This window comes from Nelumbo lutea, chromosome 4 (assembly GCF_056320005.1).
Source record: "Nelumbo lutea isolate HS-2025 chromosome 4, American lotus-T2T, whole genome shotgun sequence".
NCBI lineage: Eukaryota > Viridiplantae > Streptophyta > Magnoliopsida > Proteales > Nelumbonaceae > Nelumbo > Nelumbo lutea.
Window position 1 is genome coordinate 46,363,691 of NC_142687.1, and position 144,179 is coordinate 46,507,869.

Genomic DNA, 144,179 nt, shown 5'->3' on the forward strand with positions numbered 1-144,179 from the left:
CAATAAGATGCTGCTGCTTATGAGGATTTAAATTGAAATGGATTCCTTTAATTTGGAAAAAAAGTAGGTACAATTTGTTAATTTTGTCTTGGAGCATTGGAAATCAAACTAAACTCCTAGGAAAGCCTTAGCCCTGTGCCAAGTGAGGAGACTGGTACTTACCATGCAATTCTATCCTTCAAGCTCCCGAACACTGTAAATGGAAAGATAAATAAAATTCAGGACTTTTGGTAGAATCATAAAGGACAACAATCCTTTTCACTAGGCTAATTGGGATACTATTTGCTCCCCAAAATCTCTAGGTGGCATGGGCCTAAGAAGGGCTAAGGTCCTGAATAAAGCTTTTCAATGGAAGCTAGCCTGAACTTATATCATAATAAGAATTCCCTCTGGCTCAAAGTTAATAAGAATTCCCTCTGAGCTTGACTAGGAAGCTCCTTTGTGGGGCATCCCGTGGATCCACAACCATAAAGGATGTCCTTAATGAGGATGGTTCTTGGAATCGGGGTGTTCCAAGTCAACTGTTTTGGGGAAGATTAGATTAACTGGATAAATCATACTCGTGTTTTTAGATCTGATCTCCAAAATCACTTTTACTAGACCTTACACCCAAAAGGTAAATTTACTCTTGGTTCAACTGTCCATTTTTTGACTTCGAGTAGGATTCAATACTTGAGTCCATAGCACCTAGATCTGTTACGTAAAGTGTGGATCTTTCCTGTGCTCCCTAGATATAAATTGTATGGTTTTAAAAAACGATCTGGAAATGGAATCGTTCTGGCCATTGGTTTCTGGGTTGATGATTCGACTGTTCAGTTTGAATGGATGACCTGTTCGATCATTCGGGTCAATGGGCCATTGACTGATTCAACGGTTTTTTGCCAGAAACTGAGTTTGGATAAAATAGAACCAATTGGCTGGATGGTTCCCAGACTGAACAATCCAACCTTCTGGATCAACAATAATTCGAAAACCATAATAAATTGTTTCTTTCGAAAATGCTCCGAGGTTTTATTATCTCAACACAAATTTTGAGTAAGTGGGGTCTTTTATGCTTCTTGAGTAATTGTTTCTTGTCCTGTCCTTTCGCTCGGGATTTTTGGTTTTTTCCCCTTTAGAAGACACTTCAAGAAGAATGCACTCATCGGTTTTAAATATAGTAAGCTCTTATTTAAACAACTTGAGAGATAAACAGGACCGAAGAAGAATCTTAAAAAAATTATAGTCTGTTCTGATAATTTTCTTGCCGCAGAGATTTTGAATTCTGGGAAGATGGAGGTTGTCCCAGAATTATGGCAGTTGGTGGACCATATATATTTCTATTAATTTTTTGGTGAACTTCAAATATATTTCTAGGCTTAGGAACAGGTTGGCCCATAAAAGGGTGAAGAGGGCCCAAACTTTGAATAGGGAGGTTAATTTTTTGGTTCACCTCCATGAGCTTCACTCAAATATTTTGGAGTTTAAATCAACCCCCACAAGATTGCCTCCCACAATATCCCACAGTACATCCCTAGGGTGTACTGGGAACATCTCCTGACCAGAAAGGATAATGTCATTGGGAGATGTTCCTAATACATGGCAAGAATATCAGGAGATGTTCCGAATACACGGCAGAGATGTGTTATGAGACGTTGTGGGAACAATCTTGTGGGAGACTGATTTGATCTCAATATTTTGGTTGAATGGTAATTTTAGGATTTATCCAGAAAATATATAAATAAATAAATAAAACTTATCCTAATCAAAATTTTCAAACCAGTCATTTCGAAATCAATTGCCTAACCCTTTTATTTTCAGGTGAGTGAAGATAACGTTAAAAGCTTCAAACCCAAAATTCTAAGATGACTTTCAAATTGAACGAGACCGGAATTCGCAAGTCCTCACCAACATTAATTTATTACTTTTGATAGGGGATTGAACATTTCCCATCAGAAAGAGGTAGGAGTCTTGAATACAAATCACTATTCATTGATCTCATAAAAGATTTTTACACTTGTAAATCAAAATTCATCCTATTTGTTTTACATGAACTTGTAAAACAAATATCCATTTATTATAATTACGGTCAGTGTCTATATTAAAGAGGATATAGATGTGTGTTTCTGTCAATGAGTCGGGTAGATCTGATAAACCCGAATGGAATAACGTCTTGCTTTACATTATATGTTTCGATTATAAATGGGTAGGGTAAATCGACTCCGGGACTCCTGCCCATGTTTACCAAAATAACACTACTTTTGTGATTTGGGAACATTTCTCCATATATATAATAATATGTAAGAGGATGAAATGTTCTCCATATGTAACTGCGGTGTTACATGGGTAGACGTAGGCAGAGTTTGTGTAGAGGAGATCTGGACTCTTGTTCTAATAAGACATGGGTAAAAATATCAAGAAATGATTTAAGTGACAATAATTTAATCATAAATATGGCAATTTTTTATTACTACAAAAAAAAGAATTTAACGATAAATACAGCATTAAACAGATGGAAATAACAGATATTATTAACAGTGGTTTTTGAACCATGCCACATAATAGATAGGTTTGCAAGTCGGTCCGGATTAGGTCGATTAGAGGCCAACCCTAACTTTTAAACCCCCAACCCTAACCCTAATCCTAATTAAATTTCTTCAATCCTAACCCAACCCAATCCAACCTGAAGTCAACTTTGGGTTAGGCTGGGCCCAACCCAACCTTCTTCCCATCCCTTAAAATCTCATAGAACTACTCAGTTTTACTATAGAGCCGGGTTCAAGTTGAGTTAGGCTAAACTATACATACTTAAAATCAATGCATGATGTATTATATATATGACATTTACTATAGAATCGGATTCGAGTTGGGTCGGGTTGCCTAATAGGTGTCAACACTAACCCAACCCGAAGTAAAGTCAAGTTCATAGATTTCAACCCTAACCCGAGCATCAACCCAAAGCAACACAATCCGACTTTTTTGAGTTGGGTCAGGGTTGGCTTTGGGCCAACTTGGCCCAAGTTGTAGCCTTAATAATAGGCCCTATATTCGAGATTTTATCTACATGTTTTCGGATCGAGTCCACACTTTCTCAAACCTAGGAATGGCAATAGATAGGGTGCCCATGCAAATTGTCCTACCCATTCCCGAACTAGCCTAGGTGCCCTTGATCCTAAACCTGTCCCAAACCCATTTAATTTTTCCTCGCAATTTTCCAAACCTGTCCCTTTTAAACCCATTAAAATCATCTCAACCTGTCTTACCTGATTACCAAATAATCAAGTTAAACTTTTTTCCAAATTCAATATCAACCAACAACATTCAACAAGAACCAACATTACATAGAATGTTTTCATATAAAAGAACAAAACAAAATAGTATAAATAAAAAATAAATAAAATTAAGTGACATAGGAGAATTGCTCTTTCAAGAACTCTTCTTGCCTTCTAATCCTCCACTGGAACCTCATCCTCAACTGAACAAATGTACACTGAATTAGCTATAAAAGAAGAGCCTATATATATATAGATAGTTTACAAATTGAGTTTGAATTTGAATTTTGACAAATAAATACCATTTGCAATCTTAATTACAACAATAAATTTTAAAAATAACTACAAATATTTAAAATTCATTAACAAGTATGTCACCTAAAAATAATGCTTGGATTGGACTTGGATTTACCCAGACCAATTGAGTCTCAATCTAAATTCAGACAAATAGATAGCATTTGCAATCCCAAGACTTAATAACATTAATTTAAAGTCCAGTTAAATTTAGAAATACTTACATCAATAAATTTTTAAAATTAATTGATAAAAAATTAAAATTTATAGACAAATATTTCACCTAGAAATATTGTTTGAATTGGACTTAAATTAACCTAAACCAATTGATTCTTAATTTGAATTTAGACAAAAAGATACCATTTGTATTTTACAATCTTAAATCTTAATTATATTAATTTAAAATTCATTTAAATTTAATAAAAATTGTGTTAATAAAATTTTAAAATTAACAAATAAAACTTTAAATTTTATAAACAAGCAACTCACATAAAAGTATTGCTTGGATTGGACTTGAGCCTAACCAAATACACCAAACTTGCAAATTAACCAATTAGGAACGTCAGGCCATAGATTTTCCCTTTCTCTTAAGATATTATATATTATAAATTATATTACATTATATTACACTATATCACATATTTTATTTCTTATAAATATAATCGGGTTTATTATTGGCTATTGGAATGGGTACGAGCATAAAGTAAAACCAAATATCAAATATCAAATATCAGATATCGTTAAAGTCAAAATCCAAATCCGTTCCTACCTGATCAAAACCCATTCTTCAAACAAAAAACCGTCCCATGAAGGAGAGTGGTGGCGGGTACCTACGGGTAGGGTAGAAATTGCCGATTAATCACTTCTTGTAAATTGCATATAACTTTCGTGTCCATTCTCATGTTGCCCCTAAAATACGTACGTCATGGAAGTTCAACGCGCCCCGAAGGTCCAACGCGTTGTATATGGTCAAATTAATAGACCCTGTCAAATACGTCTCATAACAAACTCAGGTCTACGACCAATACAACACTAATTCTGCACAATAACCATTCCATTGGAATGTTTCACCGAGACTGCTTAGTTGATTTATTATGTTCCTATTGGCTTGAAGAAAACTCCAGATTCCTGGAAAGTGCAACTGCATGCTAAGACATTGGACAGTTTATTAGATATTAAATATCAGTGAACCTTTTGATGAGTCTGAGAGACACTGAAATGGTGAGCATGAGACATCTTCTTCTCTTTGGTTTCTTCTCTTTGTCACTCTGCTTTGCCACGGGTGCTCACAATAGAAGCTTCAGTGCAAATGTCTTGGTTCATGTTGGAGTGGTTCTTGATTTGAATTCACAAGTTGGAAAGATGGCGCAGAGCTGCATTTCCATGGCAGTCTCTGATTTTTATGCCAAGAATTCTCATTATAAAACAAGGATGGTCCTTCACACCAGAGATTCGAAGAACGACGTTATAACTGCCGCATCTTCTGGTATGTCTGCTTTTTTATTTCGTTCTTCATTCCTTCAATAACTTGTACATGGAAATATCTTATTACAGTTGTCAGATGTTTTAACGCCGAGGAGCAACAGCTACATTTTAGATTGGTGCACACTCCATTAATTTCTCAGACCCTTGATACGAGCTATTTACTACCTTGAATTGCAGCAGGGTTTGTGAATTCTCTAACGTTTGTTGCTACTGATAATTGCTCTCAGTTCTTTAATTCTGGGGGATGAAAACAGAACTTTCCTTTCCTTCTCACATAACTCAGTCACTGTTAAGCAGGTCCTCTTTGCATTTGTTCACTGTTTCACAAAGTGGGATCTACTATCTGCCTTTTTATGATCTTTTTACTCCATTGTTTTTGTCATTATCTAACAATCTTCTCTTTGGTTAAGGCCACCGATTGGGGGCATTGATTTTGAGAGGGGGAAAGTTGGTTAAGAAGCCCATGTTCTATTTTCATTGGGACCAGGGAAATTTATTTTCCTGGTACCATCAAGTGGGTAAATAAATTTCCCACATGGGAAATTTGCCAACACTTGGATGGGATGAAAATGGCTCTTTTAGTAACGGATTTTTATGGTTAAAACCATCATTGTCTTATTTACCTGAGAAATAAAAGAACATGGGTAAATGCGATACGGGTAAATAACTCTGCCTTGATATATATCTCCTCTTGGAAGATATTTCCTTCTCTGTATTTTAAGATGTGCTAAAGCTAACAGGGGTGCAAGTGAAAGATTTCGATTCTAAGGAAGTAGGGTGTGGCCGCCAAGTGATCGTTACAAGAACAAAGTAAATTTAAGAGTGGTGTTTGAAACCAAGAAGATGATGGTAGTGGGGACAATCTGAAATAAAGATGAAGGCTAGAAGAAGAATACAGTAAAGAACAGGTTAAAAGATCAATGGGGTTTAGGATTGAAGAGCTGTATGTTGGACAAAGTTCAACATATAGAAACATAGATTCCATTTTTCCTAATGCTGCAGGAAAACATTACCTTAGTTCTCGTCTCACTCGACATTGTAAGTTCACACAAAAGTTTCATTGCCTTAATGAAGATGATGATGATGATGATGATCACCAAATAAAAAAAAAAAAAAAGTTTCAATGCCTTATGCCAATTTTCTTCCCAACAGGCAGACCTAACCTCCTGTATTTCTAGCACCAAGTGGCTTCTCAGAGAATTGAACCCACATTGTCATGCCTGCTAACTGAGACTTTTAAGTTTAATTATTCTCTTTGCTATTTATCTACTTTTCTACTTATTTTTCCATTTACTTGCATGGCACAAGCCTTCCATTACTATACATAAGAGTTGAATGACCGAACTAGAACTTAATAGTAGGAGTCTGCAATATAATTATGCCATACTGTGGTTAGAAATTATAAACATTAGAGAACTACATTTTTAGATTGTGGGCTCGCATACATTTCTATGTTATGTGGTTTTAAAATCAATGGACAGTTCATTCTGTCCCTAGGTCTTTTACACGGTTGGCCCATTCCGAGGAAAAGAAAAGAATTCCATGCTAAGGTAAAGGTGTTGCCCAAGGACTCTTCCTTTTGTCAGTTCTAGGTAGAGCTGCGAATGGACGGGATTTAATCCAATTTGAAATTGAAACTGATTCATCTAGTTCAGGTTTACTTATCTGTTTGTTCATAATTGGATTGAATCGGATTTCAAAATATGATATGTTTATTAACCGGATTGAATTCACAAACATGCACAGACACATTTACAAATTTACTGATTCTAATCAGATATCCAGATATGTTAATGAAAAGGTCTCGTTACATTTCTGTCCAATACTTAATTAAATTTATGTATCTCTGATTCTTCTTGGATCAGCTTTGGATATACTCCAATTCAAATTGGATCCAGTCTACTTGCATCCCCAGTTCTAGGAGTTCAGTACTAGGGTTATTCTCAAGTGGTTATCAGCTTGCTTATAGATGGTTGTGACAGTCCATGGTGATTTGGACATTTTGTAGAAAAGGCTAGAATGTGGCTTCTAATATAAACATCCGGTTCACTATTCAGGTTGATACAGAGAAAGGATATTTCCTTAGCAGATGGTCTAGCTAGCTTAAGGGTGGGAAGTACAGAGGGGAGAATCCTTTCTTGGATGAATGCTTGTTCTATCATATATAATCTCTACATATTGGTTTGGACTTTCCCTTAGGATAGGTCTCTTTATCTAGCTTCTCTGGGGCATCATAGGTAATTTTCTCTCATTCATCTTTTTATTAAATCTTTTGGCAAGATGAAAGTTTTCCCCCATTTCTTTCTTGCAAAGTGCACATTTGAAAGGGCTTATCTTTTGGCACATTTCATGGGCCCGTTGACTCAATTTGCCATATGAACAGCATGGGAGATAGCAGGTTCTACTTTTTTCAATTGTCACCTAGGATGCCTTTGAAGGGATGAGAGATTCATCATATGGATCAACGAACTTTGTAAGAAGGTTGGGCGAAATTTCAAAAATTTCTCTCTCCTATGTGGGAATCACATTCCCTATTTTAGAAAACTACATTTTCAATGATCAATCTTGAAATCAAACTAGACCAGATCTGAAACCAGAAGGTAGGAGAGGGATATACCTGATACAAAGTAACAATAACTCCCAATGAAGGTGTTCACGCCCAAGGAGAAAACCAAAGACTGCGCTCACTGAAGATGACACAGTGTAAGGTGGAGCAGAATCAACAAGATGGCTTCAACAAAAACCAAATTCTTTAACAAGAATGTGATGGAGGGCTGATGAGCACGACTTCAAATTACCTTTTATGCCAAAAGGTAATATCAAGAACCTTTCTTGATCACTCCCACAGGTGGAGATCAAATTGACAGGGATGGCAAGAGCAAGAAAGACTAGAAGATAGGAGTAGTCAAACAGTAGATTCTTCTCTCTTTGTGATCTACGAACTGAGTATTGTATCTTGGAGGTTTGCCCTGTTCCTCTATTTATAGCCTTTAAAGAGAGCATTTCCTAATCCCATTAGGAGTTTCCTAATCCAAATCTTGTATTTGGATCTGAACTCTCTTTAAGAGATAAGGATAATCCCTTATCTTATCTGCAGATAAAGATCAGCCTTCCTAATCTAATTAGGAGTTTCCTGATCCAAATATTTATTTGGATTTGGACTCTTTGAGTGGATAGAGATAATCCCTTATCTTATATGCTGATCTAAATCCCAGAACGCCCTCTTTTAATTAAGCTTATTAAACCAGTTCAAATCAGGCTTTAGGCCCATTAAGTCTTATGCGCTCATTTAACCTCCTAACTGTTGCCCAGTTGGCTATCCTTGTATGGCATGGGACCCAAACATTGATCTACACATCAGTCACATGGGTTCAGCCCAGCCTCTGTTACAAGGCCTAGCCAAATTCACTGTAGGAAATAGTAACCCCTGAGTCCACCATGGGTTCTTAATAGGCCCAACATTTACACTAAATGGTCCTTGGGCCAAGCCACCTTGTAAAAACCCAAGGATTGTGAGCAGATGCAAAATTAGCCCATCAGGTATTACCCTCAATGGTCTTACACTTAACCTCTCAGCCCATAATGATCAAACATTGCCTGACAAGAGAGGACCTCTCCCTCGGCTGCAAGGTACAGTGTTACACTCTCTACTCACATGGATCTCGGGAAGTAAAACCTTTTGCAAACATTTTGAAACCATAAATATATAATATATATATATATATATATATATATATATATATATATATATATGTATATCTCTATATAAATATATTTTGCAAAACAAATTTCAACGATTGAAATCAACTACCAGCCATTTAAGTTTCCACCAGAGAGAGTGCATCCCTGATCATTCACTTTGTTTGACAAAGGGGTTGATCCTGTCACTATGATCACCCACTCAGATGAATTCTCGGACTGTCCCAACATACCCAGTTCATAATCAAGTCTAGGGGTCAGGTGTAACATTCCAGTTTTGCCCATCTATCTCCAAGGTCTAGGGCAATATTGGAATTCTGGTCTGGTTTAGGGTTTCAAGAAAACCCACATTGCATGTACCTCAAGTCTCACCCTGGCAGCTGAGACAAGCCACCCAACCAACTTGGTAACACATTAGTGTCAGCCTTGGCAGGATAAATCTCCCCAGATCTATCCAACGGTTGTCAAGATTCTAAACTAACACGAGTCTCATATGTGTCCAGTTTAAGGGTATTACACAGAAACACACTATAATAACATGAATCAAATATGTACTTTATTTATTTACATTAAATGTCATAATGTGCATCATTCTGGTTGAAGCTAAGGGCATACACTGTCTTACAGCTCCTACTTGCACTTAGGTCAAATCGAGTACAAGCCAGAGTCCCATGCTTTTCACATGTTTCTCAAACACTTTCTGTGTTAGTGGCTTAGTCAATGGGTTTGCTACATTTTTTGCTGATTTTACCTTCTGAATTAGGATGTCCCCTTTTCCAATTATCTCCCGCAATACATGGTACTTCCTCTCGAGGTGCTTCGACATCGAATAGGCTTATGGCTCCTTAGCTTAAGCAATGGCTCCAGTGTTGTCACACAACAATGGAATGGGTGATGTGTTGGATTGAACTACTCCCAATTCCTGAATGAACTCCTTCATCCATACGACTTCTTTGGCGGCTCCACTTGTGGTAATGTATTTGGCTTCAGTTGTGGAATCCATTGTGGACTCCTATTTGCTACTTTTCTAGTAAATAGCATACAATCCTATTGTGAAGATATAGACAGATGTAGACTTTCTATCATCTAGATCTGATTGGAAATCAGTATCAGTATACCCCTGGATCTATAGTGAATTATCATCGAATACCAAACAAAACTCTTTTGTTCTTCGAAGGTACTTTAGTATGTTTTTCACAACAGTCCAATGCTCCAACCCTGGGTTAGATTGGTATCTGCTTACCACACTCACTACCTGAGAAATGTTAGGACAAATGCACAGCATGGCATACATGATGCTCCCTACGGCTGAGGCATAGGGAACTTCTTTCATGCCCTCAATCTCTTCGGGAGTCTTAAGATACATGCCCCTGGAGAAAGTGACTCCATGCCTAAAAGGAACATTTCCTTTCTTGGAGTTCTCCATGTTGTATCTCTTGACTATTTTGTTAATGTAAGCAGAGTAGGATAATCCTATTATCCTCTTTGATTTATATCTATAGAGTCGAAGACCCAGTATGTAGGAAGCTTCTCAAGATATTTCATGGAGAAGTATTTTATGGAGAACTACTGTGAAAGCCACACTTTTACCGTAGTCAACATTCCTAAATCATTCCCAATGAGTAGAATGTCATCTACATACAGAACCAAGAACGTAACCTTATCACCACTAGTTTTCTTGTAGACACAGGGCTCATCCGGATTTTGCTCAAAGTCAAAATGTTTGATGGTAGAGTCAAACCGAATGTTCGAACTCCTAGAATCTTGCTTAAGTCCATATATGGATTAGTTTAGTTTACATACCATGTGTTCCTGACCCACAGCTATGAAACCTTGTGGTTGCTGCATATAGATATCTTCAGTAAGATTTTCATTCAGGAACGTAGTTTTGACATCCATTTGCCAAGTCTCATAATCATGGTACACTGCTACAACTAGCAAGATCCTAATGGATTTAAGCATGGCCACGAGCAAAAATGTTTCATCATAATCAATTCCTTCTTTCTGAGTGTATCCTCCTCACTGGTCGTGACTTCCACCAAGCAACTTTATTGGTCATAGCCGAAACGAACTAGAGGCTTGGAAACCCGGGTAGATCTCCTAGGTTGGTTATTTTCTAGAGCTGGTGGGACATCTCTCACTACCCATGGGTTTTCCTTGTCAAGAACAACTTCCTGATGATGATTATCCATGATGTACTCTTCTTCTAAGAAGTGGGCATTTCGACTGCAAAACACCTTTTTCTCTTCTGGATCATAGAATAAGTAACCCACAGATCCTTTGAGGTAGCCTATGAATAGACAACGACTGGTCTTGGGTTCCAATTTGTCAGCACCTGTTCTTTTAACGTGTGCCAGATAACCCCAAATCTTCAAGTGTCTCACACTTGGTTTCTTATCGGTCCCAAACTCAAAGGGAGTCTTCAGAATGGATTTGGTTAGAACTCAGTTTAGCACGTATATCGCAGTCTCTAATGTGTAACCCCAAAAGGATGTGGGTAGCTTTGAGTGTACGATAAGTGATAAGACCATATTCAATAAAGTCTGGTTCCTCCTTTCTGACACACCGTTTAACTGTGGTGTAACAGGAGGAGCTAGTTGTGATACTATTCCACTGTCCTTTAAGTAGTTCCTGAATTCGTCAAAGAGATACTCGCCACCTCGATCTGATCGGAATGTCTTAATTTCTCTCCCTAACTGTTTCTTGACCTCTTATCTAAATTATTTGAACTTTTTAAAAGATTTAGACTTATGTTTCATTAGGTACACGTAACCATACCGTGAGTAATCTTTGGTAAAGGTTATGAAATAAACATGTTGTTTATGTGTCCTAACATTCAAGGGACCACATACATCAGTATGTATAAGGTCAAGTGTGCCTGTGCATCTTTCAGTCTTATCATTAAATGGTCGTTTCGTCATCTTACCTTGAAGGAAAGGTTCGCAAGTTGGAAGATCTTCTATAGTTAGAAAATCCAAAGGACCATCCTTTACCAACCTTGTGATACAATCTATATTAATGTGGCCAAGTTAGTAATGCCATAGGCACGTGGGATTCACTATATCAAAGGTCCTCTTCTTGGGGAATATTTCCATCACAATTTCGGTAAGGTTCGTTTCCAGAGAAGGATGGAGAACATAGAGACCATTCTCAAGTTCTCCGTATTTGTTATTTTTTTTAATAGTAATAACATTATTGAATAAGATAGAATAACCATCCATGCACAATTTTGAGACAGAAATCAAATTTCTTCTTAAATTTGGTGTGAAAAGACAATCTTTTAGTACAATAATTCTTTCTCTGAAAACTAATTCTATAGTTCCTATGATTGTAGCTACAACTGTTGTAGAAGTCCCCAAATAGATCATCACTTTTCTGTCACTCAGTCTTTTGCCTATCTTGAACCCCTACAGTGAGTTATACGCATGAGTTGAAGCCCCAAAATCAATACACTAGGAAGCAGAAGTGACCAACAAATTGGTCTCTATGATAAAAGATTTGAAATTACCTTTCTTCTTATTCTCTAGAAATTGATGACAGTTTCTCTTCCAGTGGCCAGCCTGTTTGCAGAAGTGATAGGCATCCGATGCCTTATCCTTCTTCTACTTCTTAACTTTGCTATTTTTCTTCTAAGCCTTCCCTTTAGCTTTCCGCTTTCTCTTGCCCGATTTGCCACCTTCAACAAGCAAGACTATTGGCTTATCTTTCCTAATTAGTTCTTCAACCCTCTGCAATATATTGTTGAGTTCCTAAAGGCTAATATTTAGCTTATTCATGTTATAGTTCATGGTAAACTGATTGAAGAAGGGAGGTAGGGAATTGATGATAGCATCAATTTTGGTGTCATGGTCTAGCCCTGATTCGAGAGCATCCACTTCATTAATATAACCCATCATCTTTAAACTATGGTCATGAACTTATTGGTTCTTAGTCATTTGTGCGGTCATAAACAACTTTAAGACCTTCTGACGAGTATAACGGTTCTTATCCTCATACATAGTCTTTAGACTATCTAATATGTCCTTGGACACTTTGATCTTATTGAATTGTCGCTATATCGAATTATCCAAAGAGGCTATTATATAACACCAGGCAAGAGAATTTTTCTCATTCCATTCTTGATACTCTCTTCGTTTAGCCTCAGAAGCGCTATCACCCGGACGATTTGGAGCAGGGTTTTTAGCAATTTTGTCCAATTTCTCGGACATTAAGACCAGTATAAGGTTAAGGAACTAGTCAGCATAATTTGGGCCCTTAAGCTTGTTGTCATCCAACAGTTTAGCAAATTAACCGTTTGCCATTTCTGATAAACGGCAAAGCAAATATTAGTCTACAACCTTATTTGATTCGTGTTATCTACATAGATATGACTTTTAATTTATGTTTCACTTCCATTTATTTATCTCTAAGATTTCCCTCATATCTTAGTGATGGAGACTACGAATTATGTCTCTAGAAATGTGGGAAATCACATAGGGTGCATGGAGCCAACTGTTTCAGCTGCATAACCCCACCACCTTTCTGTGAAGGATCATATTCACTCATCTTATGAGCTTTCCCTTTGGCCTCTTTCAGACATTGTTCATTGCCATTTTAGGCTAAACCTTTCTGTCCAGTGAGTGATCACCCATCATATTCGTGAACGCCAAGGTACCGTGAGAGAGTCTTCCACGGTCTATGACGTCCCTATCATCTTATGAAACAATTCAACAGATCCAACAGCAAATGGATAACCCAATTTTATGGTGCATTTCCTCATTACTGAAGGACCCATTTTTCACGTTAATGATGAAAGGCCTTTAGAGAGTTCATCATATGAATCGCTCCATCACATGCGCTCATATTTTAGAGGAGGGAACGAAAAATTATGCCCTAGTTTTATTTAGGTCAAGCCAAAGTGGTTCCAACTGTCTTTCATAAAGCCAGGTTTAGATGGGCCCTAGACGGCTAGGGTTTTGCACGGTTCCTCTTGGGGAGGAAGCTAGAGTGGGGCCCACCATAAAGGGAGATCATCCAATGATCTTAAGGACACCATGGCAATGATGTGCATTCAGCCATGGTGTGCGCAAGAGCCATTATCGAATCAGCATGGGCCAAGTACTTATGGCCCATGAACGTTGCACATCACACATCCATACATCACATGCATGAAAAACATAATTGTTCCAATCAATTAGATAACTGTAAAACCCATAATTAAATACCATAAATTTTCATAATACTACTGATTAATATTATCTAGGTATATGGGCTGAATTGCAAAGAGCAGTTCGACTCATATAGCTTCTATGCTTAAATGGGCTAAAGCAGTTTTAACTTATTAAAACTGGGTTTTACAGATGTGGGATGAATTGCATCTTGCAATTAACCATCAACTTCTGGACCCATGAGTGAAAAATTAGGGTTGAGTATAGCCCCCACTGAACCACAAATTTGGTCCAACCAATTTGGTCCAATCTAGTTCGAATGGGTCTAGGTTTTGATTCTTAATTCAAGATTTAATTCAAGAAAAATTGATTTGAAATTAAATAACTAAAACAAGACAATCAAGAATTAGTAGGAGGGCTATTCGTAGGACTGCCACCCAACAAAACTAAAGTTAGATCGTAGTATGTAGTTTCCAAACTACAAATCGCAGATGGCCGCACCCATATCTACAAAAAACTCTCCTCTGCGCAATCTGCTTCAACTTCGAATGGAATAAAATAAAAGGACCTATTTTCTATTAATATTACATCAGAATTGAATTCCTATACATTCCGTCTAAAATTAAAAAAGATTAATTACAGACCAAGAATGAAAAGAGCAGCAGGTGCATAGATTTCTTGCATTATTAAAGAATTCGATCTCCACCGTACGAACAACCAAAAATCAAGAAAAATATGTAGAAAAATTGTAAATATAAATCAGATTTATAAATATTTAATTTCAGATCAATCTCCCAAAAACTAGGAACCAATTTCCCAGAAAATGCTAATCTACGTAAATCGGGTAGAACGCCTTTTGCCCATTTGCACAGATCCATATCTAGTTAATTTTGGTTCAAGATTTGAGCCTGGCTCTAATACCACTGAAGGGATGAGAGATCCATCATATGGATGGCCAAACCTTGTAGGAAGGTTGGGCGAAATTTCAAAAATTTCTCTCTCCCATGTGGGAAACACATTCTCTATTTTAGAAAACTGCATTTTCAAGGATCAATCTTGAAACCAAACTAGACCAGATCAAAAACTAGAAGATAGGAGAGGGATATACCTGATATGGAGTAACAATAACTCCCAACGAAGTTGTTCATGCCCAAAGAGAAAACCAAAGACTGCTCCCACTGAAGATAACACAGTGTGAGGTAGAGCAGAATCAACAAGATGGATCTTCAGCAAGAATGTGATGGAGGGTTGGTGAGCACGACTTCTGATTACCTTTTCTGCCAAAAGGTAATATCAAGAACCTTTCTAGATCACTCCCACAGGTGGAGATCAAACTGACAGGGGCGGCAAGAGCAGGAAAGAGCAGAAGATAGGAGCAGTCAAACTATAGATTCTTCTCTCTTTGTAATATGCGAACTGAGTATTGTATTTTGGAGGTTTGCCCTGCTCCTCTATTTATAGCCTTTAAAGAGAGTATCTTCTAATCCCATTAGGAGTTTCCTAATCCAAATCTTGTATTTGGATCTGAATTCTCTTTAAGAGATAAGGATAATCCTTTATCTTATTCGCATATAAAGATCAACCTTCCTAATCTAATTAGGAGTTTCTTGATCCAAATATTTATTTAGATCTGGACTCTTTGAGTGGATAGGGATAATCCCTTATCCTATCCACTGATCTAAATCCCAAAACCGCCCTCTTTTAATTAATCTTATTAAGCCATTTTGAATTGAGCTTTAGGCCTATTACGTCTTATGTGCTCACTTAACCTCCTGACTGCTGCCCAGTTGGCTATCCTTGTATGGTGTGGGACCCAAAAATTAATCTACAATCAACCACATGGGTTCAACCCAACCTCTGTTATAAGGCCTAGCCGAATTCACTATAAAAAAACAGTGAACCCCTGAGTCTATCACCATGGGCTCTTAATGGGCCCAACATTTACACTAAATGGTCCTTGGGTCAAGCCACCTTATAAAAACCCAAAGAATGTGGGCAGATGCAAGATTAACCCATCAGGTATTACCCTCAATGGTCTTACACTTAACCTCTCAGCCTATAATGATCAAACACTGCCCGACAAGAGAGGACCTCTCCCTCGGTTGCAAGGTACAGTGTTGCACTCTCTACTCACATGGATCCCAGGAATTAAAACCTTTTGCAAACATTTTGAAACCATAATATATATGTATATCTCTATATAAATATATTTTGCAAAACAAATTTCAACGGTTGAAATCAACTGCTGGTAGTTTAGGTTTCCATTAGAGAGAGTGCATCCCTGATCATTCACTTTGTCCGACAAAGGGGCTGATCCTGTCACTATGATCACCCACTCAGATGAATTCTCGGTTTAGGGTTTTGGTCCGGTTCAGGGTTTCAAGAAAACCCACACTGCATGTACCTTAGGTCTCATCATGGTAGCTGAGATAAGCCACTCCAACCAATTTGGCGGCACATAAGTGTTTGCCTTGGCAGGATAAATTTCCCCAGATCTATCCAACGTCTGTGAAGATTCTAAACTAACACAAGTCTCATATGTGTCCAATTTAAGGGTATTACACAGAAATACACAATAATAATATGAATCAAATATATACTTTATTCATTTATATTAAATGTCATAATGTACATCATTCTGATTGGAGATAAAGGCATACACTGTCTAACAACTTTAGGTTGCATTTGACATTCCTTATTTTAAAGACTTATCTCCTTTTTACATTTAAAAAATCAGTGTTCATAAAGGCATTTTAATTGCAAAATTGAGATATGTCCTTAAAATAAGGAATGCCGAATGCAGCCTTAGACATTTATGCCTTAGAAAAGAGAAAAGGAAAGAAAAGAGTAGCTGGTGTTCATATTGGAGGCCTGGAAGATTACTATTCTCCTTCAACATATATGCCTTAGAAAAGAGAAAGGAAAGGAAAGGATATCTGGTGTCCAGTGTGTATATTTCCATTATGCCCTATTGTCTAGCTGAGTGCTAGGATTGAATCATGTAAGATGAATTAACTCTTTGATTCTTCAAATTTTTATGAGTTAGATCAGTATATATAAAATGATTTCATGCATTTTTATTCAATACCAGGAGTATAATTCCCATTATTGATATCCTCTATATTTTCTTCCTTGCTTTATGAAATAGTCCTGGACTTGAAGAAAGATGTAGAAGTACAAGCAATTATTGGACCTCAAACATCATCTCAAGCAAAGTTTGTTGCATACTTCGGTCAGAGATTTCAATTGCCCATTGTTTCTTTCTCTGCGACAAGCCCTTCTATCTCTCCAGAAAAGACTGCTTATTTTATACGTACAGCCCAAGATGACTCTGTCCAGGTTAAAGCCATATCAGCTATCATCCAAGCCTGTGAATGGAAGGCAGTGGTCCTCATTTATGAAGATACTGAATATGGGAGTGGGATCATCCCTTATTTTGTTGATGCCTTCCAGGAGATTGATACTAAAATTTCATATAGGAGTGTCATTTCTTCATGTGGCAATGACAGTCAAATTCTCATGGAGCTCAGTAAATTAGTGAACATGCCAACTAGGGTATTTATAGTGCATATGAGAGCTTCATTAGGATCCCTCTTCTTTACCTGGGCCAAAGAAGTAGGAATGATGAATGAAGGTTATGCATGGATTGTCACAGATGGATTATCCAGCTTATTGGATCCAATAGATTCAGATGCCATTGATTCAATGGAAGGTGTGTTGGGTGTAAGACCTTATGTACCCATATCAAAAGAGCTCAAAGATTTCAAGTTTAGATGGAAAAGTAAATTGAATATAGAGAACCCAAGTAATCAAATAACAGAGCTTAGCCTTTTTGGGATATGGGCCTATGATACTGTTCAGGCACTAGCTATGGCAATAGAGAGAGTGGGGGCTATGCATCCTTGGTACTTCAAGCATTATGAAAACCTTACTGATCTTGCAAAATTTGATGCAACTTTAATGGGTCCAAAACTTCTCAAAATGATTCAAGCTACTGGATTTAGAGGTTTGAGTGGTGAATTCAATCTAGTGAATGGACAATTGCGGGCTTCAGTCTTTGAAGTATTCAATGTGATAGGCAAAGGAGAAAGATTGATTGGATACTGGAATCCAGCTAGTGGAATTTCACGTGAACTAAATGTAACTAGTAAAAGAATGTATTCAAATTCCATGGATGCTTTGCGAACAATCATTTGGCCAGGTGACTCCGCAACAATTCCAAGAGGTTGGGTAATTCCAACAAATGGAAACAAACTGAGGGTTGGAGTTCCAATGACAAGCGGTTTTACTGAATTTGTCAAAGTAGACCTTGACCCTTCTACCAATAGGACAACTGTCTCAGGGTTTTCCATAGATGTGTTTATTGCTGTTATGGAGGCATTACCATTTGCAGTCCCTTATGTTTTTATTCCATTCATGAAGACTAATGGAAAAAGTGCAGGGAGTTACGATGAACTCCTCTATCAAATCCGTCTGCAGGTTAGTTTTAAAAATTTCACGTCATTTGAGCCAATCTTTGCAACCATGCTGAGAGCCCGGAATGTTTTATCTTTTGTTGCATTTATTTCTTATGCGTTATTTTTTCAAGTTTGGAATGAACAGGAATTTGATGCTGTGGTGGGAGATGTAACAATCATAGCGAATCGATCATTGTATGTGGATTTTACATTGCCTTATACTGAATCAGGAGTAGCTATGGTAGTACCAATCAAAGATGATCATAGGAAGAATGCTTGGATATTTTTCAAGCCTTTGACTTGGGATCTGTGGCTGACGATTTGGCTAGCCTTCATCTTTACTGGCATTGTAGTTTGGGTACTTGAACACCGAATAAACACAGAGTTCAGGGGCCCACCTGGACAGCAACTTGGAATGATATTCTGGTTCTCCTTCTCAACACTCGTCTTTTCTCATAGTAAGCTCTCTCTCTCGCTCTCTCTCTCTCTCTATCTATCTATCTATCTCCCCACCACTGTCCAACCAAAACACATGCATATTATACACAGAAATGCATACGCTTATACACAGACATACACGAAATAAGATGTAAATTAACTATAAGGTCTCAAGATTCTGGGGGGGGGGTCTAATAGACTAAGAAATAAGATCTAAAAATAACAATGTATTGGAAATTTCCCATCAAAGATGCAAATTAATCATAAAATCTCATGATTCTTTGGGGGGTGGGGGAATACACTGAAGAAATAAGATCTAAAAGTACCAGGTAAATACTTGCCTTTGTTCTTTTCTTTATTCATTGTTTTCTCTATACTATGGAGGCTTACAAAAGTTTTAGGGAATTTGCATATGGTACCATTACTCCATGACTAGCAAGTAGGGAGGTGAACCTGTGAGCCAAGTTACCATGTCAAAGATTCTTTGGTGGATTGGATGCCTTTTTGAGAAAACTCATTATGTTGACTTGGTTATTTGTTCTAAAAATGTTGCATGGTAGATGTTCTTCTTTTCGAAGTTTAGTCATTTTCTTTTAGGATGCTTCTATGGATATGTTACAATTGTGAACAATGTTTTAAAACACAGAGGCGTGATGTGAGGCGTTCCACTACCTAGAGGCATGAGGCGTACTTCAGTACGCAAGAGGAGTAAGCCTCCTTGAGAGGAGGATGAAGAGTAAGGGGGATCTCATTTTTTCTTTATTTTTAATAAAAATCTTTTATATTAAGAAGAATAAAGATGCATAAGATTAGTTGAAAGGGGGGGTCTTGTCGAAGCGGAGGCGAGCATTCCCAGCCCACCAAGCGAAACCGGTGGTTTCTTGGTCACGACCTGTCTCGGTTTCGGGTACAGGTACCCTTTTGTTGAAGGTCGTTCGAGCTTTTCCTAGGAGTATGGCATGGGTTACTTCAGCACCATAGCTCCTGGTACTCGGACATTAGCTCGAGGAACACTGGCTGTGAAGTATGACAACCATGAAGTTAGGCCTAATACATTATAAGGTTTGATGGTTCTATAGCCTCAATTTTCTTTTGGAATTAAAATTTAAGGGAAATTCTTGATTAGTACCTTGTACTTTGGGGGTTGTGTCAAGTCAGTCCCTGAACTTCAAAACGTGTCTCTGTAGTACCTAAACTTTCAAATTGTATCTAATAGGTCCTTGTCGTTAGTTGACCATCAGTCAACACCATCATGTGACATTAGGTGTGCATTAAATAATTTCAAAATGGCAAAATTACCCTTTATGGTATTTTTTTGACCATTTTACCCATTTCGTCTAAGTGTTAAAAGAAGGAAAGGGGATATGGAACAAGACACTGATCAATTGTTGAAGCTTCTGGTCTCAGATGTGCAAAAGAAGACTACAGGAACTCAACATTAACGAATATTGCCAGTAGACCCAGAGCAGAATACAAAATTCTGGGGATGAAGAATGGATGATTTGACCCTACTCCAAGGGTCCTTTATATAGAAAATGAAAGTAAAGATATTATAGAGAGGCCCTTGTAGGGCGACAAGGATGGGTGTAGGAGAGGAATGACCCAACTCCTGAAATAAAGATTGAAGCCAAACAACTTCACTACAAATAGATGACATTGCCATGTACTCTACTTCCATAGAGAACTTGGAAACAGTATGTTTGAAGGGATGAGAGATTCATCGTATGGACGCCCAAAGATTGCGGAATAAGGGGGCGAATTTCAAAAATTTTCCTCTCCCTTCAACTGGGAATCGCATTCCCTATTTAGAAAATCATATTTTCAAGGATCATTCTTGAACTATAAACTGAACCAGATCTGAACCAAAAGGAGAAGGAGAGGATTATACCTGATACGGAGAAATAATATCCCCCAACGAAGGTGTTCACGCCCAAGGAAGGATCCAAAGACTGCTCCCACTGAAGATGGCGCAGTGTAGGATGGAGTAGAATCAACAGTGTTCTTCTCCAAGAACTCTGTCCTTCGCAAGAAACAGCAAGATGGCACGTGAGCATAGCTTCCTATCAATTCTTTCTCAAAGAACTGATGTCAAGATCGAATCTTGACTTCTCCCACAGCTGGAGATCGAACTGGCAAACAGGGAGGCAATAACAGGGAGGCGGCAAGAAAGAATTCTGCAGGGTTGCTTAATTCTTCCTTCTCTGATTTCAGCACTAAAGAGGATCTGAATTTGTGTGTTTGTACTTAGGCTGCCGCCCCTTTCTTCCTTTTGTTAACCTAAAAGATCAGCTCCTAATCCAATTAGGAGTTGCTTATCCAAACCATATCTGGATAAGACCTCTCTTCAGGTGATAAGGATAAACCCTTATCTTATCTGCAGATAGGGTCAAGACCCTATCTTATCTGCTAATCCATCTCAGAATTCGCCCCATTATTAACTAATAAAATAGCCCAGTTCGAAATGGGCTTTAGGCCCATTAAGCTTTTGTGCTCACTTAACCTTCCTAACTGCTGCCCAGTTGGGCTTCCTTATATGGCGTGGGACCCAAGCATTGATCTACACATTAGCCACATAGGTTCGACCCAGCCTTTGTTACAAGGCCTGGCCGAATACACTGTTAAGGACAGTGCACCCCCTGAAACCCATCAAATGGGCTCTATGGGCCCTAAGTGGTCCCTGGGCCAAGCCACCTTGTAACACCCAAGGACTGTGGGTAGATGCAAGATTAGCCCATCAGGTATTATCCTCAATGGTCTTACACTTAACCTCTCATCCCATAATGATCATACACTGCCCGACAAGAGAGGACCTCTCCCTCGGCTGCAAAGAACAGTGTTGCACTCTCTACTTATATGGATCCTGGGAATTAAAACCTTTTGCAAATCATTTCGAAACCATATATATATAAATAAATATATTTTGCAAAACAAAATCTCAACAATTGAAATCGGTTGCCGGCAGTCTTGGTTTCCATCAGAGGGAGTGCATCCCCAATCATTACCTTTATCTGACAAAGGGGCTGATCCTGTCACTATGATCACCCACTTAGATGAATTCTCAGACTGTCCCAATATACCCAAGTTTTGACCCCCGCTAAGGATCTCACTGATTGGTATATCAAAGACAGCCCAATCTGACACTTAGTGAAGTATCATAATCGAGTCTAAGGGTCGGGTGTAACTTTCCAGTTTTGCCAATCAATCTCTAAGGTCCAGGGCAATACTGAAAATCTGGTCTTGTTCAAAGATTCAATTAATCCTACATTGTATGTGCCTAGGGTCTCACCCTAGCAGCTGAGACAGGCCATTCCAACCGACTTGGTGGCACCACAGCGTCAGCCTTGTCAGGATAGGTCTCCCCAGACCGACCCATTGGCTGTGAACATTCTAAACTAACATGAGTCTCATTAAGTGTCCAGTTTAAGGGTATTACACAAAAACATACCAAGGAAACATGAATCAAATATGCACTTTTATTCATTTACAATAAACTCATAAAGTACATCATTCTGATTGAAGCTAAGGGCATACAAAACTGTCTAACAATGTTATTTCTTGCATTTCCATGATATTAGAGAGTCACCCATGAAGACACACACCCGGTAGTGGAGCGGTGTGTGTTGGGGCATCCAGCCCAATCTGCATTAGCATAGGCCTTCAATTGGAGAGAAGAAGATGAAGAGAAGAAAATACCCTGTGTTGAAGAGCCTCGAATAATATAGCGGATGACTCAATGCACCGCAATCAAATTAGGTTGACGAGGTGCAGAGACAAACTGATTAACAACTTGAACTGCATGTGAGATGTGAGGATGAGTCATGGTCAGATAGATGAGAGACCCTTCAAGTTGCCGATAGAGGGAAGCATCAGAATGTAGGGAGCCTTTTGATTTGGATAATTTGACATTTAGCTCCAAGGGAGTATCAACCCGTTTATCATCAGTGAGGTTGGCCAACTTAACAAGATCAAAGGCATACTTGTGTTGGCAGACAAAATAACCCCGGGAGCTCCGTTGAACTTCAAGTCCCAAGAAATAGTTAAGAGGGCCGAGATCTTTCATGTGAAAGGAACTGTGGAGAAAGGTCATGAGTTCTTTTCTGGACAAAGAGAATAGTAAAAAATATGTCATCCACATATAGTAAGAGAATTGTAAGGCCCTGAGGTCTTTTCTGGACAAAGAGAGAATGGTCCGATGCACTTTGGCTATATTCAGCTTGCACTACAACATCTCTGAAATTTTCAAACCAAGCTCAAGGGGATTGCTTGAGCCCATAGGACTTCTTTAGCCAATAGGCGAGGGGGGGATCACTACAATACCCAGGAGGAGGTTTCATATATACAATTTCCTTTAGATTCCCATGTAAAAAGACATTTTTCACATCTAGTTGAAAGATAGTCCAAGAGTAAGCAGTAGAGAAGGCTAAAAGAACATGAACTGTAGTAATCTTGTCTATTGGAGCAAATGTCTCTTCATAGTCAATCCATACTCTTGCATATATCCCTACACCACAAGCCTAGCTTTGTAATGGTCCAAAGACCCATAAGATTTCAGCTTGATGGAATAGACCAATTTGCTCCCAATAATAGAGTCATTTGAAGGTGCTGGGACAAGGTCCCATGTGTCATTCTCATGCAAAGCTTGAATCTCTACATCCATGGCTTCTTGCCACTAAGGGTTGCTATTAGCCTATTGGTAAGAACGAGGAATATCTATAGAGGTCAAAACAACAGAGAAGGAGTTATGGTTTGAAGGAAAACCATAGTGGTCAGGTGGTCTAGAGATACGAACAGAATGACGTAAACTTATCGGAGGAATAATTGAGGAATTTGAAATTGGGGCATCACTTACAGGGTTATCTGTGATGGGCATAGGAGCTAGACCACGGACCCGCTTGTGAGAGAAAATGAGAAGATCCTTCTCAGTAGTAGATGATAGAGTATCCTATGATTCAAAATCATGCAAAATTGAAAGAGGGTGCAGATAACTTGGCAATTCTTGAAAAAAGTGAGATATGCTCAAGAAAAATCACATTTTGAGAAATATGTATATGACGTGTTGAGGGATCGTTACAAAGGAATCCCTTGTGATTAGGGCTATATCCCACAAAACTGCACATGACAGATTGAGCTGAAAGCTTTGGACGTTCACTAGGAAGAAGATGAACAAAGCATAGGCACCCAAAGGCATGAAGATGGGAAAGATCTGGGGTGGATCCAAACATCTTTTGATGATGAGATATGTTTGCAAGCCAAAAAATGGGATACAATTGATTAGATTACTACAGTGCTAGCAGCCTCAATCCAGAATGTAGGAGGCACATGTGATTCTTGTAGAATAGTCCTTACAACACTGAGAATGTGACCATTCTTTCTTTCTGCCACACCATTTTGCTGAGGAGTGTCTGGGTAGCATCGTTGGACTTGTATGCCATGATGTTTCAGGTAAGCCAAAAATTCTTTGTCACTATATTCTCCCCTTGAGTTTGAGCATGAGGTTTGCACATTCGCTTGGAACCGAACTCGAACCATGTTATGAAACAACTGAAAGTTTGGAAAAACTCCTAATTTGAGATTGAGAAAGTAGATCCAAGTGTACCTGGTATAGTCATCAATGAATAGCACAAAATACTTGTATCCCATCTAAGAAACAACAGATGAAGTTCAAACATCACTATGAATAATTTCAAAAGGCAAAGTACCATGTTCATCTCGGTGAGTGAACGGTAAAATATGACTCTTACTCAAACAACAAGAAACACAAGATGTATCAAAGGATTTCATAGAAGGAATTTTAGTTTTAATAAAGCCAAACTCAAATACGTATTTAATTTTTTCAGAATTTGGGTAACCCAAGTGTTTATGCTACAAATTCCAAACATAGTTTCTTTGACTCAAAACAGGATTCAATGTAGAAGAGCTCAAATAAACAGAGGATGATGCTGATTGAGATTTCTCAAACTCCAATGCAAATAGGCAACCCATCCTATGTGACTTCCCTTTCAACTTCCCAATGCACTGGTCCTGAATCAAGTAACCATCAGAGGAAAATGTTAGAATGTGACCTTCATCAACTAGTTGACCAACTAAAATAAGGTTGGCAATAAGTTTAGGAACAAGGAAAGTTTTAGCAAGGGACAAGGAGTTTGAGGGGGAAAGTTTGATACACAAGTCATCACTCCCAATCATGTCAAGTTTTTCACCATTAGCAGTGACAATATGTCTATAGTTGGTCTTAGATAGTCTGTTTAAGGGTTTAGGATAGGTCCTAGTCATATGATTTGTAGCATCTGAATCAATTATCCAAACATGAGAGGGAGAAGAGAAATAATCGGAGAACTCACCAGATAGGCCGATAGAAGAAAAGGTAGATGAGATGGCAGAGGATACCAGTTCTTGTATCTCTTCCTTATTCATGGAAGCAGAGGATTCTCCCTTGGCAATAGGGATATTAGACACTCGCCCCTCAAACGCCTGATAAGCTCGTGGCTGATTCATCTTCATGGGTCCCTTGGGTGGACGAATTGGGCAATCTGGAATGATATGTCCATGCTGTTTGCAATATGTGTAGACATTCTTCTTTTCGCAGTGAGAGGCTATATGTCCATATCCTTTACATTCATAGCATTGAGTTTTAGAAGGGTCTTTTCCACTAGATTTCTTATTCCCTCATGCAAGAAAAACAATATCAATCCCTAAATCAAGATGTTTCCCTTCTATATTTGTAGCAATTAGGACTCTAGTTTCTTCCTTCAACAACTCTCCCATCACAGATTCTAAGTCTGGAAGAGTTCCTCTACTCAAACATCAAAATATTTGACCTGTTTATTTCATTCTCAAGTCTCAACCTCATGAGAAACTGGTTAACTTTCCTATTTTCAAAATGTTTCTACAAATACTTGACACATTCAATGGGATCAGAATGTTCAATATGAATTAGTTCATATTCAACCTAGAGATCAATTAAGCCCGAATAGTATTCTTATATCTTTTTGTCCCCTTGGCAATAGGCAAAGATTTCACATTCAATCTAGTATTGCCATGACATATTGGACTGATGATAAACCTTTCTCAAATAGACATACATCTCATAGGCAGTCTTTAGTCTTCTCATGGGAACACTAATGTGAGAGGCAATGGAGCTCAAAATCTAGGAGACTAACTTTCCGTTGTCTAGCTTCCATTGTGTATAGGCTTTACTATTAGCTTCAGCCTCATCAGGTTTACATATAGTCCCATTCAATTAACCTTCAAGTCCCTTTCCCTCAACATTGAAATCGAAATAGAACTTCCACATATTGTTGTTAGTTCCATCAAAATTTATAGGGAGAAAGTCAATCTTTCAGCCATCATAAATGAGTAAAAATCAACCCAGAATAGCACTGATGTTGGTAATGCACTCAAATCAGCAATTGACAAGGCAATGAATTACTTCAACCGAACACATTATTCCTCGAAAAAGTAAAATCAAGGCTGAAGCATGAAGTGCAGACAAATCCAAGGCAACTTCAGTAAGAAACTTTATAGAGGAATCAAAATCCTCCAATAAACAACACAGAATTAGGGCAGAACAAACTAGGGTTCCAAGGACTGATAACCAAGAGAAGAAAATACCTTAGGGCAGCACAAAACTAGGGTTTCAAGGACTGATAATAGTCGATTATGACAATAGGGAGATGCACCAACCTGAAATGAGAAGTTTTTCAAATCAGCTTGAAGAGAGGACCTGATGTCTGTTGAAGTTCCTCAGTCTAATGCACATGAGAAAACCAAAGAAAATAGGCTCAAAACTGTTGTTGAGGGAGGAAGAGGCCAGACAATTGAAATTCCTTAATCTGTGGCTGTTCAAAACTGAACCATAAGGAGCAAAGTTGCTGCCACCCTAGAGAAATCAGTATACATAAGGAGGAAAAAAATGAAAATTTGTTGCCGCCCAAGAGAGAAGACCAGAACTCCTCCAAGACTTGTCACTTCCCATTGATTTTCTGAGTGAAAAAGAAGGATCTGGGCGACACAACCATTCAGAAATCCTTCCAAATAGAAGCTATCAACAGGAACTAGGGTTAGGATTGTAGAGAACAGCCCTAACACCAGCCAAAACACCCTGAGAACAAAAGCCCTAATATGCCCAACGAATGAGCAAGAAAAGGGTATCGATTATAGAGCAGCCTGCTCTGATACCATACCCAGAGTAGAATAATGAATTATGGGGATGAAGAATGGATGATTCGACCCTACCCCAAGGGTCCTTTATATAGAAAATGAAATTAAAGATATTACAGAGAGGCCCTTGTAGGGCAACAGAATTTAGAGAATATACAAAGAGGTCCTTGCACGGCTGAAGTAAAAATAATAATAAATAAGAGAAACAATACAATAAGGACTACAATAAAATGGCACATCAGGGAGTTTCTTCACAAACACGATGATTCTCCACCGCCACAGTTACCGCATCTGAAGCGCTACCATTTCAAGTTGCTCAGCTATTGAATTGGTTTATGTGGAAGTGGCATATAAAGAAAATTAGATGACACTTGATGGGTATTTCTGTTATTTCACTTATCCGTTAACGTCTGTTAATGGATAAAGACCTATTAGACACATTCGAAAGTTTAAGGTACTGCAGAGACACGTTTTGAAGTTTGGGGACTGACTTGACACAACCCCTAAAGTACAAGGTAGTGATAAGGAATTTTCCGAAAATTTAACAAGGCAATGGATCATTGATATAGATTTAGGGGACAATATAAATATCAAGTTACAATAAAATATAGAGTAAGGATGGAATGTGGAAAGTCAGAGTGCTTGTCCTGGTCCATCTTAGTTAGGAGTAGGATCAGGATTTTGGTCTAGTAAATAGGGATAATCCTAGACTTGGAAGGATTTTTCCGTACTCAGGTGGAAATTGTTTCTTGTGACTGCTTAGGTGGAAAGTCCTTTCTCCACCCTATGACCATGGAGTAAAGTTTCAGCCCAAGACCTTTCCACATGCAAAATTAAAGCTGGCCACCCTAGTTTCTATGCAATTTTTGTAGATGCGACCTTTGAATCTTCAATTATAGCAGTAGTTAATTTCAAATTATCCATTAAACCTTAAGATGTAAGAGCCTAAGGGCTACTACCCAATGAGGCTCTTGTCTTTTTTAGTTACAGAAAGTGACTGCTCTGTTCTAAGACTTGAATTTCATTCTTGTGCTTGCCAACACTATCATTCAACAAGAAATGCCCCCCTCAAGTTGTATGGGGTCTAGTATACTGCAACAATAAGATCTAAAAATAAAAGGGAAATAGTCATGCCTTTCACCTTTTCTTTGGTCATTGTTTCTCTCTGCATCATTGAAGCTTACAAAAGTTCTTGCCATGGTAGATAGAAGGCATGGTCAATGGGTAGCCTTGCTTCAAAATCCAATAAATTCTGCACTAAATCTAGGAGAAAATCCAGATAGTAGTTGTTGGTTTGCTTCTAGTAACAGAGAACTATTAGAAAATAACAGAGAATAGAAGAAATCATGTCTTTCTCCAACATTAATTTCAAGGACAAGTGTAGAGGAAAACAAAATCTATCTCGTTCAATTCTCTTACTCTTGACAAATTTACATGTGTATGTAGACTCCTCAAATTTTATAAATTTAGAAATTACTAAAACTGCAGTTGACTCCAAATGAAAAATTCAGTAGATACACAGCAAAATAATAGTTGACTAATAATTTCCTAAACAAGAAAAAGGAAACCACTAAGGTTGCATTTGGCATTCCTTATTTTAAGGACTTATCTCCTTTTTGCAGTAAAAACTCAGTGTTCATAGGGCCATTTTAACTGCAAAAAGGAAATAAGTCCTTAAATAAGGAATGCCAAATGCAGCCTAATTGCAGATCTTATCAAAAATAAAATAAAAGCTATAAATTTAGAAACTTTTGTCATCTTAGTTCCTCCTCTCATATGTTTATTAAGTTTAGGATTCTCAGATATTTCCAATAGCTGATATGCTGTATTCTCTACTGATGTAGATGTTTGTACTGCGTCATTATCCCAAGTAATTCTTATTCCAATTATATGGGGTTGGCCACATGAATCTAGTTTCACCATTCCATTCTGTTTAATGCCATATCCATTGTTAAATTATGAGTGCTAAATCATTTCTTACTTACTACTTCGACCTATGTCCTTTCTGGTCTTCCCGTCTCATCTAGTCCCTTTGAATTTTAATAGACTGCTTCTTCTTACAAGTGCTATAGGCGATCCTCTATATATGCACGTGACCAAACCATCTTAGTCTACTTCCTCTCATTTTATCACTTACTAGATCTACTGTCAAACTCATTCTTTTGACACGTTTTCTATTTACTTCCCAACAATCTGCTCCATACAGCATATCTTGATTTACAACAATTGTGTGCATTATATATTGTTGTTGTCATCCAGTTTAGGTGGAGGAACAGGTTAGAGTTCAATTAAAACAGGGACAAGCCTAGACTTGGAAGCACCTAGCGTAGCTCAACCATCCATACCAAGGTTCTTCCTATTATTTTATTAGTATAATATTACAGGAGAGAAGTTTACTTATTGAATTGTATGGAAAAATGCACTAGGTAGTAGGAATCCAATGATCTTGCTTGTGAGAACTTAAGTGGCAGTTGTCTCCATATGTTCCCTTTTCTATCAATTGTTCAAGAGGTGAGTTTTAGACTCACACCTTTCTACATGACAAACCCCTATTGTCTATTCAAATTCTTAAGCTAAAATTTTGAATCTTCAATGGTTAGCAACACTTGCAAAAATTGCAATACATGGTGAATTTAGCAGATGACATCAACTGGGTTAGTAAAGAAATGGACAATAAAGAGCTTCCTTGTTATGATGGAGATTTGGGTTGGCCACATCATTATTCCATGTGGATAAAGCAGGAAAAGTTTTTCAGAAAAGAAACTTGACTTTTCATTGTCTCTAACAGTATTAAATACAGGAACTAAAATTGGTTTGCTTTGATGGTTCTAGGGGAGAAGGTGGTAAATAACTTGTCAAGGTTCGTGTTGATTGTATGGGTGTTTGTGGTGTTCATTCTGATGCAAAGTTACACTGCAAGCTTAACATCTATGCTAACTGTGCAGCAGTTGCAACCGAAAATTACTGATGTAAAGGAGTTGATTAAGAATGGATATTATGTGGGGTACCAGAAAAATTCCTTTGTATTAGGACTCCTAAAGAGGATGAACTTGGATGAGTCCAAGCTCAGGCCCTATACATCAAGTGAATATGATGAGGCCTTGTCCAAAGGAAGTCAAAATGGTGGTGTTGCTGCTATTGTGGATGAAATTCCTTATATCAAACTCTTCCTTGCAAAGTATTGTTCTAAGTACACCATTGTTGGACCCACATACAAGACTGATGGGTTTGGCTTTGTGAGTCTCTCTCTCTCTCTCTCTCTCTCTCTCTCTCTCTCACACACACACACACACCCCTCTGTTTTGTGTGTTTCTTATCTTAATACCTTGTCCTCACTTCACAGGCTTTCCCAATGGGCTCCCCTTTAGTTTCCTATGTATCCAGAGCAATCTTGAATCTAACAGAAGGAAACAAAATGGATATGGTTGAGCAGAAGTGGTTTGGAAATCAAACCACCTGTGATGACCAAAGTAAAACAGTCTCTTCAAACAGTCTTAGCCTCAGTAGCTTTTGGGGCCTGTTTCTCATCACAGGTGTTTCTTCGGCTTCGTCACTCTTCATATTCTTAATTTCCTTCATTTACAAGCATCGAAATATTTCATCAAATATAGGTTCAGGAAATTCCTTTTGGCGAAGATTGGTCACCATGGCAAAATACTTTGATCAGAAAGATCTCTCACAGATCACAGGATCCATGGATCAACAGAAAATGGAAATTAGAATCGTTGAAGATTTATCAAATTTTGCTGGTTCACAGATGCCTTCAAGCATTTCAATCCAGACTTCTCAAGACAGTGTTCTAGAAGGAGAGGTAGAAGGAGACCTCTCTATGCATAGTACTCATTGAATTTTACATTTTAGTAGCGTTTTACAGCATGTATCTGTTGACGCTTGTAGGACATCTATATGCTAATTTGAGTAAGATCAACATCCTAATTTTTCAAACCTGTTGACCGGTTTTCTGAAACCAGCAATAATGTGAAAATTAACCATGCTGCTGAATACCCTTTTAAATTGGTTAATTGGCGAATTGTAGATAGGTTCACTAGATGGTTTTTCTCATATTAAAGACCTTACAATCTCCAAGGCTGTGTTTGGTAGGAAGAAAAACAGAATAATCTTCCCTACCCGCTCTTTTGGTTATCCAATAGGTAGGGAAATTTTACTTTTTGTTTTTTAAAAGATATGATATGAAAAGAATTTTGACCAATTAAAATCCATCCATGAATTTTGATAAATAACACCTGATTCACCATAAGGTTTATGATTCCAGTTATTGGTCAGTTGTTTTTCCCATATTATATCTTTTCCTTATCGTAGCCAAACCCCTTGATAATATAATTGTAAAATTGGCAATATGGGTCCCACCATGATATTATATTTAAAAGAGATGCCCCATAAATCCATAATGGTGTATTCAATGCATGTAATAATTCAACTAATTTGGTAAGTAAAAGGGACCTATTTTAAATTTCTAATTCCTTTGCGTGGGGTTCACAGTTAAAATGTCGATTGAGTCCAACAACATTTACTAATCAAATTCTGATGATAAATAATAACACCAGCAATGGCAGATATATAGCAGACATGTCAGGCCAAAGCAAAATTGATCGAAGTTGCCCCGAGATTGATTAATACAAAATAGGGAATGTATGCCCATGTTGGCCATTTGATGCGTCCGATACTTATATTACCTTATAAATCTATGTTAATTTGATACAATAACAATCATCTTGGACAAATTGAAAATAGTAATAGCAAATAAAAGCTTAGAAACAAACCATTTTATAGAAACCAAGCAACACATGCATTGTATTTGGATTGAATCGATAGATGGATGTAAATAAACTAAATCTTATTCCAACTATAGCATCAACATTAATCTTCATCTTTCCAGTAGAAGGTGATAGCTATAAATATATAACCCTAGCAAGTGCACTAGTTATCAAGTAGTATAAAAATATCATTTCCACGAGGATTTAACAAAATAAGTATTAGAACCACCGTCTTCCCTAATTATCTGGACAATCGAATTTCATATTTGAGCAAGATCTACTGAAAATAAAAACTAGAGAAAGATAATAGAAACAAATGTGATCACTAACCGAATCTACAATGGATGGAATCGCTAGGACTTTAGGTCCACCTAACCAATGTAATGAATATTGATGGGTCCAATTATCCAAGACTAATTGTTATTCCCATAAGCTGAGATTTTTACAAATTTATTTAATATTATCTCTCGAGATATACTAAACCTACGCCCATCCGGTAACCCTTCGATCTCTCGAGTAGAGCTCTCAAGATGGAAGTGCATCAAGTCCAAGAAAACCATTAAATTCAAATGAATCATGTATATATATCTCTATATACCATTCAATTCACACTATGAATTATTCTGTCAATTATGTGAATTCCTCTCTCAATTCATTCACATAACCCAAATCAATTAAGAAGTGGCCAAGCTCTTAATTGCATTAAGCACAATAATTCATAGACTATATAGAAATCACAATCCTGGATAAAATCAAGAAGATAAAAATATATTCATTAACATGGTTAGACTTTCCATAGCCCTAGCAAGAAACAAATCAGTTAATGATGGAAGAATTAAAACAAACAAAGGGGAAGAAATAACTCTTGAATTCGCCCATGGTGCTGAGATCTCCTCTTCTTGAAGTTTCTTGAATTCTTGAACATTTCTTGAACCCTTCTTGACTGATTGCTCCTTGCTTCTTGATTCAGATCAGAAGTTGAATGATTGAATAATTCAGTGATCCCGTCCCCCCTCCTAGTCCGCCCCCTTCTTCTTTTAGATCTAAGGGGAGAGGGTGGTTTCCTACTTTCTCTTGAATTTGATCTTTTCAAGAAATAGAAAGTCCTATCCTAATTCTAATCCCATCTCTTTATCTCTTGAACTCAATCCCTTTTTTCACTCTGAGATTACATCAAGAATTTAAATCTAGAAGGATTCTTCTTAGTTTCTTGTTCTTGGATTCGTAATAGAACTCCTCTACGAATTGGGTTTCAGCCAGGCTTTTCTACGAGTTGGGCTTTAGCTGCGGATTGAGCCTTCCTATGAAATTGCCCCGACTTCGGGCCCGAATTTGACTTCGATGCAGGCCGAATCTGTGAAATCCCAAAACATGAAAGTTGTGGCTTTTTTTCTTATCTTTCCAGTAGATCTTGAATCAGCCCATTCGAATTTCGGAAATGCGAGTTAGGCCCAGATCACTGAACGATGTCGAAATTGTGAAAAATCATCCGATTTGTCTTTCTTTGCTCTTGATGCCTTCTTTCATACCCTTAACCAAAATACAAGAGATATGAGTCAAATTAGATGCTAATTTAGTATAAAAGACAAAATAATTGGGATAAAAATATGATAAATTCTCCTCTCATAAGGAGGTTTACACCAATGTGGATGGTCAGGAAGATGAGTCAGTGATAATGCAGGAGGCCAAGGTAGGGCATTTGAGGCCATGTTTGATTTAATTCTCATTATTTTTCATTCTTACCTAAGATGAAATTCTAAAATGGACAAGAATGGGTAAAAAGAGGTAGAATGAGAAAATATTGCTATGAACCAAATGTTTTTTTCTTAAAATGAATTCTTTTCAGACTGACAAGTGTTTTATGTAAACTTTTATAAAAATGCTTTCACAAAAATACTTTTGTAAAAGTTCTTTCACAAAAGTACTTTTATAAAAGTGCTTTCATGTAAAAGTACTTATATAAAATTGCTTTTATAAAAGTGCTTTCATTAAAATTCTTTCGCAAAGTGCTTTTGTGTAACAGTAGTTTTATAAAAGTGCTTTCGTAAAAGTACTTCCACGGTAGTCCGGTAGTAAACATCTATTGCAACAGTTTTCTACACTGAATTTCCTCAAAGAATGAAAATGAGCAAGATGGGGCATGATTATTTTTCATGTTGCAGGCTACCTCAAATTTTCATCCTAAAAAGAATGTGGCCCATGGAAAAATTTTTGTAACCTAACACTCTAATGTTATTCATTCTTGCTCAATCTTGCCCACAATGACCAAGAATTAAAAGAACGAGGCCAAGAGCAATGAGCCAAACATGGCTGTAGTGGCTAAGGTAAGAAAGCGCCATTACACTTGGGAAAGCTTTTTGTATGCTCAAATCAACACTTGTTACGCTCTTTCAAAATGTGTCAGATGGTGGAACAAGTAGGAATGGTCATCATGTTCTATCCTGATGAACCACCAATCTATCCTAAGAGATAAATTCCATTGATCATGGGCTAAAGTCCCATGATATTATATTATATTATATAGTCATTAAGTTCCATGTCAGCAACCCTTTTCTTCTTCTATTCCCTCTTCTTTCATTTTTCCTTAAGTCTCTCTCCTTTCTCCCTTACCCCTTCCTAGTTCTCACATTCACTCTCTTTCTTTCCTCCTCTTCCCCAATCCAAGCCTCCTATTGAGCCACATCATCATGTCTTTCCTTTCCCATTCCTCTCCAATCAATTCATAATACTTGCCCAAATCATAATGGATAAGATAGTTGCTTGAACTCTTGATTATTAGTTTCTTCATGTATCTATCTGTATCTATCCATATATATAGCAAGACGATCCACATCACCTTGCTTCTCCTTGCTCCATTACCCAAACCTTGCATTCTCCTTAACTCTCTCTCCTCTACTCCACAACTCCCAATTTTCCATCTTAGCACCCTCCTTCATTCTTCTCCCTTCCCATTGGGTTCTCTCTCTCCCCCCACAACTCACGTCTCTCACTTTCTATATCAACTTAACTTCTCTCCTTAATTAGCTTAATATATGTTTTATCCTCTCCTTCACTTATATCTCTAATTCTCCACTATTCTCACCACTTTCAGATAAAAATAGAGCTATAATTTATTAAGATTTGGTTTTCCAAATCAAACAATATTTATGATTTCAAGCAAAGAAAGGGGAATAAGGGGAAATTGGTGGTTCCTATATATTCATGGCATCTTCCATTGTTGTTAAATAATCTATTGTTAATTAATCCATTAGTTATGAAAATTATTTAAAATTTTTGGAAACTATTCTACCAAAAATTGTGAAATAATTATTCCAGAAATAATCCATGATTTAAAAATATTAAATAATTTAATAATCTACAAAAAAACAATAAACATTACATTATTTAATAATTTTTGGTTATTAATAAATGTTCAAAATTTCAATGTTTAGTGTAATTTACATTAATCATTTAATAAATTTTCATTAAAATTTTACAATAATAATTTATTGATAAAAGGTATTACTAATTAGTGTAATTTAACTAATTTCTATAAAATCAATAATTATAGTTAACAATTATCAAATAATTTAGTGAAAATCTTTAACTAATAATCCATAATTATTTTTCAATAAGTAATTAAATTTTAAGAAATTAATCTATGAAAAGATATTCTCCAAAACTATTTAAATAATAATCCATTATTGTTATTCAATTAAATAATTATTAAAAAATTTAGAAAAAGTAAATTAGGAAATTAATCTATTAGAAATTGTTTCATAATTATTTAAATAAAAATTCATTATTATTATTTCAATAAATAATTATTAAATAATTTAGGAAAATTAGTAAGTCTATCAACACCGATCTAGAGCACTTGGTTGACTATTCATACCTGGTTTTACATTAATTAACAACAAATGGTTTACTTTTAATTAAAAATAATATAATTTACCATAATTACATTAATTTATTATAATTACATTTAATTTGATTAATAGTAAATAATTTAGGCTGAAAAAGTAAAATTAATTATAGAAATTTGGCCAGATTGCTTTTGTTGTTCAGGCTGCTTCAAATTGGCTAGCTATAGCTTCTGAAATTCCTCAAATTAACAAATTAATATAATAGCATCTTAATATGAGTTTACCTTGAAATTCCTCAAGTTTACCTTGGAATGTCAACCTTTAAAAGCCTTCTTTTTAGGTTTTAGCATTCAATGTTCAAAGCTCTAATGCTCTTGTTTGACTTAACTCCTATAGGAACTGTTTTATAAGTCTCAAATATTGAATCATATGATATTTATAGGTCTTCCGTATCTAGGGTTCCCTACTAGATGCTCTAGCAAAATAGGGGGCATTGAAGAATCAGACATATTGGGGACTGATACCCAAAGAGGGGAAGTTATATAGGGATAACCAGAGACTTGCCAAAAGATGGTTACTAACCAAGACTAACCATCTTTGAAGGATTAGTTATTGAATGCATACAAATATATTCTAACAATATTGGTTACCATTTAGAAAACAGGGAATGGCTTATACATTTCTAGGTTGTGAATGAATTTGAGCCAATGGGAGTTATGTCTTAGGTGGTTGTTTAGGATTTTTAGAGACTTGCCTCTCTTCATGTGGTAAGTTATGGTTTGATATCTCTCTCACGCAACTAAGAAACAAGTTTGGTTCTTTTTTTATTGGAGAATTTATTAGAGACTTGAACATCAAACATTTGTAGGAACAAAGAGTGAATACATATTGGTCATAAGGCTGATATAGTTTGGCAAATAAACTTTTTATGCTTATCCCTCCATGTTTATAATCAGGATTGTAATAGAGGTAAAATATTTTGTCATTATACCCATGTGGAAAACCCCTCATATAAATGATTCCATCATTCTATTATTATAAGATCTTCAAAACCATTGGTTTGCTAGCTTATGGGCCACTAGAACAGTAACCTGAAATGAAGAAAATTAACATTATGAGACATTCAATGAGGTATTTGGCTGGTTGTAGAAAATTAACATTGTCTACAATCTTGCCAAATGATTTGGATGGTTGCAGTCTTCTAGAAATAAAAGAAGATAGATATGGAAGGAGAAAATCTAGGTGAAAATTGCCTACAACCTTGCTAAAGTTAACTTGGCTAGTTGTTGTCCTTTATATATTTGAGAGATAAAATAATGAAAGAGAGGAAAGATGGTTTTGGGTCAGCTTAATAAAGATGGTTTCTTTCACAACTTCTTGTTATATTTATAAATTTTCTAATTAATGAAATCATTTCAGAGTTGTTGATCAAAAAACTAAAAAAAAAGCTGTATATAGCCTGGTTGATTGCAGGATTCAAAATTTCAATTTTAAAATGCAGTTTATGAGGGATAATAGCAGCCCCCTTAATTCTAAAACAGGAAGTTAAGGTCACCTATACCCTTAGTTATTGAAATTAGATAATGTTAATTATAGGAATTTCAAGGAAGAGATTACCTACAACCCAAATAATTGAATTGGTCTGATTGCAGAAGTTAGAGTCTTCCTCTCCCATGTATCAAAGTTTTAGATATGCCTAGTGCCACATTAAGTAATGGAACTGATTATCATATTTAAGAATAGGTGCATTGTATTTATTTACTAGAATTCCTGTTTCCCCTTCATCCTTGAAAATTTTGAGAGATATTCATTGAAGGATTAAAACTCAAGGACATTTGAAGAATAGAAAATCTCCATTTCATAAAAAAATTCTTAGAAGGAAAATGGATACTCCGAGCTCAAAATAATTAGAAATTTTTCTAAGCCCATCATTCTAAGGCTTGGGACTTTTAGTTTTAATTCCTTCTAATATACACATGGTTCAAATTATAGATGTACTCTAACTAAGAAATTGGAGGAAGTGTCTCCTTCAAGAATGGAGACTTTCTATAGCTTCATGGCTCCTAGAAAAATATCTTAATGCTTAAAGAAATTTCAATGTCTAATATAAAAACAATGGATCAGATCCGTTGATCAAATTGTTTGGATCCACATTTTCATCTTTTTTACCTATTATTTATGTCATACAGTAGGGGACATAAGGATCCCATATGCATATCTAGATCCCACTAAGACATACATTGAACATTTAAAGTCCAAACCCAGAACTGATCGGATCAATAGAACCAAGCTTCTATCCAATCCAAATTTCTATAAACAGGTAGATACCCAATAAAGTCAATTATGGATCAGATTGCCTCTTAAATTTAAATTATTCCTTATCATGCTCAAGTTCTATGAACATATGAAGATTTCTAATTTCTTTGTACAAACAAAAAGAGTCACTCACCCTTTATCTAGGGGAAGGTTGCATTATGAAAATAATAGACATGAAATCTTCATAACCAAACATTCCAGAAGCGGTGGGAAAAGATGAAATATCCATTATACATGGTATTCTATTTTTTGCTGTTCAGCCATTTTTGTAAGGTTGCTTATTTTCTGTTCAGCCATTTTTGCTCCCTGTTAAATGTCAGGTGGTGCTGTCCCAAATCTCTACCTGACCTGCTTCTCTCTTGGAAGTTGACGGGCTTAAGCAAAAGGGGTAAAGTGCTGTAGAGTATGATCCCTCATGTGGTGTGTTGGGCCCTGCGGAAAGAAAGAAATAGTAGGATTTTTGAAGGTCAAAGGTTCTCCTTAGATGAGTTGGTGGTTCAGGTAATAGCTACTATACATTCCTGGCTGTCAGCCAAGGACACTTTTAAGCATGTCCCCCGCCATCAATATTTTGATCTGGGTTTTTTGTTTACTTGATTTATTCCAGAGAGACCTGTTTTTTTGTTGGCTTTTTGTATAGTTTTTGGCTGTACATAGAGTTTTTGTGGACTGAGAACTGTTATATTTACAGTTATACTCATTAATACAATTACCTTACTTTTTCTAAAAAAAAAAAGCATGGTGGTGATAAGGAGACAGAGGTAAGGAAGGTGTAGAGACTGGGCCAAATGGGCCCTAATATTTCTTTTATGTTTAAGTAATGGTATATCTGTTTCATGTGTTAATGACCTGCTAACCTCTTTTTAAGTTTTTTTAAGTTACTACTTTGTTGGCCGCCCACTTGAAGGATAGAATTGTAATTAACATGATTAATTAAGGTTAGTAAAAGATTAGTGAAGGGAGAGAGAGAACCATCAAACTCTCTTCTTCTCCATCTTCTTCTTCTATTCTTCTATAACCTTTCTTTCTATTAAGCCCAGAAGAGAAGCCAACCCAAATGGCACAACTCGGGCCTAGCAGGCCCAAGCCTCAGCCCAGAATACACGCATCACGCGTATGGCACCACCCGTTAAATTTGTATATACCCAACGTCCACATCACGGAGAGCAATTATAGTTTGTTAAGAAATCGTGCAGGGCAATCAGAGTTGGTTACAAGTTGTTAGCTGGCCATGCATTATATAGGCCTATCAGCGAATAAGTAAAAGTAATGAAGAATTCCATTAACATTCCTCTCTCTCTCTCTCTCTCTCTCTCTCTCTCTCTCTCTCTCTCTCCCTTTTCGTCTGTCTTCTTCAACCTCACATCCATTACAGGAGGGCGAGCTCCCTGAAACCAGCTCACCGGAAGTAGAACAGAAGTGAGGACCTATCAACTGGTAACAGAGCCCAGCTGCGATGCCAACCACGGGTGTTGAAGGATCTAGCAGCAGCGGCGTTAGGAGGGGAGGAGCATTTTCGGTCAAGGCTACCAAAATTGATGTTCCGCTTTACTCAAGTAATGATCCCGTTCCTTGGATCTATAGGGTCGAATGCTACTTTGAATTCCACAGGACCCCAACAGACTAGAGAGTCTCTATTGCCGCCATTCACATGGATGGGGAGGCTATTATGTGGTACCAATGGTACTGTAAGACCCACTCACAGACCACCTGGTTGGACATGACCGAAACCTTATGTATGAGGTTCGGTCCTTCTGGTTATGGAAACTTCAATGAGTCACTCTCCCGAGTGAGACAGACGGGGACAGTGAGGGAGTATCAGAACAAATTTGAACGGTTGGCCACCTGGGTTCACGGTTGGCCGGAGGCCGCTCTGGTGGGATGTTTTATAGGAGGCTTAAGGGAAGACATCATAATTGAAGTAAATACCATGCAACCGACCACTTTGATGGAAGCGGTGGGACTGGGTAAGCTCCACGAGGAGAGGCTGGACCAACTTAAGAAGCTGGGGAGGCCTATTGGGCCTCAAGTGGGCCTAACTCAGAAAGGACCCTATCCCAAGACTGAGTCAAAACCTAGTCCTCTTCTTCCGACCCCAACCATGATTACCATCAAACCGGTTCCCTTACCTGTTCCACCTAACAAGAGAGCTGGAGCACTGACCCTCCCTTACCAGAAATTATCGTGGACAGAAATGCAGGCCCGTACGGAGAAAGGTATTTGCTATAATTGCAACGAAAAATTCGTCCTGAGTCACAAATGCAAGGCCCAACATGTTGTATCTCCTACAAGTAGAAGGGGAGGATGATTTTGAAACACAAACCGGCGACCCGGGGATTCAGCAGATGGAGGTGGTATTGGAGGTAGAATATTGTGTTATTTCCCTTCAAGCCCTACTGGTTACCAGGCCCCAAGAACCATGCGGGTTCAGGGGAAGATATCGGGGAAGAGAGTGGCTATCTTGATTGACAGTGAGAGCTCTATGAATTTCATTACTCCAAGATTGGTCAAACAACTCGGGTTAATGGTAGAGCCCGTTTCTCCATTTGCAGTCAACGTGGCTAATGGCCACCAAATCACTTGTGAAGGAAGGTGTAAATCGATTGAATTAAAGATTCAAGGGTACAGCTTTAGAGTGGACCTACATCCGTTAGAATTCATGGGAGTAGATGTTGTCTTGGGCATAAATGGCTACAATTACTGGGCCCTGTGGTTTATAATTGGGCCGACTTGACTATGCAATTCACTATGAGGGCAGCTCCTACACTTTAAAAGGGATTAAGACCCAACCCATAACCGCTGATAGCTTGGAGGTTATACTTAAGAGTTGCCAACATGACCCTATTCCTTTATTGATGCGCTTGGGCTCGATGCCCACTGGGCCCATTGTCACTCCACCCTCAGGAGACACCTGCCCTTCCCCAAGCCAAACCCAACAACTCCAACTACTGCTTCAAACCTACTCTGATATTTTCCAAGAACCCACTTCATTGCCACCCCCTTGAGCCCATGACCACTAGATTCCTATCCAACCCGGAGCCCTACCTGCCAATGTTAGACCCTACAGCTACCCCCATTATCAAAGAGAAGAAGTGGAGCGTATGGTGACTGAACTATTAGACAAAGGATTTATCTGGCCTAGCAGCAACCCATTTTCGTCCCCAGTAATTTTGGTGAGAAAGAAAGATGGTAGTTGGGGATTCTATGTTGACTACAGAACCTTGAGGCACATCACGGTTAAGGACAGATATCCAATACCCCTGATTGAAGAATTATTTGATGAATTGGGACAAGCTAAATACTTTTCCAAGATGGACCTACGGTCATGGTACCATTAGATCTGGGTCCACTCGGAGGATGTTCAGGAAACTGCATTCAGAACCTTGGACGGGCACTTTGAATTCCTAGTGATGCCCTTTGGGTTAACCAATGCACCCTCCTCATTCCAGAGACTCATGAATGGAATTTTCAAACCTTACCTGCACCTATTTGTGCTTGTTTCTTTGATGATATACTTGTCTACAACCCAAGTTGGGCCTCCCATTTGGAACATTTGTGGTGTGTACATATTGGGCCTACTACGCCAGCACCAATTGTTTGCTAAACCCTCAAAGTGCACATTTTGGGAGACCCAAATCAGTTACTTGGGGCACATCATCTCTGGTGGACAGGTGTAAACAGACCCAGAAAAGATAGATTGCATGATCACCTGGGCTCGACCCATCTCTCCACGGGCCCTCAGGGGGTTCCTTGGGTTAACAGGTGATTACCGTCGGTTCATAAAAGGGTATGGGGTCCTTGCCACTCCTCTCACGCAGTTGCTGAAGAAGCACTCCTTCGAGTGGGATCAAGAAGCTGAACATTTGGTCCTCCCTGATTTCAATTTGGAGTTTATAGTGGAGGATGACTCCTCAGGTAAAGGTATAGGTGCAGTTCTAATGCAGTAGGGCCGACCCTTGGCCTACTTCAGCAAGGCTCTCTCTCCTCGGGCTAGGCTAAGTCTACTTACGAGAAGGAGCTTATGGAAATCACTCTAGTGGTTTAGAAATGGAGAGCATATCTCTTGGGCCGAAGGTTTACTGTCAAGATAGACCACCACAGCATCAAACACTTACTGGAATAACGAGTTTTGAGCCCTGACCAGCATAAGTGGGTGGAGGGCCAGCTCACCAACCAGCGACAGCTCACAATTAGAGAGTAACATGCATCGGATAGTAACATCTAGCAAGAATCATGCAAAGGATAATAGTGACAACTCCATGCATTGGATAAATATTGGAAGATGGTGGCTATCGGACGGTGGATATCAAGGGCAGCCTAAGGAAGATTTCGAAGATGTCTAGAAGTCCAGTTCCTAGTTGTTTTAGTTGTTTTAGTTGTTTTACAAGTTTAACTCTCCTAGTTATTCTACAAATCTACTAGATGTATTATAAATAACCCTGTTCCGAGTTAATAGATAATACACACAAGAATTTTCTTTCGCCACCTTTTCTCTCTCTACCAAGGCATACGCCTAGCTTTATGTTAGGCTCACAAACGAAGCCGCTTGATCGTCCGGTGCTCGTGTCTTCAGCCCGGTCGACTGCATCACGCTGCGTCAGGTGGAATCAAAGTGAGAGTTCACCTAGTCAGATGGCCAACCAAGATGGTAGCAGTCGCAACCAATCCCGTGATAGAGATCAAGGGTTACAAGTTGTTTGGAGAGCAATCGAAAAGCAGTGCACAGCCACACGTAACATTGAGCAGCAGTTGGCAGAGATCGCTGGACAACTGTGGACATTGTTATGGGAGGATGTTCCAAGGAATAGGGATAAAACGTACCAAGCCGGAGGAGACGACCACAGTAGACCAATCATCGATCCTATACCCTGGAACCCTATTCTTGATGATGATAGCGGCGACAAACTAGAACTCGACATTTCTCCAGTTATTCCCGGTGATGGCAGAAACGGTAGGAACTGGCGAAATCCTAGCAATTTTAATCACCGTCGGAATAATGAGGAGTTTAAACTCAAGGTGGATATTCCTACTTTTAGTGGAGATCTGGATATAGAGGGCCTTTTGGATTGGACCACCGAGGTCGACCGTTTCTTCGAGTACATGGAGATCCCGAAAGAAAGAATGGTGAAATTAGTAGCTTTTCGACTGAAGGGAGGAGCATCTGTTTGGTGGGAACGAATGAGGGAGACTCGAATCAGAGAAGGAAGAGGTCCAGTTCGAACATGGAGGCATATGAAGCAATTAATAAGAGGTAGGTTTTTACCTCCTGACTACGAGCAGTATATGTTTGAGTCGTATCAATGGTGTGCACAGGGAACAAGAAGCGTAAACTAGTACACATCAGAATTTCCGAGGTTGACTGAACAGAACCAGTTATCTGAAAGTGACAACCAACAGACAGCCCATTATCTGAGCGGTTTGAGACCTACTATCCGAGACAAGATTGGCGTCCAGATGGTTTTCAGTGTGCAAGAAGCAAGGAACTTAGCTTTGAAGGCTGAGCTAATGTTCCAAGAAAGGACCCGAGCTGATAACTATTGACGGTACAGTGGGAGCAACAACAGGCCAGCAGCAATCGACAAGGGCAAGCCAGACCCAGGAGTACAACCCTCCCACCCTCCGAGTATATCTAATGCCAGTAAGGCCGCCACGGGAGGAAACGCTCGAGGTAATACTTCAAACCCTCCTAAAGCCAGTAATCCCTATGCAAAACCTGCTCCTTTTAAGTGCTTCAAGTGCAATGAAGTTGGGCATAGGTCTAATGACTGTCCCAGAAGAAAGGCACTCAACATGGTGGAGAGGGATGAGGAAGAAGTGGGTGACGATGAAGTATATTGTGGACCCGAGGGAGATGATGAAGAAGGTACCTATGAGCATGAATAATACACGTGTGTCGTGAGGAAGCTAATGCTATCTCAGAGAAGCAAAGATACCACACAACGACACCGGTTGTTTCGCACTAGGTGTATTGTGCAGGGTAAATTATTTTAATTACTTATTGATAGCGGTAGTCAGGAAAACATTATCTGTAGGGATGTGGTACAGAAACTACAACTACTTCTTGAGAAGCACCCGAACCCTTACACGATTGGGTGGATCAAGGAAGTTGGGGGCGTACGTGTGGAGGAACACTGCAAGGTTCCATTCTCTATTGGTAAGTACATTGATGAGGTTTATTGTGATATTGTGGACATGGATGCTTGCCAAATTTTGCTTGGTAGGCCTTGTCAGTTTGATGTACATGCCAAACACCTGGGTAGGAAGAACGCATACCCGCTCGAGAAAGAGGGTGTGCGCTATACACTATTACCCATGGCAGAAAAGAACCAACCCAAGGCTCCAAAGGTAGAAGAGAGAAATTTCCTTACCATAACACATCACCACTCTGAGTTTGTAAGAGAATGTAAGGATACCCGTGAGGTCCACTTGCTAGTGGTAAAGGGAGAAAGCATGAGTGAGTCACTGGGGGAGAACAAAATTCCAGTGGAAGTGCAAGGACTACTTGATGAGTTTCATGACGTAGTTCTTGATGAGTTACCTAATGAGCTCCCACCCATGCGAGATATCTAGCATCATATTGATTTTGTCCCTGGTGCTAGCCTACCTAATCTACCACACTATAGGATGAATCCTAAAGAGAACGAGATTTTATGGGAAAAGGTAGAGGAATTGTTGAGAAAGGGGCATATCCAAGTCAGCATGAGTCCATGTGCAATACCAGCATTATTAACACCCAAGAAAGATGGGAGTTGGAGGATGTGTGTCGACAGCAGAGTAATCAACAAAATCACTATTGGCTACAAATTTCCCATTCCCAGGCTGGACGACATGCTTGATCAACTTGATGGGGCTATGGTCTTTTCCAAAATCAATCTCAGGAGTGGTTACCATCAGATCAGGATACGTCCGAAGACCAGAGATTGATTGTTCGAATGGTTAGTCATGTCTTTTGGACTAACTAACGCACCCAACACCTTCATGAGGCTGATGAATCAGGTACTACGCCCTTTTATTGGTAAATTTGTTGTGGTATATTTTGATGATATCTTGATTTACAGCAAATCTATCACTGAGCACCTAGGACATATCTGAGAGGTATTGAGTACATTAAGGGAGAACAAATTATATGCCAATTTAAGGAAGTGCACTTTTTGAGCGATTATTTGTTGTTCTTGGGGTTCATTATAAGTAAAGACGGAATTAAAGTGGATGAGGAGAAAGTGTGAGCCATTAGGGAGTGGCCGACCCCAACAAACATCATAGATGTAAGGCGTTTACATGGGTTAGCAACTTTCTATAGGCGGTTTATCAAACACTTTGGTATTGTAGTTCCTATCACTGAGTGTTTAGGGAAAGTTTCAATGGGGAGAGGAACAAGAGCAAAGTTTTGCTCTCATAAAAGAGAAGTTATGCACTGCTCCTGTTTTAGCACTACCAAATTTTGACAAACTATTTGAGGTTGAGTGTGATGCCAGTGGAGTCGGCATAGGGGATGTGTTATCACAAGAAAATAGACCAGTTGCCTTTTTTAGTGAAAAGCTATGCGAAGCCAGGAAGAAGTGGTCCACTTATGATAAAGAATTTTATGCTGTTGTTAGAGTATTAAAAGCCTGGGAACATTATCTGATTGCTAAAGAATTTGTCCTTTACACTGACCATCAAGCTCTTAAGTATTTAAGTAAGCAAAAACAATTGAGGAGCAATCTACATGCAAGGTGGCCTGCTTTTATTGATAAATTCCCGTACAAAATTGTGTATAAGGTTGGACAACAGAACACAATGGTCGATGCTTTAAGCAGGCGTGTAGCCCTCATCAAGACTCTCAGTATTGAAATTGTGGGCTTTGAATGCTTGAAAGATCTGTACGCCCAGGATGAGGACTTCAAACGAGTTTGGGAAAAGTGCATGAATCGACAACCAGCAGGTGATTTCTATGTGCATGATGGATTTCTTGTGAAGGGGGACCAACTGTGCATTCCTTGCATCTCCCTCCATGAGAAAATCATCAGGGATCTGCATGAGGGTGGCTTAGCAAGACACCTCGGGAGGGACAAGACGATTGAGGCTGACAAGGGGCATTACTACTAGCATAAATTAAGGAGAGATGTGACCACTATTGTGAGTAGGTGCTATATATGTCAGACGGATAAGGGACAAACCCAGAATACTGGCCTCTACATGCCTTTACCTATTCCTACTGCGACTTGGGAAGAATTGTCCATGGATTTCATGTTAGGCTTATCGAAGACTCCAAGAAATATGGACTTCGTCTTTGTGGTGGTTGATCGGTTTTCCAAGATGGCACATTTCCTCCCATAAAAGAAGACCGCGGATGCAACAGCGACAGCCAAGCTATTTTTTAGAGAAATTGTTCGTTTACATGGGGTACTTAAGACCATCACGTCGGACCAAGATACGAGATTCTTAAGTCACTTCTAGATGACCTTGTGGAGACTATTTGACTCATTATTGAATTTCAGTAGTACAGCTCATCTGCAGACAGATGGACAGACAGAGGTGGTGAATCGAACTCTAAGTAACTTGATCCGCAATATCTGTAGAGAGAGACCGAGGCAGTGGGACTTTGCCATAGCGCAAGTAGAGTTCACCTACAACAATGCAGTTCATAGCTCTACAGGTAGATCCCCGTTTTCTATTGTTTATATGAAGGTCCCTAACCATGTGTTGGACTTAGTGAAGCTACCCAAAGTACCCGGCCTTAGTACTTCTGCAGAATAGCTAGCAGGACAGATTCAATCAGTATAGGAGGAAGTACAGCAGAAACTTCAAAGGACCAATGCAAAGTATAAGCTTGCAGCTGATAGGCATCGCAAGTACCAAGTGTTTGACGTCGGTGATGAAGTCATGGTGTTCTTAAGGAAGGAATGCATACCTGTGGGGAAGCATAGCAAGCTACAGCCTCGGAAGTATGGTCCATACAAGATCATTAAGAAAATCAATGACAATGCTTACGTAGTGGACTTGCTAGATCACATGGGTATTTCCAAAACATTTAATGTTGCTGATCTTCATCATTACTTACCGGAGGTGACCCGTTTTCTATTGTTTATATGAAGGTCCCTAACCATGTGTTGGACTTAGTGAAGCTACCCAAAGTACCCGGCCTTAGTACTTCTGCAGAATAGCTAGCAGGATAGATTCAGCTAGTACAGGAGGAAGTACAGCAGAAACTTCAAAGGACCAATGCAAAGTATAAGCTTGCAGCTGATAGACATCGCAGGTACCAAGTGTTTGACGTCAGTGATGAAGTAATGGTGTTCTTAAGGAAGGAATGCATACCTGTGGGGAAGCATAGCAAGCTACAGCCTCGGAAGTACGGTCCATACAAGATCATTAAGAAAATCAATGACAATGCTTACGTAGTGGACTTGTCAGATCACATGGGTATCTCCAAAACATTTAATGTTGTTGATCTTCATCATTACTTATCGGAGGCGACACTTGCATATCCCAGTCATGACTCGAGGTCAAGTTCTTTCCAAGTGGGGGAGAATGATGGAGGGCCAGCTCACCAACCAGTGACAGCTCAAAATTAGAGAGGAACATGCATCGGATAGTAATATCTAGCGAGAATCATGCAAAGGATAATAGTGACAATTCCATGCATTGGATAAACACTGGAAGATGGTGGCTATCGGATGGTGGATATCAAGGGCAGCCTAAGGAAGATTTCGAAGATGTCTAGAAGTCTAGTTCCTAGTTGTTTTAGTTGTTTTACAAGTTTAACTCTCCTAGTTATTCTACAAGTCTACCAGATGTATTATAAATAACCCTGTTATGAGTTAATAGATAATACACACAAGAATTTTCTTTTGCCACCTTTTCTCTCTCTACAAAGGCATACGCCTAGCTTTACGTCAGGCTCACGAATGAAGCCGCTTGATCATCCGGTGATCGTGTCTTCAGCCCGGTCGAGTGCGTCACGCTACGTCAGTAGGCCTACAAGTTAATGGTGTTCGACTTTACTATTGAATACAAGCCTGGACCCTCTAATGTTGTGGTGGATGCACCACTCTCTAGAGCTGATTACCTTCACATAATGGGCTTGTCATGACTGAATTACCCTTTATCTGACCAAATGAAATAGGAAGCCCACAATGACCTAAATTTTGTCGAAGATTAGTCAGTTTTGTGTTGTTTTAAGAGTAGATGTTTTATGCTAGTTGTTAGATAGGAAGCGGGGACCACAACAGTTATGTAAGTCCAAATTTTATTATTTATTTGTCTTTTATATGTTGTTTTATGTTTTTCCATCTTATAAGGGCATAGTAGTCTTTGTACTCCTCTTATATTTTTAATATAAATATTAAGGGAAGGGGATAGCCAGATTATTACTCTCTTTCTTTTCAAAATCTCTTCATCTTTTCTCTTCCTTCTTTCTTCAACAAACTACTTTTTCCTTTCATATTTTTGAATCTAGTAGATTTCTACTTGATATCAAAGCTTTGGCTAGGGTTCTTGAAGCATTCTCATGCAGCCCTAGATTGGCCGATTGCATGAAGTAATAAAGGGCTGATCAATCTGCTATACATTGTCCAGTTCTTGGATTTTTTGGTGGGATCTAGCCATCAAGAAGGTGATCTTCGTTTTGGCATCAAAATTAAGAACTAGAGTATGGGGAAGAGTCCTAGAAAAGGTTGACTCTTTGTTTTTCATATGATCTTGGGTGCTCAGATATTGTTAGATTTCTTTTATTTTTCTATAGAGGGCGGTTCAGCTTTTAGAGGCGCTGGGAGGAGAGAGATTTTTCTTCAGATAGGGTTTTCTTCCTCCCGAAGGGTTTGTTTCTATATGTGTGAGATCATATTGTTTTTGGAGGCTCTTCAACTTAGTTTTTCTTACTATTGACCTTTTTGAAGTAAGATGGAGAGTTGGAGTACCAAGGTGAAATCCACCGGTAACTGAGACTATGTGTTGGAGGTAGTAGTGATATTTTTGGGTTTGGAATCATTAGTACAGTAAAGCTTGATGGTACAAATTATTTAGAATGGGCACAATCAACCAAGATGACTATTGGTGCCCGTGGAAAATTAGGGTACATCACTAGGGAGGAGAATAAACCTGATACAAATTCTTCTCGATGGGTGTAGGAGAATTATATAGTAATGTCCTGGCTGTGTAATTCTATGTTACCTCACTTTGGAAAATAATTTCTATGGACTAATACTATAAAGGAGATTTGGGATGGAGTGACTGAAACCTATTCTCAGAAGCAGAATGTAGCCAGAACCTATCAGTTAAGGAATCAAGTGATTAGCATAAAACAGGGAGGTAAACCCCTTGCCATGTATTTTTCAATGCTGAAAATCCTTTGGCAAGAGATAGATAACTTAGAAACAATGGTATGGGAATGTGTAAATGATGCAGCAACCTATTAGAAACTAGTAGAGAAAAATAGGGTTTTTGAGTTCTTGGCAGAACTAAACCCTAAATTCAACATTGCTAGGCAACATATCCTTTACAAGGAGAGTGTGACACTCTCTCAAACCTATGCCTTTGTTTCTGGAGAGGAGAGCAGGATGAATGCCATGTTGAGATAGCTTGGGATTGATCAATTAGCTATGATTAGTATAACCATACCTAAGCCAAATGGAGACAAGGGGAGTAGTGAGAATAGGGGGGAGGATAAGGAGTTGGTGTGTGATTATTGTAAGAAACCTAAGCATACTACACACTTTTTGGAAGCTCCACCCACATCTCATGCCTGATCAGATCAAGAATAAGAAGGGAAATGAAAATGTAACCACTACAAGAGACTCTTCGGTCCCCCTTTCCCAAACTGATTGGGAATCCATTATAGTAGCAGTAATTAGAACAAAATTGGAGAGGTTTGAACAGCTTATGAGTAAGAAATATACAATTAGTTCTAGCCTTCTAGATGGACAACAGAGTGCAGGAGCCAACTACACCACCTCTTTTTCTCATATAGGTAGTTCATATGCAACTACAAATTTTGCATCCACTTCAGGTAAGGAGGGACCTCCTTGGATTATAAACTCAGGAGCATCTGAGCACATGACTAATGTGCCTACCCTTTTTAGTTCTTATCAGTTGTGCTCTGCTAGAGACAGAGTCTCTACAACAGATGGTTCACATATTCTCATTGCTGGGAAGGAGACAATTAGAGTGACCAATGACATTACTTTATCTTCTATCTTACATGTCCCTAGACTTCATACCAACCTACTTTTTGTTAGCTCTTTGACAAAAATTTTGAATTGTTCAATGACCTTCCTTCCTAGTAATTGTGTTTTGCAGGATCTGGAGTTAAAGAAGATGATTGGGAGTGGTCATGAAGTGAATGGAGTCTACTTTCTGGATGAGATTCCAAGACATCAGAGCCACCATGTTAGTAGTAGCAGTAATAGTGGATCAGAGCCAGTGAGTCAGATTATGCTCTGGCATAATCGATTGAGGCATTTTTCTTTTAGTTCTTTAAAATTTCTTTTTCCAAAGTTGTTTGAGTCTGTCCACTTATCTACCTTGGAGTGTGAAAGTTGTCAGTTAGGAAAACAAAACATTCTTTTAAACCAAGTAATAAAAGAAGTGATTTTGCTTTTGGTGTTGTTCACACTGATGTATAGGGACCATATCATATTCCTTCCATGGGTAGTTACCATTATTTCCTCTTGCTTATGGATAATTATACACGATACTCTTGGACATATTTGATGAGATCCCATTATGAGGTTCCTAACTTGGTACAACAGTTCCACCAGAAGGTTCTCACATAATTTGGAATGAGAACTAAAGCCTTTAGATCAGATAATGCTAGAGCGTATTTTGAGAAGTATTTGACCACATGTTTTTCGGAACATGGTATAATTCATTAGAGCAGTTGTGCATATTTACCACAACAGAATGGAGTAGCAGAGAAAAAAAATAGACACATTGTGGAGGTGCATATGTGTGTATTTATTATTAATTGTTTGAACCCAAAGGTTTAAGTGATTAATGGTTAAGTACATGCATGTGTAGTTTGCTTTTGTGTGATTAAATTCACTTGGTTGATATGGAATCACTCCTGAACCCAAAGGAGATAGGGTTAGACATATACAACTTAATCATTTGAAAATCATGCTTAGTAACTTAGATGCATGATTTAAAATTTGCTTATTTTGCTCCCATATATGTAAATTAAAATTGGTATTTATATTTGAATGGCAGCCTTGAGCACTTAAATTTTTTTTTGCCTAATTTCAATCATTCTCCATTGAACTTTTGACTAGAACAAGGATGATGAGCAACTCTACTGGTTAATTAGGTTAACAATGTGATTATTAATTAACATTATCTATTCTTAAGTAGAAGGGCATTCCAGTTGCTTTTAATGCTTGTGAATTTCAACGATTTATCAATAGATTGTTCAGAGCGATCAAATCGTGCACCATCAATCGGTGCTATCTGTGGGAACCGCATAAAAAAGCTAAGCTCTCACCTAGTTTTCACTTTCATCAACTCAATGAAATCTTCATGCAACACTAACATCAACAACGGATAAGTACTAGCCATTGGGGGGCAAGAGCAGCTTGTGATGAACCCTAAGATCCCCTCTGTGACAATCGGGCAATTCACTATGCTCCTACAAGAGATGAAGTCAGATTGATACAATCCTAGGGGCTTGTGGATATGACATTTGCATCACACAACCTAATCCTCTACAACCTCTAACAAATGTAGGTAGTCAAGCCCACACTAGATATAACATTTGGCAACTAGCCAACAAAATGGCTTTTCTTATTGTTCAAAGCAGGATTTTTAATCCTTTGAACCTTGGTATTCCAATACGTGAGACTGCTAAAGAAACCCTTGATACCATCAAAAGTCAATTTATAGGATCCATAAAGACTGATTGTGAGCTTACTTTCCTAACATTTTATTGCAAAGTTTGAACAACCTATGAGTATTAGGAAATTTATTAGTAAGGTGTCAAGGAGAAAACAATTTAAGAATGGGAAAGAGAAAAACCAAAAGTATAAGGAGCAAAATTCTACTAAGTTTGAGCAAAAGAAGGCAATAGGTATTACCTATAATTATTGTAAGAAACCAAGGAACCACAAGTCTGATTATTGCAAGTTAAAGAAAAAGAAAAACAAGCAATGTAACCGTTTAGCCTTAGTGCACTCATAATTGAATAGTGTGGGTATATCCTTAAATACATGGCAGATTGATTCTAGGTGTACTTTTCACAATTCCAATACCTTACAGGGGTTCCTGATCGTAAGGAAGGTTGATTTGGAGAGCATCTACATCTATATGGGGAATGCAAAGTGTGTTAGAGTCTTAGGAGTTGGCACTTATAGGCTTGTCCTATAATCTGGAGTTACATTAGATCTTCTTGACACTTATTATGTGCCTTCCATTAAAAACTTAGTTTTAGTTTCAAAAGGGAAGTTTGTGGGTATTCACTTTATTTTTATGGTGTAACTCTTACTATTAGTTATGGTTTGAATAATATTGGATTTGAAACTTGTTTAGATGGACTTTTTAAATTGAATCTTGATCAATCATATGCAAAATCTTTGTTACATGTGAATGTTGAAACCCATCTCATTGATGACTTGCCACTTAAAATAAAGGAGATGGAATCTCCATCCATGTTTTGGTATCAAAGATTAGGGCACATATCCAAAGACCGTCTTGGTGATTGTATTAATTGCTTTAAGGGTAAAATGACTAGAAAACCATTTCCCAAGGGTGCTAGATGTATTGATCTTCTACAAATTATTCACACTAATATTTATGGTCCTTTTAAAATTATTGCCTAAACTAGACATAGATACTCCATTACATTCATTGATGATTATTGGAGTTACCATGTTCTTAACATTTATTAGACTATTAATGGAACCGAAGCCAGTTGAAACATTTAGAGGCATCAAAGTATTTGATGGATGGACTTTTTGATTGCCTCAAGAACATGAATAAATAGAGATGGTCTTGATGAAGTTGCCATTTCAATTATCTCTTCCCATCTTCTTGGGTGCTTGGAGTCGAGTGAAGAGTCATCTAAGATTAAGAAGGTATGAGTTAGGGTTTTCAAGCTCAAAGTAGCTAAATGGAAGGTATGGTTCTATTTTAAATATATTTTTTCATTTATTTTGTTTAAAAATGTTTTTTAAGCTGATTTCCAGCGAAAATACTTCATTCCCAAGTTGATACTGCGAAATTGTAAAAGAGACTTGTTCTCCCATAAATGTTGAAGGTGCGTCAAGTAACTAATAGGATGGCTAAAACTAGAAGTGGTATAGTCCATTCTTAATCGGCCCTTGAGAAATTACTTTCTTCATTTGCTTGTCCTTAACACAAACCCTAGTAGAGTCAAACTCAAAGATTGCATTATTGTCTTTACAAAATTGAGAAACTAAGAGCAGATTGTGTTATTTGTGGAACATGAAAATGTCTTTAAGTAATTAAGAACCATGTGGAGAGGCAAGGCTAGAGGAACCAATGTGAGAAATTCTTAAACCTGCACCATTACCAACTTGAATCTAATCAAAACCAATATAACCATCATGGATATGGAGATTTCCTACTTTAGTTGTCATGTGGTTGGTTGCTCCAATGTCTGGATACCAACTCGAATAAACAAATAATTGGTGGTGGAAGTAGTCAGTGCAAATTCATCAGTATTGAGAGGAGTAGATGCTAAGAGAATAAGAAGTCACTTGCAATTTCTAGCTATGTGACCAATGTTGTTGCAGAACTGGCATATAACTAAATTGATAGAGCTTGGTCGGGATCCATTTGTAGGGTGACCATTATTGTTGTTATTATCCTTCCCATTTGAGTGATTTATATTGGAGTTTCCGTTTGATTGTTTCTGGGATTACTTTGGAAGTTGTTGGCGACATTGGTGGAGATAGGAGTCAATTAGAGTTGATACCGTTCCGTCCTCTTGTCATAATTGAACAACATATTTTGGGCATCAGCTGTAGATAGGTCATCTAGCTGAGTTGTTATAGCCACAACAAAGGCATCATAGTTAGGTCTCAGGCCTCCCAATAAGTAATAAATCAGATATTCTTCACTTACACAATAGTTCACAACTGCTAATGCATCATATAATCCTTTAATCTTCTAAATGTAATTGGTCATGGATAATGATCCTTTTTATAAGTGTGCAAGCTTTAATCATAGATTATGAATATGATACATATTTGAGGATGAGTAGATTCTCATGAAGGTCTTCCAAAGTGACTTAGGAGTTGTGCACCCAATAACCTGTGCAAGTATAAGTTCAATTGTTAGACAGTGTATGCCCTTTGCTCCAATTAGATTAATGCTTTTATACTAATAAAATTAGTTCACTAATGTTTTATGTTCAAATTGGTATATTTTTGTGAATTACTCCTTAAACTAGACCCTATGAGACTTATGCTAGTTTAAAATGTTCTCAGCCTTGGATAAACTTGGAAAGTTTATCATGACAATGACACTAATGTTCTACCGAAGTGGTGGAGTAGTTTGTCTTACTTGTTGGGGTTAGATCCTAAGTACAATTAGTGGGTGTTTGTAAGAAACATTGGACATGGACCAAATTTTCAGCTATGCCCTATACTTTGGAGACAAATGGACAAAACTAGAGAGTAAGGGTGAGCATTCAATTTATTCGGTTAAAAACTGAATCGAATAAACCAAAATTACTGAACCAAAATTTTTGCTTTGGTTTTTGGTTAAAAACTGAATTTAATTAATATATATAATATTATATATTATAACTTATATATTATATAATATATAAATATTATATATTGAATTTCAATATAATACATTATAATTCGAATTGAATGTGACACTGCACTTAGCAATACATTATAATACATTATAATATTATATATTGTATATTGGGATCCATCTGAGTAGAGGGTGTGACACTACATTTATCAATTATAAGGAAGCAGTCATTCCCTATAAGTAGAGGTGTAAAGGATCAAATTCGAAATGAATAAAGCAATATCTGAATTTGAATTTGATTAGAAAACTCGATATCCGAATTCAATTCGATATCCAATAGATATTGAAAATCAATGTTTGATTTTGAATTTGAATATTTGATTTGATTCAAATTCGACTGATTAATTATTTTAGGTAAGTAATAAATATATAAAATAAATTTTTTATTTATATAAAGTATATAAATATATAAATTATTTATTTAATGTAAATATTATATATAAATTATATAAAATGTTTAAATATTTTATGTATATATAGAAGAATTAAATAATTATTGAAATTCAGATATTTATTGAATCTAATTAGGTCATATTTGAATTCGATTTGATTACTTAAACGATAATAGGATATCCGAAATTGACCAATTATGATATTCAAATTATTCAAATTTGATTCTATTATGTCGGATCTTAAATTCAAAATTGGATTTTCGAATACCGTTGACACCCATACCTATGAGTAATATTTGATTATTTTGGGTTGAGAGATGTTGAAAGAGAAAAGACCATTATAGGCTGAAACCTAATAGCCTTTATCTCATGCCAATCCATTATCTTTGAGCTTCATAGGGATGGTTGAACTAAAGGTCATTTAGACTTTAAGTGTTGGATCCGTACTCTACCCTATTCGATTGGCTCAGTTGTTACTGTCTTGGACAATGAATTCGGCCCATGTGTTTCCTAGCATGGGCTGCTGAACTCATATGGACTGATAGAAGACCTCTGTGGGTCCCACACCATATATTATTCAAGCAATAAGGATTGCAATAGTTATGCTATTGAACTACTTAAGTAATTGGCCTTAGCCCATTAACTAGTAAGAAAGACGAGTTATACTAGTCAATTAGATCTCCATATTATCTAATTTAATTAGAGACCTAACTAAATCAAATTTGGATAGTCCTAATTATAATAGGATTGGATTCTATATATAGGATACAAGAGGGAGAGATCGACTACTACTTGTCTTGCATGCTTTTGCACTCTTTCTCTTTTCTCTTGCTACCCATAAACCTTCTTTTGAATCAGCCTTGAAAGCCATTGTTTTTTCGTTATTTTTGCTGTTTTTTCTATTGTAATACATCAGAATTTGAAGTGGTTTCACAACTACAAAGTTCCAAACTTGTTGGAGAAGGTGTATTTCACTAAAACTTGTTGTAGGATCGACCTTTACTATCAACTGTGCCATCTTGAGTTGGGAGTTTGGGTTTGAACCTTAGGCGTGAACCACTACACTGTGGGAATTACAACTTGTGGTCTCCGTATTAGGTATGTTGAAATTTAATTTGATTCAATATATCCAATGCTAAATCGATCATAGGAGAATCTGGTTCTCCAAATCTAGAAAATCCAAATCTCAAGTTCAGATTGGAAAATTTTTGAAATTCAGTCAATAAACCCTAACTGGTTCGGCCAACACATTAATGTTTACAGTCTGTACATCATCAGTGAGAGAGGAGAGCAATGAGCAACCAACGAAAGATAAGCCGGTCTTGCTCAACCTAGGCCAAGTATTCTAAATTTGATTTAATAGAGGAATTGGCTGCATTCTTATTTGGGCAAGGAAATGAGCCATCAACATAACCATAAAGGGCAGTGTCCCTTCAGATATTATTTGCATGGACCAAACATTTGAAATTTAAATGTACAAGTAAGAATGCATGAATCAAGTTGGATGAGATGTAAGTTGGTCTGTTACCTCCAAAAGATACATGAGTAAGTGCTCCAATTAATGATCAATCACCTACTCTCGTCTAATGGATGAACACTTTCAAAAGAGGAAATTAAAAAACAAATATCAGACTAGAGTCATCAATAGACATCTGCAGTCGATTGGCTGATCTTGATCATTCTTTTGTTCAGTGAAGAGGACCAAAACCAAAACTTCAGTTTTGTGAAGAAAACACTTTTCCTCGGTGGCTTTTAGTTGTGACGAGACCACAATTCCAGAAAGTTGTAACAAATTTTCCAACTTTATACGTTGTCATATACAAAATATATATTGTGCAAGTTGCTACCGACCATTGTTTTGTTTATTTTCGATAGTGCTAGGATACAACATTTCCCACCTGAGAGAGAGAGAGAGAGTGATGAGCCTAAGCCTATATGATTCGTTGATTCCATACCTTTCCGAGTAAATGCTTCATATTTCACGAGTATTATATTCAACGTATATCACCAAAGAGGAAAAAGAGGACATGACCCTATACAAAATTAAAAAAGTTGAAATTGATAGATTTTCCTTTTTTTTAACTGGATTAATTGCATCTACCTTAGTGGATTCTGATTGTGCAAACATTCAGATAGTTGTTTTTAATATTTTAAGGGACAAGTGTCAAAATTTTCTACATGCTTACTCATGTATTCGCTATGTGTATCTACCTAATCCCGACAAAATTTGTAAATATAATCTTAGGGCAGTATGTAGGTGAGGTTTGAATTAAGAAGAAAAAGGAATTAAGCCTATTGGGTCAGATTTGGGATAGAGTCAGTTGAATTAACAAAAAAGAAAATCAGTATCAAACTCAATGCCATTGACATCTCTGCTTACATCCAAGGATCAAAATTTTACAACATTTTGGTTTATATCAGCCAATACTTGTGGTAGGGTACTACCGATTATGTTGTTATTATGGCTGAAAGTGGTGTAAAATGTCTATAATTTAAAAGTCCACCAATGATGTACTTATGTAATAATGGTGTCACTGGAAGTTTCCAGTTTACATAAGTGCCACTGGAAACTTGGTTACATCAGACAATGACAATGGCAGGCCATTGTCTATAAATAAACTAAAATAGACGGGTTCAGTGTATCGATATTTTAAAGCTTGGTTACATAACTTTTGTCCAGTCCAGTGACACTAATGAATTACTCCTATAACACGTCTTAAAACTTTTCTCTTCTTCTGATGCAGCGTGGAAGCAATGAGAATCGGAGCTGGCTATGTAAGCACTGGGCATTCACTAGCACCTAGCGAATAACACCGATTTCTCTAGGAGAGAGAAAATGTGGCGAAAATAGGAAGAAGAGAACTTGAAGAAATTCTGAAAATCTGACGTATGAATTGGTGAATAACTTTGGGAAAATAGCAGTATTTATAATACATTTGGAAATTGTAAAAGAACTAGGAAAGAACATGAATCTTGATCCTCTTGGGCTGTCTTGATAAGGTCGAACCCTCTTGGAATTCTTGGGCTTGATCTTCCACCATCCAATCTCCCTGGCTCTCCTAATGCATGAATCTAGGAGTCTTGGATTTCTTGATGCTTCTTGGAGTCTTTGTTGGATCTTGATTGGAGTCTTGAATTCTTGTTAATCTTGGAAGAGTCTTGATAATCTTGGATTTGATAAGTCTTGGAGTCTTGGAAGAGTCTTAATGGATCTTGAATTATCCTATTATCCTTTCTTGACTTATCTTGGACTCTTGACCTTATCCTAGGAGCTGCCGCCCCTAGGGATGAGATGGGCCTTGGGATGGGCCTCCATCATTCTCCCCCACTTGGAGAGAACTCGACCCCGAGTTGTGACGAGGATAGGCAAGTGTTATCTCTGGCAGGTACCAGTGAATGTCAGCAACGTTGAAGGTCTTGGATATACCCATATGATCTAGTAGGTCTACTATATAGGCATTATCATTAATCTTCTTCACTATCTTGTATGGACCATACTTCTGAGGCTTCAACTTGTTGTAGGTACCTACGGGAATTCTTTCCTTCCTTAAGAAGACCATAACCTCATCACCTACATCAAACACTTGAGGTCGGCGGTGTTTGTCTGCGGCCATCTTGTACTTGGCGTTGGATTGCTCTAGCTTCTGCTTCACGGCGTCTTGGACGAACTGGATTTGTTCTGCCATTTGCTCTGCTGAGATACTGGCACTGGGAACCTTGGGTAGTTTCACTAAATCCAGTGCATGGTTAGGGACATTCATGTACACGATGGAGAATGGGGATCTACCTGTAGAACTATGCACTGCATTGTTATAGGCGAACTCAGCCTAGGCTATGGCGAAGTCCCACTGTTTCGGCCGTTCCCGGCATATGCTGCGAATTAAATTCCCTAAGGTTCGATTTACCACTTCTGTTTGTCCATCTGTCTGCGGATGGGCTGTACTGCTGAAATTAAGTGATGAATCAAACAACCTCCACAGGGTCATCCAAAAGTAACTGAGGAACCGTGTGTCACGATCTGAAGTGATGGTCTTGGGTACCCCATGTAAGCGAACAATCTCCCTGAAAAATAATTTGGCTGTTGCGGATGCATCTGCTGTTTTCCTCTGGGTCTTTGGCAAGCCTAGCACGAAATCCATGGACAATTCTTCCCATATAGCAGTAGGAACGGTAGGGGCATGTAGAGACCTGTGTTCTGGGTTTGTCCCTTAGTTGTCTAACAAACATAGCACCTTCTTACGATGGTAGACACATCCCTTCTCAATTTCGGCCAGTAATATCGCTCCTTAACAGCTTCTATTGTTTTGTCCCTTCCCAACTGTCCTACTAGTCCACCCCCGTACAAATCCCTGATGATCTTTTCGCGGAGGGAGGTGCAAGGGATACGCAGCTGCTGATGTAAAGGAATTGATTAAGAACGGATATTATGTGGGGTACCAGAAAAATTCCTTTATATTAGGGTTCTTAAAGAGGATGAACTTGGATGAGTCCAAGTTTAGGCCCTATACCTCAAGTGAATATGATGAGGCCTTGTCTAAAGGAAGCCAAAATGGTGGTGTTGCTGCAATTGTGGATGAAATCCCTTACATCAAGATCTTCCTTGCAAAAGCATTGTTCAAAGTACACCATTGTTGGACCCAATTACAAGACTGATGGGTTTGGCTTTGTGAGTCTCTCTCTCTCTCTCTCAAAACACACACAAAAAGGTGTTTGTTTCTTATCTTAATACCTTGTCCTCATCTCCCAGGCTTTTCCAATGGGCTCCCCTTTAGTCTCCTACGTGTCCAGAGCAATCTTAAATATAACAGAAGGGGACAAAATGAATATGATTGAACAGAAATGGCTTGGGATTCAATCCAGTTGTGAAGACCAAGGTTCAACAGTCTCTTCAAACAGCCTTAGCCTCAGTAGCTTTTGGGGCCTCTTCCTCATCACAGGAGTTGCTTCGGCTTTCTCACTCCTTATATTCTTAATTTCCTTCATTTACAAACATAGAAATATTTTGACAGATATAGGTTCAGGAAAATCCTTATGGAGAAGATTGGTCACCATGGCAAAATATTTTGACCAGAAAGATTTCTCACAGACCACAGGATCCATGGCTCAACAAATAATGGAAATTAGAGTTGTTCAAGACTTTTCATATTTGGATGATGCTTCACAGAACTCTTCAAACATTTCAGACCAAACTGCTCAAAACAGCATCTTAGAAGGAGAGGAAGAAGATGGAAACCTCTTTTCCGCAGAGTAATCATTGACTTATTTTTTCATCTTTTCACAGTGAAGCTTGTAGAACATCTATATGCTCATTTGAGTTAGAATCTTCATCCTAATGTTTCCACTAGTGTTCTTCAAAACCTGTTGGCATGTTTTCTGAAACCAGCAATAATATCAAAATGGATAATGCTGCTGGATGCACCCTTGAATCGTTGTTTAATTGGCGAATTTTAGATAGATTCACTGGGTGGTTGTCATAGATCTTACAGTCTATAATGCTGTGTTTGGTTTAAAAGAAAAAGAGACAAAAGAAAAAGGGAAAAGAAAGGAAGAGAAACAGAATAGGCTTCAATGTCCCACTATTTAGCTATCCCATGGTAAAGGTAGGGAAAATTCATTTTCTGTTGTTTGGTTAGAGAGGAAAAATAGATGAAAATATCCTTAGTTTTGCTTTGAAAATATCCTTAGTTTTGCTAGTTCTAATTAACTGCTTAGCAACATGTCACACATGGGGAATTCAATGGCTTTTTGTGGTAATCATGAGTAGGGTTTATATTATAATTGTAAAATTGACAGTTTGGGCTCTAAATTGATTTTATATTTAAAATATGTGCCCCTAATAGTGTATCCAATGTTTTGCAATAATTCAAATAAATTTGTAATAGCCATCTAATTATATAGTAATTTTTTAATTCCTTCACGAGGTTTACAGTTGGGCCTACAACATTTACTAATCAAATTCTAAACTCCTTGTCCAATTCATAATGACCGATATGTAGTAGACATGTAAGGCCCATACCAACAAAGAAAAAATTGACCAAATGGGCCCCAGATTGATAACAAAAAAATGAAATGTAAGCCCATGTTGGCCGTATTATGCATGTTTGTATTACTCGTAATAATTCAATGCAATAATAATCTTGAACAAAAATAGGATGTGATCATACAACATTAATGCAGCGGATTTCGAGTTAATGTGTTTGGCTGAAAGTAGTGTTAGGATGAGTGACCTCCTGAAAAGTACTTTTATTGCATTCTAACTTTTTTTATAAAAAAAATCTTAAATAAAAATAATATTAAAAAATAAATCATTTAAAGTATGTGTTTGATTCGTTTATGTTTATTGAGTAAATGTTTTGTACTTGTGTGGTTGCAAAACTGAGAAAAGCAATTAATGGAGGGTGTTTATGATACATAGGCGTCATTAGGCACTACATCAGCAAAGGTGCCAATAAACGCTTACTCGTTGGGGAAGCTTCAAAATGGAGCTTCTTGAAATGGGAAAGGCGCACAGAAATCAATACGTACGGATGTGCATAATAAGGCCTTTGCTGATGGGGTGCCTATGTGATAGTGTTTACTAAATAAATGTAAATGGAATCAAACACATACAAAGAAACAAACAATACTTGCATTGTCCATGGCTTGATGCAACTCAATCTTGGAGATGTTTGGTTCCGTTGGTGTTTATTGAAAAAACGTCACCACATCAATACTACATAAGCATTGGCATTTATTGCAAATAAAGCAAAATGAAACAATTGTTTGGTTTCATCATTTATCAAATAAATGGTAGGAACCTGAACGTTTTATTTTTTATGCATGGGGCATTTGGGAAAACGTCAAATTCTTCCTTCCCCCAATGCCCCAGCGTTTCTTGAAACCAAATACTGATGTGACACACTTTAATGACTATTAATTTGAGGTGGAGAGTAAAAAACGTAAACAATAAAAACAGGAAACATTTAAAGTAAAAAACTTTTAAAGTAAAAAAGTATAAATAAATGTTTAAAGTGAAAAAGTGCAAATAAATGCCCTATCCATAAATGCCCACAGAACCAAATACATACCTTATTCCAATAACTATTTTAGGTTTGCAAATAATTGTTCCACCATTTCACTCCAACTGCCACATCTTTTGGGTAAAATACTTAAAGCATACCATGACTTTTCTAAAATTGACTTAAATATACTTTGGGTTTTTCAAGTAGACTTAAACATACATTCCACCAATGTTTTAAAAAACAGCCCAGAACTGGAACTGTTTTGAACACTGGTTTCTTAGTTGACGGTTGAACTGTCTGGCTCAAACAGGTGACACGTTATGACAAAAAAACCTAAAAAATAAAAAAATATATATAATTAAAATAAAAAATGGCTAAAAACAATTGAATGGGTCAAATGGGTCAACAGTTTGACTACCCAGATTAATGGGTCATTGATGACTGGGTTTGGGGTAAAATAAAACCGGTTACTTGAATGTTCCTGGGCCAAACAGTCCAACCATATGGGTCAAGAGCGGTTCAAAAACCATGCTTTCCACCGTTATCTTAAACAATTTAAATAGAAAGACACTTCTACCCTTTGTTTTGTTAAGATGTGAAATAGGCTATCTTCTACTTTCAGACACCAACCTTGCAAGTCTTCATTTATAATTTTAAAGAATGAAGCCACTGCCACTATTGGGCCTGCCCTTCTATGCCCTCTTTAAAAGTTTAAACAACGAACTATTCACAGATTGCTGAGAAGAGAATATCCAAAGATGATGGTGGTTTCTACCATTTGTTTTAAAATGATAAATTTCTTTTTTGTCTTTCTTTTTCTTTTCGTATTTTTTTGGGCTCTGTTTTTCTTTTACATCAAATCCCGCAATCTAATAAAGCTCCTCAGAGACTTGGTTGAATTGGAAGGATATCAACGTGGTTACGTGGTGAAGGGTGCTATATTTTTGGCTCACACTGCATAAACCACAAGGAGCAGAGCAACTTTTAGCTAGGGCCTAGGGGAATACTTAATTGAATAAACTATTGACGTCAAAAATTCCTTCAAATTTCAAAACCTCATATCTTCGATCTTCAACGACTTAAGCCCAAGAAAGAAAAAATTAGCAAAACCTTATGAAGTTGAATTAAATAAAAAAACAGATTCAGTAATTAGAAAAGTTGACAAATCCACAAGAAAAAATTAGAAAAACAAAAGAAAAAGTTTGTTAATGAAAGATAGTAGAAACCAACAACGAAAACGACCACGCCTCGTAACTCGAGAATGCGTGATCTGAGAAAGCGTCAAGTTGAACGTTTTCCCGTTTTTGCATCCATTGCTACCAATGGCTACATGACATGGCCATTACGTGGCGGCTGATGTGGCGTCAACGAGATCTACACCATCGTCGGAGATCTGCACCACCACCAGTCTGCAACAAGATGTACACCATCACCAGTCTGTAACGAGATCTACACCATCGCTGGAGATCTACACCATCACCTAGATCTGGTAGTAGATGAGAGCATGTTGACCGAATGTGAATTATTTTAGTTCATTCGTTGATCATATTATTAAGCCGTGTTTGTGGGTTAGTTATAGAGTTAGTTATTGAGACGGTTATGTAGGCATGCATTATAGAGTCTTTTTAGACTGAAACAGGATGTACGGACCCGTCAAAGTTGGTGATGCTGAATTTGTCAGGTGCTGGATTATTTTACACGTAACAGGTAGATCAATATTCCCGTCGCGGAAGATGCGTGCTGGGTTTTGGACGGTTCTGGGTTTAAGGTTATATATGAGGGTGAATCAACCTGGAGAGACTTTGCTGTAGCGTGGCTAACAGAGCCTCGCTTCAGGAGAGAAATGGTGGTCGCTCCTCGCTCGGCCTGTCGGCCATGCCTTTCTCCTAACGCCATGTTTCTCTGATCAGTTAGGGATTCAATGGCAATGGTTCATCTCTTCCTTTCCCTTCTGATCACTTCATTTGATACTAGAAAAAGTAAAACTATTGTTCTTTAAGACTCTTGAGCATTTATATATTGTCTTTTTTGAATGATAAAATATAGAGAAAGGGAGAAACATAAACTGTTATTAGACGTAGATTTCATTACAGGAAATACTATAGTTTTTCTACTTTTTGTTTTTCTCGTGGTGGATTCCAAATTTTCCAATACAAATAGATGATTTCACATCTAATTCATCCACTGAATTAGTTTGAAGCTCATCCAACCAACAGTGCTGCACTCTCTATAGCAAAAACCATGAATCGGAAAGCCGTCCTAACACGTCACCCTTCATTGAATTTGAATCGTCGCCGACCGTTCCTAGAGAGGCAGTCCCATTGGCGAAGCCCATCACGATCACGTATAGCAGAGTTGGCCGGTGAGACGACGGCAGAGTGCGTAGCGGTATGTTGTTGTTGCCCGTGTGGGCTGATGAACCTACTGGTACTTACAGTGTACAAGTTACCGGCAGGGCTATGCCGGAAAGCATTGAGGAAGAGAAAACTACGGATGTTGAAGAATGTGGGACTATTGCCACAGCAACGGGGTTGCACTTGTGGTTATGACGAGACCGATCACGTACAGATATGCCCAATGTCCATGGATGAGTGGCTGCCCATGGTAGACAAGTCGGATGATTCGGAAAAGGAGGTTCTTGAGCTGGAGAAAGAGATGTGGAAGAGGTTCTATAGCACTGGGTTTTGGAGGAGCCCCTCGCAACGGGAATAGCAATGGTTTTAACGGTAAGAAAATGGTTCAAATTGCCAAAAGAAGAGAGAAGAAGGAAGAAAGAAACAAAGGAAACTATGTTATTGATGAATGGAGTTGGGTTTAGGGTGGACTATCTCTTTCAAAATGTATACAATTAATGGAAAATGGGGCTTGACAAACAATAAAATCTTGAAGATCTGTTACTATGTACTTGAAGTGTTTGCGATACAGAGATTTCATTTGGTTAAAAGATCAAACACTTTGTCTTGTCTTTATATGTCTTATTACTTATGTGTGTATTACTTAAGATATATGTTTGGGCTTTAATGCATTATTATATATATATAGAAACTCGGTACGTAGCTTGGTTTTGCGAAGAAGAAGAAGAAGAAGAAGGTACGTAGCTTGGCCTAGCTGGATTTAATCCCAATGTGGGTCATTGCGTACATGCTTTTACTTCGCTAAAATGCTAACAGGTTGGTCGCAGGGCAATCATGTAAATCATGTCGTTATGATCATTTGTGTCTAATCAATTAATGATAGCGAAGACCCTTGTTAGAGGGTTGTCGAATGGGTGTTGATTCCAAAACCATCACCGAATCTTGTAGGTTCTATTGGTGAAGCAACAACTATGATTCCAGAGGGCATTGCAAAGATTCCCATCCTCCTACTGAGATTCTCTAATTCCTAACCCTAAACCTTCCATTTTCCCATGACGAAAGAAAAGCATCCATTCGTCCCAACATCATCAACTCTGTTACACAGTGTTTGTTCTTTGCATCTCACCCTTCTTCCTTTATTTCCACTTACTCACACAGTCTTGGTCCTATCCCCTTTGAACTTGGCTTCAAATTTTGCTACCAATGTTGATGACATGGCCCTACCCTCCCTTGTTGTAAAATGGTACAAAACTCACAAAAACATAGCACAGTTTGCACAGAAGAAACAAAACTTGTGGAAGAAAAATCTGTCCTCTAACTCGTCGAATGACAATATATATAAATACATATTCCATGAGGTCAATATATGTGATGAGGTCAACATTTGTGATGAGGTCAATATAGTTGCGATGAGGTCTTAGAAAAGATTACGTGGTGAATGTCTTTGGGTTGCCAACCTAGCTTTCCGGAATGTTTGAATTTTCTTTAACAGAATCTTGTTCCGTCACCCCCCTCCATCAAGTTGGGCATGAAGGGAACGAATGCCTTACTTGCCGAGTACATAATGAAATCTATCAGCTCCTAAGGCTTTGGTAAACAAGTCAACTAGTTGCTCCTCTGTTGAAAGGTGAGAGGTTTTGATTGTCTTGGTTTGAAAATGTTCACGCATGAAGTGACAATCAATTGCTATATGCTTCGCCCGTTCGTAAAAACCTGGATTTGCTGCTATGTGAAAAGCCGCTTGACTATCACAATGAAGCAATAATGGTTGAGTGACATAAATGTTGAGATCACCAAGGAGGCGTTTAAGCCATAGCAACTCTACAGTGGTGAAAACCATTGCATGATATTTCGCCTCAGCTGATGAGTGGGCTATAGTGTTCTATTTCTTTGTCTTCCAAGATACAGGTGAATTACCAACAAAGATCACATACTCCGTTGTGGATCGCTGGGAGATTGGACAATTGCCCCAGTTAGCATCACATTAGGCTTGAACAATAAAATCATTTGATGAAGGTAAGGAAAGGCCTTTGTTTGGAGAGGTAGAGAGATATCTAAGGATGCAATCATGTGAGCTTCAGTTGGGTGTTGCATATGTTGAACGAGGGCACGAATAGAGTAACAGAGTTCTGGTCATGTTAGGTTAAGTACACTAATCAGCCAAAGAGACGGTGGAAATGACTGGGGTCCAGAAATAAGGAACTTTGCTCGTCAAACCGTAGTTGTTGTTCCATTGGAAATAATGCTGGGCGACAACTAGTCATGTCGATTTCATGTAGTATGCCAAGTAGATACTTTCGTTGATGTAAAAAAAAATCCAGATGAAGAGCATTGAACCTCAATCCCTAAGAAATAAGTGAGTAGTCTCAAATCTTTGAGACGGAAATGCTTGTGCAAGTATTACTTTAGATCATTAATGTGATTAAGATTACTGCTAGTGATGATCATATCATCGACATAAACAAGAATGGCAATGTATGAACCTGAATTAGAGGAGAAGAATATCGAGTAGTCATTTAACGACTGAGTAAGCACATATTGCTTGAGGGCATCTGAAAATTTTTCAAACCATTGTTGAGAGGCTTTCCATGGACCATAAAGGGATTTGTTTAGTTTACACACTCGATTGTCTTCTAGATTAGAAAGTCTTGGTGGAATTTCCATGTAGACTTCCTCATGCAGATCGCCTTTCAAAAAAACATTATTAACATTAAGTTGGTGAAGGGTCCATCCCTGACTGGCATCAACTGACAAAAGGCACTAGACTGTAACTATTTTTCCCATTGGTGCGTATGTGTCAAGGAAGTCCAGACCCTTGACTTGAGTATACACCTTATCCATAAGTCTTGCCTTCTAATGCTCGATTGTTTCATCAGCTTGATACTTGATTTTCTACACCCATCGTGCACTAATGGCTCGTTTTCCTGCCTGAAGTTCAACAAGAGTCCATGTGTTATTTTGATTCAATGTTGAAAGTTCATCTTTCATAGCTTGCCACCACCGTGGATCAAGAATTGCATGATTATATGTGTGTGGCTCAATTAGGGTGTACACATGATGAAGGAAGCTATTTGAGTACTAAAAGAATTGACAATCATAATCCCTTAAGTACGCCGAAGTTTTTCATTGTCGATGAGGGTGAGTTATGTTAGCTAATCCATTGTTAGGACAAACCTGATTGGCCTGGACTGAGTTAGGCTAAGTCCGGTTAGGTTGAACTATTTGCTCATCATGTGGAAGGCAATCAATGTTGTCAAAAGTGGGCAATGGTATAACTGATCCTGAATTGGTGAAAGGAGTTGATTCATTCAGCATGAATGGGAAATGATTTTCATTGAAGACAATATCGTGTGAGGTGAAGATTTTCCGGCAATCCAAATCAAAGATTTAGCTTTTTGTCCAAATGGATATTCGACAAACACTCATCTGGTTGCATGAGTAGCAAACTTGTCACGAGTACAACTGTGATTTTTGGCATAGACCAAGCAACCGAATATGCGAATATGCGAATATGATCGTACGTCAAAGGTCGATTAAACAATAATTTGAAAGGTGTCTTGCTACCGAGTATTTGAGTTGGAAGATAATTGATCAAATATGCCACTCTAGTCACACACTCTCCCTAAAAGGAAAGAGGAAGGCCTGCCTGGAAGTGAAGCGCTCGAGCTATCTCAAGCAAATGTTTGTGTTTATATTCAACCACTGCCTTTTTGTTGTGGTGTGTCAATGCAAGTATGTTGATGGATAATTCATTATTGTAATAAGAAGCTCTTCATGGGATGTAAAAAAAATTCCAATCCATTATCCGTCTGCACGTACAAAACATTGAAATTGTGTTTTGACCATATTTCATAAATGAGAAAAATAATAAAGAACTTGAGTTTTATTGTGCATCAAATACAACCAAGTGCTATGGGAAAAGTCATCTACCATGGGGAGAAAATATCATGCATAACTATGAGAAGGAGTAGAATAACTGCCCCAAATGTCAACATGAACTAAATGAATCTATTTCGTTGCTTAAGAGATGCTTATGGGAAATGGCATACACGATTGCTTTGCATGATGGAAAGTATCACATGGCAATCCTGTAGGAATAGTGGAAATGCCATGAACTAATGAAAGAGAATGTCTAAAAGTATGGCCCAGACACTTGTTCCATGTTCACTAGTAACTTCACTGTGGGCAGTTAAAGCAAAGGAACATGGAGCATCAATGGTGAAGTGGTAGATTCCATTTAGTGCCTCACCCTTGCCAATCACTTTCCTCGACATTAGGTCCTAAATCACACAAGTAGTTGACAGGAAAAGGCTAGTGCATCGCAATTGATCAATTAATTTTTTAATGGAGATCAAACTGCAATGGAAACAAGGTATATGGAAAACCTCATGAAGAGTAATATCGGGGGTCATCATAATTGACCCTTGATGTGTAGCTTGCAAAACCACTCCACTAGGCAAGCGGACTGACTTAGGTTGGGCCAATACTTTGTGAATAGTAAGGAATTTCATATCAAAGACCATATGATCTAAAGCTCCACTATCAAAGATCCAAGAAAGTTGGTTGGGAAAGGTAACGAGAGCCTTACTAGAGGCATTGGTTGCGACATAATCGACCTCGGTTTCTTGTAGTGCTCACATTTCACCTTAGGCTTGGTCTGGTATTAGACATCAAATGGTTCTTGGAAAAATTTGCAAAGAGTGCTACTCCACCATCAAGATCTATATTGATTGGTGTGTTGATGATAGAAAAGTGTTTTTCTTCCTGGACTGCTAGAGCGTATGCCCTATTGATGTTTAGCAAAGGAACCAATCCAAGAATATTGGATCTAACATTGTTGAAGACATCACCGAATCCCATGAGAAACTGATGTAGCTTCTCATCTTCGTGCATGGCCACAAATTGTTTAGCTACTTCGCAAGTGCACTCAGGTACAAGAACCAAAGTTTGGAGCTCATCCCATAGGGCCTTCAACTTGGTGAAGTAGGCTGCTACCGAAAGACTTCCTTGCTACAATGTTGCAAGGTTTTTCTTGGTCTGGTAGGTTCTTGGTGCATTCTTCTACGAGAACCTCTCTTCAAGATCTTTCTAGATTTCACTGGTCGTGTTTGCGTAGACAACACTATCATGGAGTTCACATGCCAATGAATTGAAAATCCAAGAAATCACCATCGAATTGCATTTGATCCAAAGTGATTCTTGTGGTGACTCTACATCAGGCTTCAACAGTGAACCATTGACAAAGCAATACATGTTCTTGGCTCTTAAGGCATTTCTCATCGCACGCTTTCAAGTCAAGTAGTTATCTCTGTTTAGTGGACAAGATACCAACAGAGTCCCTGGATTATCCAAGGTATGCAAGAAACATGGTGAATCGTGATTCAACTCCATTGCAAGAAAGCCAGACGGAGGAATGAAATACAGAAGCTCAGAATGGCTTTGATACCATGTAAAATGCTACAAAACTCACAAAAATAGAGCATAATTTGCACAGAAGAAACAAACTTATGGAAGAAAAATCTGTCTAATTCATTCTCAACTCGTCGAATGACAACATATATAAATACATATGCAATGAGGTCAACATATGCGGTGAGGTCAATATATGCAATGAGTTCAACATATGCGATGAGGTCTTAGAAAAGATCATGTGGTGAATGCCTTTGGGTTGCTAGCCAGACTTTTTGGAATGTTCGAACTTTCTTTAACAGAATCTTGTTCTATTAATAATTTTTCTAATATCAAATTTAAACCCTTCGAGTATTACCTAAACCCTCAAATTTAGTGTATAAAATCCTCTTCCTTATCTCTCAAATGCTCGACTACTTTATCTATTACCACTGCTTTGGTCTACCTTAAAGGTCATGGTGTGTCATGCATTCGGGTATCTCTCTACCATTTCCCACCACTACAAGCATTAAGAGGTCTTTAGTTTTGAAAGGAGATATATATTGATCAAATCATCATTTATGAGGCCACTAATCTATTGGGTGGCAACACATCTGCTAATTAGTCGGGTTGAGGCAATGCATAAATACCTTTTCCTTGATGAACTTGTTAAATTCCAAGTGTGCAATTTGCGGGGCAAAAAAAAAAAGAAATAAGAAATAAAAAAGAAAAAAAGAGAAAAAAAAAGAAAAGAAGATAGGAAAGAACAATGAAGAAGAAATTGGGGCAACTTAGAATAGAGGAACGATCAAGGAAGATTGAAAAATTGGAAAACTTTGAGGAAATGGAAGTCAAGAAAATTCAAAGTAGGGAATCTAGGGAAGATGAAAAGTGAAAGGGAATGATGGAGAAATATTTGCAGAAGGTTGGAAAAGAAAGAAGTGGTGTAAAGAAAAGGGGCATATATATGTTTCAATCATTTTAGAATTAGTTGACTTGAGCATTTTTCTCTCAATTCCCTACCATGTGAAGTTCACCATGATCAGTGAAGAAACATGGTTCATATTAGAAGATATGAAGGGTATGTAAGAAAAAAATAGAGAAAAAGAAAGAAAAAATGAAGAAGAAAAGATAAACAAAAATGATGATGAGAAGAAAATAGCAACCCTACTTAAAGGTCAAGAATCTTTTTTCCCATTGTAAATAAGTTTTGAACCTTTTACCATTCATTTCAGGTCCCCTGTCCTAAACCACGTTTCGTCCCATTCATTAAGTCATCCTCAATCCCTTAAATATTGGTAATTTAGCACGGGATAGACTTAGTTGGTTAGCGATGAGGGATTTTGTTTTGAACCTTTTTTAATCAAGCATCTCTCATCACAAATCTTCTTGTTAACCAGGAAATAGGTAGTTTCCCATAAAGCTCGGGTGTTTCCCAAAGCAAATATATGATTGTCTCATTCGCATTTTCAATGCACATGCATTTATAATTCATAAGGTTTTGATCAACTCTTTTGAAGAGGGACAAAATACTTTTATCTCTTGCTAAGGCGTGGCGTGGGTCCCTTTAGACATAATTGTTCTATCCTAAATCAATGCTAGTGACATCTCTTGTTTCGGTCTCATAACTTCTTAGAAAAATGTATAATAAAAAAAGAAGATAAAAATTCTCATATCCTTTATGTTTAAGTTGCATTGTCTTTCTACTCTTGAAGTTACAAAGAAAAAGTAAAAAAAAAAAAAAAGAAGAGAGAGATAAAATGAGGGTAGCCCATGGTGTTTGACACTCGAATCGAACACAAATATTTCTCAAAGAAGAAGTTCAAGTTGCACCATTGCAAAAGTCTTTTAAAAAGGATTTCAATTATTCATTGTGCACAAAAAAAAGAATAAAAAAGAATAAAAAAGAACAAAAAGAACAAAAAAGAACAAACATAAGTAATAAAAAGAAAAATGCAAAGTGTGGTATATAAAAATGTTAGGAAAATGATTCCCAACAAGGAGAGTGATTAAGTAAGAAATGACAATTAAGTTAAATAGAATCTGTTGAGATGATATTTCTAGAATTTTTATTGCATTTTGCATCTATCCTATTATTGACATTCTCGAATATTCAACCTTGTCATTATTGCACAATAAGTTATTCACTATTATACAATTATTTTTCCGCTATTGCACATAATTTTTCCGTTATTGCACATGATTATTTTCGCTATTACACAATAAGTTTTCCACTATTGCACATGAGTTTTCCTTCTCTAGCACTGAATAAATCAAGATTTTTCGCTATTGCACATAAGTTTTTCACTATTGCACATAAGTTTTTCATCATTGCACATGAATTTTTGTGCTATTGCATATGAGTTTTCCGCTATTGCACATGAATTTTCTGTCATTGCACATGAGATTTTTCACTATTGCACATGAATTTTTCGTTATTTCACATGAGTTTTCCGTCATTGCACATGAGACTTTTTCGCCATTGCACATGAGTTTTTTCACTATTGCATAGTAGTTTTTTTCGTTATTGCATATAATTTTTTCTACTATTGCATGATAATTTTTCTACCATAGCACATGATTTTTTTTTCTGCTTTACAGCACACGTTTTTCCTTTTGCATTATGGTACATGATTTCCCGCTTTATAACACATGAATTTCGCTACATAGCACATAGATTTTTCGCCTTCTACACATCATAAATCAAAGTTTTCCACTCTATAGCACACAAGTCTCTCCGCCTTTGGCATATTACAAATAAAAAATTTCCGCTTAATAGTATACACATTTTCCACCTTTGGTACATCACAATGAATATTTTTCGCTCTATTGCACACAAGTTTCTTTTTCGGCACTTTGACACATCATGAATCACTGATTTCTTCGCTTTATAGAACATGGGCATTTTCCACTACACTAGATAGCACAATTTTAATCAAGGCTTTATCATTGTTTTTAATCACCGCATGGCACATTATTGATTTCAATGTTATGCTTTCTCACCTTACGATAAATAACTAACTTCACTCCATAAGATCATTTAATACTTATTGGAAAGTTCATTGTTGCCAAAATTAAATAGATTTCATACATTGAGTTGCTTTTATCGTTGTTTTTTACTTGTTTTTAATGATTTTCTTTATGACAAATGTATCCTCATTCCGAATGTTCATAATACCTAGGAAGGGTCACTTTTCCAAGAATAAAATGGCATGAACATGATGAAGCAATGTTGCACGGGAACTCCTTTTCGTTTCAATCCTCCTTCCACGTCTTGTCCCTATTCCAATTTTGCCCTTCACAAAAATCTCTATATGCTTCTTTTGGTCTTTGTTGTTTTGTCGTTTCTTACCTCACAACAAAGAGGGGCAGCTGTCAGCCCCCGATTTTTGTTCGGTCCACCACTTGAACCTCTAATTTACCCCAAACACCCGATCAGACCCATCCAATCTCTCTGGAACATCCAAACCCCCCCCCCCCAAAAAAAAAAAAAACAAAATATGAATTTTACCCCAAGAGCTCTCAGATCCACCGTTAAACTTATCTGATACTGATCCAATGGCCCTAATTAATCCCTATCAACACCTTGACCACTAGATCAAACACAACCACTAGACCCAGGACCTCCCAAAACACCTACCATGAAATTTGAACTTAAGATTCCTCCGTTTACCCTTCCATCAAGTCGAGACTCCCTTTTAAGCCCTTTCGATAGCCTAAAACACCCACAACCTAGATCCTCTTGATTCAAACACATCTCAACCGATCAAGCCACACCATTAAACTTTAGATACATCAAAACACCTGACCATAAGGTCTCAACCCCAGATTCCCCCATTTACCCTTTCATCAAACCAAGACACCATTCTGAAACATTCTATCGACCCAAATTCCTATGGTCTTGACCCCCCAAGACTAATTAGACATCACCATCAGATCCTGAACACCTCTAAATACCTACTTGTAAAATTGCAGCCTAAAATACCCTTGTTTGCCCTTCAATCACACAAAGATTTTATTTTCAGGCTCTAGATTAACCGAATTGAGCCCTTGCTGGATCCGCCCATTCCAGGCCCATTTGGGTCAATCCAACCCTACAAATCAACCCAGAATGACTATAAAACCGGCCTTATGAAATTTCAGCCAAAAATACCCCTGTTTACCCATCAATCTAGAAAGATTCTGTTTCGATCAATATCATTGGCCCAAAGACACAAAGCCCCTCTTTGTGGTCGGACCGATCTTAACCCTCCATTTTTTACCCAAAAATCTGGTTTTGACCCCTAGACCCGGTTTGACCCAATTTTAGAAAAATACTAAAATATCCCTGGATTTCCCCAAATTTACAAAATTTCCCCTTATCCCTAATATAAATTTAACCTATCTTCTTCATTGACCCTAATGCACTGATACACTCACCTTCCCCCTCCTCTCTACAGTGGCGGTGAACCCCATAGCTGATCTCCCACTTCCGACCACTCTTTCCCTCTCTCTCAATCCCTCTATTTCCTTCTTCCCCTCCTTATTCCCCCATCGAATTGGCCAAAGTCACCGAGGATCGACTGTTCACTTCCTCATTCGAACGAAAACCAAGGCGGTGACAAACCAGAAACGCAATCCGATTTCCCCCTCTCACCTCACTCGAGCTCTCTCCCTCTTTCTTCTTCTTCGAAATCCTCCTCTGTTTTCAGTTGCCGCTGCAACTCTTGGCAGCGGCCATCTCACCATCCCCCTCTCTTTTCCTCTCCCTCTCTATTTTCTCCATCCCATAGTCCCTTTCTTTTCCTCGCCTCATCGAGACAAAACATCAACTCAAAACCCCGTTCTTCTAAGTTAAAGCATCCCCAGATTTCTGTGACCAGTACGCATAGTTCTTAATATCCAGTATTGTTAGCATTGGCTTATTTTTCACGGCCACGTTTTAGGAGCTCCATTATAAGAACCCTGCGCATCGACGAAAGGTATCAAAAGCAAGGGGTTTATTTGTTAGTTTAACCCCCAACTCGTAGTTAGGTAAGTTTTGTTGTCATCTTTTGTTCTGGATTATATTAACATGTTGATGTGATAGAAAGTACCTATTTTCATAAATGCATATCAGTTCATTTGTTATTTGGTTAAATTTTCATATCAGTGGCTCATTTTATGGTTTACATAATAACAGATTTGGTTGATCTGTGTTCATGTGTGCTTATTGAATTCCCATTAATTTAAACTTACATTTGACATGTTGGTTAGACCTTCTTGTTTAGATCGACGTCAATCCCTATTTCATTTGTTTCCAAATTAAGTCTCATTGATGTGGATATTTTCAGTCTGATGTTGAGTTATGAAAGTATTCTTCTCCTTAATTGTAGGTCGATCCCCTCTTATATGAGTAACTGCAAATGCATCGAGCTTGTTGTTTTCTTTCTTTAAATTTTCTTAGTATACAGCTTCCCCTCTGGATTAATAATTAGGTCTTCATATTAGACCTTTGAATGTTTCCCTATTTGTATAGTAGTTTCATACTTTATGAGTAGTTCTCGTTTTGCTCCTTTGTTATGATTTATTACGCTTCGAGTGCTTTTCTATTTGTGCTTGTTTGTATTTCATGTGGGCCCAACCTATTGGATCTAGGAGAGGGGTGCTTAATCCTTTTCCTCTCCCATCCAAGTCTTGCCTATATTAGTTTAGCCAGTGCCTCGGGCTTTGGAATCATCTTTGGACCAAGATATTTTTGCAAATTACTCCCATCACCTCCATTTTCATGACTGATGGGTGGCAACTCCATTTCAAACCCAAATGAACCATTTCCCAATGCTCACATAGGTAAAATTAATCAATTAGGTAGGTTGAACATCTTAATCCATATTAAACACCATACGTGAGTGAGCATGCATTCTTAAATTTCAGCCCAAAAGTGTGTATTTAAACACATAAATGGACCTCACCAAATTGCTATAGCAATTCAGCTTTTGCAATTGCAACTTGTGAACTTAAACGAGTTTAATGATGTAAATAAAGTTGTATCCATCAAAGTAATAATAGAGTATTTAAGGCAGCTCAATTTTATCAACAATAGTACTATACAGTTCTCATGTAAACAACAACCAAAAGGCTACCAACTCACTACTTGATGGGCATGCATTGCATTTCACCTTAGATCAGGATCACCAACTTAGGTTAAAATGAATGTCGCCTTTGATGGCTGGTCGAGGGCGGTTCAAATTGCTCTAAAGCGATGGTCTATTGGAGCCGCTGGGTTAGTGTTAATAAGGCAGAGGTTTTGACCGCCGGCTTAGATTTCCTTAGACCACCGCCTTAGGCTAGTTAAAATGTTTCTTATATTTTAAGGTGGTGGTCTGGATCGCTGGCTTAGATCTCCTATGACCACCGCCTTAGGCCGATTAAAATGTTTCTTTCATTTTTTGGTGGTGGTCCGGACTATCGGCGTAGGTCTCCTTTAACTACCGCCTTAGGCCGGTTAAAATGTTTCTTTCGTTTTTCTGGTGGCGGTCCGGACCGTCGGGTTAGATCTCCTATGACCGTTGCCTTTTTTATATTTTATTATTTATATCAATTTGATTTCAACGTTTTTTTGGTACTTGTTTAATACAAATCTCATGGTAGATAATACATAAAATTTAATTTAAATAAAAAATGCAAATAAAAATAAAAAACTTTTAATTAAATTATTAATTATTATAATATCCAAAACAAATTGCTTAAATACAATATTCAATTGACATATAAAAAAGTACAAGACATTTAAAATTTGTGCATAAGGCTCCATGAAGTCCCAAACAACACTTGGTATCCCTGTCTTTCACATCTGATGTATTTCCCATCCCTATTGCACTTAACCATGTATCTTTTACACTATTGAAAAGGTGATCGGCATGGCCAAATTGGTCTCCTTGCAACTTCAGATTCTCTATATTGAATGGTGGAAGGCGTAAAAGATAAAATAGTACAATTCCTGCACTAGAATAATGTGAATCATAGTGAAATTTCGGAACACCTGGGTCATCCCAACTCTCATATCTAATATAACAAGAGAAGACAAAAAATAAAATAAAATAAGAACATCAGGGTGGTTGCATAGGTCTCTTTGAATGGAAGATGATATTAGCACCATGCTAGTGAAGCAAGGATGATCAACTTATTTAACCATATAGAAAATTTGGTCACAGATGAGAAATAAAAAAATAAAATCACATAAAAAGAAAAAAAATGGTAACATGATAGATATATGTTATAGAAACCTTTTCTTAAATTCTTCTTCCCACTCTATTGTTTGGCATCCCATTGGCTTGTCAAGCTTACGGAATGTGTTGGATCATCCAAGTTCAGAGTCTTACTCCCTCATAGTCTGCAAGAATCCATGGGAGCACTGGATACCGAGTAATGCCACTATATCCACGTCCTGCTAGAGTGTTGAGATGCATGAGGTATTGGAAATTTCTAATCTTGCCATTCTACCACCTCTTTTAGAAGGAATTGGCCATAATCTTGAAAAGACAACTTCCTTCATTCCCTTCTTGTTTCAGTGTTCCTGAAATAGTTGTGTCTAACCTGTTGCATGAATGAATATTATGAATTTGTTATGATCTTGAGTTTGACAATCAAAAGGGATTGCTAGAAGCAAGTCAAAGAAAGAAGACAATGAACACCCAGATAAATCAGAATGATTTCAAGTGACAGACTCAGAAAGACAAGCTGCATGTGTTACAATCAGTCTACCATACGCTGCTCTATTGAGCATATGTATTGTTTCATATTTCCCAGAGAAGATGTTGTGTAGTGGATAAACTAATATAGATAATCCTGATGCAGTAAAAGCCAAGGTGATGAGTTGATGACCTATGTTATTGGCTAAAGGATTACAAATTGCAAAAAGATACAATTTCTCTTAGTGGTTGTCTGATTGTGTGTTTATCTTTATTCAATAACAAATCATGAAAAGATACAATCAATTATATCAAAAAAATGCTCATGGAGGACTGACCCACATACTAAAATTCTAAAACACTGAAATTACCAAATTTGTTGCAAGAGATCATCAAACATTCCCAAGAAGTATGAAAAGAGGGGAAAATAAAAAGAAATGAAGAAGATGACCATGTGTGTCCATTGCTAATTATACCTTGTTCAGTAAAACTGAAATTTTGTTGTAGCAGTGAAGCAAGACTCTTTAAAGAAATGGAACTTTCTTCCTCAAATAATGTGTTGCATCACAAGAAGGGTCATCTTTATTTCATTAGAACATCACTTGTAGCAGTACTGTAAGTGCTGCCATCATCACTACATGCAAGCACAGTACAGAAACATCATAATAGTTTTATTACTAGTAGTGCAAATGAAGCCTCAAATGAACACAATCATGGCACAAGATAAATAATACACCACATGATACTTGGCATGGCATGAATAGGAGGATGTAGAGCAAATGGATAATGTTCAATGCTACTTAGGCATGGCTTTGTCATACTTTTCCTATATTTGACGATTGGATGTGTCCCTCTGTTTGATCATCAGTCAACAACAGAGAATCCACTTGAGCTTATGCAGCCTTGTAAGTGGTTGTTTGGTTGCAATAGTTAGTTTCTTTTCTTTTGTTTGTTCCCCTAATAATTATTTATTGTGTGTGTCATTGTGTGCAAATCTTCACAAATTGGATGCTAGCACTTGTCTGGACTGTACCTAAAAAGTCCTTCAATTTTGTCCCTAATCATGAAAATCCATAACAGAGTGCATCTCACATTAGTAATCCTCCATGGAAGGCCACATGGGTTCAATAAAGTACAATCAAGTGCTCAACATTTACAAAGAAGTCTAGGCTTGTAAATTAGGACCCTTTGGTTTCAGCCTTTATTTTCAAGTCCAACTTCACAACGATGTCAAAGAAATTAATTACTTTTGCAAAATCCTCTTCAACAAATCCCTTTGATGTGAGGGCTAGGGTTCCTAAATAACAATAGATGGAGGCTCATCAAGATGAATTATGCATGGATGAAGAAAGTTCAATCCAATTCAATTAAGAAAGTTCAACTCAATCCATCTTGATGCCGCCAAGAACCATGGCAGACACATCCCTAGGAACAGTGTTCTTGTTGGCTGCAATATGCACTAATTCCAATACCTTTTCAACTCTAGAGAGATCAATACCCCGTAGAACAGAAGTCCTGTGGTGCTCATGCATTCTCATTTTATGCTAAAAATAATATAATTTCTATTATAGATATTGAACTAAATGCATATCTAGTATTTCGCTGAAACTATAAAATGACCAGACATCAAGGTTCTATAGTAGAAGAGTTTGCCCAAACTTCACTAGTTAATCAAGTGCCAATCATAATGTTGCTTGAAGAAGAAAAGTAAAATCTAAAGAACTTAAATCTTAAAAAGAGAAAAGGAAAAATGAACGTTGCCTGCTTACCTTGTTTCTGAGATTTACCAAAACCAAATGGTTTCCAGTTCCACCAGAGACAAGCTCATAGCCCTTCTCTACCAAGCTCTGCAAAATTTGTGCACTAAAGAAGTTCACTAAACCTATTATATAATAACCGAACACCAATGGGCTAAGGTGACCCTGTAGACTATTGACAACATTTTTTCTAACCTATCAACGACGTATAAGTTCAAAAGGCTGAAGAGACCTCCAAACAAAACCTAAACATATCATATTTCAAATTTAGCTAAAAATTGAACTATGACTTGGTTTATTGCGAGAACAATGCCTTTGATTAACATGATCTGGGTTTGACTTATCAGGAGGAATGCATAGAAAATAAACTCGGTTGTAATTTAGATATGTAAAGCAGGAAAATAGAACATTAAAGAATAAAACAAGAAAAGTGAATCTTTATTTATTAACCGTACACTTCCAAATAGGCCAAAAAATCATTTATTAATACAAAACCTACTTTAATGCAACTGCTAACCTACCAATTGTGTGATTGTGTGGACCACCTTGAAGCCCTTGGAAGACAACCTGGTTGATTTTGTCTTCATAATCATACAAGACCTTCAGGATTGAAAGGAGAATATTATTTTATGTTGCAAATTCAAATTCATTAAAGAAACAAAAGATGCTGTAAAAGTTGGCAAAATGTTTCTAAGTTATTCCAACAAATAAAAACATAGCTAAAGCGAAACTACAAAAGTGGCTTCTTTATAAAATTCACCTCATGTAGTTAAAGTAGTGCCTCTATTTTGACAAATAAGTGCTAAATTGCAAAGAGTTCAATTTGGTATCAACAATTCAACACGAATCTAACTGGTTACCACATGCCAAGTAGTACTAGAACTGAGAAAACTAACCTGGCAAAAGCAATGTCTTTATTCTTAGCAAAGAGTATGTTACTAATTGACTTTGGAACACCAAGAAAGAGCAGACCAATGTTCATGATTGCTTTGATGTGTTTAGCACACCATCACCACCATCTCCACCCATAGGGGCCTGTGCTTCAACATTAATGAAATTAGCCATACAAAGTTAATGAAATGAATGCAAAGCTTGAATTTCTAGAGATAGAAGAAGTAGGAGGAACTAAACAAACTTTGTATTTTGAAAAGAGAACCTCCAATTATAAGGAGTCATGTGCAAATTCTTCCCCCAGTGTATCCAATTTTCGTCAGATTCTCGATAAGGGTAGCCCAAACAAAGTATCCAGAAGCAAAACAGTCCACCGCAACCAACCCAATAATAGGACAAACCTAGATGCCTAGTGAGTCCAGCCCTGTCTCACTATCCAAAAGCAAATGCTCCAACCAACACAATGGTATAATTGCAAGAACTCAATTTAGAAATCAGAAATGAGCGTCCAAGCAATTGAAAATTGATTTAGAAACGACGGTATACAGAGTAGAAATCCAAACCTATTTATGTTTTTTGTAAAGCTACTGCTCCAAAGTCACTTACGGAATAGACCATCTGCACAGGGTCTGCCTTCCTAGAGCTTTAAACCGCCAATAACAATACCGAGCACCAACATGACTGTTAAAATACAACACTAGCACATCAAGTTTGTTATTTAGTTTTGAGTTACCGAGTCAAATGTTAGTGGGTTAGTCATTAGCTGTTAAGTTGTTTCATTTATTGTTACTTTTCATATTCTTTAGGAATTAGTTGAGTTAGTGGAAGGAAAAGGCAATGTGGTCTTCTTTTGTATGCCTATATAAGGCAAAGTAGTTCACCGATTACTGTATCCAATTTTCAAAAGTAATAACAGCTTGGTTTCTATTCACTCCACCATGTGCTTTTTCTTTTGTTTTGTGAGATCCTTTGTGAGTGTAAATTTCTCCTCTTTAGTTACACTTTTTTTTTTTCTTTTCCAATTTCTTCAATCTGGTATCAGAGCAGGACGGTCGTGGGCATCATATTTGGTGAGCTTTTTCTCTTGACAAGATGAGCGATCTTCAAGTCGTTGGTGGAATAAAAAAGCTCAACAATCAGAACTACAATACTTGGTCTACATGTATGATGTCTTACATGCAAGGCCAAGATTTGTGGGAGGTTGTCAACGGAAGCGAAGTTACGCAATCGGAGGCAGAGGATGCAAATGGTACATTACGGAAGTGGAAGATAAAAGCGGGCAAGGCAATGTTCGCTTTAAAGACTACGATCGAAGAAGATGTGCTAGAACACATCCGACATGTCGATCACTCAGTACTTTCACAAGGTGAAGTCACTATGCCGTGAAATTTCCGAATTGGGTTCGAAAGCTCCAATCGGGGAAACCAGGATGAAAAGAATAATTATCCATGGTTTGAGGCCCGAATATAGGGGCTTTGTTGCTGCAGTACAGGGATGGAAAAATCAACCATCACTTGTTGAGTTCGAAAACTTGCTTGCTGGACAAGAAGCATTAGCTAAGCAAATGGGAGGAGTCTCGCTAAAGGGTGAGGAGGAAGCGCTCTACACTAATAAAAGCAAAGGGAACTCCAAGCAGCACACATTTGGTGGGTCTAAAAGGAATGATGACAAGGCAAAAAGTCATCAAGGCGAAGGAAGTGCTTGTATAGGTGGAGCTTCGAAGAATCATGGCAATGGCAAAAAGTTTGAAGAAAAGTGCTACAATTGCGGGAAGAAGGGTCACATGGCAAAAGTTTGTTGGTCGAAGAAAAAGCCGGTGGAGAGTAATGCGGCTACTTCCAAAAGTGAAGAAGAATGGGACGTTGAGGCATTATTTGCAACAGAAGAGGAGGAGTTAACTCTTACAGCAACTACGTCTGAACATATTAATTATGAGAAAGATTGGATCATTGACTCGGGATGCTCAAATCATATGACGGGTGATAAAGAAAAGTTGCAGAATTTGTCAGAGTACAAGGGAAGCCGAGTTGTGGAGAGAAATATTCCTTCTTGAACACGATCAATCTCTAGATCAAGAAAGTGCTTGAGCTGACCAAGTTCTTTTGTTTTGAGAAAAAGAACACCAAGTATTTCTCACCACAACTCAGTTTCCCTTGTACATATGATTTGAGCATTTGGAGTCAATGATCCATCTTTCTCATAATTAATATGTTCAAACGTAGTTGCTGTAAGAGCTAACTCTTCCTTCTACTGCAAATAATGCCTCAGCATCCCATTCTTCTTCGCTTTTGGAAGTAGCCACATTACTCTCCACCGGTTTTTTCTTCGACCAACAAGCTTTTGCCATGTGACCCTTCTTTCCTCAATTGTAGCACTTTCCTTCAAACTTTCTACCGTTGCCATGATTCTTCAAAGCTCCCTCTGTACAAGCACTTCCTTCGCCTTGATGACTTTTTGCCTTGTCATCATTCTTTTTAGACCCACCAAATGTGTGCTGCTTGGAGTTCCCTCTGCTTTTATTAGCGTAGAGCGCTTTCTCCTCACACTTTAGCGAGACTCCTCCCATTTTCTTAGCTAGTGCTTCTTGTCCAGCAAGCAAGTTTTCAAACTCAACAAGTGATGGTTGATTTTTCCATCCCTGTACTGCAGCAACAAAGCCCCTATGTTCGGGCCTCAAACCATGGATAATTATTCTTTTCATCCTAGTTTCCCCGATTGGAGCTTTTGGATCCAACTTGGAAATTTTGTGGCATAGTGACTTCGCCTTGTGAAAGTACTGAGCGATCGGCAGGTCGCGTTGTGCTTACGACAAAAGTTCGCCCTCTAAAAGTTGAAGCCTTGTGTCGTTCTTCTTTGAGAACTGCATGGTGAACGTATCCCAAGCTTCTTTGGGAGTTTTGGCATCCTGGATGTGTTCTAGCACATCTTCTTCGATCGTAGTCTTTAAAGCGAACATTGCCTTGCCCGCTTTTATCTTCCACTTCCATAATGTACCATTTGCATCCTCTGCCTCCGGTTGCGTAACTTCGCTTCCATTGACAACCTCCCACAAATCTCGGCCTTGCATGTAAGACATTATACATGTAGACCAAGTATTGTAGTTCTGATTGTTGAGCTTTTTTATTCCGCCAACGACTTGAAGATCGCTCATCTTGTCAAGAGAAAAAGCTCACCAAATATGATGCCCACGACCGTCCTGCTCTGATACCAGATTGAAGAAATCGAAAAAGCAAAAAAAAAAAAGTGTAACTAAAGAGGAGAAATTTACACTCACAAAGGATCTCACAAAACAAAAGAAAAAGCACACGGTGGAGTGAATAGCAAACAAGCTATTATTACTTTTGAAAATTGGATACAGTAACCAGTGAACTACTTTGCCTTATATAGGCATACAAAAGAAGACCATGTTGCCTTATTCCTTCCACTAACTCAACTACAATAAATAAAACAACTTAACAGCTAATGACTAACCCCCTAACATTTGACTCGGTAACTCAAAACTAAATAACAAACTTCAGGTGCTGGTGTTGTATTTTAACAATGATGGGATGCAATGCTTTCAACCCTTCCCGGTTGAGCTTTGACCCCGGTGATTCGGGAGCTTGAAAGTCTAACAGAAAATGGAACAGTAACAAGAGAAGCCACCATGTAGTGCATAGGTACCTGACCATCCAGAAGCACTATCTATAGGCCTTCATTTGTTACTTGGCCTCTTGTTTCTCTTCCCTGGTTCAGATTGATTAATGGTGTTAATAGCAACAACTGAAGCAACATCCTTAGATTTTTCATTGCTTTATGAAGTCTCAAGTGATTTGAGACCCAACGTAGAACACTTAACAGACCCTACATTAGAGGAGCTTACGACAATGAAGAATGGAAAAGAATAAAATTAAACAGAGAACAACCCATTAAAGAGAATTGAAAGGAATAAAATTACTTGATTGGGTGATTTATAGAAGGGGAACCGGTCGTTTTCATTTTATGGAGCCAACAAGGGTCTGAAACACTTGGCAAATGACCTAGCCAGATGACGATAAAGAGTAGGACGATAATTGTGGCCCATCCACCATGAACATTCTCTCTCCAAAATTCTTCAGAACCAACAGATATTTCCATGAAATTGCATGAATGAAACCAAGGTTTGGTTGCTACTTCTTTAGTCTCTTAGACTCTCTTGCCCCCAATAAAAACCATGTTTCCTCAACGTGTGAGTCTTTCGTTCCCCTCTATCCCCTTCCTTTACAGGATCGATGCTGGTATGGGGGCCTTCGATGGAGACAAATCTTTCCATCCCTCACATGATTGATTCATGCCCCCATGGAACCTACTCAAACAAATAATGCTAGAATAGAGAGTCATACAACGCTGGTATTCCATCGATTTATCGGTCAATCAATTTTGCATTCTCAGTCGATCAACGAGATGGTATGGAGCTTTCCCTTGATTTCAATTGATCTCAGCTTCTCGGTGGAGTTGTTTACAAAATTTTTCTTCTATGGAACGTGGGAGAGTGCGGAGCCTTGAGAGTCTTTGGTTTCAACCTCTCTCTCTCTCTCTCTGGTTCAGAATAAGAAATTGTCATGTCAATTTCCAAAGACCGCTGCCTGATTATTATTTTTAGCTATTTTAGTTTTGTAGGTGGCGGTCATGGGAGGAGCGTCACCTTTGTTGTCACTGTGGCAGCGGTCTTTAAGACCGCCGGTTTTAAACCGCCGGACTAGGATATTTTTCTTATAGTGTTTGGAAAAGATTTATATCTTGCGCTACCACGCGATGAAATTTATTACAAATTCAATCACCATTCACCACCACAAAGGAATCATAAAATTGATTGGATCGTAGCATGTAAGCTTTTCAGCCAATGATGCACCAAAACATAATTAAAGAATCAGAAATAAAATATTGATTGAAAATAAATTAATTAATGATTCTGAAATGTAATGCTTGAGTGTTTCATTTTAAACCCTAAAAAAAAGAAAAATGCAGAAATGAAACTTACGTTAATGGTGGACTTTATCCATCCTCAACATGGCCTCTTACAACAAGGACGATTTTAAAATTTCAGCACCTACAATTTAAAGTATATAAATAAACCAAGAATTACATCAACAAAGAACAATACAGGGAAATGATCTTCTCGCAAATACAACTTTATATCAGGCCATGTCTTGGAATAATGAACATCATCAAAACCCATTAACTAATTTGTTATAACTAAACTAAAAGATACACTCAAGTATTAATAAAATCAGGAGGAAATCTTAGCCCATCGTTGGCCTTCTAATCAATCCAACCATGGTCCAGGCAATGGTCTACAAGGACCTGTTCTGATACCACTATTTGTTGACTGAATGTCAATTAAACATGTACCAAAACACAATAAACTAAATAAGGAACACACCTGCAGAGCCCATTGCCATGAAATTAGTTGATCAGCTATTCAATCGACCTTCCTTTGCCACTTGGTAAATTGCTCATTCTCCTTGTGGAGTCTTTGTATGTGGTCTAATGGTTTTGCAGTATTTTGCAAAGGTTTTTCTATTATCTCTTAATGGAGTTTGTACTTACTCCATTTAGCTTTGGTTCAAGATCGCTATGTTGAAGTAGTAGGGAAAGTTGTAATGAGATAGGAATATTTGGTAGTTAGGATAAGATTGAGTAGAGTATTTGAATTGAACTAGGATAAAGCAAAGTTTGAGTTAGCTTAGATTGAGATATTTATTTTAATTTTCTTCGTCTATAAATTAATATGGCAAAGTTCCTTTTTATATTCTCTCTAGTACTAGAATCATCTTGACCTTAATCTGGTATCCATGCAAAGAAATCACAACTGTCGTCTTCCTACAACATAAATTAGTGAAGGGAATGTCCCATTAGAAAATTCTCATTAACTATTTCGTATCAATAATATGCTAGGTCAAAACAAAATCTTACGGGACCTTCTGGTAGACGCAAAAGCACTTCCCCTTCGTGCCAGTCCGTTTGGAATAGGCTTATTCATGGGTCGGATAGCCCGACGGGCTGGTCTGTCCCGACCCGCTCTTAGTTGGGCCTGGACTCAGGTCTTAAACACTAGGCTCATTTTTTTTGGCCAGGCTCAAGTTTCATAAAAAAAAGCTTGGCCTGAGCCCAAGCCCAATCTTAAAATATTTTTATTTAATAAAAATATATTTTTATTTAATGAAATAATATATATGTTTTGTTCATCTTCTTTTTTTTTGTTTTTCAAGTTATAGTGAGATCTTTGAGTATTTTTTCAGTCTTGAAGTCAATTTAATATAAATAAATCAGTTTGTTGTTAAATAAAAAAATTAAATTCTTTTTTCTCAATTCCCTAGCTGAGCTTTGGATTTTACATGAGGGACAGGCTTGGGTTCAAGATCTAAGTCCGTTGGTCAGACTGTATTCGGGCTCATGCCTGAATATGTTCTATTGATATAAAGGCAAAACCTGACCTGGACCCAACCCAACCTGGGTTCGGGCCTGAATATATTCTGTTGATATAAAGACAAAACCTGACCCAAACACAGCTCGGCCCGGGCTAGGGACGGGGTGAGAATTTCAATCCAGGGTCAGGTACAGGGAAGGCAAAACCCGGCCCCGTCCCGCCTTGTTGTCAATCCTAAACTTAATACACTCCCAATTCCAAAAACTTTTACATCGTCAATGGTGCTTTTTGTCCATGGGCATGCAAAGGTATGCAGGGGATGGCTTGAGTATGGGGTTTCCTATAGGGGCCAGGGGGGTGAGTAGGGGGTGCAGGATGGGTGCTTGGGTGTGCGGTGTGCCAGGTCAGTTCATGTAAGAGCATGCCCAACGACAGAAGCCCAACGTAGCCAGTGACAACTTAAGGGGAAAAATTGGGCTTTTGAAAATTTAAACGTATGACGTTGTTCCTACGTGGTTTCTGATGGTCAACTAACTACGTAGAGTTTTTAAAGGTTAGGGACTCAGGGATAGCTTAAGTAATTGTCAAATACTTTAGTATAAGTAATTAACCAAAGAAAATTATACAGAGTGAAAGTTAATATAATTATTTCGCCCATAAATTAATATAAGAATATTACAACTTCCTTTCAGGAATTACACAATTTATATTTCAGAAGAAAAATAAATCTCATATCAACAGTCTTTTGATGAATAATATCATATTGACACTTGGTACAAACAAATTGAATATATCACAGCTCTTTAAATTAGTGTTTGGTTATTCGAATTAGTTAACTGCACGGCACAATCTCCTTACCTCCCCAAAGGAGCCGGTGAGAGGATTGATATCGCCCATCTTTATCATGGCAGAGGCAAAATCTGATTTAAAAGTATTAGGGTTCTTGCTATGTTCAGTGACAATGCTGTCTGTGGATCCCCCGCTGAAGAGAACTTGATCAGAATGAAGGAGACCCTTTCTCTGGATCAGATTCTTGAAGTAGTTATTGTCAAAAAAGTTGGGTGTGACCAAATCGAGAGGGGCCAAATTGCCATCCCCTGAGGCGTCAGTAGGACAACGACGTCTTCGTGTGCTTGCAAAGCCAGCATCAATGTCACTGGAGTTATCGTATATCCGGCCTCGGAATGTCAGGCACCTTGCTTGTCCAATGGTGTGGGAACCTGAGAGGGCAACCATATCTCTTGCACTGAGACCCTTCTTGGCAAACCGGTCGATAAGTGTGTCAAGACTTGCTGTAAAGCTTGGAAGGTCGCTGTTAGCTAGGTCTGGGCTTGCAGTGGTGGAGTCTTTTCTTCCAAGCTTCACTGTCCATGATGGGCCTCCCACCTGAATTAATTTTCAGAAATATATATATGAATGACTGAATCTAGATCATCGTTTAGTAGTGATTGCTGGTCATTCAAACGTCCTTACGGGAGAAAATCATTATAAAGAAGAGCATGATTTTAGTACTCACAGCGACAGATGCATCCCGTGCGGCCACAGCAAGGATGTCTGCACATGAGACAACACCGGGACAGATGCTCTCCACCTGAGCTTTCGCCCTGTCTATGACTTGATAACCTCTTGCTGAGTTTTGATTAGGGAGAGCATTCTTCTCGCTTCTGATTGAAGAAGAATCGTCAAGTAAAATTGATGCATCGCAACCCTGGAAAATGATGATCACAAGGTGATCAGAGAAACTAAGAACTTACGATGTTTAATTGGGAGAATAAGGAAAGAAAAATGACAAGTACCTGAACGAAGCAATCATGGAAATGAAGGCGAATGAGTGATGCAGCCATTCGGCGCTCCGCTGAGACGGCAGATCGGATGACAGTTCTGATGGTGTTAAGTGCCCTCGGACACGAATTATCATAGAAAGTAGGCGTCAACTGTGCTTGAGTTGGTGTGGTTGACGACACCAGAAGCATGATAACAACTAAACATGGTAGGGAAGCAGTTCTTGAATCCATATTGGTATATCTACCAAGTACCAACCCAATCTCTCTCTTTCTCTGAACAGAAAGCAAGAGATGGCACAAAGTAATACAAGAATAGAAGGGAAAAGCTTTTTGTCAAACAGCTAATGAATAAGAGATAAAAAAAGAATGCAAGAGAAAGAACAAAGCAAGGTCGTCCTTTTATAAGCAGGCAAGGAAGTACGTAGTAGCTTTTCAGGGTGGCTTGCTTGATCAGTAGTCGGCTAGCTAACGCGTTATCATCTAATCATGTTGAATTCCATTTACATGGCCCGTTCTCTTTCCTTCGAATGATCAAACTTTATCTAATCACGTTGAATTCCATTTACATTACTTCATTTCCTGATAATTATAAGTGTAAGTTGAGATTTAATAATGTGTAGGAACTGTCAAATTTGGGAAAGTCAAAAAGGCGAAATACGTGTATTCAACGCTGACAGCTGCTGTAATACGGTGGCTGTGAATGACCGCTGGTTGCAAAGTTATACGCCCGGGCTTGGGGACCATATGAACTTGTATCGATCATTGAGACGACATTAGCTTTCATTTTAATTTGACAAAAAGGCATTCTCTGTTCAATTGTGTCCGGCGATTAACCAGAGGAGTTCGATTCCTCATGAGAAAGACGCCACTAGTTCGCTCACTAAAGCCACCTCTGTCTGAATATGGGATTATATATCTAAGGGTAATTGCTGAAATCAAAAGTTATCTCCCATCAACTTTTTCATATAGTTTAAATATAGAGCCCCTCCTATAAGAGACATGAAGTGTCTAAAATATCCATGCAATAACTTTTGATTAATATGTTTATTTTTTATTTTTTATATCAATTATTACCTTAAATTCTTTTAATCTCTTTTCTAAAATTTATTTATTTTCTAAATTTACTTTTATATCAATCGTTTAAAGGTAAAGTTACAATTTTAAGTTCTCATTTTTTATTATTCATAAAATTTTTATTAGTTTTTTTCAGTAGAAATCAGCCTCAACCGTAATTGTATGAGTATTTTAGACATTTTTCATGCCTCTTGTTAAAAGATTTTAAAAGAGAATATCTACTTGTAACTGTGTCAAAAAATTCAGAGAAGATGTTGCAATTATCAAATTTTAAAAGAAATTTCAGCAATTGTCAGAATCTTCATGGGAAGTTTCAGCAATTTACTCTACTTGTAACTGTGTCAAAAAATTCAGATAAGAATTCTGCATTCTGCATTCTGCATTTATATCATTATATGATGAGTGATGATACCACATAAGTAGAGGCAAACAGCCCAACTGATTGGTGGCCTTGTTGGTAGGATCAGCGATTAATTGTAGTGCGGAAATGAGGCCTTTGCCTCTAGTTACGAGGGGAGGGGGTATTAAAGGTGGATAGGACGAGTTGGGAGAGATCAGATTTTGTCCTCACATTGCAACAATATTGTAGTGGTACGTGCATTGGGAACATTTCTTGTATGTTTTCATTTATAGGAACATGCGCTCAATGCATGTTTGAAGTGTTGTGAGGTGTATTTAAAAACCAATTTTATGAGGACGAAATCTGGATTTGGCACAGTTCAAAAAACAAATCATGTTAAGAGAAGCTTCAAAGAAAAGAACCAAAGCCGAAATAAATAGGAAAAGCAACTCTTCATTGAATATTTAAGAGAAAATTGACCAAAAATTGCCCCATCTTTGCCCTAGTTACTCTTTATATAGACTTCTTTACACCCTTATGTTACTTATAAAGAAAGTCCTAATTGAATACAATTCAAAAATTCCTCTAGAACGCTAACTTGGTAAATGCAAACCAAGATAGATATATAAATACAAAAATCTTGAATTGATGCTATCTTCATAAATACGAACTGAGTTGGGTTGTAGGAAACCAACCTAATAAATGTTTATTCAGTTGAGTTGAATCCCATACTGCATTAGGAATCACATTAGGATTTCTTACCTACAAAATATGTTCCAACAACTTTCTAATATGATTTGACACTGCACATCTCACCAAGAGACTGGGACCCATGATGTATAACTAGATAGGATCTAGTCACAACAAAATATTTTTTCAACAAGATCAATATGCACATTTTACCAAGGTGTGGGTCCAGCCTCATTCTAAGATGTGCCAAAATAGATCATATTAGAACTAGTTGGAAAAATATTTTGTTGTGAGTAGATCCAACCACATGTATAAGATGTGCGGTGTCAAATAATAATGGGGCTGTATTAGGGGTGGCAAATGGGTGGATTGGGTTGGGTTGGGTGTGGGTTGAGTACCAACCCACACATATTGACCCACCAACCCATCTGCCACCCGAGTGGTTCAAGGTGGATCACAACCCATCCATTTAATCCTCTAATTCAAAGTAGAATAAATTTTCAATTTTTCTCTATTTTAATTGCATAAAAATATAGAATTATATATTTCAATTAAAAATAAAAAGTTCCACTTTTTTAAATAAATAAAAATTATAAATTATAAAAATTATAAAAATGTAAAAAACATATATTTCATATGAAAATATTGGAAATTGCAGATAAATGCAAGAAAGTTGTAACAAAATTCAGAAAATGCAAAAATTTGAAGAGAATTACAGAAAAATGTAAAATATTTGCATACATATTTTAACTAAAAAACATGAAAAAGGAAACAAGTTCAAAAAATATTTTCAAATATAGAAAACATAAAAATTAAGAAATTTCAAAAAATACTAAAAATTATAGAAATTGCAAACATAATAAAAATTTCAGAAAATAAAGAATTTATTTTAAAATTACAAAACTACAGAAATTTCAAAAAATAAAAGAAAATCAGAAAAATATTTTTTTAGAAAAACACCAAAAATTATAGAATAAAAAAGAAATTGAAAATAAATAACAAAAAATACAAAAAAAATGTATAGATTGTAGAAAATAGAAAATGCAAAAAAAATATAAAGACAACGGAAATTATAGCAAAGCACTAAAAATGAAAAAAAATACAAGAATTTTGAAAAAGACAAAATTAGACAAATATAAAGATGGCATAAAAAATTGCAAAAATACATAAAATGATAAAATTCAAAAGTTATATATTAGAGCAAAAAAAAGTAAAAAATTGTGGACAACAAACTAATAAAATGATAAAATTTTTCAAAAAAATCAAACCAAAATTGGGCATTGCATCCACAAAATATTGGAGCAATTTTCAAAATGTATTTCAATGATAAAAATTTACAAAGATATTTTGGCATAAATTTGTAGAGCCCTTGACAGCATTTACATTCTAGATTCAAGTTGCACGAATTTACAAGACATTGCAAATATTTCAAAACACAAACAAAAAGAATCACTGAAATTTTTTATCATAGTCATCATTATTTCAAATCTTCGAACAGAAAATATGAGTTAGTGAGAGAGGGAGAGTGGTGGTGCGGCAACAAACTTCAAAGGTAGATCTGAGCAGTAGAGAGAGAGACCCTTATGGGTCATTCAGCCCATCTTGACCCACTATTGAATTGGGTGGGTATGGCATATGGGGGGTATTAGGTGTGTGGGTCAAGTGGGTTGGTGTCAAAATTGCCAATCCTAGGACTATCAAAGCTTACTGCTTGTATTTAAGTGATAAAAAGATAAATTGGTATGTGAGAATTTAAGCAAAGGCTAATAACATACCCAATAAACTATATATACTTATCCATATCCTTTTTCAAGATAACTAGCAAAAATGAATTTATAAAAGGAAAAGAAAACATAAATACAACACCTTTATAGGCGCGCTAAGCTCACTTAACCAAAAACAAGCCAAAACCCAAAACTCAAAACATCCCTTATCTAAGCAAACTCACTTCCCAAAACTCAAAACATCCCTTATCTAAGCAAACTCACCTTTATAGGCGCGCTAAGAAACAACATACTCACCTAGAGAAGAAGAAAATCTATGGAGTACCTACGCTCAAACACAAAAGCTCCTCGCACCTACTTACCCCTCCCTCTCTTTCCCCTTCCTTTGGATGAAACTCATCCTCTTAACTTTATCCACCTTTATTGAGACATCCACATATCTTTCAACATCATCAACTTTCTACTCCCAGGCACGCCTCCCCATTTATAAATTTCATCTGCCTCTACCAAAGATTCATTATCTTCCTTGTCCTCCTCTCCCCCTTGAGTGTCCCACTTGGAACCTCCTCTTCCTTCTCCAGGCTCTTAAAAATTTCACACTTTCTCCCTCTAAAAAGAAGCAAATCCATAGGCTCCGTTTGTTTACGATACAAATGTGAACCGGGGTATTCACATTTGCGAACCTTTATTTGATATGTAAACAAGTAATGATTATCAGATTAAAAATGTATTTTATGGCACTTTTGTACTTTGAGAAAAAAATATTACTGTACTTATTTTTTTGATACAATTTTGTGTTCTTTTGATAATTAATTTTTCGATCAAAGTTAAGGCATTGGAGCATAAGATAGTTGGAGCATTTAATGATAGGCCCACACTTTACACTGATTTCAAACAAACAATATGAGTACAAAAACAAATTAAAATGTGAACTGTGTTTGAATTCATGAACTGAAAAAATGGTAAATATGCAATATACATATTTGCATTTGCATTGCAACCAAACACAGCCATAGTCTTGGCCGTCTTCAAGTTTTCCACCATTGTTTTCTTAAACAACTTCTCTCTTACCTTACCAAGCTCGCTGCAATCACTTTAATCACCCTCTGAAACAACTGCTCTCTTACCTTTTCTCCTCCCTTCGACTCTTCCATCAACAAATCTAGCTCATTCTGGCTAACGCACTCACTTTCAAATTCACCCCCCTCCAGCAAAACCTTTCCCCTAAAGAAGATGTACCGAGTACTCCACCATCTTCAATTCCCTCCTGTCCATTTGCAAGAAGTCTCAAACCATTTTTCTTGCAGACCCCCTTAGAATTAAACTCTTAAAAAATTTCAACTGAGTTGTGGTGAGCTTATTCCTCTACTCTGAAGATATAGACCAAAACCTTTCCCATATATTTGAGACGGAAACCAAACTATGGCCCTTCTTGGTCTATCCACCATCCGGCATGGACTTTGGCCTGTTTATCCATATCCCTATATAAAAAGTGAAAGTTTTACCTCTCAATTTTAGTGGATGTTAAAAATTTTAAGTACCTATAACACCCTTCTTATTTATATAAATTTTATTTCTACCTTTTAGATCTTGCATAATGCGTATCAAGCAGGGGGTGAGCTTAGTACCTTTGATGTAGCCTGGTATCTAGATATTGGCGCCACAAATCATCTCAGGCTAGATATGAATTATCTACAAACTCATTCAGAGTACAATGGCTAATATTAGATTCACATTGGGAATGGCATAGGTCTGTCTATTGCTCATGTTGGGAACTCATCCTTTACTTATAATGATTGGCTATTTAATATGAAAGCTATTTTCCATGTTCTTGACATTGCCAAAAATCTTCTTTTAAGCTAGTTTGCCCAAGATAATGATTGCTTCTTTGAATTTCATCCCTCTTTCTTTCTTGTTAAGGATTGCTCCTCGAGGAACACCTTTTTGCATGACTTCAATAATGCATCCTCATGCAGTCTTTCGCATTCACCCAATATTGGATAAAAGGCTTCAATTTCCTATTAGCATTCGAGACTTGGTCATCCAACTTTTAAAGTTGTTCATCATGTTTTGTCTAATCTTCAGCTTCCAATTAGTGGTTCATTTTCCAGTTCTTTTTGTCATGATTGTCAACTTTCAAAGAGACATCGGCTTCTGCACAAACATTCTCATATCTCCTCACAACAACCATTATATTTAATTTATTCAGATATTTGGAGACCTTCCCCTGAACCTTCTATTAATGGCTATAGATATTATATTTTATTCATGGATGGCTATAGTAAGTTCATTTGGCTTTTTCCTATTGCTAATAAGTTTGATGCATTGCCAACATTTATTCAATTTCAATTACATGTTGAACAATTATTTTCTTCTAAAATCAAACAATTTCAGTCTAACTAGGGTGGTGAGTATCGTTCACTCTCATCCTATTTAGTTCAACATGGTATAACTTATCGTGTTTCTTGCCCCCATTTGCATGCACAAAATGGGTCTCCTAAGAGGAAACATAGTACTTTCTAATAGAATGCCTACACCAGTACTTTCTAATATCTCCCCTTATGCCAAAGTATTTGGATGATCCCCTGACTATTCTCATTTAAAAGTTTTTTGGTGTGCTTGTTATCCATTTTGTGACCATACAATAAGCATAAACTTGAGTTTCCATCCTTTCAATGTGTTTTTCTTGGGTATACACAAGGGGTACTGATGCGTGCATTTACCCATTGGCCATATATTTGTAAGTTGGGATGTTGTCTTTAATGAGCAATTATTTCCCTTTGCTACTACTACTTCTTCAATACAGGTTCCATCCTCTAGGGATGTAATAATGTTTGCACCAGCACTACGACCTTTCTCCTCGGTGTCTTTGTTGGATTTTAATCTCATGAGAGATTAAATCCAATGGGTTTGATTGATCAATTACATGAGAAGTTGCACCTGTACACTTGATTGAAAAAATCTGTTTTTCTCTTACAAAACCCAGTTTTGAGCTTGTCCCACATTGGAAAATTATAACTTTTGTTTTCAGTATTTCAATAGGAGTTGATTTACACTCTTTAGAATTAGTAGAGGAGAGTATGGGAATTCGATACCGCGCACGCGTGTGTGCGGCGCAATGAGGCGCACTTTGCTCGCACTTCGCGTCTGGTTTTGGTGCGTTTATCACCGTTGATGAGATCAACGGTCACGATTCGATCGGGTGTGATCAAGAGGCACAATTCAAAGTTAACAGTCACCAACTGTTAACTACTTTTTAAACAGTCATAATGTTTGAAATTGTGACTGTTTGCCTTCTCTAAACCAGCATGTACCTTTTCTTCATACCTCTTCACAAATTATTTAAGGAGCATGAATCAGAATCCAAAACACACAATTTCAAAATTCACACACTCTCTCTCTCTCAGTCCGGTCTGCTACAGTCTCACAGAAGGTTTCTTTGAAGACTCTTCAACTTTGCTGGTTGCAGATTCTCGTCCAAGGCTCTGTTGTATCCTGTGAACGAATTTGCTTGTAACCCAACAGTAAACTCAGTAAAACTGAGTGGGGGCAAATAACGTTCTAAAGATAGTGTCTTCAGACGCGCCTCAGAGTTTCTCCTCCAAAGTTACAGTGACCCCATCTTCTCCAACAATTTTAGAACGTTATACTGCAATGGAGGAAGAAGCAAGCATGACTTTAATCAAGATGATGAACCAAGATCTTGTTCGACTAGACCAGTTCGATGGAGCAAATTTTAGCCGATGGCAAGACAAGATGATCTTCTTTCTGACCACACTGAAGCTATACTATCTGCTGGACCCGAATCTGCAATCACTTCCTGAACCCACTGACAAAGACTCAGAGAAACTAAAGAAGGAAATAGCAAAACGAGAAGATGACTCACTTCTGTGCCGAGGACACATACTGAATGCTTTATCAGACCAGCTATACAACTTCTACAAGGAACTTACATCTCCAAAAGAAATCTGGAAGACCCTGGAATTCAAATAAAAGGTGCAATAAGCAGGTACGAATAAGTATCTTATTGCAGAATACTTTGACTTCACCATGAATGACCATAAACCCATACTGGAGCAAGTTCATGAACTACAGGTGATAGTCAATAAAATTTGATCCCTTAACATCATCCTTCCTGAATCTTTCCAAGTGGGAGCAATCATTGCCAAACTTCCACCCTCTTGGAAGGATTATAGGAAGAAGCTTTTGCACAAGGCTGAAGAACTTACCTTGGAGCAAATTCAACAACACCTTCGTATTGAAGAAGAGTCTCAAATTAGAAACAATAGGGATAAGACCCTGACCGGTATGCTGAACTCTAAGGTCAATTTTGTGAAAAACGGATCGAAGAAGACTAACCCTGCATTACAAGTAAAGAAGAAGGATGGGAACTTCAAGAAGAGCAACAATAAGAAAGGATCCTGCTATGTTTGTGGAAAGATGGAGCATTATGCCCGAGTCTGCCGACATCGGAAAGGCAGAACTAAGTCTACAAACATGGTAGAAGACAATCTCATGGCCATGATTACTGAAGTCAACATGGCAGAATCGTCTTCTGGATGGTGGTTTGATTCAGGCGCCATAGTCCATGTTTGCAAGGACAAGTCCTTGTTCAAGACATATGAAGAAGTGACTGATGGCCAGGAGGTATAGATGGAAAACCAAACATGTGCCAAAGTTGCTGGAAGAGGCAGCGTAGAGTTGAACTTCACCTCCGGAAAGACACTGACTCTCCTGAATGTTCTCCTTGTTCCTGACATTAGATAGAACTTGGTCTCAGTTTGTTGGAAAGGGATATGGTTGTAATGGTATATTCAAATTAAGTATTAATGAAGGAAAAGTTTCTACTTATATTGTTGATTCTTTCTCTTTATGGCATGATAGATTAGCACACTTGAATTTTAAATCTATAAAGAACATGAGCAAACTAGGTATAATTGCTTACAACAATGAATCAACTGAAAAATGTGAAATATGTGTAAATTCTAAAATGGCTAAGAAACCTTTCCCTAGTGTTGAGAGAAATTCTCAACTTCTACAACTAATCCATTCTGACATTTATGAACTCAATTGTGTATTAACTAGAGGAGGTAAGAGATACTTCATAACACTTATAGATGACTTTTCTACGTACACCTATGTCTCCTTATGAGAACTAAGGATGAAGTCTTTGACATATTTAAACTATATATAACTGAAGTTGAAAATCAACTAGAAAATAAAATTAAAATCCTTAGAAGTAATAGGGGTGTTGAATACTTTAAAAATGAGTTTAATTCTTTCTGTGAAGAATTTGGAATAATACATCAGTGTTCTGCTCCCTATACCCCTTAACAGAATGGCCAGCTGAAAGGAAAAATAGAACACTTGCAGAAATGATAAACTACATGTTGTTAAAAGCTAATGCACCCTTAAACCTGTGAGGCAAAACACTACTAACAGTCTGTCATTTACATAACAGAATTGTTTCTAGAGTTAATAACAAATGTCCATATGAATTATGGACAGGAAGAAAGCCTAATTTAGCATATCTAAAAGTGTGGGGGTGCTTAGCATATTATAGAGTTCTAGATCCTAAAAGAATCAAATTAGAACTCAGAGCTAAGAAATGTATGTTTGTTGGATATGCAGAACATAGCAAGGCCTATAGGCTTCTAGATTTAGAGTCCAACATAATAATTGAAACTAGAGATGTTGAATTCTTTGAAAATAAACTGTGTTCTGAACCTACAGAAAATGAATCCATAAAAAATGATAGAGAAACTCAGATCTCAATACCTGTTGATAACAATGAGACTGAAAGAAGAAATGACACAAATGTAACACCTACAATAGGACTTAGAAGAAGTCAAAGACAAAGAACAGAGAAACACTTAGGTTCAAATTTTATTTCCACTCAGTCAATTGTATTTTTGGTTGAGGCTGATAAAGAGAAGATTTTAGATAAGATACCTATTGTCCTAAACATTGAAAATGATCCAAAAACCTATAGTGAGGTCATGACCTCTAGAGATGCTACCTTTTGGAAGGAAGCTATAAATGATGAAATGGATTCAATAATGTCAAATAACACATGGATACTAGTAGACCTGCCTCCAGGATCAAAACCAATAAAATGTAAATGGGTGTTTAGAAGAAAATACAACACTGATGGAACTGTACAAACTTTTAAGGATAGATTGGTAGCCAAAGGATTTAGTCAAAAGGAAGGGATTGATTACTTTGACATCTATGCACTAGTGGCTAGAACAGCTTCTATTAGAACACTCATAGCATTAGAATCCATTTATCACTTGTCTGTTCACCAAATGGATGTTAAAACTGCTTTCTTAAATGATGATTTAAATGAAGAGGTTTACATGGAACAACCAGAAGGATTTGTTCTTCCTGGAAACGAGAAGAAAGTCTGTAAACTGGTTAAATCACTATATGGATTAAAACAAGCACCTAAACAATGGCATGAGAAATTTGATTCTTGCATTCTAGCTTTTGGTTTTAAACATAATAGTACTGATAGATGCATCTACTCAAAATTCACTAAAAATGATGGAGTAATTGTATGTCTATGTTGATGATATGCTTATTATGAGTACAAATATGGTTGATATAAATGAAACTAAAAACTACTTATCCTCTATCTTCAAGATAAAAGATTTAGGAGAAGTAGATACAATCTTGGGAATACAAATTAAAAAGCATAGTAGGGGCTATGCATTAAGCCAATCACATTATATTGAGAAAGTACTTGAGAAATTTAAGCATTTAGTGTTTAAAGAATATAGCACGCCATATGACTCTAGTATAAAGCTAGTATAAAATACTGGTAGAGCAATTGCACAACTTGAGTATGCTAGTGCAGTAGGAAACTTGATGTATGCTATGCTTTGTACCAGACTTGATATTGCATTTGTAGTAAGTAAACCCAGTCGATTTACAAGTAATCCCGGTGCAGAGCACTAGAAGGCAATTGGGAGAGTTATTGGGTATTTCAAGAGAACATGGGAACTTGGCTTGTTTTACTGTGATTATCCAACTGTACTAGAAGGGTACACTGATGCAAGTTGGATTACCGGTAATGGAGATAACAAGTCCACATCTGGATGAATTTTCGTCCTTGGTGGGGGTGCAATCTCTTGGGCATCCAAAAGACAAACTTGTATATCTCACTCGACCATGGAATCCAAATTCATAGCCTTAGCGGCTGTTGGAAAAGAGGTTGAATGGATTAAGAATTTATTATTAGACATAAAACTTTGGCCTAATCCTATGCCTCCAATTTCCATTTACTGTAATAGTGAGGCAACTCTGTCAAGGGCCTACAGTGGTACCTACAATGGTAAGTCCAGACATATAAGTCTGAGACATGAATTTGTTAGGCAAGTAAAAACTTGGTTGATCCTCTTACCAAGGGCTTGGCTAGAGAATTGGTAAGAATGACAACCAAAGAGATGGGATTAAAACCCTTTACTTAGTCACCTGTAATGGTAAACCAACCTGAACTGAAAACCATCAGTATTGGGTTTAATGGGTAACAACAAGTTACAACAATGTGACTGTTAGCACTGACATTGAGAAATTCCCATCACAACATAAACAGTGTTGTTCGTTATGATGAGTGGTTGAGATAAACTCTTAATGAAGTTCTGAAATGTGTCAAATAACAGAGCACATAGTGGAACTTCACCTATGTGAACATAGAAGTGGTGCCGCTTCTCATGAGGGTTTGGGTTTGCTCTCGGGATTATTCATGAAACCAGGAAAGAAGCACATGGCCATAACAATGCTAAGCAAAACTTGAAACTCTTGCAGAGACTGGACATTTTTGTGTGTATAGGTGTCTCCGGTCTGTCTTGAGAGTAATTGGTTTAAGGTCTTACCACCAATAACTTTGACAAGGCTCTGAGATAACTATACTAACAAGATGTTTAAGTTGATAAACACCTTTTGTATGCATAATTGTGTCATAGTAGTTTAGATTGAGAGAGAACTATGTAATTGATCAATCAATGTGAGGGATTGTTGGATTTTAATCTCATGAGAGATTAAATCCAATGGGTTTGATTGATCAATTACATGAGAAATTGCACCTGTACACTTGACTGAAAAAATCTGTTTTTCTCTTACAAAACCCAGTTTTGAACTTGTCCCACAATGGAAAATTATAATTTTTGTTTTCAGTATTTCAATAGGTGTTGATTTATACTCTTTAGAATTAGTAGAGGAGAGTATGGGGATTCAATACCGGGCAACGTGCACACACGTGTGTGTGCGGCGCAATGAGGCACTTTAGAGGCGCACTTTACTCGCACTTCGCGTCTGTTTTTTGTGCGTTTATCACCGTTGATCACCATTGATGAGATCAACGGTGACAATTCGATCGGGTGTGATCAAGAGGCACAATTCAAAGTTAACAGTCACCAACTGTTAACTACTTTTTAAACAGTCACAATGTTTGAAATTGTGACTGTTCAAGGTGCCTTCTCTAAACCAGCACGTACCTTTTCTTCATACCTCTTCACAAATTATTTAAGGAGCGTGAATCAGACTCCAAAACACACAATTTCGAAATTCACTCTCTCTTTCTCTCTCAGTCTGGTCTGCTACAGTCTCACAGAATGTTTCTTTGGAGACTCTTCAACTTTGTTGGTTGCAGATTCTTGTCCAAGGCTCTGTTGTATCCTAGGAACGAATTTGCCTGTAACCCAACAACAAACTCAGTAAAACTGAGTGGGGGCAAATAACGTTCTAAAGACAGTGTCTTCAGACGCGCCTCAGAGCTTCTCCTCCAAAGTTACAGTGACCCCATCTTCTCCAACAGTCTTCTCCTCCAGAACAGCTGGCATCACCTTCTCCATCACAACTCTTGTCACAAACTGCATCAGCTCCATAATCCTCCTTTGATGCTTGTCCCATTCAGTAGCGTGTGCGCACGGTTGATTCTTTGCTACGTACTACTCAACCTATGCCGCCACACCACACCCATCCAATGGTGACCCGCTCTCAATCTACCAATAGTCGTGCCAATGCTCATCTCTCAACTCGCACCCACTTCCTGCAACCTTTGTCTCTCAGCTAAATACCTCCATCATTGAGCCTACTAGTTTCAATCAAGCTTCCAAATATCCAAAATGGAGAGAGGCAATGAGCTCTGAGTTTGATGCTCTCCTCAAAAACCACACATGGACACTAGTCCCCTTTCAGCCTGACATGAATGTGATCAGTAGCAAGTGGGTGTACCATCTTAATACTAACCCTAATGGTTCCATTTGGCGATGCAAAGCACATTTAGTCATGAAAGGTTATTCACAGTAGCCTGGTATTGATGTTGGGGAGACCTTTAGTCCGGTGGCTAAGCCGGTTACCACTTGGCTTGTTCTATCTCTTGCTCCACATTTAGTTGGAAAATCAAACAAATGGATGTCTCAAATTCTTTTCTCCATGGTGATTTATAAGAGGAAATCTATCTTCAACAACCTAAAGGCTTCGAGCATCTTATTTTTCCAATCATGTTTGTCGATTGCAGAAAGTTCTTTATGGGTTGAAACAAGCACCTCGTGCTTGGTTTCGGAAGTAAAGTCAACATTTACTTAAGCTTGGTTTTACTTCTAATGCCAACTCCTCTCTCTTCATCTACAAGTCAAAAAGTGCCATCATCTTCTTTTTGGTATATTTTGATGATACTATAGTCACCTCCAATGACTCTCAGCTCCTTTCTCAGGTAGTCTCCACACTAGGTGATGCTTTTGCTATCCAAGATCTCGGTACTCTTCATTACTTTCTTGGGCTCATGCTTTCCCAACACAAGTACATTTATGATCTTTTCTACCAATGTAATCTAGATGGAGTAAATCCCGTTTCTACACCAGGTTCTCTCAATGAGAAGCTTTCCAAATTCGATGGCACTCTCTTATTTGACCCTTCTGAGTATTGAATCATTGTGGAAGCACTTCAATATGCCACATTGACTCAGCCTGATATTGCATTCGCAACTAATCGTGCCTGTCAATTCCCCCGGAACTCCACTGATACACATAGGAAATTTATTAAAAGAATTCTTCAATATCTAAAAGGAATGATTGACATGCGACTTCATTTTCAACCAGCTGTTCATCTCACACTTTCAGCCTTCAGTGATGTGGATTGGGCTAGATGTCTGGGTGATAAAAAATCTACTAGAGGGTATGCAGTGTATTTTGTCCCAAACTTGATCTCTTGGAGGACCCACAAACAAGCTACAGTTGCATGATCCAAAACTGAATCTGAATTTCAAGAACTTGTTGAGGTTGTTTCGAAGATAGCATGGTTACAGTCCTTACTCAAAAGAAGAGCATAATTTTAGTACTCGCATCGACAGATGCATCCCGTATGGCAACAAAAAGGATGTCTGCATATGAGACAACACTAGGACAAATTGTTAGACAGTTTTGTATGCCCTTAGCTTCAATCAAAATCGATGTACTTTATGAGTTTATTGTAAATGAATAAAAGTGCATATTTGATTCATGTTCCCTTGGTATGTTTCTGTGTAATACCCTTAAACTAGACACTTATTGAGACTCGTGTTAGTTTAGAATATTCACAGCCAGTGGGTCGGTCTGGGGAGACCTATCCTGACAAGGCTGACACTGTGGTGCCACCAAGTCGGTTGGGGTGGCTTGTCTCAGTTACCGGGGTGAGACCCTAGGCACATACAATGTGGGATTAGTTGAATCTTTGAACTGGACCAGATTTCCAGTATTGCCCTGGACCTTGGAGATTGATGGGCAAAACTAGAAAGTTACACCCGACCCCTAGACTCGATTATGATACTGCACTAGGTGTCGGATCGGGCTGTCTTTGATGTACCAATCAGTGAGATCCTTAGCGGGGGTCAAAACCTGGGTATGTTGGGACAATTCAATAATTCATCTGAGTGGGTGATCATAGTGATAGGATCAGCCCCTTTGTCGGACAAAGGTAATGATCGGGGATGCACTCTCACTGTTGGAAACCAAGACTGCCGGCAGCCAATTTCAACCGTTAAAATTTGTTTTGCAAAGTATATTTTATATAAAAGTATATACATTATGGTTTCTAAAATGTTTGCAAAAGGTTTTAATTCCCGGGATCCATATAAGTGGAGAGTGCAACACTGTTCCTTGCAGCCGAGGGAGAGGTCCTTTCTTGTCGGGCAGTGTATGATCATTAAGGGCTGAAAGGTTAAGTGTAAGACCATTGAGGATAATACCTGATGGGCTAATCTTGCATCTACCCACAGTCCCTGGGTGTTACAAGGTGGCTTGGCCCAGGGACCACTTAGGGTAAGTGTTGGGCCCATAGAGCTCATTTGATGGGTTTCAGGGGGTGCACTATCTTTAATAGTGTATTCGACCAGGCCTTGTAACAAAGGCTAGGCCGAACCCATGTGGCTGATGTGTAGATCAATGCTTGGGTCTCACGCCATACAAGGAAGCCCAACTGGGCAACAGTTAGAAAGGTTGAGTGAGCACATAAGCTTAATGGGCCTAAAGCCCATTTCGAACTGGGCTATTTATTTAGGGGCGAATTCTGAGATGGATTAGCAGATAGGATAGGGTCTTAATCCTATCCACTCAGAGAGTCCAGATCTGAATGTGATTCAGATCTAGAAACCTCTTAATGGGATTTGGATAAAGCTAATTTAATCTGCAGATAAGATAAGGGTTTATCCTTATCATTAGAAGAGAATGCTGATCCAAATATGATTTGGATAAGCACCTCCTAATGGGATTAGGAGCTGATCTTTTAAGTTAACAAAAAGAAGGAGGGGGCGGTAGCCTTGAGAGAGACCAACAAGAAACACATCAGATCCTCTTTAGTGTTGAAATCAAGAAGAGAGAATTCTGTGGCCTGCGAATACTCTCTTGTGTGTGAACAGGTCTAGTTGGTCTAGTTCCTACCATTGATTCCAAAGAAATGGATGGAAGAGAGAGAGAAGAAAAAGTTGAAAATTAAAAATGATCTAATGTACTTTTGGAAGTTGAAAAATTGTGTAATATTGAAAATTACTTTTTCCATTTACTAACCATATTATGTATTGTATTTTTAGAAAATTATTTTGAAAAAATATAATTTGAACCTATAATTAAATATAACTATTTCTGTTACATAATATAGATATAATATTAACCGAGAGTCCCATCCCATCAATATTGACCTGACGTTTTCTTTTAACGTCTTCGTCAAAGACTCACTCAAATAAGTGCATCACCTCACCTGCTGTATTTTAAGACGTCATGAATTCATGAAACAAACAATACTTGACTTTTCTCTTTCCAAAACACAATTAAGGCTTTTGCTTGATAACAGGAGGTCAGAGTTTGACTAGTCATCTTCTTATTGGATTTATTATCAACATTTCGCTCAACGGCTCAAGACATTAGTTTCTAGTTATCTTTCTCGTCTAATGCACGCGGTGCATCAGTGCTTGTGTGGTTAGCATTCCGTGTTTCAGATGATTGCGAGGCTCACATTTGAGTTTCAATCGTTTAGGCTCAGTTTGGTACGAATACAAATACAAACATATATATATATAATAATACAAAATATAAGATTTTACATTTTTGTATTCTTTTTAACTAAGCCTTATGGTTTTATAAGACGCACGTAATACTGCAGGTCATCAAGATACACCACGTCAGATATATACATTTGGATCCAGACGTCAGGCTAACGTGGCATACGTGACTGATCCAGAAATGTCCAGTTTCCCATGAGGATTTGTACATCTACTGAATTATAACATATATCTTGAACAGGGTCTGGTCCTGCTCAAATCAAAATAGAAACCATGGTTAAAACCGGATTGAACCGGAAAAACTGGGAACCAGTCAGGACCGGTTCCATTTTTTCCCCAAAATCGCTTTTTTCTCTAAAATCATTGATTTTGGTCAGTAAATCGTTGAACTGGCCGGTTAACTGTTTGAACCGTTTGAACAGTTTTAACCATTTTTTTAATTTTTAATTTTTTTTTTAATTTTTATTAAAATGGGTCAATCATTCGAATCGATAACCGAACCCCTGACCGATTTAATTTTAAAAACCATGATAAAAACAATATAATGAAAAAAAGAGAAAGAAACTGTCGACTCTATATTGGGATACAATTTTGTAATCCCAAATTTGATCAAGTCGGTTTTCCTACCAATAATATACGTTCCAACACGCTTCTTCATGACTCTATATGAGTTAGGATCTCCTGCCAATAGAATACGCTCGAACACCCTACCATTATGATCTGACATCACATATTTCACCATGAAACTACGACCTACCGTAAAAATGAGACTTACCATATATGAGATGTGAGATATCAAATGATATTGATAGGGTGTTGAAATGTATTTTATTTGCAAGAGATCCAAACTCATGTTAAGATGTATAGTCTGAGATTATGTTATTGGAAAGGGTGTTGAAACTTATAAATTCATTGGCAGGAGAACCCAACTGATCTCGAAAGGCCCTGCTAAAATATTATAATTATTAAGCCGGGATCTATTCATACTAAAATCTGTCCCTAAAACCTTCCAACATGATATATGCGATGTGTGGAATCACAGGACTCATGGTAACACACATGGCTATCACAGCCACCAAATTACATAGCTGTCGCCTGTCAGTGTTGAATACACGTATTTGGCTTTTGACATTTCCAAATTTGACAGTTCGACTTTACTAAATCAAAACCTTAAAATTTCAATTATTAATGCATCAGGAAATGAATGGAGACAGGGAGATAAAGTTAGATTTAAGGAATAGAGAGACAGAGAGAGACTCGTCCCACATCTCCATTGAATTTGTATGAAGCGTTGAGTTAAATAATTAAAGAGGCTGAGTAAAGAGAATTAATGGTTGAATCGGTTATGGGAAAGAAATTCAACATCATTTGAAAACGCGTTAGCCGACTAGCTGCAGTCCTGATGACCACCACAACTATCACGTGCATGCCCTTCCTATAATTATAAAAGGACCTTTGCTCTTTATTCTTTCTCATTGCATTCTCGTTTTATGGTTGTTCTAAGTTCTCTAACTTATTAGCTTAGCTGTTTCAGAAAAAAGAAAACATTCTTGGATTACTTGTGCCCAGATAGAAGAGAAAGAGAGATTGGGTTGGTAGATATGGGTTCAAGAAGACCTTCGGGATTCACCCTATCTTGTATTGTTGTTACCATGTTTTTGGTATGGCCAATCATACCAACTCAAGCACAGTTGACGCCTACCTTCTATGATAATTCGTGTCCGACTGCACTTAACACCATCAGAACTGTCATCCGATCCGCTGTCTCAGCGGAGAGGCGAATGGCTGCATCACTCGTTCGCCTTCATTTCCATGATTGTTTTGTTCAGGTTCTTGTCATTGTTCTTTCCTTATTCTCCCAATTAAGCATGCTAAGTTCTTAATTTCTCTGACCTTGTGATGATCATTTTCCAGGGTTGCGATGCATCAATTTTACTTGACGATTCTTCTTCAATCACAAGTGAGAAGAATGCTCCCGCTAATAAAAACTCAGCCAGAGGTTATCAAGTCATAGACAGGGCCAAAGCTCAGGTGGAGAGCATCTGTCCCGGTGTTGTCTCATGTGCAGACATCCTTGCTGTGGCCGCACGGGACGCATCTGTCGCTGTGAGTATTTGATGATGATATCTTCTCTCATGAAGAATATATGTTTTGCTCTGCATATAAATGTATAACTTTATAGCTGCTTAATTCAGAATACACTAATAACTTGTCATTTATATTTCTGAAAATCAGGTGGGAGGCCCATCGTGGACAGTGAAGCTTGGAAGAAGAGACTCCACCACTGCAAGCCCAGACCTAGCTAACAGCGACCTTCCGAGCTTTACAGCAAGCCTTGACACACTTATCGGCCAGTTTGCTAAGAAGGGTCTCAGTGCAAGAGATATGGTTGCCCTCTCAGGTTCTCACACCATAGGACAAGCAAGCTGCCTGACATTCCGAGGCCGGATATATGATAATTCTAGTGACATTGATGCTGGCTTTGCAAGCACAAGAAAACGTCGTTGTCCTACTGACGCCTCAGGGGATGGCAATTTGGCCCCTCTCGATTTGGTCACACCCAACTCTTTTGACAATAACTACTTCAAGAATCTGATCCAGAGAAAGGGTCTCCTTCATTCTGATCAAGTTCTCTTCAGCGGAGGATCCACAGACAGCATTGTCACTGAATATAGCAAGAGACCTAATACTTTTAAATCAGATTTTGCATCTGCCATGATAAAGATGGGCGATATCAATCCTCTCACAGGCTCCTTGGGGGAGATAAGGAGGTTGTGCAGTGCAGTAAACTAATTTATATAAGCAAGCATTAATGGTTGGAATACATTTACAGAAAAAAAAAACAAAATACAGGTGAAATACATTTAATTTATTTGTACCAAGTGTCTATATGTTTTAATTTTTCTTCCCTAGAAATATAAGTTGTAGTTCCTCGAAAAAGAATGAAGATGTATTAATTTTTACACTTTGGTCTTTTTATCCTCCGTGTGTGTCCGAAAAGAATGAAGATGTAGAATGTTCACTTGTTTGGAATTGAAGTTCTAAATTCAGTGGCCATGCACAACGTTATTGCTCTAGAAGCAACAAATTCTCAACAATTGCTGATTTAGCCATCTGCTAGCCAATTATGGTTTAACTTTACAAACCTTGGAAAAAATTTTGAAGAAGTGGGCTTCAAAACCAAACTGAGATAAGCCCAATCCAAGAACTTTGATGTAAGGGAAGACCACCTCTCCTTCATTCTCCGGCGGCCAGGTCTCCAACGGAACTAGATCTTACGAAACTCCAGACAAGAGCCGTCGACTCAGATGCAAAATCAGCTGCCAGCATTGACTGTCTCTTCGAAGAGCCCTCTGCTTCAGTACCTACTGCCGCCGGCGACGACTGAAGATTCTTTCCCCTTGCCTCTCAGTCTTCCCAAGAAGGCGAAACCTTCTGAATCTTTCATTTTCTGTTTCTTTTCCGTTGTCTCCGGTTGATGAAAGCCACTGGAAACCCACAGGTAACAAAGGATCCACCGAAACCCCAAAAATGATCCGTAGACGCTGGAACGGAGTGAAACAAATTACAAAAATCTTGTCTTTTACCCATGGGTTGGGGCAGGAAGGACAGTCGTGAGTTTAAAACCCCTCTGCTGCACCTCAATGGTCTTCGTTCTATCGGGGTCTCAATATCTTCCACCACGATCCGCAGCAGATATCGGATGCCACGGACTAATGGACTATGAACTCTGTGCTTTTTGGGATGTCACGATCTACCTTGCTCCACACCAATAAGCGGAGAGATTCAAGGTTTTTCCAAGCCAGATTGTTCAGATCCGCAGTGATAAAACCACTGCGTCCCCGATCTCTTTTGAAGACCATCGAACACCAGCCTAAGAGCGGAACTCCGAAAACTCTGACCCACCTTTTGCAGAAACCGCTACTCTGAGTTTTCGAGCATGCCCACTGGGTCCAGGGCGTCAACGAAAAATGTAGACCATTAAGATATGAATTTCGGGAGTGTAGAGCTCCACAAGCTTTATTTCACTCTAGTCTTCTAACCGATGGTTTCTTCAGGTTCCGCCACAAGAGGATCGACCACCGATCTACCTCTTCGCTCGAGGGGCAACCACCCAAGATTCTCAGTATTAGATATCTGGAGAGGAAATGTTCACGCTATCCAACCCCATTTCCTGCTACTTAGGGCTGTTCATAAGAAATTCAAACCGACCAACTCGGTCCGACCCAATCCGAGTCATCCAGTTTTTTTAGCGTCAATCGGTTTCGGATTATTAAAAAGCATAAACTGGTGTATTGATTCGGTTTCAATTTCCACACATGAAAATCGAAATCAAACCAATCCGAATTAATTTAGTTCTTAGCCAGTACCTAACTTAGTTTCTACTTTCTGGTTACTTATAGTTTCTACTTTCTAGTCTTCTTTTTAATAATGCCATTAATGGCAAGCATTGAAAGATAAAGAATGCCATTAATGCTATTAATAGCTTTTTGAATTTTTTTGGAAAGTTTAAAGAAATGATCTTATTATCTAAGGTCCTTTACACCAAATAGGTAATTAGAATTAAGTGTCTTTTTTACTTAGATTAGAAGCCTTCTTAAAAATTCCAAATTTTAGTCTTCTTTTTCTAACACAATTTGACTTTCTCTTTTCTTGGTAACTTATAACTTGGTCCGCCCTTACTCCCTTAGCCCTCAATTTAAGCACTCAAACCGACTCAAACCGATAAGGTCGGTTTCGGTTTCATTTTCAGGCAACTCGATCAGGTCGTGTCGGTTAGAAAAATAGCAGTAAACCAACCCAACCCGATCCGTGAACAGACCTATTGCTACTATTACCATCTAACTTCCCAACACTCATACAAAAGCTAGCCCTTCCTCAGTGATACCAAAATGGGTAAATTTGTTAAACTATCGTTGTGATAATTGATTCAATTAAATGAATCCTTATTGTTTGAAGTTTGAAAATTGACCAACGCTACCCTTGTTGTTTGTGACAATTGTCTAGTTCTATCTTTACGATTAGCATTTGTTAATATTTCGTCAAAATCCGTACATATGTGATACCATGTAATGCTTAAAATTTTTTAAAACCTAATTTTACCCTCATCCCTTTCCTCTTGACCCGACACCCCCTTCCTCCTCTAACCTCTCTCTCTTCCCTCTATCTTCCTACAGTCATCTCCATCTTAGTCAATCGCCGCACTGTACCTGAAGGTTGAGGGCAGTGCCAACAATTAGCTGAAATCTTCCCCCTGACCCTCGTATGTCTGATTTATGGTAGGGGTGGTTCATGGGTTGATGAATCCTTGGAAATGAGCTTCAACCATGTTATAGTGATGTCATCGTCTCTCTGCAACATCGATCATCGACTTCTGTATCAGCATCTTTCTCCAAGTTCATCCACAGACATAGAGGCCTCATCCCCTTATTGTGGTCAAAGTTAAAGGAGATGAAACAGATCGACAGGGGAGAGAGAACGAAGGGGAAGAAGAAGGGGAGAGAGAGAGAAGGGTGGAGCTGCAGGGGTCTGTTGCTAACGGCGGTGATGAAACATGGGAGAGAGAACAAGGGGAAGAAGAAGAAGGAGAAGGAGAGAGAGAAAGGGGCCAGACCGGCATCTCCTGAGATCTGATAGATACTAAGATCTAAGATTTGGTTCATTTTTCTCTTCATTTTCGATTTTCAGGTAATAGCAGCAGTCGACGTCTAAAGAAAGGGGGATGGGCTCATCGATTGCATCCTTTATCTTTGGTGCATCAACAAAAGCAAGGGGGTTGGGCTCGCTGGCTACATCCTCGATCTTTGGTCCATTAGCTTATAGTACAACTCCTTCGATCACTAGCTGCATCCTCAATTTTTGACTCATCAACTGAAGCAAGGGGCTAGGCTCGCCGGATGCATCCTCAATCTCTGGTCCACCTTTTCTTGTTCTACCTTCATCACAAATCACATCACTTGAGATCGAATGGCGTTCCATAAATCCCCCACCTTGCTTCACCCTAATTAGCACTCTGAGAATCGGAATGTCTCATTTGGATCCTCCCCTCCCATCTCAATTGCGCCAAGATTTGGGGAAGCTGAAAGAAACTGACAAATCATGGATGAGTTTCTTGGTATTTTGGTGAGAGATTTTAGGTTCAGACCGCAAGGCAAATTGGCTCCAATGCCAGCAAGTATGCTTCTAGAGATTAACGACAACTGATGTTGTACTGTTTCCTTCGAGTAGAGATCGGCGGCAGCTACAATGAGTTAAATGGTAAAATGAGGGATAAAAAGGTAATTTTATTGATCAATCAAATGTTTGAGTTAAAGGGTAAAATGGATATTTTAGAATTTTTTGTCCATGTTTAACGACATTGGTAAGACTTAGACAATTGTCAGAAATAGTAGGGGTAGTGTTAGTCAAATTTCAAACAGTAAGGGTACACTTAGTCAATTAGTTAAACCATGAGACCATTTCATCTATGAAAGCACTGGAAGAATAGAGAAATTAATGAAATTAATAATTAATAAACTTTAAAATCCACAAAAAATTTAATTAAAATAATATAAATACTAAAGATAACAAAAGTTATTAATTTAAAATTCATTATTAAAATTTAGATTCTATTTAAAATGAATAAAACATTATTAATTTTAAGAGTATTTTTAATTTAAAATCCATATGAAATAATGCATATTTATTTAATTAACAATTCATAAACGAAAAGTAATACTTTGTTGTTCACAAATGTAAATGTCTTAAGGCTCTTTTTACAAATAATTTAAAATATAATAAAAATTCACAAGAAATAATTGAAATTAATCTAATAATAATAATAATAATAATAATCAATGCAAATTTATGAAGACAATACACGACCCAAAAGATTATCCATTGATTGATGTTTATCTTTCACGTCTTTGTCGAGGGACTCGCATACACTTACCCTCAAACGAGTGTACCCTTTTTAGAAAGCGACTCAAACCAGCGTTAATTTGACTTTTGACTTTTGATGGATAGCTAAGCCTAGGCTTGCCAACCACATTTTTGTCTTTCTGTCGTTTAATGCAGGGCTCATTCGAGTCCCAATCGTCAACAGTTTTATAGATATTAATACTGGTTAAGCAAGATACATACACAATGTCACATATATACATGTGGATCCAGACTTCGGGATGACGTGGCATACGTGATTAATTCAGTAATGTCCGGTTCTCATGAGGATTTGTACGATGTACACCACTCTTTAAGCCTTGACATGACATACGATGAATGGTTTAGCCCAACATGCTACCATCGGCATTGATCTGGTGCATTTTATGAAGGGCTTAGCTGGAAGCTAAAGCTGGTTCAGCTACTTTGAAGGGTTCCAGATAAGCTAATTTAACGGGGATTTTTACTTGCCCGGCTACAGGGTTGGGCGTTCGAAGCCGGGTTTTGCATGCCCTATAAGGCTATATAGTTCTCTGAGTTCACATCTCCTCCCCTCAAGGGGCTGTGAGAGATATTCGGGTGGCCCCTTGTGAGGAGAGATGTGATCTCTAATTCTCTGCCTTGGTTCAAATAGTTGCCCCATTCTCACCCATCATCAGGGCTAGAAATCTCAACCCCATCTTCCTTTCTTAGAAAATGGAGATCCCCGAATTGACCCTGGCGGCCCCTATTCCAGTCATTCCTACTTATAAATGTATTTTTTTTTATTTTTTTAATTTACCTAAAACTATATTATATTTTGTAATATATGCAATATAGTATAATATAATATATTTATTAATTTAATATTGTACGTATTATATAAATATAATATAATATACATTAAGAATTATATACTATAGTCAGGATGGATCTGGGTCGGCCTAGTGCAGGGTGGACAAATTCCACCCCATCCCCAGAATTTTGGGTTTTCCTGAAACCTAACGGGAACGCTACAGCTGCATTTGGTTGCAGTGCTATTTTATTTTCACTAATACAAATGCATGGGAGTGCAAATGAAAGAAATATAAATTCTTATTTAATTTTATTTTAGATTTTATTTTATTCTTGTCTTAATTTACTTCATCTGTAATGCAATTACATAAAATAAATTAAAATTTAAAATTTATTTGCACCATCAGAGTTTCGAATCAATACAAATTTATTTGCATTGCAAACAAACACAGCCTACAGAGCACTGGTCAAACAGGGTAACGGATCAAATGGCCAGGTTTGGAAAATGTTTTGTTGGCAGAAGATGTCATCTCATGCCACTGATGGGTGGATCTTCCACGTCCTCTCTTTCCACCAATAAAACGGCACCGTCTTGCGCAGCTGTCAGCGTTGAATACACGTTTTTGGCTTTTTGACTTTCCAAACTTGTCAATTCTAATATATTAATTCTGAACTTGAACTTAAATTTCAAGAAACAAATATGAGAAAGAAGAGACAAATTGAGATCGTCTCACATCGGCGTTGAGTTACATGATCGGTAATTAATGAGGGTAAGTTAAGAGAATGGCTGAATGAGTCATGCAAAAGAAATTCAACAACCTTTGATAATAAGTAATAACGCGTTAGCCGACTCCAGACCAGGTCATCAGCCACCCTGAAAAACTACTACGTGCATGCTCTGCCTATAAAATGAGCTTTGCATTTGTTCTTGCTCATTGCATTTCGTTCTTGTTTTGTATATCGTTTCTATACATTCATTAACTGCTTGAGACGAAGCATTTGCCTACTATTTCTCCAGTACTTTCATTTGTGCCATCTCTTGCTTGAGAGAGAGAGAGAGAAAGATTGGGTTGGTAGATATGGGTACAAGAGGAGCTTCGGGATTCTCCCTATCTTGTATCGTTGTTACCATGTTTTTGGTATGGCCAATCACACCAACTCAAGCACAGTTGACGCCTTCCTTCTATGATAATTCGTGTCCGAGTGCACTTAACACCATCAGAACTGTCATTCGATCCGCTGTCTCAACGGAGAGGCGAATGGCTGCATCACTCATTCGCCTTCATTTCCACGACTGCTTTGTTCAGGTACTTGTGATATATTGTTCCCTTACGTTCTTTCTTTATTCTCCCAATTAAGCATGGTAAGTTCTTAATTTCTCTGAACCTTGTGATGACCATTTTCCAGGGTTGCGATGCATCAATTTTACTTGACGATTCTTCTTCAATCAGAAGCGAGAAGAATGCTCTCCCTAATCATAACTCAGCAAGAGGTTATCAAGTCATAGACAGGGCGAAAGCTCAGGTGGAGAGCATCTGTCCCGGTGTTGTCTCATGTGCAGACATCCTTGCTGTTGCCGCACGGGATGCATCTGTCGCTGTGAGTACTAAAATTATGCTCTTTATCTTTACAATAATTTTCTCCCGTAAGGACGTTTGAATGAGTAGTCACTACTAAACGATGATCTAGATTCAGTCATTCATATATATTTCTGAAAATTAATTCAGGTGGGAGGCCCATCGTGGACAGTGAAGCTTGGAAGAAGAGACTCCACCACTGCAAGCCCAGACCTAGCTAACAGCGACCTTCCGAGCTTTACAGCAAGCCTTGACACACTTATCGGCCAGTTTGCTAAGAAGGGTCTCAGTGCAAGAGATATGGTTGCCCTCTCAGGTTCTCACACCATAGGACAAGCAAGCTGCCTGACATTCCGAGGCCGGATATATGATAATTCTAGTGACATTGATGCTGGCTTTGCAAGCACAAGGAAACGTCGTTGTCCTACTGACGCCTCAGGGGATGGCAATTTGGCCCCTCTAGATTTGGTCACACCCAACTCTTTTGACAATAACTACTTCAAGAATCTGATCCAGAGAAAGGGTCTCCTTCATTCTGATCAAGTTCTCTTCAGCGGAGGATCCACAGACAGCATTGTCACTGAATATAGCAAGAGACCTAATACTTTTAAATCAGATTTTGCATCTGCCATGATAAAGATGGGCGATATCAATCCTCTCACAGGCTCCTTGGGGGAGATAAGGAGGTTGTGCAGTGCAGTAAACTAATTTATATAAGCAAGCATTAATGGTTGGAATACATTTACAGAAAAAAAAAACAAAATACAGGTGAAATACATTTAATTTATTTGTCCCAAGTGTACATGTATATGTTTTTTTTTTTTTTTTTTGTTCAGTTTTTACTTTTTCTTCTCCAGAAATATAAGTTCTAGTTCCTCCAAAAAGAGTGAAGATGTATTAATTTTTACACTTTGGTCTTAATTTTTATCCCCCATGCGTGTCCAAAAAGAATAAATTAGGTAGAATGTTCACTTGTTCCAAAGGAATTGAAGTTCTAAATTCTGTGTTCATGCACAACTTTTTTGCTCTAGAAGCAGCAAATTCTCAACAATCGCTGATTTAGACATCTAGCTGAGAATCTAGCCAATTATGTTTTAACGCCATACCAAATTGATGGTCAATCTTGGTGTGGGCTACTAAGGTTGTGTTTGGTATTATTGCCACTTTTACTTGTAATGCTTTAGGTTTGTCGATGCAAATTTTTAAGAAATTGTCTTATCACATCATATTAAATAATCAATTAATCCACAAATAGTAGAAACACCTAATTTGAGGATTCCTGAAGAAACAACAGTGGTACCAAGTGTTGTATTGAAGAAACAATTGTCTTGTTGCAAGTAGATGTGGCAATGCAACCAAACACAACCCAAATTAGTCATTAAAGTTTGTAAAACGCTCTAAAACTCTAGATGGAGTACAAGCTTGAATGTTTCTTTTTCATAATGTTTTAAGAAACAACCTGAAAATGGAGACACTTTACCTCCGACTTCAGGATCACTACTTCAACGCAACCATCCAGTTTCAGTGGGTTGACTCATGCATCAAAAATCATAAAGAAGATTATAAAATATTTAGAAATATAAAAATTAATTAGAAAAAAGTGCAAAATCTTTGTAAAAAAATGTTATATTCATCTTATGAAAAAATAAATAGTTTAATAAATAAAAAATGGAGAATTTTGTATATTTATCACACTAATTAATGAACATGCATCGAAATTTTTACCTATTATCAGTCATTGGTGTAGTATGGAAACGAAACACGTTGAGAAAAGCTTCAAAAAATAGAACAGAAGTCGAACTAATAGGAAGAAGAATTTTTTACTGAATAATTAAGAGAAAATTCAATATAAAAAAGAACTCTCTTAGTCTTCCCTTAGCTACTCTTTATATAGACATACACCCTTATGTCTCATACAAGAAAGCTTCATAATCTATGAAAACACTCCATAATAGAAACATACTAAAACTTTTCAAAAAGAAAATCCTAATTGAACAAAAATTCGGATATCATAATATAATACTAATTTGGTAATTATGAACTAGAGTAGAAGTCCTATGCTGACAGCTTGGTAAATTCAAACTAAAATGGAAATTTTGTGCTGGTGCTTTCTTGGTAATTGATTACTCGGTTGGATTAATGACGTCATTTGAGCTTCTTATGTGTTTTGGAGTAGTCCCAACTTGCAAATAACTTATTGGTCTTCTCCTGTACTGCATCATCCTCCCTAGGTTGGGAAGATCTGTCATTGGATTCAAATCATCATTTGACTAATCGCCAACATACGGTACCAAGTGTTTGACATTGAAAACATCATATATGTATATGGCTGGGTAGCTTTGATCTGTAAACATTCTCATTTATGACTTCAATTATCTTGTATGGTCCAACCTTCCTTGGTGCTAATTTTCCACATTGCCCAACCGGTGGGCGTTCCTCTGTCAAAATGGCCCAAATATAGTCTCCCATATCAAATACTACTTTCCTCCTATATGTATTAAGATGGGTGTTTGAAAACCAACTTTGTAAATGTTTACTCAATTGGTTTGAATGTCGTACTACATCAATCATGAAACATTAGCAACGAACTTTGCTTTAGGATAACAATAAAAGAAATGTGGCCTAACAATAAACCTATAGTCCCTTTGGACACATTCCACCAAGGAAAGAAAGTTGGGATCTGCCTCCCGCATGCTGGTTAAGGCCAAGAATATTCTGAAATGTGCATTCTCATGCATGTAGCTTGCTTCCCTACTTCTACAAGTAAGGGAACTAGAGCCTAAGTGGAGGTTTTTCCTTTTTCCAGTTTTTAGGGACCTTTATCTTCTTCTTGACTTAGCAATTCTTCAGAGTTTCCAGTTCTCTTCTAACCTAACCTTTCCCAACCTTAGCAGTGTTTTTCTCTCTATTTCAAGACCTATAAAGCATCCTCATCCAATCAACATAAAATAAGAACCTCTAGTTATAGTATTGTTCAAAGGAGAAAATTCCACCACACAAAGTACAACCAACTAGGTTGGGTGAAATTCAACCACCATTGTTGCCAAAAGACCTAACAGAACTAGATCCTCTAACATCAAAGGTAAACATACCAACAATAGATGATAAGGAGCATCTAGATAATAATTAGGCCAGTCTGGTAGGGAAGACATACGGTCTAGAGGACTACTTCAGTAAGATGGATGAGCAACAGTTTGAATGTAGAGATTGGATGGAGTAGAAATACAATTAACTATTTCAATGGCAACAAAACAATTTTGTAGCATAGAAACCGAAACAACAATCGTGTGTCGGGAGAGTGGATAGTTCCACTAGCATGACAACGAATCATAGAACCTATTCGATTTCAACCCATTTTGAAGGCAACAATTTGATCTACTTTAGGGGAACCACAACCATTGGTGTCGCACCAGCTGTTATTGCCAAGAGTAGTAAATATAAGCTGAACAGTGACACCGGGATAGTGGAGAGGCTGCATTCAACACTTATACTAAAGAAGAACTGATGGATTTCCTACAACCCCTCATCCCAAGAGGAAAACCCAACTAGCATCTAATCTATTAGAGGCATACCTTATTAGTATCACACAAAAAACCTATTCGCTAGGATATCAATCGCTAGTAGCAAAATAGTTGTATGATGGAAAATTAGGGAGTACCGAAGAACATCTAAGTTTGAAGACACAATCTGTCCCTACTCCACAGATGGAGACCTCAAGTTTAGAGAGTTTTTGAATGCACTCACAGGGCTAGTGTACGGATGGTTTGGGAACTTTGCAATAATAGTATTCAAACCTGGAAGGATCTAGTGGAGAAGTTTCTAACAGAATTGTTTACCATGGTATGAAGGTTGACATGGTAGATCTTTGGAACATGAGGAAACCTAGGGGTTTTCATCATGTGGTTAGAAAGGAGTCTTGGTGGGGTCATTAAGAGCATGTGAGGGAGAAATATTTTGTCAAAGAGTCATCAGAGGCATGCATCCTAAATATTGCATTTGGTTGGAGAACCTGGACATTCAAGACTTTTTGAAGCTATATGGGTGTGTTGGTTGTACGTACCAACTACTTAATAAAAAGACCTTTGGAGCAAGGGTGGGGCAATAGAGGAAAGAGACATACATAGTGGACTCATGGATAGTGTGATTTTCTAGAGGAGGTGGTGGTGGTCGAGGATTAGGGACATCACCACAAGGTTCACATGTGAGCTTGGATTTAAGAATCCCAACCCCATTCCCTTATCAATGAAAGAGGTTGTCCTCACCATGAGGAAACTTATTGGTGATAGGAACCCTAATTTTCTATAACTTTCACCGGTCCGTAGCACATGGCCTTATGGACTATTACAAATTGAGGAAGCTATTGGAAGGCCTAGTTTGTGTATAGGACTGTAGATAATGATAAGGCACTAGAAACAGTCTAATTGATACAACCCCTCCTGTCCCACCCTCTAACTACTAGTATAAATATGATTTGTAGCAGTAGTGATTAGCGGTGTTGCTTATATGCCCATGGTAGTGTGGTTCAACAAGAAGCAACATTTGTAGCAATTCTTTCAATTTGAGGTAGGGTTGTTCACAGCTTGGGTTGGGTTGGTTTATTGGCGTTTTTCCAACCGACCCAATCGGGTTGGTTTACCTAGAAATGAAACTGAAACTGACCCAGTACAAAGTAAAACCTATTGGATTTTATGGTACCCACAATCTATTTTATGGTATCTCCTTGATGAATTGCCTCAACACACTCTAACTAAAAAATCAAGCCTTCATCAAGGAGATACTACTGGATTTTATGGTACCCACAATCTATTTTATGGTACCCACAATCTATAATGAAAAAGGAGACTAATAGCAATGTAGCCAACTTCATCAAATAGAACATCATCCATAGGTTTGGAGTGCCAATGAGGAGAGTAGTAGGTAATACTTTTTCTTTTAATAATAATGAAGAAATAGGACTCCTATGTCATTATGGGGCTAGGCTAGGGAATTCAACAATATGCTATAGGCATATAAAACCAAAGGAAAATCAAACCAATTGGGTGGGCAAGCTTTCAAAGACACTATAAGCATACAAAACAATAAAAAGAAAAGAAAGTTTTACCCCTAATTTTAGTTTAGTGTATGGGTAGAAAGTAGTACCCTATTTGAGATACAAATTTTGCCAACCAAGGTATTGATGTCAATAAGAAAGGAGAATGAAACTGACTTTAGGAGGAGGCAATGTATTGTCAACTAGTCCTTTTATACAAGAAAATGGAAATAAGTCTACTAAACCAACTCCAATTTAAATAGACTCGCAACCTAGTACAATAAAATGATAACAATAAGAGAGTTCAAAGAGGGAAACATGCATGGTCCTTAAGGTGGCAGCCCATGTTACACAAGGAAAACCTTAATGAAGTTCACACCTACTAATTGGCAAGGTCCTTTTTCATTATACAAAAACCAAATCCATGAGAAGTAGTGTATATACTATATGATACTATATAAAAATAGCAAGATGAAACATTAAATGAAAAATAATTAAAAATGTATTATGCATAACATTACATATCAAGTTGCCATTCCCATACAATAATAATAGATTGTTGTCTTTTAAAATGATGAATATTGTAATTAGAAAAGATTTCCCCCCTTTTTTCTTTCAACAAGAAAGCAATGTAACCAGGGAACTTTGTATTCAATTGATCATACCAATGAAATGTATATTTTCCTTTATTGTCATTTTTATTATATCTATTCAACTCCATCCCCAGAGACCTAAAGTCGCACAAAAGACCAAGTATCTCTAGAGGATTTTGACTCGATGGTAACACTAAGCATTGCACAAAAAGGCCCAGTACATCAATGATCTCTATATTCCATATACAAAGGTCCAACTCTTCAATGAGCTCTGTGCTCTATGTACAAAGTCTCAATGCCTAATTGATAAATTTGAGGATTTCTAGCTTGATGAAAAATCTAATCAATCATCATAAGTTTTCTTGATGTGATTGTGAACATCAGGAAGATGCCCACTTGGGTTTTGGATTTGCCACTCACCACGTTAGGAGTTATGAGTCTCCCATAAAGAAGATAAGAACTTGATTTGATAGTGACTCCACCACTAGCCTACTTCACTAGGGGTTTCTAGTTTTAAGGATGAAAGGAGGAAGGGACTAGGCACATTCTTGTGAACCCCTATATATAGCTCCCTTACTATATAAAAAAACAAACCAAAGAATTATACAAATGAATGAAACAACTGAAAGCACAACAACATCAATAAACTAAAACTGTTCATGTCATGGGGGTGCTTAAGCTCCTTTAACCTCACCACTGAATCAACTTAAAATCTAGTTGATTGGTGGCCTTGAGTCCCCCCTCTTCAACATTTTATTTTTGGTTCTAATTCCCTCATAGTGAGTAAAGACTATAGGTTTTAGTCTCTACATCCTACCCCAAGCAATCCTCGTAGTGAAGTAGAAAGAAGAAAAAAGGCAAAGCTCTATTGCTCCTATTGTTACCTTCAACTCAAGGAAGCTCTTTGATGGAAGTGAAAATGTTCTTTATGTTATAGAATTGAAGACATGGAGGTGTTTAATAGGTGAAATTTTATACATAGGATAATAGGGGAGGGAAAGCATAGTGATGTAAGAGAACAGGAAAGATCTCTAACGGGTTCTCTACTTAAGGGGGGGTCTTCTTTTGATGGTTTTTCAATTCCCCTTCTTCCTTTTCCTAGTCCCTATTGAAGGGTCCCCTAACTCCTCTATTTATAGGATTCAAGTGAGGACCAACTAGTGTACTTTAAAAAGATTGAAGGGAAAAAAGGAGCCATATAGGTGGGTCCATGCTAGTTTTAGTAGTGAAGGAGAAGAGTGAGGATATTTTGGAAATTTCAAGTGATCAAAACTTTAGGAATGGACTTTGGAAAAGGCTGGGATATGCAGTTAGGGTGCATAAGGGTGCAAGGAGGTTGGCTATCTAGCTGTGAGGAATGGAGTTTTGGGAGACCGTTGCAAGTGAATGGAGAGAGAGGAGTTGTCCCTAAGATGGATGATAGATGTTCCTAGGGATGGTCTTTTGTTCCTAAGGGGGTAGCCTTGGGTATTTTGAAGTAGCTCTGGGAATAGGAGTAAGTTAGGAGAGGGCGAGGGTCATTAAGGAATTTTAAAGAGATTCTCGTTTGATGCAATGAGGTGATGCGGTTTGGTCAAGACATTGGATCCGGGGTTAGAAAAGATTTTGGTGCAATTAATGAGGAATAACACAATGAATCATAGGTTGGTTCTCTTGATGAAGTGGGCTTCATAGTAGGTTTGGAATTCTAGGGGGTGTAGGACCTTGATTGGTAACTTTGAAAATGAAGACACTTTGAGTATCGAGGCCGATAGGCTCGAGATCGAGTGTGGATTCAGCACAGCTGATGTTGAGCAAGGCAAGGTGACAAGTAGAAGTTGTGAGGTAGGGGTTGAAGAATTCAGAGGTCATTGGTAAGGTTTGCAAGGTCGAGTTGTGATGCAATGGTAAAGCTTATGAGAAGAGCATTATTGTAGTGAGAAGATAGACATAGTTGCCTGGTTGTGATAGAGACTGCAACTATGCTATAGGTTGGTTGAGTGGACTACGATGAGATGTGTTAAGGAGCGAGGAGTTGCAAGATGGGAGGTTAAGCAGACTACAATGAGATGGGGGCTGGGTATAATGTGCTATAGGTTGGTGAGGCAATGGCTCATACTATGATGAATTCGATGCGATGGGTTGCCACCAGGTCTCTATGAGCTAGGTGTATGGCTGCGAAGTAAGGACTAGAGAAATCAAGTTAAGTAAAGATGAGTGAGGAGCAATGAAGCTATGATCCCAGGAATTGATTTGGGACACTAAGATGGGCAATGTAGGAAACTAAGTGAGGGAACATGGCGAGATGGGTGGCACAATGAAGTCTACGATATGAATTTGGAAGAACAAGCTTTTGGATTCATAGGGTTGCAATGAGGGTTGTATAGGGCGAGGTTGGCTACGTTGTGGTTAAGTTTAGGAATTAGGAGGGAAGGTTGGTTCTATGGTAGGCTCCGTAGCTACAGATGGCAATGTGATTTTCTGGTCTACGTCTAGAGCTTTAGGGGCTTCTTGGTTTCATGGTGAGGTTAGCATGTCAGTTTGGGGCTTATGAGATTTTAAATTGATGTCAATGTTGTAAGGTCAAGGTTATGGTTGAATGTGTTGCTACAACCTACAATGTTGAAACTAAGGGGTTAAGTAGAAATAGAAGCTCAATGCTCAATGAAATATTAGTGCTTAGTGTTCAATATTCAATAGTTATAAAGAAGCAAAACACTCTGATTCTTAAAAGTTAATGACATTGTCAATATAGTGGCCTAGGGTAATGCTTACAACAAGTACAATGTACATACATATACAAAACACAATGCTCATGCATTATTTAGAAACCATACAACACTACTTAATCAAGAGCCTAAAATCATTCCTATCAAGTGATACAATGTTGTAGGACAGTCGGCCTTGGGTTGGGCTTGTTCTATTCCGCGTTGAAGCCCATTAGGTCCCTTTGTGAAGTTTGAACTCTATTTGGTAGAGATTTAAGAGAATCAAGGATTCTCCAAGTTAGTTTCTCCCTCTGGAGCAAGGTGAGCCTAGTATAGATGAGGATTTGGTGAGCGAGCCCATGATATTGACTTGCAAGAGGAAGAAGGTTGCGCTTGACAAGTGGCTATTGCAGATCAAGTGGAGAAACCGATGGATTTTGAGAAATTTCTTGGGGTATCCTACACTATGGAGCAAGAGCCTCAGTTACGAGAATGGTTTAGAACTAACCTCACTGGTGAAGTGAAGGCTCATACCTCTCAGAACGACATGTACTCAGAATCAAGAACAGATCGATGTGAAGACAGAATCAAGAACTAACCTCGATTTGATCTAGCTTGACCCAATTAATCATAAGACTCCTATTTCATTTATTTCAATTTTGTTTAACCAAACCCATGCATCACACTGCTCCGGCCCAACTTATTAACCATAAATATATATATATAGTTAGCTTTACATTGATTCAAAGTATAAATCTTATCCATTCATTTTTCACTTTAACGTCTCTGTCAAACACTCACACTTTACCCTCCAAGGAGTGCACCCTTTTTTTAAGAAAGCGACACAAACCAGTGCCCTGCAGAATTGTGAGACGTCACAGACTCTAAACAAAAGTTAATTTGACTTTTGACTTTTGATGAACAGCTAAGGCTTGCCCAACCACAGGAGGTCAGAGTTTGACCAATCATCTTCTTATTGGCTGATTAAACTATATCAAGATTTTGCTTAGGACCTTAGCTTTTACTTTTTAATTTTGTCTCTGACGTTTAATGCATGTGATCCGTTAAATAAAGGCTACTATGTAGAATTCCTCTTATTTTATCCGAAGAAGAATGCAGGGCTCATTCGAGTTCCAATGGTCAACAGTTTTATACATAATTAATACTGGTTAATCAAGATATATACACAATGTCAATGTAACATATATACATGTGGATCCAGTTCTGATGAGGATTTGTACACCTAGCTATCATGAAGCCTTGACGTGTCATACCATGAATCGTGCATGTTTATTAGCCCAACATGCTACCATCGGCATTGATCTGGTGCATTTTATTAAGGGCCCCGTTTGGGGGAGCTTCAGCTAAAGCCGGTTCAGCTACTTTGAAGTTGAAGCTGAAAGATTCAGCCCAACATGTTTATTGGGAGTGTCCTCTCTTTCCAATTTCCACCAATACAATGGAAGCGCAGCTATCAGCGTTGAATACACATTTTTTGGCTTTTTGACTTTCCAAACTTGTCAATTCTAATATATTAATTCTGAACTTTAGCTTAAATTTTAAGAAAAAACCATGAGAAAGAACAGAGGGACACATATTGAGATCGTCTCACATCTGCGTTGAGTTACATTAAGCGTTGTAATTAATGAGGGTAAGTTAAGAGAATGGCTGAATGAGTCATGCAAAAGAAATTCAACAACCTTTGATAATAACGCGTTAGCCGACTCCTGACCAGTTCATCAGTCACCTTGAAAAACTACTACGTGAATACTCTGCCTATAAAATGAGCTTTGCATTCGTTCTTGCTCATTGCATTGCGTTCTTGTTTTATATATCGTTTCTACACATTCATTAGCTGCTTGAGACGAAGCATTTCCCTACTATTTCTCCAGTTCTTTAATTTGTGTAATCTCTTGATTCTTTAGAGTGGGAAAGACAGTGAGATTGGGTTGGTAGATATGGGTTCAAGAAGATGTTCAGGCATCTCCCTAACTTGTATTGTTGTTACCCTGTTTCTGGTATCGTCAACCACGCCAACTCAAGCACAGTTGACGCCTAGCTTCTACGATAATTCGTGTCCTGGGGCACTCAACACCATTAGAACTGTCATCCGATCTGCTGTCTCAGCTGAGCGGCGAATGGCCGCATCACTCATTCGCCTTCATTTCCATGATTGCTTTGTTCAGGTACTTGTGATTGTTCCTTACGTTCTTTCAATTCTTTATTCTTCCAAGCATGATAAATTCTTGCTCTGACCTTGTGATCATGGGCTTTAATTTCCAGGGTTGCGATGCATCAATTTTACTTGATGATTCTTCTTCAATCACAAGTGAGAAGAATGCTCCCGCGAATAAAAACTCAGCCAGAGGTTATGAAGTCATAGACAAGGCGAAAGCTCAGGTGGAGAACATTTGTCCGGGTGTTGTTTCATGTGCAGACATCGTCGCAGTTGCTGCACGGGACGCATCTGTCGCTGTGAGTATTTGATGATATCTTCTGATAAAGAATATATGTTTTGCTCTGCATATAAATGTATAACTTTATAGCTTCTTAATTCAGAATACACTAATAACTTGTCATTTATATTTCTGAAAATCAGGCGGGAGGCCCATCGTGGACCGTGAAGCTTGGAAGAAGAGACTCCACCACTGCAAGCCCAGACCTAGCTAACAGTGACCTTCCAATCTTTACAGCAAGCCTTGACACACTTATCGGCCAGTTTGCTAAGAAGGGTCTTAGTGCAAGAGACATGGTCGCCCTCTCAGGTTCACACACCATTGGACAAGCAAGGTGCCTGACATTCCGAGGCCGGATATACGATAATTCCAGTGACATTGATGCTGGCTTTGCAAGCACAAGAAGACGTCGTTGTCCTACTGACGCCTCAGGGGATGGCAATTTGGCCCCTCTCGATTTGGTCACACCCAACTCTTTTGACAATAACTACTTCAAGAATCTGATCCAGAGAAAGGGTCTCCTTCATTCTGATCAAGTTCTCTTCAGCGGAGGATCAACAGACAGCATTGTCACTGAATATAGCAAGAGCCCTAATACTTTTAAATCAGATTTTGCATCTTCCATGATAAAGATGGGCGATATCAATCCTCTCACAGGCTCCTTGGGGGAGATAAGGAGGTTGTGCAGTGCAGTTAACTAATTAAATTATCCTAACATAAGTTAGGATGCATTTAAGTTTTATGTACCAAGTGTTTATATGAGTTTTTTTTTTTTTTTTTTCCTTCAGTTTTCTTTTCTACGTTTTTCCTCTTGAAATATAAGTTGTAAACTCTCCAAAAAGAATGTTAAATTGATTCGTTTTCCAAGTGTGATGTAATAATTTTACCGTCTCCTTCCCACGCAGCCTTTAAGACTCTAAAATACATCAGAGAACATGAAAAGATATTGCATTATTATTGCATTATTAAATCTGATAAGTACATGAGAATTTAAAGAAGAAGAAAGAGACAACCCATTCAAACTCCAACTGTAACTAATCGATCTTATCCTAATCTAATCTCAAAAACTCCATTTCAACATAACCACTTGATCATTATATCACTTGAGTCAACATGACAACAAGCCACCACGGGCCAGTCCGAAATGGGCCAGAAATTAACCGCCAATAAAAACCACATTGGGCCAACAAAATGCCTATATAGATAGGGCCTCTAGGATCCAAAATAGAAATGCCTCAGTGGGCTTAAAAAGAAAAAGAAAGAGCTGAAAATAGGCCTTAATGGGCCTCAAATGAGTTATCTTGAAGAAGACTATCAATAGGCAATAAGAATAGGCCTTAAGTCTCCACAATTGACATGGATTTGACAGATCTATCCTTTGTGGTGAGAAGCCCAAATAGGGTTTTTGTTCTTTACTTTTTGACAGACTCTAGAATGGGAATCTCATTCCCTATCCCCCAAGAATGGGAATCGAAAATCCATTCCAGCCAAACAAACAGTTGAACCAATTCTTATTCCAGGAAACCAAAGAGATCCTTAGTTTGAATGTTCTGTTTAGTAAAGAGTTATAGATTCAAATCTTATAAAAATTAATTTTAGATCATTTTTTACATGATATTGATAACAAATTCATTTTAGTTTATTAGTAAATTTATACAAAAATACTGATTATTTTCTTAATGATGCTTAATATACTAATTCAATCCGAATTTGATATATAATCAACTGACAAGATTCAATTAATCTGAATCTGAATATGCATCAATCAAATTTGGATATTATATCGATTCGATCGATTCATTTGTTAAGTAAGGTCTCTATACTCGGTGTGGGTATGATTCTTCATATAATACATGTGATAAAGCTCTGATAAGGTCTCTATATATGCAAGTCAAAGTGTCAATACCTTAAAAAAAAAAAAAAACATTTAGAAAGGGAGTCAGGAATTGCTGAAGTGCTCTCACTGTGACCAACCGCTACAAACAGAAACTACCATTAAAAAAATTGCAACATAGCTATATAAGTGTTTGAATGTTTAAGCTACAAAATACCAGAGCCACTTTCCAGCCTAAATTCCATTCTTCCATCGATCAAAAGTTGGATCAATTGTATCCACAAGTTTCTTTTTACATGTTTTTAACATTAGTTTCAAAAGCCAGCATTTTCTTTTGTGATACTTGACAAAGCAAGCACCAGAACAACAACATAGCTTCTACGTACCAACCAGTGCAATTACTTGTTTTCTTTCATCTTTAGTGGTGTCTTTACTGGATTTGGTAAGATGGTTATTGTAATTCAGTAATGGAGCGAATTACGTGCTTATCCAGCATATATGAGTTATCGAAATGTTGGAATCTTACTGATGTAGACCAGTTGAACAATGTCGAAGCATTAGGGTGTAGGCTAGGTTGTTAAGTCAATTAAATTATAAGGGTGAAAGGCCATTATTTAATTAGGGTTGTCAAGTGTGAGAATGACCACTTTAGGATCATATTATGTCCACTCCTCTCAAGACCCCAGGTAGCTGGGAATCTGGGAACCTGGGACCAACATTGCATATATATAATGCATGGTTCCACTCTTGAACCGGATCTTGAATTTTTGTTGCATATTTAAAGCATCAAGAATCAACTTTGGAAAGGTTCAACTCTTGAAGAACGCCAACCTAAACGATTAGCAACTTTAACCTGTGTTGTCAGACTCAGCCAGGCAGTTGAACCAATGACCCAGCATTGCAAAGACCTTTTCATAGAGCCAGGAGTTTTCTCTTGGTAGGAGGTAAGAGATGATGGAGCCAGGAATTTTCTCTTGGTGGGGGCAAGAGATGAGTTTTCTCTAGGTGAAATTTTCTATAGTACATCTATCTGGTGAGTATTATCCATCTAAAATTTAACCAAAAAGTTCAGTTTGGAGTTTATCTTAAGGTTAGGGCTAAAATATATAAACCCTATTATTTAACTTCAGGTTCGGGTAAGATTGAGGCATTGTCCAATCAAATCCTACAAAATGAACTTAAATAAATAAGTCATTCTATTTCAAGCCCCACCTAAAAATCCAAGCAAATTGAGATCAATCCCCAGTTCTAATTTTCTTCTTTTTTTTTAATAAATAAGTCATTCTAACCTGATTGTCCGTATAGGGATGATCTATAGGGAAGAGTTTCTTTTCTATCTTTTTTTTTTTTTTTCTTTTGGGGGAAACCCTAAAGAAGACAACAATTGATAGGTTGCATATATATATATATATAGACCTATTCATGGGCCGGGTGGCCAGACGGACCGGCCCGGTCCCCGGATGGGCTTAAACAGGTATATAGGCCTGCGGGCTTAATCTTGGGCCAAAAAGCCTGGCCCGCAATAAATTCGAGCCAGGCTTGAGATTTGCCAAAATAGCCTGGCTCGAGCCCAGTCCGGCCCGACCTATAAGTAAACCTAAAAACCCTAGTCGAATACCCCTCTTTTTTTCACCTCTTTCCCTTCTTTTTCCAATCAAATTCTTCTTCTCCACATCCTCTTTCCCTTCTTTATATATTTTTTTAATATAAATAAATTTTGAATTTATATATTTTTTAATGTAAATAAATTCTGATTTATATTGATTATTGAATAGGGAAAATTTCTAATTTTTTTATTAGGTCGGGCTTCGGGCTCGGGCTTCAGGCTTTTTATTAGGGCCGGGCTCAGGCCCAATTTGTTGGCCCGTTGGTCGGGTCGGGCTCGGGCTCGGGCCTAAAATATTTCTGTTAATGAAGAGTAAAAGCCCGGCCCGAGCCCAGTCCAGCCCGGCCCATGAACAAGTCTATATATATACATATATATATATAAAGTGAGAGAGAATGATTACGAAGGTAAGCTTTACAATTATAGAAAGTGAAAGCAAAAAGCAAAGAATAAATTTACAAGGAAATAAAATGGGAAACATGACTAGCTATGAAACTTTGCAGTACATAGCCTGTCTTGGAATCCTTGCAAGGTTCAACCAAGGCTTTGTGGTCATTGCACCCTTCCATGTGAGCTCAACATAACAAGTCAATAGTATATTTTCTTTGAGAGGAAAAAGACATTCGTTGATATGATGAGCTTCAATACCAAGAAAATAATGAAGAGTGCCAAGGTATTTGGAAACAAAAGATCACCCCATAACTGCTATAATTGTCTAGACCACAGAAGTATTAAAACCCATAATAATAATATCATCAACATAAATTAAAACATACAGAGGGAAACTGATAAGAATGAACTAAACCTCTCATACCAAGCTCGAGGAGCTTGTTTGAGGCCATAGATGGACTTCTTCAATCATCAAACATGATTTGGATGATCTAGATGAGAAAATCCTAGAGAGGTTATTGCATACAAACAGTTTCTTGTAGAGAACCATGAAGGAAGGCATTTTGTATGTCAAGTTGATGAATAGACCAAGTCTGAGCATAGTAAGAAGAACGTAGATAGTATTAGGTTTGACTAATGGACTAAAAGTCTAAGCATAGTCAATGCCTAATCGTTGATGAAATCCTTTAGCAACAAGTCTTGCCTTATATATGCTTATAGAACCACTAGGGTTTCATTTTATGCGAAAGGCCCACTTTAAACCCACTAGATTCATGGTCTTGTATAGGTGTTGCAAGCAAAAGCGATGGTTTGCACCATGCATGCAAACTAACACCCCATCAACTATACTATGCCACCAATCAATGGGTTTGTTAGTGTTAGTTATACACGTAATCCAATCAAACAACGTATACAATCCATGTTAACATACATATTTTCTGCCTATTTGACATAATAATCCATCTTTGTGAGTCATCAATAGCCAATGCATCCCTAAGGTCATTCAAGAACCACAACCAGCTTTCCTTGTTCTCAGCCTCCACAACAGAACATGCAATAGGGAATATGCCATTATTCCCATCAAGGTCTACAACAGAGAGTATTACTCCTATTGCACCAGTTTTAGTGTGGTAACCATCCAAGTAGGGGTGAGCATTATTCAGTTAAAACCGAAAATTCTGGTTAGGCTTTTTTGGTTTTTGGTTACTTTAGTTTGGTTATTCTGGTTTTGTAAAATTTTGGTCTCTCTCTCTATATTATATTTTATTATATTATATATTAAAATATATAATTAATTATATACATTGTATTATATATATTTTTTAATATATAGTATATATTAAAGTATATATACTGTTGAAAATTGGTTTTAATCGAAAACCGAACTCAAAATTTCGATTTCGGTTATTCCAATTTTTCAATATTTTGGTTTTGGTTTCAGTTTTTCATTTAAAATTTTGATTTATTCGGTTCAATTTTTAACTGAATAAACTGTTTGCTCATCCCTACATCCAGCCCAACAATTTTTATACACCCCTCCAAGAAACCATTCTTTGGTCTTGTAAGGCAGATGAACACTCTCTTGAAGATGCCAAATGTGTCATCTATTGTAGGAGTGCAAGTCGAGCGGGTTAGGCTGAGTTTATGGTCAACCCAGGCCCGACCCTAAAATTTGGGCTTAAGGCCGGAGCCTGAGGCCAAGCCCAATTTTCCCAACCCGAGCCTAGCCCACCATGTAATTTGATGCACTTGTGTTGGGCTCGAACCCGAGCCTGGCTCGGATTGGTCAATGAACCCACTCTAAAATTATACATATATAAATGTATTTATGCAAATATACATACACTCAGCCTCTTATTCTTCTTTCTCTTTATCTCCACACTAGTAAACCTGCACTTCTTATTCTTCTTTCTCTTTATCTCCACACCCTCTACCACATAGTATTGCCTTAAGGCTTTCCTAAACTCCTTCATAATTGCAAAATCCATTCCCATAAGGAATTTTGGATTTGAAAAATCAAATTCATGTGGAGCTTATCAATTGTCCCTTCTCAAACCAGATTCCCCTCAATCTGGCTTGTCATAATCACTCACTGGTTCATAATTTGATAAATCAGTTGTAGCCCCATTTCCATCTTTGTTAACAACACATGCTACACCAGCACCATCATGCCATGTTGCTATGTTCTCTTCTTCATTCACTGGTGTACCACCATCTTGCACACCCTCAATATTACCTACTACACCACCAACACCCTCAACTTCCAACCCATCACTAGCACCATCCAACCTCTCACCATAATACTGTTCTTCATGAGTTACATCACCCTCAGTTTACAACACATCACCATCACCATCTAGCCCCTCACCATAATCCTATGCATTATCAACTACACCACCATCAGCTTCAATCCCATGACCAACACCATCCAACCAATAATCAAATACATGTTTCTGATTATTTATACAAGCATCATCATCTTCTAATCAATCACCAACACCATCCAAACCTTCACCATAATCATGTTCTTCATCAACTACACCCTTAAAACCATCCCACTGAACACCATCATCTAAAAAAAACTCCACAACATAACAATGACCATCACCTTCAATTTTATCCTCTCCTTTCCATGGCCACCAACATTCACATCTGGTACACTACATTTGTCATCCACACTTACACATTTAACCTCTGTATAACATAGAATACTATCTCACACAAATCACCATGGATGACAAACATAACCAATATGTCATTCCCACAGCCCAACAACTCTAATTTCTCCTCTAATTCCCATCCTAGTATCTTATAGTTTATAGTCACCATACTTAGGAGGTACCCCACCCAATATGCAGAAGTCATCAACAATGTCTAAGTAGCATATCCAGTAGGCACTATTAATGTTATCCCCAAATTCCAAAATCAATCACAATATCAATTCTTAAAATTCAATGTAACGTCTCTTGTGTTGAATGCTGATTGGTTTATTTACCAAATTGCTTGAAGGTTGCACATTTACTTGGCTTAAAAGAAGCAGCAAGTCTTCTCAAGATAGCAATTCAGGTTATACTCTCTCTTAATCTATCGAGCATCATATTGGAGTTTGATAGCAAGTCTTCCTCGTACCTTTCTTTGAAACTAAGTATTACAGTATCAGTTAACATCTAAATTAATTTGATAGCAGAGATGGCTGACTTAAATTTGACAATTCTAATATGATTTTCAGAAATTATTGGCATCTAGAAGCCTTGGCTTTAAACACAAATTTTCTAGTGTCAGGTAAAATCCTTCTCTTTAGTTCATTCCTATTGTCTTATGATGAAGTTTGTCATGAATATGATGCTCTTATGATTTTTGTGTTGAATGGGGGTCTTGGAATGGATGGATGATGAGAGGGAGGTACCCTCGGACATAAGGGTGGAATGGATTAATGAATGCATACATTGGACTGCTTTTTTCTTTGCAGGTGACTTTACCCCTGAACCCACTCCCCATAACCACTGCAACCCACCACCGAAAACTGGCACGAAATCAGCCACGAAACTATCAACCTTGATCCATACCATTGCTGTAATTTGCAGTAAAAAACCTACTCAAACTCAATTCAAAACCTCACCCCTTGAACCCTTCCATCTGCTGTATTTTTGCAGCAGAAGACCAGCCCTAAAACCATTATTATCGACCCATCTAAGAGCTAAAAACCAGCCCTGAAGCCAAAACTATCGACCGTGACCCATACCATTGCTGCAATTTGCAACAGAAAAACTAGCGTGAAACCATCCCCGAGCCCACCTTCATCCCGTCCGCTTACTATATTTTTGCAGCAAGTTTTCGGATCTGAATCCGCTCTCGGAAACCCACGCCATCACTGCAATTTGCAGCAGAAAATCGGCGTGAAACAACCACGAACCTGCCTTCCTTAATCCGTCTATCTGCTGAATTTTTCTCAATAGTAACCAACCTCAAACTGGCTCCTGGTAACCCATGCCATTGCTGCAATTTGTAGCAGAAAACTGGTACAAAACCAACCCCGAACCCACCTCCGTTGACCCTCCTGTCCACTGAATTTTTCTTAGCAGAAGCCAGCCTCAAACCTGCTCCCAGTAACCTATGCCGCTGCTGCAATTTGCAACAGAAAATTGGCATAAAACCAGCCCATGCCCACCTTCTTAAACCCTCCTATCTATTGATTTTTTAAGTCAAAACCAGTCTAGAACACCACTCCAGGTAACCCGTGCCGCAGTTGCAATTTGTAGTAGAAAATTGGTGTGAAACCAGCCCAAACCCAACTCCTTAAACCCTCTTATCTACTTAGTAGAAACCAGCCTTGAACCCGCTCCCAGTAACCCGTGCCACCACTACAATTTGCATCAGAAAACTGACGCAAAACTAGTCCCAAACCCACCTCATTTAAACCCTTTACCCACTGTGTTTTTTTTCTCAAAGCAGAAAAACAGACCTGAGCCACACTCCCTCCACCTCAACTTGCAGTATGAAACCAGATCTAATCTACCCAGACTTGAACCCAACCTAGCTGAACCTAACTTCACCTAACCCAACCTATTCAAACCATTAACTTAAACCTAGACTCAACTCAACTTAACCCAACTTAGCCTAGCTGAACCTGACTTGGAGTCCACAATTTTAGAATTGAAAGATGCTTTTGATGATTTTGCAGATGATAGTAATAGTAAAAAAAAAATTATGATAGAGAAAACTGAACTGATTAATTTTTCTGATGTTTTTCTTTGATAATACGAAGCAGTACAGAAGGGGGATTTATATAGAAGATGGAGTCGGTTGAAAGTGAACCGACGTACATGAACGAAGACTCATTAACTCACCTTGGGAGAGGTATCGACAGACTTTGGAACTGATTAATTTTGGAAGATACAACGACTTGCATCGGAATGAAACAAACATTGAAAAGAGGCTTAACTTTTCTGTTATTCGAGGGGACTGATTCACCGAACTTCTGAAAATGTGAAGCAACATTTAATACTCCTCCTTGGTGCACATTTCAGCAACTCCAATCATGTCTCGTAACAATTCGAACTTCCCTTTTGGTAGAGCCTTTGTGAATATGTCAGCTAACTGTTCTTCAGTTTTGCAATGTCTGAGCTCTATTTCTTTGTTTCTTTCTACTTCTCTGATAAAGTGATACTTGATGCCAATATGTTTGGTTCTACTATGAAATATGGGATTCTTTGCCATTGCAATAGCAGATTTGCTATCGTAGTAGATTTCAGTAGCACCAACTTGTGGTTCTCCCATGTCATCAAATATCCTTTTGAGACATATAGCCTGGCTCGTTGTTATTGTTGCTGCAATATATTCTGCTTCAGCTGATGATTGGGCAGTAGTTGCTTGCTTCTTTGAAGCCCAAGAAAGTATCACTGATCCAAGTGTGAAAGCATAACCAGATATACTTTCCTTTTCATCTACCGAACCTGCCCAGTCACTGTCGGTGTAGCCAATGAGATCAGAGTCATGTGTGACTTTGTACCAAATTCCATAGGTCTTTGTCCTTTACAAATACCTTAGTATTCTTTTAGTTGCTCCATGATGAACTTGACTTGGATTCTGCATGAATCTTGATAGTAAACTAACTGCATACATGATGTCTGGTCTTGTAGTAGTTAATAGAGAAGACTTCCAATCATATTTCGAAATTGTGATTCATTTGGCTTTGGTGAGCCATCTTCCTTTTTGAATGCTTTAGTGTGTCTAATGGAGTGGAGACTGTTTTGCACCCCTCCATTTTGAATTTTTTCAAAAGAATTTCTGTATACTTCTTTTGTGAGATGAATGTCCCTTCTTCTTGAGTTATTTCAATTCCAAGAAAGTAGTGCATGAGGCCTAAATCAGTCATCTCAGAAGTCTTCATCATGTCTTCTTTGAACTTCTTGACCATCTTCTCATTATTTCCAGTATAAATAAGATCATCAACATATAGAGAAACAATGAGAGTGTCATTTGTACCTTGAGTTTTGATGTAGAGTGTTGGCTCACTATAGCTCCTCCTGAATCCTTGCTCCAAGAAGTAATTGTCAATTCTGTTGTACCAAGCTCGTGGAGCTTGTTTTAAGACATAATGCCTTCTTTAATCTGAGAACTTTGTCTTTTTGTCCTTGCACCACGAACCCTTGAGGTTGCTCCACATAGATTTATTCCTTAAGATAGCCATTGAGGAATGCAAATTTCACATCAAGTTGAAAAATTTTCCATTTCTTCTGTGCAGCAAGTGTTATCAATGCCTTGATTGTGTCAAGGCGAGCAACTAGAGCAAATGTCTCATTGTAGTCGATACCGTATTGTTGTGAGTATCCTTTGGCAATTAGCCTTGCTTTAAGCTTCTGGATTGAGCCATCTGAGTTAAGGTTTATCTTGTAGACCCACTTAACTCCAATAGTGTCTTTGTCTTGTGGACAATCCACAAGTTCCCAAGTCTCATTTTTTTCAATTATTTTTATTTCTTCATCCACAGCTTTTCTCCAATTTTCTTCCTTAAAAGCTTCTTCAAAGCTTTTTGGTTCTATGATCATCAAATTGCATGTTTCATATATTTCTGTTAAGGATTTAGTTCACCTTGGTGGTGAGTCCAGAGTAGACTGTAAAACTTGTTCCAGTTTCGATTGTGTTGGCGAACTGATTTGATCATGATCTTCTTCAATTCTTTAACTTGGTAATAGAGGCAAGTTGATAGTCTTTCTTTCAACTTCTTTTGTCTCCCAATTGTATGCAGCATACTCGTCAAAGCTTATGTCTCGATTGATTATGAGTTTTTCTTTCCTTAAGCTATAGACTCGATAGCCTTTTGATTGAGTGCTATAGCCTAAGAAAATTCCTTTCTCAGTCTTCTCATCTAGTTTGCCTCTTTTATCTTGTGGGACATGTGTATAGCATATGCATCCGAAAACTCTGAGATGCTTTGCTGATGGCTTTTGCCCACTCCAAGCTTCAATTGGTGTCCTATCTTGCATAGCTTTAGTAGGACATCTGTTGAGCAGATAGACAGTAGTGCTTATTGCCTCTGCCTAGAAAATTTGGGGAAGATCTTTTTCCATGAGCATGGCTCTTGCAGTCTCTATAACTGTTCTGTTTTTTCTTTCGGATACTCCATTCTCTTCTGGAGTGTCCCCGACTATAAGTTGATGCTCCATGCCTTCATCTTCACAGAACTTGTTGAATTCATTGGAAGTATATTCTTTGCCTCTATCACTTCTTATGGTCTTGATGTTGTGACCATAAGAAGTTGATGGCTTTGCTTCTTAACACGGGCTTTGAATTTTTTTAAAAACATCAAAAGCCTACGATTTTTCTCGCAAGAAATAAACCCATATCATTCTAGTATAATCATCAATGAAGATGATGAAATACCTATTTTGATTATTTGATGTACGCATTGGACCACGAACATCTGTATGAATTAACTCCAATGGCACTTTGGCTCTCCAAGTTTTGCCAGATGGGAAGGGGTGTCGATGTTGTTTTTCGAGCATACACCCTTAATAGACATTGTTGAACTCCTTGATAGCTGGTAGGTCACGCATCATGTTCTTTTGCTAAAGATTCCTTAATCCATGAAGATTAAAGTGTCCGAATCTTCTATGCCATACCCATAACTCGTCCACTTGTGCTTGCATTGCTATATAACTAGCATCTTTCCATTGAATGGGGAAGCATCTGTTTTCTGTCATTTTTGTTTTTTGCAATTTCAAGGGACTTGTCTTGTTTGTCATAGATTGTGCAAGAGTTTCTCTCAAAATGTAGAGAGTAACCTCTTTCTATCATTTGAGGACCAAAAGTACATTGTTTGGTGTCAACAACAATGGTGCTTTTGCCGGTTGCTTCCATGAAGTCGTCATTACCAATTTTGACTTTTGTCTTGATTTTTTCAAGACTATGGAAGATGCTTTCATTTTTAGTCATGTGGTTACTACACCAACTGTCAAGATACCAAGTATCATTTTTCTCTTCTATTGCAGAATGACAAGCATAAAATAGATTATTTTTATCATTTTTCTTTTCTGAAAAAAATAGCTTGATGGATTTTCATGAATCTACAAACTTTTTCCACATGGCCAAATTTTTTACAGTTTTGGCACTGTGGTTTTCCTTTGAACCAGCAATCTTTCTCCAAGTGGTTTCTCTTCTTGCAAATACCACATGAAGAATACTTGTCATTATTTTCTTTTGGTTTTCCTTGTGACTTCCTTCCATCAACTTTTGGTTTATCAGACTGGAGATTAACTTTAGACTGAAAGGCAGCTTCAACTGAATTTTCATTCTACCTATCACGCCTATTTTCATGTCTCGAAAGAGCCCATCAATTCAGTTGGTGATAGTGTTTCTAAATCCTTTGTTTTTTCTATGACCAAAGTTATTGAATCATATCTCTCTATACAAGAGATTAAAATTTTTTTGACTATTTTCTTGTCAGAAATAGTCTCCCCATAGGCTCTCATTTGATTTACTATTTCTTTTATTCTAGAATAGTAATCTTTTGTAGCCTCATTATCCTTCATCTTAAGATTTTCAAAATCCCTTCTACACTTCTGCAATTTAACAGTGCGTACATTGACAGATCCTTGAAACTCTTACAATGTATCCAATGCTTCTTTTGCAGTTGATGCGCCCTTGATTCGAGGAAATATCTCCTTAGCCATTGCCTGCTGTAAGCAGAGTAGTGCTTGACAATCCTTTTGTTGATTCTCTTCATAGATCTTCTTTTGATTTGCTGAAAGAGTAGAGGCATCTTCAGCAATGCAGAATCCTTCCTCAACGATTCTCCATAAACTTTGTGACCGAAAATAGGTCTTCATTTTGATGGACTAGAAGTTATAGTTTTCTCCATTGAAGATTGGAAGAGAAAGGGTGGAACAATTGACTTCTGCATACATATTGTTTAGAAGAACTCACACCCAAGAGATTGACCGAACGGGCTCTGATACCACTGATGGTTTGCGGATGATAGTAACAGTAAAATGAAAAAAATTATGATAGAGAAAACTGAACTGAGCTTAGTGGATCGAGAGAAAAAATTGAAGTTGTGTTCTGATGTTTTTCTCTAATAATACAAAGCAGTATAGAAAGGGGATTTATATAGAAGATGGAGTCAGTTGAAAGTGAACCAACGTACATGAACGAAGACTCATTAACTCACCTTGGGAGAGGTATCAACAGACTTTGGAACTGATTAATTTTGGAAGATACAACGACTTGCATCGGAATGAAACAAACATTGAAAAGAGGCTTAACTTTATTGTTATTCGAGGGGATTGATTCACCGAACTTCTAGAAATGTGAAGCAAAATTTAATAGCTTTAAATCATATCTGTTTTTTTAAACTCAGGGTTTCATGATCCTTTCCATGTTGGTAGTCCATCCATACTCTCCGGTTGCCAAACAACAAGGAGAGACCACCACATAGTCTGACACTACAACCTTCTCAACCTTATCTCCCAAGACATCTCTTATCACTTCGTAGAGACCTTTGAACTTTTCCCTCAAGGTACTATTGCATGGCCTTCATTCTTGTTAATATTACAAACCCACATACAATTATTTTTATTTCATATTTCTTGTTATATATAATTAGATAGACAAAAACTATACCTATTTACTTTGTTTTTTTTTTCTTTTTGTTGCTTTTCTTTACACGTTGTAGAGGAAGAGAGGATTGGATGAAGACTATAAAGAGCATTTTGTTTCTTTATATATTAAAAGGAATTTCTTTTGGATTATATTTAATTTTATTTATTGGTTGTCAAAAAAGAAGTCATCTAGTGAAAAGGAAGAGCGAATATAATGATGGCTGAATGCTGTGTTTTTCGTTTCTTTTTATTCTTGAAATGATGATGGAAGTCAATTGGAATTATTCACATTTTATGGATAATGTGTATCTTTTGGATGAAATATACAGGTTTTATGATTTGATTGAAGAATATATTTTCATATAGGTGTGTTAATTGGAATTTTTATGAAACAATATTTGCAATATATTGCACTTTAAAAAAAAAAAAAGTTGGAACTTTTTTAGAGGCGGCCAAAAGTGCCTCTAAATGTCAAAGGCATACAGCTTTAGGCATACAGCTTTAGAGGCAGCTAAAAGTGCCTCTAAAAAATTGAAACTTTTTTAATTGACATTTTTCCTTTTCTTAGATGTTTTAGAGGCATATAAAATTGCCTCAAAATCATTTAAAGAAGTTCAAATGCGCATCTAAATTGAACTTTTAAAGGCACTTATAACTACCTCTATATAGGACTTTTAGTGTCAGTGCAATAGACATAGTTATATGTGCCTCTAAAAGTTTAATTTAAGATGGATTACAAATCCGCCTCTAATTCTCAACCAACCGCGTCTAAAACATTTAGCAACATGGCTTTTAAAGGCACTCACTGGACTGCCTCTTATTTCTTTTAGAGGCATTTTGGAATGTTTTAGAGGTAGATATGGCTGCATCTATAGATGAATTTTCCAGTAGTGTTGGTTTAACTCCAAACAGTGATGGAGAAGTGATTCAGGTTTCTATTCTGCAATTGACATCTGATAAGAGGAAGGTATATATGCTTCAAGAAAACAATAGTGATTTATGAATAATCAAAGCATCCCTTAATGTTAAAGTAATATGTGCATCAAACCATGTAATCCATACTTCAAGCAGACAATAGGGATTTATGAATAATCAAAACATCCCTTAATGTTAAGTTATATATACATCTAACCATGAAATCTATAACTAGCAAATCCAACTGTAAACGTTTCCTAGACTTTGTGTTCACCAAAGGAATAATTTTCCTATATAATCAATCTATTTTATGAGCTTTAGATGATGACACCACTAGAAAACCCAAAACCCAATTTTTATTCTCAGTGATCCAATAAGTCTTCAAATGTGATTGAGTCCATCTATATAGCCATTGCAAGTGCATGAGCACATGGGGATAAGCTTTCTTGATAATCAACCTATTCCTATTTGTTCTTTATTTATGATTTTAGCTGATGACACCACTAGAAAACCCAAAACCTAGTTTTTATTGATGTAATAATTTGTTGTTCAGATCTCAACTTTTTTGGGCAAATTGCAACCAGATAAGATGCAAACTATGTAATCTACAACTAGCTAATCCAACTGTTTTACCAAGATAAGATGCAGACTGTGTTTTCCAATATTTATCATGTTTTCTCCAATGAGTTCATGGGGCAAAAAATGCTAGAAGTACAACCTAGGTGGTTCAGGAATTAAGCTAAACACCTAGTGTTGTGTATACTAATAAACCACCAATATGAACAACATTGACCATTTATGGTTGAGTTAATCACGTAGATCCCATGTGTGCATTGTAGAAAACACATGAATCCCAAACAAGCCACATATAACCCTTTGAAACACTGATGAAATGGTCCCCAGGTCTCCATAACCCTAACCATATTACCCGAACCAAAAGGAGATGTGAAAGCAACAATGAAAGCCATGAATATTTATGACTGGTCCCCCACGACTAGACTAAAGGGAACATACTGATACGCTCAAGTTATCTAACAAGAGGGAGAAGGATCTAGAATAAGGAGAAGAGAGAGAGAGAGTTTGTTTGTAGAAAAGCCAATCCAACTCCATTCATTCAGGCTATATTTATAGCCTTATGGTGCTACAAACTGGGAGTAGAAATAGGAACTACTGCCCCTTAATCTTAGGAGCTTATCAACAAAAAAAACAGAATGTTCCTGGGACTGGGTTTGGGGTAAAATAAAACCGGTTACTTGAATGTTCCTGGGCCAAACAGTCCAACCATATGGGTCAAGAGCGGTTCAAAAACCATGCTTTCCACCGTTATCTTAAACAATTTAAATAGAAAGACACTTCTACCCTTTGTTTTGTTAAGATGTGAAATAGGCTATCTTCTACTTTCAGACACCAACCTTGCAAGTCTTCATTTATAATTTTAAAGAATGAAGCCACTGCCACTATTGGGCCTGCCCTTCTATGCCCTCTTTAAAAGTTTAAACAACGAACTATTCACAGATTGCTGAGAAGAGAATATCCAAAGATGATGGTGGTTTCTACCATTTGTTTTAAAATGATAAATTTCTTTTTTGTCTTTCTTTTTCTTTTCGTATTTTTTTGGGCTCTGTTTTTCTTTTACATCAAATCCCGCAATCTAATAAAGCTCCTCAGAGACTTGGTTGAATTGGAAGGATATCAACGTGGTTACGTGGTGAAGGGTGCTATATTTTTGGCTCACACTGCATAAACCACAAGGAGCAGAGCAACTTTTAGCTAGGGCCTAGGGGAATACTTAATTGAATAAACTATTGACGTCAAAAATTCCTTCAAATTTCAAAACCTCATATCTTCGATCTTCAACGACTTAAGCCCAAGAAAGAAAAAATTAGCAAAACCTTATGAAGTTGAATTAAATAAAAAAACAGATTCAGTAATTAGAAAAGTTGACAAATCCACAAGAAAAAATTAGAAAAACAAAAGAAAAAGTTTGTTAATGAAAGATAGTAGAAACCAACAACGAAAACGACCACGCCTCGTAACTCGAGAATGCGTGATCTGAGAAAGCGTCAAGTTGAACGTTTTCCCGTTTTTGCATCCATTGCTACCAATGGCTACATGACATGGCCATTACGTGGCGGCTGATGTGGCGTCAACGAGATCTACACCATCGTCGGAGATCTGCACCACCACCAGTCTGCAACAAGATGTACACCATCACCAGTCTGTAACGAGATCTACACCATCGCTGGAGATCTACACCATCACCTAGATCTGGTAGTAGATGAGAGCATGTTGACCGAATGTGAATTATTTTAGTTCATTCGTTGATCATATTATTAAGCCGTGTTTGTGGGTTAGTTATAGAGTTAGTTATTGAGACGGTTATGTAGGCATGCATTATAGAGTCTTTTTAGACTGAAACAGGATGTACGGACCCGTCAAAGTTGGTGATGCTGAATTTGTCAGGTGCTGGATTATTTTACACGTAACAGGTAGATCAATATTCCCGTCGCGGAAGATGCGTGCTGGGTTTTGGACGGTTCTGGGTTTAAGGTTATATATGAGGGTGAATCAACCTGGAGAGACTTTGCTGTAGCGTGGCTAACAGAGCCTCGCTTCAGGAGAGAAATGGTGGTCGCTCCTCGCTCGGCCTGTCGGCCATGCCTTTCTCCTAACGCCATGTTTCTCTGATCAGTTAGGGATTCAATGGCAATGGTTCATCTCTTCCTTTCCCTTCTGATCACTTCATTTGATACTAGAAAAAGTAAAACTATTGTTCTTTAAGACTCTTGAGCATTTATATATTGTCTTTTTTGAATGATAAAATATAGAGAAAGGGAGAAACATAAACTGTTATTAGACGTAGATTTCATTACAGGAAATACTATAGTTTTTCTACTTTTTGTTTTTCTCGTGGTGGATTCCAAATTTTCCAATACAAATAGATGATTTCACATCTAATTCATCCACTGAATTAGTTTGAAGCTCATCCAACCAACAGTGCTGCACTCTCTATAGCAAAAACCATGAATCGGAAAGCCGTCCTAACACGTCACCCTTCATTGAATTTGAATCGTCGCCGACCGTTCCTAGAGAGGCAGTCCCATTGGCGAAGCCCATCACGATCACGTATAGCAGAGTTGGCCGGTGAGACGACGGCAGAGTGCGTAGCGGTATGTTGTTGTTGCCCGTGTGGGCTGATGAACCTACTGGTACTTACAGTGTACAAGTTACCGGCAGGGCTATGCCGGAAAGCATTGAGGAAGAGAAAACTACGGATGTTGAAGAATGTGGGACTATTGCCACAGCAACGGGGTTGCACTTGTGGTTATGACGAGACCGATCACGTACAGATATGCCCAATGTCCATGGATGAGTGGCTGCCCATGGTAGACAAGTCGGATGATTCGGAAAAGGAGGTTCTTGAGCTGGAGAAAGAGATGTGGAAGAGGTTCTATAGCACTGGGTTTTGGAGGAGCCCCTCGCAACGGGAATAGCAATGGTTTTAACGGTAAGAAAATGGTTCAAATTGCCAAAAGAAGAGAGAAGAAGGAAGAAAGAAACAAAGGAAACTATGTTATTGATGAATGGAGTTGGGTTTAGGGTGGACTATCTCTTTCAAAATGTATACAATTAATGGAAAATGGGGCTTGACAAACAATAAAATCTTGAAGATCTGTTACTATGTACTTGAAGTGTTTGCGATACAGAGATTTCATTTGGTTAAAAGATCAAACACTTTGTCTTGTCTTTATATGTCTTATTACTTATGTGTGTATTACTTAAGATATATGTTTGGGCTTTAATGCATTATTATATATATATAGAAACTCGGTACGTAGCTTGGTTTTGCGAAGAAGAAGAAGAAGAAGAAGGTACGTAGCTTGGCCTAGCTGGATTTAATCCCAATGTGGGTCATTGCGTACATGCTTTTACTTCGCTAAAATGCTAACAGGTTGGTCGCAGGGCAATCATGTAAATCATGTCGTTATGATCATTTGTGTCTAATCAATTAATGATAGCGAAGACCCTTGTTAGAGGGTTGTCGAATGGGTGTTGATTCCAAAACCATCACCGAATCTTGTAGGTTCTATTGGTGAAGCAACAACTATGATTCCAGAGGGCATTGCAAAGATTCCCATCCTCCTACTGAGATTCTCTAATTCCTAACCCTAAACCTTCCATTTTCCCATGACGAAAGAAAAGCATCCATTCGTCCCAACATCATCAACTCTGTTACACAGTGTTTGTTCTTTGCATCTCACCCTTCTTCCTTTATTTCCACTTACTCACACAGTCTTGGTCCTATCCCCTTTGAACTTGGCTTCAAATTTTGCTACCAATGTTGATGACATGGCCCTACCCTCCCTTGTTGTAAAATGGTACAAAACTCACAAAAACATAGCACAGTTTGCACAGAAGAAACAAAACTTGTGGAAGAAAAATCTGTCCTCTAACTCGTCGAATGACAATATATATAAATACATATTCCATGAGGTCAATATATGTGATGAGGTCAACATTTGTGATGAGGTCAATATAGTTGCGATGAGGTCTTAGAAAAGATTACGTGGTGAATGTCTTTGGGTTGCCAACCTAGCTTTCCGGAATGTTTGAATTTTCTTTAACAGAATCTTGTTCCGTCACCCCCCTCCATCAAGTTGGGCATGAAGGGAACGAATGCCTTACTTGCCGAGTACATAATGAAATCTATCAGCTCCTAAGGCTTTGGTAAACAAGTCAACTAGTTGCTCCTCTGTTGAAAGGTGAGAGGTTTTGATTGTCTTGGTTTGAAAATGTTCACGCATGAAGTGACAATCAATTGCTATATGCTTCGCCCGTTCGTAAAAACCTGGATTTGCTGCTATGTGAAAAGCCACTTGACTATCACAATGAAGCAATAATGGTTGAGTGACATAAATGTTGAGATCACCAAGGAGGCGTTTAAGCCATAGCAACTCTACAGTGGTGAAAACCATTGCATGATATTTCGCCTCAGCTGATGAGTGGGCTATAGTGTTCTATTTCTTTGTCTTCCAAGATACAGGTGAATTACCAACAAAGATCACATACTCCGTTGTGGATCGCTGGGAGATTGGACAACTGCCCCAGTTAGCATCACATTAGGCTTGAACAATAAAATCATTTGATGAAGGTAAGGAAAGGCCTTTGTTTGGAGAGGTAGAGAGATATCTAAGGATGCAATCATGTG

General features: G+C 37.8%; 7 protein-coding genes and 1 long non-coding RNA gene across 9 annotated transcripts; 7 read left to right on the forward strand and 1 right to left on the reverse strand.

Moving 5' to 3' along the window:
- Nucleotides 1–4,763: 4,763 nt before the first annotated feature.
- LOC148855563 (glutamate receptor 2.8-like) lies at nucleotides 4,764–30,778 on the forward strand. The gene is made up of 5 exons (XM_088984923.1): nucleotides 4,764–5,031; nucleotides 17,025–18,355; nucleotides 18,479–18,791; nucleotides 29,764–30,167; nucleotides 30,275–30,778. The coding sequence occupies exons 1-5, from the start codon at nucleotides 4,764–4,766 to the stop codon at nucleotides 30,776–30,778; spliced, it is 2,820 nt and encodes a 939-aa protein (XP_088841049.1).
- A 32,269-nt stretch (nucleotides 30,779–63,047) lies between these two features.
- Nucleotides 63,048–64,969, forward strand: LOC148855564 (uncharacterized). Its single transcript, XM_088983770.1, has one exon. The coding sequence runs from the start codon at nucleotides 64,260–64,262 to the stop codon at nucleotides 64,728–64,730; it is 471 nt and encodes a 156-aa protein (XP_088839896.1). The 5' UTR covers nucleotides 63,048–64,259; the 3' UTR covers nucleotides 64,731–64,969.
- Nucleotides 64,970–74,180: 9,211 nt separating this feature from the next.
- On the forward strand, nucleotides 74,181–77,654 carry LOC148855565 (uncharacterized). Its single transcript, XR_016095068.1, has 2 exons — nucleotides 74,181–74,773; nucleotides 77,372–77,654. It is a non-coding gene; the product is annotated as an uncharacterized LOC148855565 (long non-coding RNA).
- Nucleotides 77,655–81,396: 3,742 nt separating this feature from the next.
- Nucleotides 81,397–82,110, forward strand: LOC148855566 (uncharacterized). The gene has a single exon (XM_088984924.1). It carries the CDS (start codon nucleotides 81,397–81,399, stop codon nucleotides 82,108–82,110), a length of 714 nt encoding a protein of 237 aa, XP_088841050.1.
- A 5,163-nt stretch (nucleotides 82,111–87,273) lies between these two features.
- LOC148855567 (lignin-forming anionic peroxidase-like) lies at nucleotides 87,274–93,071 on the reverse strand. Of its 2 annotated transcripts, XM_088986676.1 has the most exons (4): nucleotides 93,059–93,071; nucleotides 88,242–88,426; nucleotides 87,962–88,153; nucleotides 87,274–87,831 (listed from the first exon to the last, which is right to left on the reverse strand). In XM_088986676.1, exons 1-4 carry the CDS (start codon nucleotides 93,069–93,071, stop codon nucleotides 87,274–87,276), a joined length of 948 nt encoding a protein of 315 aa, XP_088842802.1. The 2 variants fall into 2 exon arrangements, with proteins under 2 accessions (XP_088842802.1, XP_088842801.1); XM_088986675.1 differs by lacking the exon at nucleotides 93,059–93,071 and having other exon boundaries at nucleotides 88,242–88,460.
- Nucleotides 93,072–106,091: 13,020 nt separating this feature from the next.
- LOC148855568 (lignin-forming anionic peroxidase-like) lies at nucleotides 106,092–107,571 on the forward strand. Its single transcript, XM_088986666.1, has 3 exons — nucleotides 106,092–106,421; nucleotides 106,507–106,698; nucleotides 106,828–107,571. Exons 1-3 carry the CDS (start codon nucleotides 106,194–106,196, stop codon nucleotides 107,383–107,385), a joined length of 978 nt encoding a protein of 325 aa, XP_088842792.1. The 5' UTR covers nucleotides 106,092–106,193; the 3' UTR covers nucleotides 107,386–107,571.
- Nucleotides 107,572–113,362: 5,791 nt separating this feature from the next.
- LOC148855569 (lignin-forming anionic peroxidase-like) lies at nucleotides 113,363–114,618 on the forward strand. The gene is made up of 3 exons (XM_088986595.1): nucleotides 113,363–113,591; nucleotides 113,692–113,883; nucleotides 114,012–114,618. The coding sequence occupies exons 1-3, from the start codon at nucleotides 113,364–113,366 to the stop codon at nucleotides 114,567–114,569; spliced, it is 978 nt and encodes a 325-aa protein (XP_088842721.1). The 5' UTR covers nucleotide 113,363; the 3' UTR covers nucleotides 114,570–114,618.
- A 9,496-nt stretch (nucleotides 114,619–124,114) lies between these two features.
- On the forward strand, nucleotides 124,115–125,361 carry LOC148855570 (lignin-forming anionic peroxidase-like). Its single transcript, XM_088986630.1, has 3 exons — nucleotides 124,115–124,356; nucleotides 124,454–124,645; nucleotides 124,770–125,361. The coding sequence occupies exons 1-3, from the start codon at nucleotides 124,129–124,131 to the stop codon at nucleotides 125,325–125,327; spliced, it is 978 nt and encodes a 325-aa protein (XP_088842756.1). The 5' UTR covers nucleotides 124,115–124,128; the 3' UTR covers nucleotides 125,328–125,361.
- Nucleotides 125,362–144,179: the final 18,818 nt, after the last annotated feature.

What these genes read in the sequence shown, in the direction of transcription:
- LOC148855563 (XM_088984923.1), top strand. Translation starts at nt 4,764, where the DNA reads ATGGTGAGCATGAGACATCTTCTTCTCTTTGGTTTCTTCTCTTTGTCA. An exon ending in TATAACTGCCGCATCTTCTG is followed by an intron (nt 5,032 to 17,024) that starts GTATGTCTGCTT and finishes TTTATGAAATAG; the next exon opens with TCCTGGACTTGAAGAAAGAT. An exon ending in AACACTCGTCTTTTCTCATA is followed by an intron (nt 18,792 to 29,763) that starts GTAAGCTCTCTC and finishes TGATGGTTCTAG; the next exon opens with GGGAGAAGGTGGTAAATAAC.
- LOC148855564 (XM_088983770.1), top strand. Translation starts at nt 64,260, where the DNA reads ATGAATCGGAAAGCCGTCCTAACACGTCACCCTTCATTGAATTTGAAT.
- LOC148855566 (XM_088984924.1), top strand. Translation starts at nt 81,397, where the DNA reads ATGTCGATCACTCAGTACTTTCACAAGGTGAAGTCACTATGCCGTGAA.
- LOC148855567 (XM_088986675.1), bottom strand. Translation starts at nt 88,460, where the DNA reads ATGGATTCAAGAACTGCTTCCCTACCATGTTTAGTTGTTATCATGCTT. An exon ending in TCCATGATTGCTTCGTTCAG is followed by an intron (nt 88,154 to 88,241) that starts GTACTTGTCATT and finishes ATCATTTTCCAG; the next exon opens with GGTTGCGATGCATCAATTTT. An exon ending in CACGGGATGCATCTGTCGCT is followed by an intron (nt 87,832 to 87,961) that starts GTGAGTACTAAA and finishes AAATTAATTCAG; the next exon opens with GTGGGAGGCCCATCATGGAC.
- LOC148855568 (XM_088986666.1), top strand. Translation starts at nt 106,194, where the DNA reads ATGGGTTCAAGAAGACCTTCGGGATTCACCCTATCTTGTATTGTTGTT. An exon ending in TCCATGATTGTTTTGTTCAG is followed by an intron (nt 106,422 to 106,506) that starts GTTCTTGTCATT and finishes ATCATTTTCCAG; the next exon opens with GGTTGCGATGCATCAATTTT. An exon ending in CACGGGACGCATCTGTCGCT is followed by an intron (nt 106,699 to 106,827) that starts GTGAGTATTTGA and finishes TCTGAAAATCAG; the next exon opens with GTGGGAGGCCCATCGTGGAC.
- LOC148855569 (XM_088986595.1), top strand. Translation starts at nt 113,364, where the DNA reads ATGGGTACAAGAGGAGCTTCGGGATTCTCCCTATCTTGTATCGTTGTT. An exon ending in TCCACGACTGCTTTGTTCAG is followed by an intron (nt 113,592 to 113,691) that starts GTACTTGTGATA and finishes ACCATTTTCCAG; the next exon opens with GGTTGCGATGCATCAATTTT. An exon ending in CACGGGATGCATCTGTCGCT is followed by an intron (nt 113,884 to 114,011) that starts GTGAGTACTAAA and finishes AAATTAATTCAG; the next exon opens with GTGGGAGGCCCATCGTGGAC.
- LOC148855570 (XM_088986630.1), top strand. Translation starts at nt 124,129, where the DNA reads ATGGGTTCAAGAAGATGTTCAGGCATCTCCCTAACTTGTATTGTTGTT. An exon ending in TCCATGATTGCTTTGTTCAG is followed by an intron (nt 124,357 to 124,453) that starts GTACTTGTGATT and finishes TTTAATTTCCAG; the next exon opens with GGTTGCGATGCATCAATTTT. An exon ending in CACGGGACGCATCTGTCGCT is followed by an intron (nt 124,646 to 124,769) that starts GTGAGTATTTGA and finishes TCTGAAAATCAG; the next exon opens with GCGGGAGGCCCATCGTGGAC.